Source organism: Schistocerca serialis, chromosome 6, assembly GCF_023864345.2.
Source record: "Schistocerca serialis cubense isolate TAMUIC-IGC-003099 chromosome 6, iqSchSeri2.2, whole genome shotgun sequence".
Lineage (NCBI taxonomy): Eukaryota > Metazoa > Arthropoda > Insecta > Orthoptera > Acrididae > Schistocerca > Schistocerca serialis.
The window spans coordinates 240,625,047-240,769,225 of NC_064643.1; the positions used below are offsets into that span (position 1 = coordinate 240,625,047).

Here is a 144,179-nt window from a genome sequence, read left to right on the forward strand (position 1 = left end):
AATCCCGGTCCGGGGTTTTACAGCTGGTCACATAATGGAAAACAATGTTTATTAAATTTACACAAGAAGCATATTCGCACTATAGATACTAAAGTTTATCTTCTTGGAACAGAAACAGTTGCCCAGAAGAAATGTGATCGGCTTATTTTCAAATACACCACAATCAGATTCGGATAACTGCAAGACCTAGCTAAGTTACATCTGACTGAAAGATGCTCTGTGCCATAGATTACACACACAAGATTACAGAAATGTACACGGCCCCTGGTCTGAGTATCATTAGAGTGCGCAGTCCTCCCATAATTCTGTAATCAGCTTGTAAACGTCGCACCATGCTGGCAGATTGTCACAATAGGTTCGTGGGAAACCCGCCAGTCGGTAAGTGGCCATTGCATCAGCTACGGATGTAGACCGACTGAACATTCACGATACGTAGTAGGCAGCAGACTACACATTTTGCGTGCTGTATATGTGTGTGAACTGTAAAAAATAAGATGGCCCTGCTCATACCAAGACGTAACGGAATTTTGTCATTACTACTTGAGTCACTTTACTTGTCGGGGCTAATGGCTTTCTCAACAATTCTGTGCTCTTAGACATACGACGTAATTGTCAGAAGTGGAAACAGTAAGAAAGTAGGTACTGAACCGGTATTATGGCAGTCATGCTTATGTATTGAGGTTGAATGAAAGTAACAGCGCGAATAGCGTGTTCTCCATGGATTTGGCTCTTGGTGGTTTTCAGTATGCTTAAAGAGAACGAGAGGGACGAAGAGAACAGTTCTAACCTGTTATCTCCAAGCATGTGTGGAGGAAACGGAGGAGAAGGAGGCATTTGATACATTGTATAATTACTTTAATTTGACGATAGAATGAATAAAACTGCAAGTGCTCTATTTAATTTCTCATTCGTCTCTAGTGAACCATTTGTTCAATTCGAAGTGACTTCAGGGTTTGCGAAAACTAAGCTGTGTAGCTTATCAGCGCCGTAATTCTTGCAGATTTTCATGCAAAGAAACAGGTCGCCTTTCAGTCATTTCTGAAAGGGCGCAGCGCAGAAGCTCGCCTGCAAAGGAGCTGCAAGTGCGTCCTAGTCTCGCGTTCCCCGCCCCTCCATGATGCAAGGAAAGTAAGAGCTGAGCAGTTTTATCCCGTCCCATTTGACACCGCCTGTGTGGAACACTATAGAAATGAAGCTGAGCAGCTCGTATTTTTTTGTAGTAAGGATGCTGAACTACATTGCAACATGACGTCCTTGGCTTTTCCAGAGGTGAAGTGGATCTGTCCCTGCCTGCTGACAATCAACGCTTCAAGTGGGAATCGAACCGATGCCTTGCACCTATCAAACTACAATTATTCTACTAGACCACTGTATTCAACAGTTAGTAGCCTCATGAATGTGTTGTTGTGGAAGATGAACTTTGCTTACAAATTAGACACGGTAAAGAAAATCCGACTCTCTGTTGACGGGTTAACTATCATCAAGGTTCTGACACGGAAATTAAGTTACTCTCTTACCAGTGGAATGTAAAGGTGCTTCTAGTTGCCATAGCCCCGATTCGAAGCCATTTTGAAATTTTCACTGTTTCAACAAATTTGTTAGTCTGGTAATCACCACCGCAAATTATGATGTTATCAGATAATTCGATATTTACTTTCGTTACCGCTATTAAATATCTTCAGTCATTCCTGTTACACTTGTGTATGAAGGCTGTTGCCTCAGAACCAGTAATTTTTTAATTCTTTCAATGTCTAAGTCAATATTTGTCAAGTTAATATTGAGCATCTCCAATTATTCGTTGATTACATTAAAAAAACATCAATTGATTAAAACTTAACTTAATAACATTTCTTCATTTACTTGCGCTTAGCAGCTTGACATGTAAAATGCTAAAACTAGCGCTAAATGTCAGTTCAATAGCCAGACGATTTCATTTCTTCGCTTAAACGTCACGGTCATTCTTTTCAAATGGCATGGCCGACGTCAACTACTTCAAGTGGTATGAGGGAGGAAATATTGCACAAGACCAACAGTTTTCGTCGAAATAATCTCAAATATTAGATTTTACGAGGTTGAACTGCGCATTTCCACTGAATTAGTTCAAATTTAGAATCCACTGAACAGTTGCAAAACTCACATCCGACTCAGCGGCCTTACACTTGGTTGCCTATCAGATAATCTAAATCAGTCTAACACCATAATCAATAATGTGCTGTAGCGAACACAGTTTGCTAGTGCTGTGTCTCGCCGTAAAATACGCATCTGACTTATTCTGCTGGAGAAGTACAGTGCAACAGTATTTTCGTTTGCGAACAGCGCATACAGTTTGCAATATTTAAGAGTTACGTGGTTTCCACCTCTGTATGCAGGGTGTTACAAAAAGGTACGGCCAAACTTTCAGGAAACATTCCTCACACACAAATAAAGAAAAGATGTTATGTGGACATGTGTCCGGAAACGCTTAATTTCCATGTTAGAGCTCATTTTAGTTTCGTCAGTATGTACTGTACTTCCTCGATTCACCGCCAGTTGGCCCAATTGAAGGAAGGTACTGTTGACTTCGGTGCTTGTGTTGACATGCGACTCATTGCTCTACAGTACTAGCATCAAGCAAATCAGTACGTAGCATCAACAGGTTAGTGTTCATCACGAACGTGGTTTTGCAGTCAGTGCAATGATTACAAATGCGGAGTTGGCAGATGCCCATTTGATGTATGGGTTAGCACGGGGCAATAGCCGTGGCGCGGTACGTTTGTATCGAGACAGATTTCCAGAACGAAGGTGTCCCGACAGGAAGACGTTCGAAGCAATTGATCGGCGTCTTAGGGAGCACGGAACATTCCAGCCTATGACTCGCGACTGGGGAAGACCTAGAACGACGAGGACATCTACAATGGACGAGGCAATTCTTCGTGCAGTTGACGATAACCCTAATGTCAGCGCCGGAGAAGTTGCTGCTGTACAAGGTAACGTTGACCACGTCACTTTATGGAGAGTGCTACGGGAGAACCAGTTGTTTCCGTACCTATGTACACCGTGTGCTGGCACTATCAGCAGCTGATTTGCCTCCACGGGTGCACTTCTGCGAATGGTTCATCCAACAATGTGTTAATCCTCATTTCAGTGCAAATGTTCTCTTTACGAATGAGGCTTCATTCCAACGTGATCAAATTGTAAATTATCACAATCAACATGTGTGGGCTGACGAGAATCCGCACGCAATTGTGCAATCACGTCATCAACACAGGTTTTCTGTGAACGTTTGCGCAGGCATTGTCGGTGATGTCTTGATTGGGCCCCATGTTCTTCCACCTACGCTCAATGGAGCACGTTATCATGATTTCATACGAGATACTCTACCTGTGCTGCTAGAACATGTGCCTTTACAAGTACGACACAACATGTGGTTCATGCACGATGGAGCTCCTGCACATTTCAGTCGAAGTGTTCGTACGCTTCTCAACAACAGATTCGGTGACCGATGGATTGGTAGAGGCGGACCAATTCCATGGCCTCCACGCTTCCTGACCTCAACCCTCTTGAGTTTCATTTATGGGGGCATTTGAAAGCTCTTGTCTACGCAACCCCGGTACCAAATGTAGAGAATCTTCGTGCTCGTATTGTGGACGGCTGTGATACAATACGCCATTCTCCAGGACTGCATCAGCACATCAGGGATTCCATGCGACGGAGGGTGGATGCATGTATCCTCGCTAACGGAGGGCATTTTCAACATTTATTGTAACAAAGTGTTTGAAGTCACGCTGGTACGTTCTGTTGCTGTTTATTTCCATTCCATGATTAACGTGATTTGAAGAGAAGTAATAAAATGAGCTCTAGCATGGAAAGTAAGCGTTTCCGGACACATGTCCACATAACATATTGTCTTTGTTTGTGTGTGAGGAATGTTTCCTGAAAGTTTGGCCGTACCTTCTTGCAACACACTGTATGTCTGACCTAACCTTGTCATGTATCAGTTCAGGCTCCAGGTAGTTCAACATGATACTGACACCAGCAGTTTGCTCGTACTGCCAACTTGACTTTATAATAACTGAGATAAAGTCATGTGACTTCCCAGCATAAATAATTTCATTTCACAATGCAGACGGAATTTAGTTTCCTTTAAAAACGTTTTAAGCGACAACGCTCACAAATTTCCCGAATAAGAAAACTTAACTGCCCGTGTAGAAGAAGGTTTACAAAACAAAATACTCTCATTCTGGGCCATTTCGAACTTTTCGTCTGGTAGCACTGGGAAGTATTGTGCCCAAGAGTTTGTGTTCCTGCGGCTGTGAAAATCATTAGTTGAAAGGGAGTTTAATGCCTAAAACTACGATATCGCTAAAGAGACAGAACAATTATCAAGCAAAGGCTGATTTCACCTCAGACAGAAGTGCATTTATAACACTGAATCTAGTGGAAACTGTCATCGCCTTCCTCCAGCGAGCTTTGAAAGCCATATACACAAACGTATATAATTCTATGAATACTTTGAACGCTAGAATTGACGACGTCGTTCTAAACTAATTAATAATTGTTAACAATGTACCCGAATTTGTAGAACTTACAGGATTCGATCCCTATAGCTACAGAATACAAATTTCGTGCTTTACTCAACACGCTATTCCTCCACTTGCGTGCAGTGTTGATAACAACTTGTGTCTTGCAATATGTGTATTGGACTAAATACGCTGACATGCGGTCATTATTATGAAGTGTGATATTTAGAGACAAAATACGTTTCCACGATATTCGAAAAATGCTTAAGGGGAATTTAATTATGAAATTTTTTTCAAAGTATATAGTGGGGAATTAAGGTGTCATCAGAGGCGATTTAAGTGGTCTCTACCTCTTATAGCACTTCGTTTCCTCTTGTCTTGTCGATAGGTTGTTACTTATGATACTTCACAGCTTTAGGAATTTGATAAAGATCGCATTGTAGCGCCATATGAAGGTTGGAATTGTATGGGAGTCATTTCCGGTGCCCTAGGATACAGCAAATCTGCGATTTATCTGTGGGTAAAGAGGATGCGGGTCGTCTTCGCACTGGATGTCCACGGACTACCAGAGAGTAGCAAGACAATAGTATACTCCACTGCAGTGATGAAGACGCTTCCAGCATTAACAAAGAAATTAGGGACATCCTTCAGCTAAGTGTGAGCTCGTTCACTGTAAGTCGTTGTCTCGAGGAGAAAGGAAAGTAGCGAAGAATGTCGGCTATTAGGAAATTTTGGAAGTGCAACATATGGCTGCCAGATTAAATTTCGCACTAGCATAAAGGAGGAAAAGCTGTAATACTGGGAGAAAGCTATATTTACGACCAGCAAGGTGTCTTCTACTGCACCGTATAGTTCTGTCCATGTGTATCGTCGCAGTGGAGCGAGACACAACAACAAATATCTCCATCAGAGGCAAAGGTGTTGCCGAATTTCTCTCACAGCCCGGAGATGGATAGACCAAAACGTTGCTGCGTTTCCTCTTGTTAATAATAGTAAGGAAGTAAGTGCCCAAGTGAATTTTTGGCTAGGTTTTGATTACGTGCCATACTTTCGTAATGAAACCGAGTTCGAGTGAATGTCTATAAAGCCGTCTTGCTTCACGTATTTCTTTTCCGTATCAGATGTTTGCTTCAACGCAGTTTTTCGCAGGCAGATTGTTTTTAAATAACACACAGCACATATTTGCTATGAGTCAGATATTAACATTGTAGGTTAAGAACTTACCTCTAAGTTGGATCACGAGTTTCCTATTTCTTTCATTAATATATGTAAAATTAATTTTGGTTGCTTGAGAATTTGTCTAACCGAATGTGTTTTTCCACATTCCCCTCTACGGACCCTAGGTCACATAATAACCGTCTGCTACGAATTACGCTGTAGATCTCTTAAGAAAAAGCAGGAAAGCAATTTCTTTCAGCTTACAAGTTAAGTTCGCTGTTGGAAGAGATCATGAGCGTCGGAGAAGAGCAAAGCAGAGTTTCCGTCAAACATGAGAGTGATTTCTAGTCGGACGTAAGGTCCTTACTCTTTTTAATGGAGCTCAAGGAATGCATAGCTTTACAGATTACTTTCCTTGTTTCGGTTCAGCGCTTTAGAAAATAATCTCACTGCATTTCATAGTCTTCATTACAGTTCAGAGCAAAAGATATCAGGCATTTGAACCGTGAATTTGATTGTTTCAATTGTATTATTCAGGCATTATCAGGATATAACAGTCATTCCTACATTTTGTACTAACTACCAACTTCAGTACTGCCCCAAAATTTGACCCAGTCTTTTCTGTAGTATCTTTGTAAGAGAACAAGTGAGAATACCATGATTGCTGGAAATAAAGAGTTATGAAACTTAATTCACGTACACTATAAATAGAGAAAAAAGTAACAAATCAGCGGCTTTCAGTTGTTAAGAATAAAGAATATGGGTTCGCCTTTAGCGAAAGCTCTACAGACGAGCCAAGGAGTGGACCCCTGATCAAAAATACTGGCCAGCGGAGCCGAGTGTGTTACGGTTACCTCCTGAAATCAACTTCGATGACGTGATCCCTAATAAAAACCAACTTTTCAGGAGTAGCCATTCATTACTGAGAAGCTGAGAGAATCAAGACTTGGACTGTGTCAGCACATCTTGTGCAGATTTCAAGAAACTAGAAATAGGAAGAACCAATGTATCTCAAGCGATAATAGTAAACAGAGATATTTCTCTTCCGTCAAGTGGCTAAAATTTTGATAAGGGCGTCTGAATCGAGAAGATGTTAAGCGTTTATCAAGCTGTAACTTACATGTGTTCTCTGATAATCACAACCTGTCCAGATAAGATACAGATATTCCAAGAGAGTGCTGTGAACTGTGTAAGCTACATATGTTACTCTTATCAGAATGTGCTGACTTCCATACTGCCTTCACTGAAGGAGAAGAATGTACTGAAGCTTTCTGGAAGTATGTCTGAGGCATTATGAACGAAATGCAGTCTCAGACACAAGTCAGGTATGAGTCGTGTCGATCGTTTGTCTCTTTAATAAAAGACTTTGCGGATCTGCAGGGAAGGAAGTAGTTGTGGGTAGGGCAACAACATAATAAAAATTACACTGTGGTTCGTGATCAGATCCATTATGGAAAAAATCATACATTTCTACCATATATAAAAAATGAGACCGGAGAGAATGCAGGAGTTACAGAGGGATTAGAGTGATACTTTCAGTATCTATACTATGCGGTAGTCCTGAAGAAGTGGATAGATGAACACGTGGAACCTGTACTGATGGTCTATTTGCTTTACGAATTTTAATAGAGCAAAGAATGCCTAGAAATCAGAATACCCGTTTGACATTCTTGGACCTACATAATGCCTATGACATTATCCCATTAAACAAGTTCTCAGGCCGGCTGCGGTGGCCGAGCAGTTGTAGGCGCTTCAGTCGGGAACCGCGTGACTACTACGGTCGCAGGTTCGGATCCTGCCTCGGGCATGGATGTGTGTGATATCCGTAGGGCACTGATGACCTCAGATGTTAAGTCCCATAGTGCTCAGAGCCATTTGGACCATTTTTGAACAAGTGGTCACCGACCTTGTTGGAGAATGGTGTCGTAGGATTTACGTATTAGCTGCGAAGGAGTTTTACACTGGATGTACCAGTCGTGTAAAGAAGGGTAAACAGGTGCCGCTGAGTTTGAAATCACAATAGGAATCCTTAAAGGATGTACTTTAGCTCTTGCACAGTTCAATGTCTATTTAGTGGAAAGTTTACAGGAATTAAATCATAAATGCTGCGGCACTGAAGTTTTAGTTGTATACGAGGTCGTTCAATAAGCGATGCAAAACTTTTTTTTACTGAAAGCAGTTTGATTTTATTCAGGGTAACGATACACCATGTTATTCACCACTCTTTCAGATACGAAACTTAATTTTTCAGCTTAGTCTCCATTCAATCTGATGCCACCTTACTGAGAGTGCCCCGTACGTACGCAAAGTACTACTCTACTGGTTGATTTCAGTATCTTCCATATAATCCAGGTATTGGTTCCCGTGGAGTGCACCCTTCAGTCGGCCGAACAGATGGAAGTCGTAAGCGCGAGGAGAGGGCTGTAGAGTGAATGAGAAGAACAGTCAAATAAAGAACTGAGAGCTTAGGCGACGAACGCGCTGGAGTCGTTTCTTCATTTTACTTAAGGTAGTACAGTACACTTCAAAGTTGATCGTTGCACGACGAGGGAGGACACCAAACAGAATATCCCCTTCACAGGTCCTGAAGGCCGTCGCCACGGCTGAGTATGTAACTTCAAACTTTTTCTTCGGAGAAGACGTGGTGTGATACCACTCCACGGATTTCCGTTTTGTTTCGGGTTCGAAGTAATGAACCCACGTTTCATCACCTGTGACGACGTTCGACGAAAAATTGTCTCGATCAGCCTCGTAATGTGCAAGCAAGTTCCGTACTGTCGTTGATCTTTACGGTTGTCTGGTAGTCGGAGTGGAACCCAGCCACCACACACCTTTGATTACCCCAAATGGCGGGCGAGTGTGTCAGTACCAAAAGTGACGCCCAGTTGTGTAGCAAGACGTTTGATTCCGATCCATCGATCACTTAGAATGCGAGTGTCCGCACGTCCCTACATTGTAGGACTAAGAGCTGTGTGCGGCCGGCCGGCACGCGTGAGATCCGGCAGATTTGCGTGTCCTTCTTGCGATGACGACAGACACCTCGTCCAACGACTCAGTGAGCCTTTGTTCACTGCCCAGCCTCCGTAAACATGCTGCAAGCGTCTATAAATAACTGCGAAGCTCTGGATTGCGGCAAAAGAAAGTCAATGGCAAATCTCTGTTTTATTTTGTCCAGTATAAATAGTTTTCTTGAATGCCTGTGACTGTGAAAACAGTGAGTTTGTTTATAAATAACTTTCTGCTACGAGTCACTATTAATGTTCTACAAGACGCCCTTCGGAATATGATTCCCATTTTCATGTGTGTATTTCTTTGCAATATGCCATTTTTTCGTAATGTTTTCGATGTGTAAGGTTCTGCTTTGCTTCGATGACTTTACTGCAACATATAGAAAACGCGCAATTTTTAGTTAGTTTTCGATTTTATATGTAGTTGGAAGAACTTGTAATTACAGTTTTGTTACTGTCCATTTGTGCTTAGTGTATGTTAAACATCTCTCACAACTTTCAGTGCACAGTACACATCGAGAATAACCTACATAAATAAACAGTTAGAAAGATACTTTTAGAAGTAGTTTATCTTAACAATATGGATTTGCTTACATCTATTTTACAATGGTGTTTACGTCCATGTGCTACTGCTTTTCTGTAAGTATATTGTCGAAGCATCTGAAGAAATTTACCGATTCAATTTCACGTTTCTTTCAGCATTTTGTCTTCGTATTTTCTGTAATGTGTATATATCTCCTGTTCTTCTAACAAATCCATTTCGTTTCCCTTTATTTAGTCGGTGCAGTAACAGGACACCCATTTGGAAAAGTAGAGCAAACTATCAAAGTACTCCACCGACTAAACAAAGGACGTGAAATGGATTTGTTAGAAGAACTAGAGATATATACACATCACAGGAAACAGGAAGACAAAATGCTAAACGAAAAACTTGAAAATTAATTTTCTTCAGATGCTTCGACAATGTACTGAAAGTAGTAAGACGTAGAAATAGACATTACTGTTAAATGGTGTGATCAAATCCATACTGTACAAATAAATATCTTCTGTACAGAATCATATCTGTGGAGGACGTGTAAATATCTTTGTACACTGCTTCTAGAAACATCTCTGTAAGTTTCTTAAAAGACATCATACTCGCCGTTGACTATATGAAATATTTATTATTGTTGTGGCGTAGTAAGACAGCCACGCCACTCGGAAGTAGCCGAAAGGCACGCGTTACGCGCACGCAGATTGGCGTGAGGTCTGAAACAGGATACGTGATGAATGCTATAAAGAAAAGTACGTAGCTTCTGGAATACTTAACTTTAATCCATCCTTATTGTACATCGCTCTTGACGATACAAGTGAGACTCTTTAGATACAAGCTATGTAAGGCTAATGGCGCCTTGCTAGGTCGTAGCCATGGACTTAGCTGAAGGCTATTCTATCTGCTCGGCCAAGGAGCTAGGCTTCGTCAGTGTGCATCGCTAGCTTAGTCGTCCGTACAACTGGGGCGAGTGCTAGTCCGTCTCTCGAGACCTGCCGTGTGGTGGCGCTCGGTCTGCGACCACTGACAGTGGCGACACGCGGGTCCGACATGTACTAATGGACCGCGGCCGATTTAAAGCTACCACCTAGCAAGTGTGGTGTCTGGCGGTGACACCACAATTATTACGATTACAATTTCGGCCTTAGAGCCATTTTCAAGTAACACTGCAAAAGTTACCTTTTTAGCTCGTTTTGCTGCTGTAGATGTCGCCTTAATTTTGACATTGATGTAATTTGGAGTTACATCGTTTGCTTTACATTTTTTATTAAATTTCATACACTCTGTTGTCTTCAGTAGTTTAATCTTGGTTCGTTAGTGGGCAGTAATACCCCATACGTCTGGCTAGGCATACATTGGATCAACTTCTCATGATTGGGATTCAGTCATATAATATATCTTAAAAGATATCATAGTCGCCGTTGACTGTAAGAAATATTTATTATTACGATAGCAATTTCGGCCTTAGGCCATTTTCAAGTAACACTGCAAAAGTTACCTTTTTATCTCGCTTTGCTGCTGTAGATGCCTAGAACCGCTCGGCCACACCGGCCGGCAATGGAACTTGTCTAGTCATTTATTTAACATACGGCATATAGTGCCGGGAGTCTCCGGAGAGGTGCTCAGCTCACCTTCGATGCAGCTCTTTTCATTTAAGCAGAGACGCTGCCTCTTTAAGGGAACTGCAATCTGTCACGAAAGGTATTCGGAAAGAACTGTCTGTAGTCAGTAGTAAGGGACCAATCCCGGAATTTGCCTTAACTGAAAATAAAAAGCACAGAAAATCATTTTCATGGTAGCCAGAAGATGGATTCAAACCACCTCGCCTCCTCAGACCAGGGATTGATTGCTACCTCAGATGTTCAACACTCAGAGCTACCCAAAGTCGTTGGAGAATTTGGGGAAACTGGTTGTTGTACACTGTCCTAAAATAAAATAAAATGCATCACAATAAAATATGGAATTCTGGAACTGCATCTTTTTCCTTTAATAGTGAGTGTTTAGTCATTTGATTGTGCTTACTGGAACGTTATTTCTTTTTGAGCTACAAATTCCTTAACGTTTACTGTAAAGGAACTGGAATGACTTTACCCATACAGTGACCATTGCATTTCAACATATTTATTTGCATCATAGATAAATCATTAAGAGAATTAAAACCATAAATCACATAATAATTTCTTTAAGAAACGCCACTCGGGCAAATTCTACAAACTACTTGTTATAAAACCACAAATCAATTTATCTCTTTGAAAACATTTAAAAACACGCCACGCAGGCAAATTTTACAAACTGCTTGTTATATTGTCATATTATTTCTACATAGATTGAAACCACCCCCCCCCCCCCTCCCTCGAGCGAGATATAGACAGTTTGATCAGTAATAACCCAATTATTTCCCCATCAAAATTGACATACGCCACTAAGGCTGATTTGTAAAGCAATTTTAAAAAACGGTTTCAATTAAGACAAATATTTAACACATTTAACCCGAACCCGGGCAACCTTGCAGAGTCACCACAAGCTGTAAAAAACTGCTGCTTGTACAATAACAGAGGTCCGAGATTTTGAGGCCACGGCTTGGCCACCAACGGTGGAGGCGACTGAGTACTTATCTTCGAATTAAAATCTACTCTCCGTTTGTACTTCCACCCCGTTCAGAACACCGAAATCTGAACCAAACAGCACACGCGAGCTCAGGCGAACTCCACCTGCCGGTACGCGCTCTAGTAATTCGAAAGGGGAGGCTCTGCACTTCGGTGGCCCACTGCTTCCGATCTCTGAAACATAAATCAGAAGCGACGACAAGGAGCCAAACAAACGTTCCTGCACCTTAATACTCAAACTTACACAGAAAACAACTTCGATAAAGTTGACAATACTAAAACTAATTTCATTCCTTTAAACAGAATCACGTACAGTAATGATGCAAATGAAACTGATTCGTTAAAACCCAAGCATCACATGACATGGAGCACCTTTAAGGAGCGAAGCGAAATATCACATTACAGTCCTTGCAACACTTCGCTGCCCCAAGAGCAATCATCCTTATCTTTCACTAATCGTTGGTAGGACTTGAACTACTTAACTTGATGCTAGCTGCTGGATCGATGTGGCGAAGACGCCAGACGTTGCTTAGTCCGATAGTAACAGCGTGTTCCTTCACGGAAGCGAGCACATGCATAGCTTCACGAGGTTGCCAAGAAGCCACTGAGCCGGCCCGCTGTTACGCTGTTACTGAAGCCAGTACGATCAAGCGCTAACTGCCCCCCGTACCCAGACACACCGTGCTCACTGTCGTCCATCCAACGCTGATACGCGCACTTCCGCGTGCCGTGCCCAACGGTGTTGTCCCCCTTCCACTAGGTACTACCCCAAATACCCTGAGCCGGCCCAGGCTCCAAAGACAAGCTTATGCCAGAGGGATTCGATAGTCCCTAAGTCAAAGATATCCCTGGCGCCAGGCCCAACACGGCTCACTTACATTTTTGAAGATTTAATTGCTCAGGGACTTGCTGGCTTCAGTTATTGTAGTAATACGAGAGCGTAAACAGAGTTTGGCTGAAAGGGAGAGGGAGGGATGCAGGGCGCGGTCGACTGGGTCGAATCGTAGCCAACTGAAAAAATCTTTTAGAAGCGAACGAACCATAGAATGTGCTGTCAGCACATAACCCATCGGCTCTCCACAAACCCCTCTCCATCGTTTCGTCCCGTATTAGAACTGGTTTTCATAAATGAATGCCTCCCAGGGCAGCAGATTAGGCAATACTTTGCCGTTTGGGATACTAATGGTATAATATTGAGCAATTTTAGTTTTTAGGGAAATGCCACACTCACCATTTGGGCCATATTTTTCTTGATTGACGCAATTTATGGGCGACAGACAAATTCAAGTGTACTCTGTGTTGTTTAGAAAGATAGTTACCGCTCCGCTGCCATGCGAAACGCTGAAATATTGCAGCACCAAAGTTCTTCCAGCTTCCAATTAACGAACTCACTGCTAAAATTAAACTGCTATAGATATGTCATTAGGCAATTATAGTAGTCCGTACATACTCTTCATTTGCCATGAAGCTAGAGACGAATTAGAATCGGTTTTCCTCTTTTTTCTTGTTACAAACTTACCCATCATTAGAAACTATCACAATATCACATAGCACAAAAACAATAAATGACAGCACTTACATTAAATTCAACTGCATGTAAGATCTGAACTAATGAACAAAACAAGTTAGCTCAAGAAAGGCTAACGATGGTCTTGGCTAAAACAGAGATGGGTGATAGCTGATAATGCTATTGGATATGTAGATATTTTAAATCTATCGTTGGCCTTGCTGACTACAGACAGAACGTAACCAGTTTTCGTCGTTTTTCTGAAAATCTAAACATCGTTCAGTTTCACTATACAGCAGCTAGGTCGTGTGTAATTCTATTTAGATTATAGGGCGGGAGAAGGGGTAGTAAGTGTAATATCCCTAGCAGAATTTGGTGATAAAACAGCAATTATTAACATATCCAACAAAATTGTCGCTCACAATTAGATTATATCTGAAGCGGATCTGATGCTGCACTTTCATCTCCTCGTACCTGAATAATGTGGTAATGTAGTATCCCACACTTTGTGAATCCCAACTCATTCTTAAATAAAGTTGCAGCTGTGAACTGTGGATCTGCAGCCATCCATTTTACAAATCATTGTCAGTTCTGTAATCTGACACGGTTGCTTTCTGGCCCCAGAGATAGTTCTGGATAAAGTGAGTGCTCGTGCAGACATACACGTAAGAGCTTGGTTCATGCTTTCAGGAGCTATAATGGATTGTACACTTATTTCAGTATCACCTTCCAGTCGTCACCTTCCAATCTCCATGGTCCTAGGGCGACCTATGCGAGATCTGTCGGGACCGCTTGTTCTTGCCGTGAATGATTCCCTGTTGCAGGTCGCTGGAATAGCCTGCTGCACATTTTAACAGATGAAATGAGGCGTTGAGGAGAATGTTGGTGTCGAATGAACTTGCCACTCTGCAGCGGAGTGTGCGCTGATGTGAAACTTCCTGGCAGATTAAAACTGTGTGCGGGACCGAGTCTCGAACACTGAAACTTTGCCTTTCGCGGGCAAGTGCTCTACCAACTGAGCTACTCAAGCATGACTCACGGCCCGTCCTCCCAGCTTCACTTCCAACAGTACCTCGTCCCTACCTTCTAAATTTCACAGAAGCTCTCCTGCGAAACTTACAGAACTAGCACTCCTGAAAGAAAGGATATTGTGGAGACATGGCTTAGCCACAGCTTGGGTGATGTTTCCAGAACGAAATTTTCACTTTGCAGCGGAGTGTGCTCTGATATGATACTTCCTGGCAGATTAAAACTGTAGGTTCTGACGGAAGTGAAGCTGTGAGAACGGGTCTTGTGTCGTCCTTGGGTGGCTCAGATGGTAGAGCACTTGATTGCAAAAGGCAAAGGTCCCGAGTTCGAGTCTCGGTCCGGCACACAATTTTAATCCGCCAGGAAGTTTCAATGCTGGTGTACAAGACTACTGTCTATGGATCAACATCTTTGGCTAAATGTTAGCAGGGTACTTGTACCATGTCTGCCGTTTGCCGTTTAAATTAAATGAGATATTGTTATACAGTAAATATTATATGAAATTTAGGTACCTTGTCCACATTTCATTTTCAACACTATGGCAACTAAAATCGATCATACGGGAAGTATACGCTATGGACTTTTACCTCTGCAAACTCTTCAAAATTTCGTGCAATGGTTTACTACATTTAATGCTGCACATCAAAACAAAATTAAGTCATTTATGGGGGGAATGTATCAGTCAAGAAGACGTGTAAAAACCAAATTTTTTGGCCAAATAGTTTTTGTGAAATCGAATGATAAGTGTGTCAAAGCAGTGGGAACACCATGTGTCTGCACAGGCGAGAAGTGCAGTGATGACAAAATCGCGCACAGCGCGGAATGCGGGGAGCACGTGTCTGCAGCAGCGAAAAAGTTAATGAAGAGGCAAAGCACTAGAAATTTCATTCAAACGAATAAAATTCGTGAAGTAAGGCACTCCAATATTGTTTTTAAATAAAGAAAATGTTAAGCACTGCACAAGGTTTGAACTCATAACCTTTCACTTGTTGGCCCAACACCTTAACCGTTCCACTACATCAGCTCATCGAGCAATGTAACACAATAATGACTCCAACAGCTCACGCAACTACTTATAAACACTGTTGGTATGACTATGAATTACTCACGCTTCGTCGAAGTACAATAGGAAATAAACAATTACCGCTGTTCTTTATTGCGAAAAGGCATTTCGTGAGATTGAAACAAACACCTTTCCTTGCTATCGCCTGAATTAGGAGTCTTATTGCTTGTTTGGTTTAATTAATTAATAGAATATGAAGCAATTGGTATAAAGAATGCTTTTTCTAAACTTTCTATAAAACAAAGTCTGCTATCAAGACATTGCTTTTGTTCTGTTACTTTATTTATGACTGAACGTTTCTAAAACTGAAGACACTCGTCCCTGCTCTGCACTGCATTCGAGATCTGGCAACGTCGTTCTCTGTTCATTGGCTGACTGTGTTTTGTGACGTCAGATGCGCAGAACGAACCTAAACTCGGCCGCCAAGATATATGACGCGCACTTTAGCACTGGCAAAAACGGCATCTTGGCAAGAAAAATATGTTAGTATCAACCACTGGCATTAATCTGAGGAAGATGTTTCTGGGAAGTTAGGAGCACAGCATTGTATGCTAGTGCAATATGGACTGTGGGAAAACTGAGCAGAAGAGAAGCGAAGCATTTGAGGTGTGGTGTGACTGAAGAGTGTTGAAAGTTAGATCAGTTGCTAAGAAAAGAAATGAGGAGGTTCTCTGCAGAATTGGCGAGGAAAGGAATATATCGAAAACACTGAAAAGAAGAAGTGACAGGATGATAGGACATCTGCTACGACATCCCGGAATAACTTCCCTGGTACCAGAGGGATATCCAGCAAATAGCTGAGGACGTAGGTTGCAATTGCTACTCTTGGATTAAGAGGTTGGCACAGGCTGCATCAAACTAGTTAAAAGTCTGATGACTCAAAAATACGAGAGAGAGAGAAAGAGCGTGAGACAGCAGGGAACTTTTAAATAATGTAGAAGGGCTGTACAGTGTCCTTATTGAAACATATGCGCTGTATTTGCCTGAGTCGGAAAGAAGAATGTCTTTTTCTGTCGTGCTTAAAGACGGACGATTAGTGAGCAACTGTATTTTTCAGGTGAAATGTCGTAACAACAGTGACCTATCCGAGCACCTTGCATGTCGCATGGTGTGATTGATTGACGGAATTGCTGTCTCCATTTTGAGGGAACATGTTATCGAGGAGCCAAACCAGCAAGAGGATTCGACAATATGAGTTAGACTTGTGAATTCGAGTGTGTGTGGCACTTTCTAACCAGAAAGAACGGCCATTAGTCGTCTGAAACATACCCTTTTACGTACTGCTCAACTGTCGCCGAACTAGCCAAGTCTAAAGGTTCCGAAATTTCATATACTCTACTATCAACTTGAGACATTACCACTGATATCCTCATAAGGCAATTTATCGTGTTTGTCGATAGTATTACCATAAATCAATTAGTTTCCTGGGGTGCGTAGTAGACTAGCCTTCTCGTGGTGCACCCCGGGCAACGTGATTATATTGCGGCTAAATAGTCTACATACTTGGCTACCAGACTATCCTTTGGGATCTCCTGGTAATTCAAACATGCAACGAAGCGACCAAACGAACGATTCCTTTGGGAACCATCCGACTAGAAGATTGGCACCATCAGTCCGGATCTGCCAGCTAAATATTGAGGTAATTAGTCGATCCAAATCTGAATATCTTTCAAAGTTTCTATTGGACAATAGCATCGATGTGGTACTCCTTCAGGAAACACATACCGACTCGCAGGAAGACTTACAAAGAAGAGGACGTATTCAAGGCTTCCAACAAATAGGCGCAACATATCATCACGCCTATGGCACCGCCACATATGCCCGATCCGATATTGAACATGCACCCCTGCTGTCCACAAGCACAGAAAACAACATCCATGTTGTTGATATAAAAGTAGACAACATAAGACTTATAAATGTCTACAAACCACCAAACCAAATCTGGCCAAGTATTGTACTACCCGCACATGAACACCCAACGATATATGCCGATGATTTTAATAGCCATCATGAAATGTGGCGATACACCCAAAATAATGAATACGGAGAAGCGCTGGTGGAATGGGCCGACGAGAACTATCTACATCTTATATTCGATGCCAAGGAGAGGGGCACATTCCACTCGGCCGCTTGGCGCAGGGACTACAATCCGGACCTCTGCTTTGTAACTACCGTTAACGAGGGAAAACCAGTGCCTATACATAGAAGGGTTGCCACAGATTTCCCACACAGCCAGCATAGGCCTGTTATTTTAGACATCGGTGTCACTATACCCCTGATACGGTCCTTCCCTCGACCTAGATGGAATTTCCAAAAAGCTGACTGGGAGAAGTATTCAGCGGATCTTGATAAATGCATCCGGTTTATACCGTCACTACCTAAATGCTACGATCGTTTCAGGAAAGCTATAATTACCACAGCTAAAAAACACATTCCTAGGGGGTTTCGAAAAGAATAAATCCCAGGATGCGATGCAAAATGCTATCAGCTATATGAGGATTTTACTAGTAGTGGTGACCAAGAAATAGCTGATGACCTCCTCCACAATCTAGATTCCGCAAGAAGACAACGATGGACTGAAGCAACTGAAAGAATGAATTTCACTCAATCAAGCAGGAAGGCATGGAGTTTGTTACGTAAACTCAGAGGTACGACAAGACCTGCCCAGAAAAATCCAACCATAACACCAGAGAAAATTGCAAATAACATTGTCGAAATGTCAAGAGCTCCGAGAGACAAACCACATACCAGGATGATTAAGCGCGAACTCAGAACACTAAAAAAGAATACTCCAAATATATCAGAGCTTTCCAGACCATTCACTGAGGATGATGTCATTACTGCCCTCAAGGATATGAAACCGGGCAAAGCCCCAGGTTTTGACAACATACATCCAGAATTTCTAACCTACGCTGGAAAGAACGTAGTCAAATGGCTGGCAAATTTCTTTTCGAACATTTTGACTACAAACCATCTCCCTAGAGAATTCAAAAAGGCAAGAATAATAGCTTTGCTGAAACCAGGGAAATCGGCAAACCAACCGCTAAGCTACAGACCAATAGCACTTCTTAGCACTTCTTAGCTGTACATACAAACTTCTCGAACGACTTGCCCATAATCGAATTAGCGGCATTATTATGGAGAACTTACCTATAGAACAGGCAGGCTTCAGACCTGGCCGTAGTTGCTGTGACCAAGTTCTGGCATTAACATCCTACATAGAGGCTGGCTTTCAACAGAAATTGAAAACAAGTGCTGTATTTCTAGACTTAACATCTGCATATGATACTGTTTGGAGAGATGGAATAATTTACAAACTCTTAAGAGTGATTCCTTGCCAGACTTTAACATCCTTAATACATAATATGCTGAGTAACAGAACCTTCCAGGTCACCCTAAACGGAAAGACAAGCAAAACAAAACTTATTAACAACGGGCTTCCGCAAGGCTCCGTATTGGCCCCTCTTCTATTTAACCTCTATATAGCAGATCTCCCAAACGCAAAGTCAAGAAAATGTTGCTATGCGGATGACATAGCACTGGCTACCAGAGACAAGTATCTCTTCAATACAGAGGAAGTCCTAACAAAACTGAAGTATCTACATTCCATCTTAATAACAAAATGGCAAATGAAATTATCAACATAAAAGTCGGAAACACCAACCTCAAACATAATAAGCTTCCAAAGTACTTAGGTATAACATTGGATCTCACTCTTTCTTACCGAAAACATCTGGAGAACACCACTGCAAAAATTGGAACACGGAATAACATCATCCAAAAACTTTGCGGTACTACTTGGGGGGCTAACGCAAAAATATTACGCACCTCATCTATCGCCTTAGTGTTCTCTGTGCTGAGTACTGCGCTCCAGTCTGGATTAATAGCTGTCACACCAAACTTATTGACAGGCAATTAAATAACACTATGAGGTTGATATCCGGAACTGTTAAATCAACGCCCACGTACTGGTTATCGGTGCTATGTAATATCCTGCCCCCGGATCTGCGTAGAGAAGCGGCTCTACTGCACGAATTCAGAAAGATTGAGACAAAACCAGAACTACCAATTGAAGAAGAATTCTCACAACTGCGACACACTCGATTGAAATCAAGAAAGTCACCCATACGCACAGCTGAGCAGCTTCAAAATAATAACTATGACCACATGAAACAATGGAGACTAGATTGGAACCAAAAGACAAAGGACCAACTACAGACCTGGTTTGAGAGCTATAACTGCAACATCTCTGGAATGGAAGTAACACGGAAAACATGGTCCGCATTAAACCTAATACGTACTGGACATGGCAGGTGTGCGGATTCACTACACAAATGGGGAAGAGCGATGTCACCAGAATGCGACCGCGGTGCCCCTAGACAGACGATCCAACACATCCATGGTGAATGCTCCTTGCGAGCATATGCAGGGAACTGGTCCGACTTCCTGGAGGCATCCCCATCGGCGCTAGAATGGATCTCAAACCTCGATATAACCTTTTAACTGACCAATATAAACATAAATTATATTCATGATTCTTATAACATTTTAATGTCTAACACTTGATGTATTAATGTTGCATGTATAGCCATACGCTAAATAAATAAATAAATTAGTTTCCTAGAAATCTGATATAACTTATAGAAGCCTTCTTATTTATTTAGAGAGACTAGAGGTCTTTCGGTATGACAGTACGGAAAAATCAGCTTCTGTGCACAATTCGATACCTCGTGACAGTCTGTCTTCCGCCAGTAACTTGTGGAAGTGGTAAACCAGTACACACACTGTCGCTTTATTCGATTAAGAGGATCAATCGTCACACCATTTTTCCAGGAATTGTAGTGTAGATGATGTAAGGAACTGTGTCGCGAATTACAGCGCGTTGAATGCTCATCCACAATGATGGTCGTGTCCAGCTGTTGTTTGTCCCTTTTTGCCCAGAGGCCGCCTGAAGCAGAGCGGTCTGATTGGCAGTGCTCTCACAGCTGCGATGAGTCTTGGCTGAAGATAGTTTGTGAAGATCTACCAGGAAGGACAACATGGGAGCTACATAGAGGGCTGTCAACAGTACGGAAGGAGCTGAAAGCTTACATAGTTCATGCTCGGGCTCCACAGGGCTTCAAACAGCAAGCTTTCGACAGATTCGGAAAAAAATGTTAGAGTAGTTCACGTGACGTGTAAAGTGGGTTAATGATGTCGCATTCGTACCAAATGTCACCACAATTCTGCCTAACGCTATCGTGAACGTGTCAGACGGTTGGGAGTTCGTGAAAGCTCATCGTACCCACATTTCTCTCCTCCTTTTGGTGCCTTTGCGGTGGAAGTCAGGACCGCGACGGGCAACGTCGAAATAGTGCTGTTTTTTTATGAGTGGCCTAGAAAAAGTTTTCAGACAGAATGGAAACAACAAGAGCTCACGAGGTGGCATAAAGGGCACTAATGCAACGATCCCTTTCCCTGGTTCGGTGATTTCCACACAGTCGAAGTGTGATGAGCAAAAGGACGACGTTCTTGACTTCTTTCGACATGGTTAACATCTCCGGGGAGACCCAACATTTCTCGACGGCCATCATGGGGCTGCAACTCCACTGAATGTGATCTCACCTGTTCAGGGTACTGTGAGACCTCAGTATTCGATCTCGTGTGCTGGGTGAAGCCACTAGGGATCGGCCGAAACCATTCGACGACATTTGGACGCTATCCGAAGCAGCAAAGTATCCTTGAAAACCTACAAAAATCTGCTAGGCGCATGCTGGTATTCCACTGGCCTTGGAGGTATTTCTAGTGTTTGCCTACCTGCATACGCCTCGGGCTACTTCGCTGGTTTCTCTGTAAGGGCATGTTTTTAAAATTCTCATTAAATGTAGTCGGGTGCCGCTGAGAGTTTTGCCGAACTGGGAAGGGGTGGGGGATCTTAGAGGGACCATTTGCGTTTTGTTCCTGCATGTGTCAATATCGCACCTCCCCGCTTTACCCCTCCTTGTGACAACGCAACGGCCGGCCGAAGTGGCCGTGCGGTTAAAGGCGCTGCAGTCTGGAACCGCAGGACCGCTACGGTCGCAGGTTCGAATCCTGCCTCGGGCATGGATGTTTGTGACGTCCTTAGGTTTAACTAGTTCTAAGTTCTAGGGGACTAATGACCTCAGAAGTTGAGTCCCATAGTGCTCAGAGCCATTTGAACCATTTTGATAACGCAACGGGAGTGCGTGAAAAAGGAGCACTGAAGAATCATAAAGACCCTTCTTCGAATAGTTTAGAACGGTCGCTAGTGTCTCCATCGTACACACGAGAGCAAAAATTTCGGTAACACTGCACTCCAGAGGAGTGTGATCAAGTTCATTGGGGATGAAGTTCCACAGTATCCACAGAAAAGGGTTGAAACATCCGAGGGTGTCAGCAGTGTCAAAAGTTGCTCATTCCACAGCCAACTGTCGTTTTCGACCATGAAATGTGTGAGAATCAAGATCCTAAGGAAAGAAGTTGGTTCATTTACGCCCTTTATGTGGCCTACTGAGGCTTCCTCGTTCCGTTCTTGAGCGGTGGTTCGTCTGAAACCTTTACCTCGGCAGTGCATAAGAAAACCGTGTTGTTTCAACGGAGGACGTCGCGGTCGTTACCTTCACAACAGAGGCGACAAACAAGTGGTGAAATGTGGGTAGGAGGGGCTGTGTCGGCCTTCCCATTGCGTGACACGTCCACGGTGGAGCTGGGCTGAACTGTGGTGACATTTCGTGCCAATGTGACATCATTAATCCACTTGACAGGTCACATGAACTTCTGAGCACTGATCACTTTTCCGCATGTGTCTGAAGCGTCGTTCAACTTGGGAATGACGTCACAGGTCGCCACGCTTTTTCATCATTACAGAAGAAGATTGTAGCCACTTTCGAGCGAAATTTCAGGCTTATGCGTCGGAACTGACACAATTATTGGGTTTCCAAAAATTATCATTTAATTCCGAAGTGTAGATTCTCTGAGTCTTTAGAAGGTTTTTAATTGTGGTGTCTGTGAGACAAATGGACCTGCTGGAAGACTTTGACGAGAGATATGTAGTGCACTTACCTGGCTCTTGTCAAGCTACTATCGGCGTGGAGGAAGACGCGCTGCAGACGGCTAGGAGCATGTGCGCCTGGGACCGTCGCGGATGCAATAGGAGGTGCGTCTATCTTTGGCAGCGGCCGACTCTGGGTGTAGAGCGACGCAGAAACAGCTGACGCTCAGATGACAATCAGAAAATGTCCGTTCTGCGTCTGGACGAGGTCATACGCTAGATTAGCTACCTCATATTATTCTTCTGGTCAATCAAATGGTTCAAATGGCTCTGAGCACTATGGGACTCAACTTCTGAGGTCATTAGTCCCCTAGAACTTAGAACTAGTTAAACCTAACTAACCTAAGGACATCACACACATCCATGCCCGAGGCAGGATTCGAACCTGCGACCGTAGTGGTCTCGCGGTTCCAGACTGCAGCGCCTAGAACCGCACGACCACTTCGGCCGGCTCTCTGGTCAAACATATTATTGTTCCACATTCTTGTTAAATATTTTGTACTCACCACGTTTCTTACGCAAGGAGAGGAACACCACAGACAAACTTTATTGTAGCTGAAATTCCCTTTTTGGGAAAAGTGCATGTGCTGTGCTTTGTCGACTCATCCCGCTCCCCACCCCCCTCCCTCGCCCCACCCTCTCACCAAACGGCGTCAAATTTCATTCCATATTGATGATGTGTGGCTGGATCGGAAATCGGTGTCACACTTCTAAGTACAGAGGGCCACACCGATATTCTAAAAGGTATTCATAAGAAGCGTATCTTTACCTGAAAAAACTGCACTCTGAGAACCTCTTTGAATCAACAGCTTCTCCTATACTCCTTAGACAGACCGCTCGCAAAGTACCAAGAATATTTACTCTTCTGGCGTACAATGTGGACTGCATGGATGCCATGAAAGTCTGTTGCTTCTTGGTGGAAAGCTGCAGTGCGGCCGGACGTTTATCTTACACCAGGCGGTGTCCAGACCTCCGAGTTGGCCAGGCATCTTCCTGACATCCATTGTGTACCGGTAGCGTTACGTCTAAAAGCGAATTTATAGTATGTTCCTTCATCAATCTCCCTTGTTCTTGGGAAGTTACATTTGTTTCAAGAAACAGGAGTTTTACTGGAATGACATTGATTGTTAGCTATTACGTTCACATGTGTTTTCGCATGTCTTTATTATGCTCAACTACTCTGATTTGCTGGATTGTGTTATTAAGTTTAAAAAATTCGTAAATAATATAATCGATCAAATCAGAACACGTGATGAACCGAGGTGACTGAAATGTTGATCATTTCTGCAGAACGTACTAACGTACGTGTCCTATGAATATGAACGTCCCATCTGTAGTCGTTCAAGCTGTTCTGTTTTTTCTTAACATGAGTGAACAGTAAAATATTTGTGGTGCAGCAATCGTTGTGAGTGGTAAGTACCCGGGGTTTTAAGGGAGTAATTTTTTATGAAGTTCAACAATATTTATTAATGAGTATTTGTCCACCCTCCATCTTTTGAAAAGCTTTAACTCTGTTTTTGACGCATTCAGTGAGGTGCATCTGTGAAGAAAAACAGCAAGGGCGGAAACCACAGAAGGTTGAAAAGTTGGCTTCTTGGGTGTGGAGCGGTGTCGAATTTTGAACTCATCCCAAAGGCGTCCGCCCCTTAAGGTAGGACTCTGGGCACACCAGGCAGTTTCAGAAATGTTATTTCCTGCAGACTATTGCCTCTTGGAAGCGTTCCTCTAGCGTACGCTGGACACAATGCAGGGAAAAGTGTTCATATATTTACGCATTTAACGTCATCTTAAGTGCAATAATGGGGCCATAATTTGGTCTTGAAAAACACCCCCATACCTTAACACCAACGAATCCGTACTTCATTGTTCGAACGACACCAGGTATACCCCAAGTAAAAACCATTACATCCGATTTCAATAGAGTATAGCGTCCTTCACTATTCCAAATCACTCGTTTCGGCGCAACTCAGCATCAACAAACAAAAAGGATAAATTCATAAGTTGATGTATAAGTGGAACAGAACCTGAGAGTTTTCGTTTATACGAGCACAGTAAGGTGGATGAGGGAGGTGAAATCCAGACTTATTTAAAAATATGGACAGGGGAAAGAAATTAGAGCCAAACTAAGTGTTTTCAGCATCACAACACACTCTAACGTATCTGTTTTCTTTGACCAGTGTAATTATTTAGGATACTGTCACACGAATCGCTCTGACGTATAAATTATTCCTAGCTATGATGTGTGTTGCAACGCCACTTGAAGAAAATCCCCGTACACACAGGCGGAACTTTGAATTACTCCAATAACTTAATTCGTTCATGTTGCAATATGCAATAATATTTTAATACCTGCAATATCTCCGGCCGAGAATGACCGTATATTAAAGAAATGCGTTATTTAAAACTGATTTCAGTTTCCTGTCGAATGGAAAAAACTGCACCTAGTAAAAGTCTTTTGAATTTATAAAATGAAGTAATACAATATTTTTAAAGGCAGTACAGAATAATCAGTACACTGATGTAAACGACTGTTTCCTAAAGTAAATGATCTTTCTCTCATTACATGTTTCTTTGTAGTTTCAGTTTCTAGGATTAACGTGTAATACGCCCAACTGATGACATGTAATCATCTTATAGGTGTTATTATAACGGTGACGGTAGACACACAGTTTCCGGCATTTAATAAAAGACAAAACGGGGATATACGTAAGATGATATTTATTCTGACATCTCGACGCAACAGTATTTTCATGGTTAAAATTATATAAAAAAGTAATAAATTAATATTATTATTACATGCAGTTTTAGGTTAAAACTGGACAACACAGATAAATCAACAATCTCAAATATTCATGTAAACAAGCAAACGGAACAAATATTGCAGATCTAGCAGACATCTTCTTAATGCAGTCCTTGATAAACTTAGACAGAACAACCAGCATGTCCAGCGTAATCACACACCCTCAGCTCGGCGTTGTACTGTAAGCCAGCTGGGCACGGGATCAACCATGCTACACCGTTCTCGTCGCACTTGTAGAAGCTGTTACAGTCACTGGGGTTAGGCAGCTGGGTGACGTCGTCTGGATTCCAAGGTGGACAGGTGGGAGCATCTCCGTCTGGTTGCTGTGGGCTTTCACCGTTACTAGAGTCAGCATTTCCGTTGTTCTGGTCGCCATCAGAGGATTCGTCACCAGATGGGTTACTTGGAGAAGCTGATGATGAGCAGCCAGCACTTTCAGGATAATCACAGACTCTCAGCTTGGCATTGTATTGAAGACCAGCTGGGCACGGTATGAGCCAAGCCACACCATTCTCGTCACACTTGTAGAAGGAGCTGCAATCACTGGGATTAGGAAGCTGGGTGACGTCCTGTGGATTCCATGCTGGACAACTGGGAGCATCTCCAGTTGGTGGTTGTGGATTTATGTCACTGCCTCCCTCTGAATTTCCGTTATCCTGCTCTCCCTCAGAAGGAGTATCATCAGGAGGATTGCTTGGTGAGGACGACGTCGAGCAACCAGCATTTTCTGGGTAGTCACACACCCTCAGCTCTGCATTGTACTCTAGACCGGCTGGGCATGGTATAAGCCAGGCAACGCCGTTCTCGTCACACTTGTAGAAGCTGCTGCAGTCCTTCGGATTGGGAAGCTGAGTGATGTCCTGTGGATTCCATGGTGGGCAAGTGGGGACGTCGTCAGATGGTGGCGCAGGTGAAAATCCACTGTCGTTTGAGCCACCACCAGTTTCACTGCCATCGCCTGATCCTCCACCAGTTCCATTGTCGTCATCAGCAGGAGGAGGCGAGGATGAAGAGCAGCCTGCTCGGTCTGGGAAGTCGCACACCCTCAGCTTTGGATTGAACTCGAGGTTTGCTGGGCATGGGATGACAGTTGCAACGCCTGATGGCTCGCACTGCAAGAAACTCCTGCAGTTGTTCGGGTTCGGGAAAGGGCCCGACGCTCCCTGGCATGTTGCACTCACCTGAAAGAAATTTGTTTTCAGCGCGCCCTGCTCATTAAGCAGATAGCAGTGCTTTTAATAATTCTTCTATTTCATTGTTAATTAGGTATGGAAATAGTTTATGTGCACACGGAACGACATTGCGTGTTGCTAAAAAGTAATTACGAAATTTAATATATTGGATTTTCTTCCGTTTACGACCTATTGTTATTGGTATGCACCTCATATGTAAGCCTATACCTAGATCTTAGTTTTTGCCTGAGACTGAAGTAGTCACATAGAGAATATAATCTAGTGGCTCACATAAAATCTTGTGAACTACCTGCTCGAATTGAGGCATGCCCATTAGTAAGGCAAATGAATGATTTCCACTGCGTTATCGAGATCGAAGCGATCGATTTAGATAACACACAACTGTGATACTTTTCCGTTTCACGGACTCACGAGCATAGTTACTATGACTAAGATTCTTAGTTTCGTATGTAACTGATTCAAAATATGTACACGGCTTCTAATTTACGACCAAGGACAGGCAGACTAACTGTGTCTCTAACAAGAGGCTATATTTTGGTCCTTCTTTCAGTTAGTAGCTGTATGTTTCATTAAAAAGGTTGAACGTTTAGGACTCGAAAATCTTTCCAGCAATGGAGGATGTATAAAGCTTGCGAGGGGAGGGGGTGGGGGGGTGGAGGGGGGCATACGCAGAAACCGTGCTGTCGTTTTCCCAGTGCGGAAACGGAGTGATTTGCTTTATGTCCAGTAGTGCGTGGTCATAGACTAATGTCCAAGAGTGGAAGTATTACAGGAACCGGTAAGTTTGTAAACTGTTCGATTGCCGTCATTGTTGCAGTGCATGACAAAACGGCGCTATTCAAAACCGGCGCCGACGCAACAGGCGTGATCGAGGGCTGTGGAAATGTATACTAGCGAGAAGACGGGCGAGCGTTGAGCAACTTCCCACCCAGATGACCATAGGGCTAAGAACACTGTCTCCTCAGCGACCGTTCAGCGAACATTACTGCGTGTGGGGCTCCGCAGCAGGCTCCTAGTCCTTGCACCGACGCTGACTACTGTTCTTCGACGACGAAGAAATTTGAACGCCTGTACGGCAAGTGGATGTCCACTGAGTGGTGACATGTGACCTCAGGGGAATCACTTCTTAAGTTCAATCGGACAGATGGCAGTTCGATCGTCGTAAGGGTCTAATCCGGGGGAGAGAGCGCTATGGTCTTCGGATGTATTCGTCACATTCCCTGGGTGATCTCCTCATTCAGGAAGACACGACGGATCAAAGTAAGCATGCATCCACCCCTGGAACCATTTCGTCTCCTACATGCAGCATGGTTTTCCTCTGCACGATGTTATCTACCAGCAGTCCAGTGCAACGTGCTACACTGCTCGTAGTGTACGTGAGTGACTCGAAGAGCACCAGATGAATTTGCCATACTCTTGGCTACCAAACTACCTGGATTTAAACCCAATTGAGATTCTGTGGGACCACATCGATCGGCTGTTCACGCTGTGAATCCTCAACCTAGAAACCTTGCGTAGCTGGTCACGGCACTCGAGTCTGCAAAGCTCGGCATCCCTGTAGGTACTTTCCCAAACCTCATTGACTTTCATCCTGTACGTCACCGAGCCGCCCGGTTTGCAAGAGGTTGTTCATTCAGGCTTTTGACAGGTAGTGACAGAGCTGTATATTTTAAACAATGAGTCTTACTAAGTGATGGTTGTTTTGGTTACTAGATGATATTCAGCTACTAGAAAAGTAATCTTTACATAACTAATTTCACTATCTACTGTAAGTATTTCTGGTGAACACTTACCACAGTCACTTTGCGGATGGAAGCTCCACTGCCGCTTCCAATCAAAGTCGCCAGTACGGCAATCACAAGGAGTGTCAGTCCTGGAAGAATGGCAAAATTATCGTCGCTTCAGTGTAACGACATACCACAGTACTCGTTATAAACTATTAATTTGCCCTCTTAGTAGATAGAAGCAATTAATAGCGATCCCTGGGCTGTTCACAAGTTTCAGTCACTCGAATAGATAAGATTCATTCCGATTTAGCCACTTGTTGCTCTGAAACTTCATTCTATTATCGCTTTATAGAAAACTGAACAACTGACATCACTCATGGTAAGAAAATTTATACGTAGTAGTATTGATCACAGAGTTTGAGATAGTGGTTTGACATTGTTGCAATTTGGGTACTAGTTGTTATCAACTGGATGTTAAAATATTAAAGGCCTATGCTGAAAAACGATTTCACTCTAACTTCATGGTTTCAGGTGTAATGTCAGCTTGGATGTCTGTTGTAAAGAATAAAAGTCAAGCATTTTCTACGTAAGTGAGATTTTAGAAAGTACACTCTGCCATCAATCGATGATTTGTTTCAGGTCTGTAAAAATGTAAAATGTCTTCATACAAAAGTACCTCACTATGGAAGTCAAAAATGTCAGGTGCTAAAATATTTGGCCTTGGCTAAAGGGAAATATCAGATAATTGAGCACGTCAGAAGTAAAGTTAATTTTCGTAAAGGAATTCTTCCTTGTGACTGCACATCTCATCAGAAGATTAGCGTTTAGTGTCAGTGGTGAAGTTAATAGAGCACATTATCGGGTACAACAACGATCAGGAGGGAAATAGACCTTGTTCACTAAAAAGGAACTATCCTGACATTCCCATCAGATTTAGGGAAGCAAAAGGAAACAAATCATATCGGCCAGAGAGAGATCTGGATTTCACTTCTCCCATATGAGAGTCCAGTGTATCAACGACTGTGACAGAACTATGTGCGTGACGTAATTGAAGCTTGTCTTCTAGAAAAGAGATTCAAGTGAACGAAAGGTATACGTCCGTACGCAGTAAGAGCAGTAGCACTTACCTGTCATGTTCTTCGCCAGATGCTGTGCACACTTGGTGCCAAAGGCTTACATTAGTACCTCTTATATACCACATCGCTACTAACGTGTGCGAACGTCAATCAGAACAGTACGAGCATCAGCAGTACCGATAAAAACAGGATGTGCTGCACGTCACAGTGCTCTCGAGCTGTACATGTCTTATCTGATACCGATAATCACTGTTTGACGACATTCGAACACCTGTAACTCGATTATCACTTGTTACGACCACTGTCGATTTTTATTTGTCGTTCATGGCTACTTAAGGAAGATATAACGTCGTTCCTTTCTTCAGTGGCTGGAAAAATCTGCCAATAATTCGACATTGTACGATTCAGTACAGTAGGAGTTATTTGGGGGCAAATGCTTTTGACATGGTTCATATTTTGAGGGTGTGCATGATGTGTAGTAAAATGTCTGTATAAAATTTTAAATGATCTAGAACAGTGGTAGTCAAACTGATCCCTAAAGCTCGTTACTGGGCATTCGAGTTTTCATGGTGGGCGGTAGCACGTACAGCTTCTAAAAATTTTCAGTAGGTTTTGAGATATTAGTATTTGGTAACTATTATCATCATTATTATTGTGTATTTTAACTTGCTATAACTCTCCTATATAAAATATTTTTAAAGCAAAGTTACTTCTCTACTTTATAAATCACCATTACTTTGGAACTGCTGGGAGGCTAGAAAATTTTACTACCAACAAAGATATAAAAGCGGACGGTGGGTAAAAAAGGTTGACTGCGCATGATGTAGAACATAGTTATATTTGCTAAAGTCAAAAAATATGAGCACTATCCATAATATATCATGAAGAAGATAGGGTCTCACTGATAGGTCAAACGCCTTCCTATGCGTCTGCTAACAGTACGAGTAAGGGCTTCAGACCCAGTGACTTTTCCGTGAGTATTTATCTTCCAAACCATTTGTTTCCTCTGACCCGAAGAACATAAAACCGTGCTGTTCTACAGTATTAATTTCTACGCTACTACGCTTCTACGTTAACCGGTTTCGACTTACAAGGTCAACATCCTTCTTTAACGACAGTCAGTTAAAGTCTGTCGAAAACAGGTTAAAGAAATAAGTCAATAATGTACAACATTCACAGTTTCTGTGGTTTTCCTCATAGAGTAACTATCTCTGGAGTGAGCATTCACATGCGCAGAACAGATTTTGTGTTGTCAACATACACTGCCGGCCTGGTCACGTGATCTCGGGACGTCGTGTGTTTGTCCGTATAGCGCCCTGTATATTTAAATTGTCACTACATCCCTAGTACAGACGGTTCTTTTCGTACGTGCCGTGGATTATTTATATATGTTGCGCAGACGTTTAACAGTATCCATTTGATACCGGGAATAAACCAGCTACGTAACTTTTAGGGGCAAATGATGTTACATTCTGCTTCTTTGCCATAGGTGTCACAGTTCAGATGCACTCGATTTTTGGTAGTTTCCGGTATGATACGGCACTTTATATTATTACAGAGCCTGACGTGCATTTTTGCAGTGATAGTCCTGCAAAACGACTTGACAGTACTCTATTACTTTTGCAAGTGTCCAAAAAACACCGAATTTGCCACACATTAGCGATTATTCCCTGCTAATTCGTCCTTTTTTCTTGTATTTGTGCGTATTTATTTTCTCGTTTTTGCGACTTAAAGCACAATTTTTCTTACTGGTGGCACTTTGAGGTATTTATTCAACGCATTTTAAGTACTTGCTCCCAGTTATTTAAATAAATAGTAGACTGAGTAATCTATATACATAATCGACAAGTCACTGATAAATGCATGGAGGATAGTATTTACTGAAACAACTAACCATTCTGTTTCCTGTTCCACTAGAAAATTTACGAGGGGAAGCGATTGTTTGTAAGCTTTTGTACGAGCCGTAATATCTGTTATATAGTCATAAAATCGTAGAAAAATAGGTCTACAGAATCAAGCCTTAATTATAACGCGTCTCGAAATTTTTAAACATATGCAGTGTCTCTTACTAATATGATAACTATAATTAGAGCAACATGGTATGTACCCATGAAAAGTTACTATCCCTCCTTTCACATATTTTTCTTTGCATCCGTAGCAACAAGAGTAATTCACCCTCGCTATTACACTATCAACAAACGGTGAAACACAACAAAAACTCTTGATATTATAAACTTCAAACGCTGCAGAAAGCACACACGCACAGCGAAGTCCCGAAAACACGTGACAATCCTGGTTTAATGTTGACAAAATGCGCAGGACGCAATGCTCACTCCAGAGATATTTACTCTATGATTTTCCTTCGTCGTTGTTCTACCAAGAAGAGACGTAAGGATCAGTTAAAATTAATGAAATACAATGACATAAGACTACGACCATATCTTGTAAATGCCTGAAATTTCATATAACTAACATCATCATTTATAAAAATACTTGAGCAGACCATGATTCTAAGTATGATATCCTGCTTTTCGTCCCGTCTACAAATTGACTCACTCCCAACCGTTGAATATAGGAGTCTTAGAGCCGTTTCTCTGCATCTCACTAATATATATATATATATATATATATATATATATATATTAGTGACTCACCCTATATATATATATATATATATATATATAGGGTGAGTCACCTAACGTTACCGCTGGATGTATTTCGTAAACCACATCGAATACTGACGAACCGATCCCACAGGCCGAACGTGAGGAGAAGGGCTAGTGTAATTGTTTAATACAAACCATACAAAAATGCACGGAAGTATGTTTTTTTAACACAAACCAACGTTTTTTTAAATGGAACCCCGTTAGTTTTGTTAGCACATCTGAACATATAAACAAATACGTAATCAGTGCCGTATGTTGCGTTGTAAAAAGTTAATTACATCCGGAGATATTGTAACCTAAAGTTGACGCTTCAGTACCACTCTTCCACTGTTCGATCGTGTGTATCGGAGAGCACCGAATTACGTAGGGATCCAAAGGGAACGGTGATGGACCTTAGGTACAGAAGAGACTGGAACAGCACATTACGTCCACATGCTAACACATTTTTATTGGTCTTTATCACTGACGCACATGTACATTACCATGAGGGGTGAGGTACACGTGCACACGTGGTTTCCGTTTTCAATTACGGAGTGGAATAGGGTGTGTCACGTCATGTCAGGCCAATAGATGTTCAATGTGGTGGCCATCATTTGCTGCACACAATTGCAATCTCTGGCGTAATGAATGTCGTACACGCCGCAGTACATCTGGTGTAATGTCGCCGCAGGCTGCCACAATACGTTGTTTCATATCCTCTGGGGTTCTAGGCACATCACGGTACACATTCTCCTTTAACGTACCCCACAGGAAGAATTCCAGAGGTGTAAGATCAGGAGAACGGGCTAGCCAATTTATGTGTCCTCCACGTCCTGTGAAACGCACGTCGAACATCCTGACAAGGGTCAGCCTAGTGTTAATTGCGGAATGTGCAGGTGCACCATCATGCTGTTACCACATACGTCGACGCGTTTCCAGTGGGACATTTTCGAGCAACGTTGGCAGATCATTCTGTAGAAACGCGATGTATGTTGCAGTGCTCTCCGATACACACGATCGAACAGCGGAGGAGTGGTACTCAAGCGTCAACTTTAGGTTACAATATCTCCGGATGTAATTAACGTTTTACAATGCAACAAACAGCACTGATTACGTATTTGTTAATATGTTCAGATGTCCTAACAAAACTAACGGGGTTCCATTTAAAAAAAACGTAGGTTTGTGTTAAAAACCATACTTGCGTGCATTTTTGTATGGTTTGTATTAAACAATTACACTAGACCCTCTCCTCACGTTCGGTCTGTGGAATCGGTTCGTAAGTATTTGATGTGGTTTACGAAATATATCCAGCGGTAACGTTAAGTGACTCACATGTATATATATATATATATATATATATATATATGGTGGTACAAAAAGGTACGGACAAACTTTCAGGAAACTTTCCTCACACACAAAGAAAGAAAATATGTTATATGGACATGTGTCCGGAAACGCTTACTTTCCATGTTAGAGCTCATTTTATTACTTCTCTTCAAATCACATTAATCATGGAATGGAAACACATAACAACAGAACGTACCAGCGTGACTTCAAACACTTTGTTACAGGAAATGTTCAAAATGTCCTCCGATAGCGAGGATACATGCATCCACCCTCCGTCGCATGGAATCCCTGATGCGCTGATGCAGCCCCGGAGAATGGTGTATTGTATCACAGCCGTCCACAATACGAGCACGAAGAGTCTCTACATTTGGTATCGGGGTTGCTTAGGCAAGAGCTTTCAAATGCCCCCATAAATGAAAGTCAAGAGGGTTGAGGTCAGGAGAGCGTGGAGGCCATGGAATTGGTCCGCCTCTACCAATCCATCGGTCACCAAATCTGTTGTTGAGAATCGTACGAACACTTCGACTGAAATGTGCAGGAGCTCCACCGTGCATGAACCACATGTTGTGTCGTACTTGTAAAGGCACATGTTCTAGCAGCACAGGTAGAGTATCCCGTATGAAATCATGATAACGTGCTCCATTGAGCGTAGGTGGAAGAACATGGGTCCCAATCAAGACACCACCAACAATGCCTGCCCCAACGTTCACAGAAATGTCGCATGTCAACACAAGCACCGAAGTCAACATTACCTTCCTTCAATTGGGCCAACTGGCGGTGAGTCGAGGAAGTACAGTACATACTGACGAAATTAAAATGAGCTCTAACATGGAAATTAAGCGTTTCCGGACACATGTCCACATAACATCTTTTCTTTATTTGTGTGTGAGGAATGTTTCCTGAAAGTTTGGCCGTACCTTTTTGTAACATCCTGTATATGTGTGTGTGTGTGTGTGTGTGTGCGTGTGTGTGTGTGTGTGTGTGTGTGTTTGTGTGCTTGTGTGGGTCCGTGTGTGGCGGGTCACAAAAATTGAAATTACATCATTAATTGATACACGGTTAGCTATTTATAGATTAACACTGCTTTAGTTTTTAGAAGGATCAGGTAACGCATTCATATGGAGGAAAAGTGTTTGCGAGCATAATTGATAGATCTTTGGTGGGCTTACTTTAATTTCTCCTGTCCGGAAACTTTTTTTTTAGTATTTCAGGACTGTCTGCTTAGTCTGTGAAGCCCCATTTAATTAGATTTCTTTTGACTGTTTCTGTCGCGTTTCTGATACGATTCAGTGTTCTACGAATATTCCAGATTGATATATTGGAACCGGACATCTCTTGTGAGGTTACGTAATTCTCCGGGGGGTTGATTCAGATCAATACTTCGATATCTCTTGCGGGATTGAAGTCTGTCAGCTTAGTATGAAGTACCGAATAGCGGCTGGCGCTCATCGAAAGCCTGTTCAAATTTTTCTCTATGCTCGTATACAGTTCTCGCGATTCAGAATCTGAGAACCCTGCCTCATCGAATAGCTTCCAAAGCATGTAGTCTGTGGTTAGTCCACGTGTGCCATTTAGACTTGTATTGATTTCTTCGGTATTTATGGACCATGCCATACGGGCATGCATACCCGCTGTGTAAAAGCAAAGATGATTGCCCAGTTGTTCTTAATACAGGTGGTCTAATTCTCGATTTACTATTCGCAAATTTTCTCAAAATATTGTTCCTGGTGGCAACCTTTTGGTGGGACTTCTCGCAATGATATATGCATGTCAGTGATCCGTCCAGCACGACACCCAGGTATGTTGTTTTGTCTATATATTCCAGTTTACTATCACTCCAGGAGACGCTCAACTTTCTGTTTACTCCTTTTGAGCGGAGTTTAAAAGGACTGACTTATTTTTTCAGGGAGATTTATTTGAGATAGTTCTCTTAGTGATGTTTAACGAGTTTTCCAGTTTTCCTTCTAATTCCCCAGAGCTCTTTTCCTGTGCAGTAATAGCCAGATCACTGATGTACAAGAAATGGGTAGTATGAGGTGATGTTGGTTACTTATTTGTTTACGGATTAAATAAAAGGAGGGCCACGATACTACAATGGTTAAGACCAATCTTTGGTTGACACTATAGACTTTTTCTGTATCCAGGGTTACATAAATCTGTTTTGTGACAGACATTTAGTTATTTTTGGGACCATCCTTAAATGTGTTTTAGCGGTTTTTCATGGATATTCGAAGGTTGATGGTATCACATGCAGAATTTACGGCTACCTGAGCTAGACTTGTAATTTTTTGTTTGTTTTCAAATTGTACCTCTATGTGCTCTGTAAGGGGCTGGATATTAACCTTTTTCTATTAGTCTCCATTACCATGTTTAGATAGCATTCTTTTGTTTCTTAAGATTTAGACACTAACGTAAATTTAACATCTCGCATTTGACATAGGCGTCAAAGAGTAAGTAGAAATCGTCGCCAGATAGAAGCTAGCTGTTACATACAAATAAAACTCTCCATCTTTTAAGTGGTTTACCGAAATCCAGTTCATTATTTTTTGTTTATGTAAACCAGAGATGTGTACTTCGAAATACCGTGTTTCACATTTCACATGAATTAGCATGTTAGTAACGTGTCATGAAAAGTTTTCGCGGATTGCGAATACGGTACCACCACAGCTGTACAATTCACTGGAACGAATGAAAATTTGTGCCAGACCGAGACTCGAAGCCGGATTTCCCGCTTTAAAGGAGGGGTCGTCTTAACCACTTCGGATATCTCAGGAAACTTAAGGGGCAGGCTCATACTTTGACAGTTCGATGTTACAGTACAAAAGCATGGCAACCGATGGAATGTACGATTTGTTCCGATCAGTGCTTTCTGAGGGCTTGGGTCGATGTGTCTCTAATTCGGGTGTACGTGGCACAATAATATCTTTCAGAATAAACTATATCCAAGGAGTGCGAGCAGAAAAATTAGTTAAAAACGTCCATCTAACTCCAGAATTTGCCGTATGGAAACAATGGAAGAGCAAGTGTAGCAGAAAGGAAATTACAGTAAGCACTTACCTGCGTATCAATTTTAATTAATTTTATTCAATTAATAATTAGCTGTGTATTTCACATTTCAACACCGGACGATTACGAATAGGGAAATGAGTTAATGCTAGAAAATTGCGAACACTGGCCCTGCAAATAAATAATAAGTGATCCTCATATGGCCTGAACGTACTCGTATAACTCTGTTTCCAGCTCGCCCGCAAATTCCTGTCACTTGCACCGTTCGCCATGTTACAATTAGGCATAACGCTGGGGCCTGTACAGATTAGTGACCACTTACGTATTTAGAATTATAAACTTCATGTCACTGATTTTACTGGTCTCAGAGGAAGAAGAAGACAATCGGATCAGGACTACGCCGCAATACGTAATTTGGAAACGTCAACATTGCTTTAAAAATTTCTATCTTCAAATCAGCTACGAATTTTAAAATCTGTCTTGTAATTGGTTCACACAGATGGTAACATATAATTTATTGATCGCAATTTAATTAGTTTCATTTCTAGATTCCACAAGTGTATCCTGCACGAAGTTATCTAGTAATTTACAACATTATCCTTACAATACTTTGTCTGTCATCATATTCCTGTAGTCAAAACTGGTGGCATGTGATATTCTAGAGTTTAGTAATGTCGGTACTTAAAGCTTTGTTGGGAGGAATATGATATTCTACTTGTAGTACACTTTAGCATGACATTGAGTAACAACATGAATTTTAGTAGGAATGTATCACTTCAGACACCAATTGTGTAAAGTGAGACCTGAGTTTCTACTGGCGTATACAATTTTCTAACAACTTACGGGAATTCTGCCAGGTAATATTTACAGCGACCGCCGATATTTCGGCGGGAGTACACCCCGCCATTTTCAAGGCACAGACTGCAACGGACAGGTGATGTATGGGCAAATTTAAAACTTTGGTTCTAGGAGTAATTCAGGAAAGATAACACACACCCACACTGAACACTAGTGCTACCAAAGATGACCAAAGTCAGAGGTACCGGTAGTGAAAGACAATGAACTAGCAAGTGACGTAACATTGACTCTGTCCCAATATTTTTTGACGAGGGAGAGAGCAGGATTCCAAGCAGAGTTTAAACAAAACCCTCCATCCCTGTTTACAAGATTGCTTTCTAATTTAATTTCAACAGCCTCCTTAATAACACTGTTCCAATAGCTCTACGTGCATGCAACTATCTCGATATTGTTTTATAACATAGGGTGACCAGTATCCAAAAAATGTTCGGCAATAGCAAATCTACTTGGCTGCTGTAATCGTGTGTGCCGTTTACGTTTAGTACATCGGTCCTCCACGGCTCTGATAGTCTGACCAATATATGCCATGCCCCGGAATGGGATATACACCCGCCTTACGCAAACCAAGATCATCCTTAACAGAACCCAAAAGCACTCTAATTTTAGATGGAAGTCGGAAAAAACATTTCACATCGTATTGCCGTAAAATACGACCGATCTTGTTCCCTTTACATCGCCTGTCCGTTGCAGTTTCTGCCTTGAAAATGGCGGGGTGGACACCCACCGAAATATCGGCGGTCAGTGTGAATATTACCTAGCTGAATTTCCGTAAGTTGTTTGAAAATTTTAGACTCCAGGAGAAACTCAGGTCTCACATTCTTTGCTTCCACGGGGAGGAAATGTATAGGCGTTTACGAAAGTTGGATAGCTGTCATGTTAAACTGCAAGGTGCTTTGTCGTTTTAACTGAGGTGTCTTGATGAAAATCATATCCCAACATTTGCCAATGTGGTGCACCATATTAATTCTCCTGCCGCCAATCGCATCAAGCAATGTTATGACTTGGCTCTTGTGCGTGAAAGGATTCGCTTTACTAGTCGACTTTTGGATTCGGTTTCCAAAGAAAAGTTTGTTTCCATTGAATGCTTGATTCGAAATTGTCTGACTTCACTTGGGATGGTTGGACGGTACGTCATGTACTCAAGCTGATTGGGAATACAATTCTGTTACTGCTCAGTATTTGGCTAAGTTTGAACTTTTCCATTGCTCGGAGTCTGAATTTATATCTCGACGTTCTGTGATAAATCTCGCAGAGAAATCTTTTGACGACGCAATCTTATCCGTGCTAGAGAAGGGTATAAATTCTCGCCCACATCGAAGAGTTTTCTGTTAGTTCATTTTATTAGTTCAATTGAACAGGCAGTTCGTAAACTACTTCCTGACGCTGAAGAGGAGGTTAGGAGGGATGCATGCCGTGTGCTGCTTAGGGCTCGTCCACCTAAGAATAATGTAACAGCAGCAGAGAGGGCTGCATTTACGCTCTCTCACAATTGATCCTGATATAGTTATTTTTACCTACAGACAAGTGCAATTCCACCGCTGTTTTAAACAAACAGGAATATGTACTAAAGATACAACGTTTATTATCTGACTCAGCTATCGAAGAATCGATACTGAACCCATGAAAAGTGTTGGGAGATAGACCAACGCCTCCTGAAGAAAAGTGGTTTGTCGCAGGACACTATAAAGGGGTATAAGGCCTTCCGAAGGTACACAAGGAAGGGGTTCCTTTCCGCCGTATAGTCAGCAATATCGGCCCTCCGACATATCCTGTAGCCAAGCATCTTGCTTCTCGGTTAAGTCCAGAAGTTGGTCGGTGTGAATATTGTGGTGTCACCGCCAGACACCACACTTGTTAGGTGGTAGCCTTTAAATCGGCCGCGGTCAGTTAGTATACGTCGGACCCGCGTGTCGCCACTATCAGTGATTGCAGACCGAGCGCCGCCACACGGAAGGTCTAGAGAGACTTCCTAGCACTCGCCAAGTTGTACATCCGACTTTGCTAGCGATGGTTCACTGACAAAATACGCTCTCATTTGCCGAGACGATAGTTAGCATAGCCTTCAGCTACGTCATTTGCTACGACCTAGCAAGGCGCCATTATCACCATTATCAATTGCTATTGATCTTGTGATGCATGTTTTACTAAAGTCTAGTTTCCCTGTCCTGTTCTAGACCTCACGCCAGCCTGCGTGAGCTAAAACGCGTGCCTTTCGGCTTCCTTTAGTATTCCTGTGTTGGCTCTCCTGCCAATCCACAACATTTGGCGACGTGGCCAAACCGCTTTCTTATCGATATTGCCCTGATTTACTTGTGTAATGGCTTCGCCGCAATCTCCAGATGTACTGTCCGAATTTTATCGCTTACAGAATCAGCAGACGCAGGCCTTACTGGATGCCCGTGGACAGCTCGCCCAGGGTCAATGTGCAATGCAAAACGGTGCGGCAGCCGCCGCTCCACCGCTAACGCAGCCACAACACGCAGTTGCACCAACTTTTCGACCTTTTGATGCTGCACTGGAAAGCTGGTCGGAGTGGTCACGCCAATTTGGATTCCATCTCGCCGCCTACAGAATTCAAGGTAATGAGCGGCAGCCTTTTCTTCTTTCCTCCGTCGGGGTACAAACATACCGTGTGATCGTCAAATTATTTCCCTGACGCAACGTAGCAACTCTGTCCTACGACGAAATTTTGTCTGCATTAGATGCATATTTCAAAGAATCAGTCAGTGTAGTTGCGAAATGGTATACCTTCTTTTGTACAAAACGTACAGCAGGTCACACTAATCGGGAGCGAGTTGCAACTTTCCAAGGCCTTACTAGGGATTGTGCTTTTGAGTGTCAATGTGGACTCCCTTATTCAGATACTATGGTCCGTGATGCAATTGAACAGAACGCTTCTGATGTTCGTATAAGGGAACAGATTTTGGAGCTAGTCAATCCCTCCCTTCAACAAGTGATGGACATATTGTATCAGCAGGACACACTTGACTTTGCTCAGGAATCATTTGAAACTTCACAAGCCGTGTGTCAGGTTACCCGGCCTGCTGGGCGAGCTGCACGGAGCAGTACACAGTCCTTACGCCCAGCCGCGCAGCGGCCATCAGGCTCTCAGCCACGTGTGCCATGCAGGCAAGCAAGTGCAGTGCTAAAATCATGCCCGCGGTGTGCTACTAGACATTCACGTGAGAATTGCCTGTCACGCCAAGCTATTTGATTTTTCTGTAATAAAAAAGGACACGGTCGAAGTGTTTGCCAGAAAAAGCTCAGATCGGACACTCACAATCATTCCAGGCCCTTTGCTTCGCGCCGACTTCGAACCAAGGATACTCCAGCTCGTGAAACTTCGCCCATGGAAATTCATGTACTTCATTCCACTCCGCCCAGTGCCACTCTCTCTAACAGTGACTATGTTCATCCCACCAATAGTGTGCGTCGACATCGCCGGAAATACCAAGTCGCAAGTGATTATGTACCAGTGTCAGTTCACGTTGCAAGAGACAGTCACTCTTGTCGTCAGCAGAACAATAAACTTTTTGTAGATTTGGACATTAACGGCCAAGTGATACAATTCCTGCTCGATACCGGAGCTGCAGTTTCACTGATCAATCAAGACACGTACAAACAGCTGGGCACACGTCTGTTTCGTGCCGCAAATGTTAAGTTAAGTAGTTATTCCGGTCAAGAAATCCCTGTGTTAGGACAGTGCAGCCTTCTTGCAACATACAAAGGACAAACAAAACTTGTGTCATTTTATGTCCTTCGTTCTTCTTCTGCAGTGAACTTGTTTGGTTTCGATTTATTTCAGTTGTTTAACTTGTCTATAGTAAATCAGGTCCTATCAGTGAACCAGACTGTGCCTTCAGACAGTGTTTCTCGTCTATGTGAAGAATTTGTAGACATTTTTGTACCGGGCCTTGGCTGCGCTAAGAACTATAAAGCACATTTGGAACTGAAAGTAAACGCGCAACCGAAATTTTTCAGAGCGCGCAATGTTCCCCACTCATTGCGTGATGAGGTGGCGAAAACATTACATGATTTGGAATCACAAGGTGTAATTGAACGTGTGTAGGCTTCTCTCTGGGCATCACCCTTAGTAATTTTGCAAAACCTTCCAGGAAAATTGAGACTTTGTGTGGACTTCAAGGCAACAGTGAATCCACAACTAGTGATTCCAACTTTTCCTTTACCCTGCCAGGAAGATCTTTTTGACAAACTGCACCCGGGTATATATATATATTTTTCGAAGTAGGACCTAGCAGATGCATACTTACAAATACCGGTGGACGAAGAATCCCAGTGCATTTTGGTGGTTAACACGCATCTTGGTTTGTATCGCTTCAAACGACTGCCATTCGGGTGTGCATCTGCCCCTGCATTGTTTCAGAATTATCTACAAACTGTTTGTGCATCGGTCCCTACTGCAGCAAACTATATGGACGATATTGTGATCTCCGGAAAGACGGAAGGACATTTAGCAAATCTCAGAACATTATTTCAGGTCTTGCGACAAAATGGTCTTCGCTTGTGGAAGGACAAATGTGTGTGTTTTGCTCACGACTTGCCCTACCTGGGACATGTACTCAATGCCCAAGGCATACATCCCAGTCCCGAGCACCTCCATGCCATACAAGATTTGCCTTCGCTGCAGAATTTGAAGCAGCTCCAGAGTGTGCTGGGAAAAATCAACTATTATAATAAATATATCCCCCACGCCTCTTCCATTTCAGCTTCGCTTCATCGCTTACACCGTAAAGGTGTTCCGTTCGTCTGGGCGGCGGAATGCGAACGTGCGTTTCACCAGTTGAAATCGGCGTTGCTTTCCAATACTTGCCTTACGCCATTCGGTCCCCAGAAACCCCTTTTGTTAATGGTGGATGCATCGGATTTCGGGATCGGTGCTGTGCTTGCGCACAAAGATGGATCGCACGATCGCCCTATTGCCTTTGCGTCCAAATTGCTCTCGTCTGCGCAAAGAAATTATTCACAGATCGAGAATGAAGCACTGGCTCTCGTATTTAGTGTTACAAAGTCTCATGATTTCTTGTATAGTCGTCTCTTTACCATCATCAAAGACCACAAACCTTTGACATCGCTTTTTCATCCGAACAAGCCAGTACCTCCACGTACAGCGCAGAAATTCATTCGCTGGTCTATTTTCCTCTTGCAGTACCGCTACAATATCTTGTATCGGTCCACTGCTAAGCGCGGAAACGCCGATGCCTTGTCCCGTTTGCCTGTTGCTGAGGATAGGGCATTCGATTCCTCCGAACTTGCTTGCATGTTCATTGATGCGGAAACCAATGACGTGGTCGAATCGTTTCCGATTGATTTTCGTCTTGTAGCTACAGCCACAGCTGCTGACCCTGTCCTTACTACCGTTCTACGTTTTGTTGCTACGCAATGGCCCTTGTCAAAGTCACGGATCGGGGATCCGTTGGTTCGCCGATTTTTTGCTCACAAGAAGAGACTTTTTGTTCGACGTGGTGTTCTGCTGTTGCGTTCAGATAATGATCAGTCCAGGGTCATGGTACCACGTTCGTTACAGTCCTCTGTCTTACAGCTTCTCCACAAAGGACATTGGGGTATAGTGAGAACGAAACTACTTGCTCGTCAGCACTGTACTTGGTTCGGAATCGATGCCGCGATTACGAATATGTGCTCTTCTTGCATGGTGTGTGCCGACCGACAATCAGCCCCACCGCGGAAGTTCTTTGCATGGCCAAAAGCAACTTCCCCTTGGCAATGCTTACACATCGATTTTGCTGGTCCATTCTGGAATGCTCGATGGTTGGTTGTGGTAGATTCATTCAGTAATTTTCCTTTTGTTGTCCGAATGTCTTCCACGACGTCATCTGCCACCATCCAAGCGTTATCTGCTATCTTTTGCATTGAAGGTCTTCCACAGACTATTGTTTCCGATAATGGCCCACAATTCATGTCTGCAGAATTTCAGTCATTCTGCAAGGCCAATGGTATTCAACATCTGACGTCCGCGCCGTTTTCGCCACAGTCAAACGGTGCCGCTGAACGAATGGTCTGGACTTTCAAGTCCCAGATGTTGAAGTTGAAAGAGTGGCATTCTCGGGAGAACGCGTTATTGCTCTTTTTGTCCTCGTATCGCTCTCAGCCCCGAGATGGTCGCTCGCCGGCTGAATTGCTTCACGGTCGCCCTCATTGAACCTTGATGTCTTTGCTACGTCCGCCGCATTAGGTTCCTGTGCAGCGGCAGACACCTGCCTTTGCTCCAGGCGACGGCATCTCAATCAACTGCGCCTCTGTCGTCGCACGGGATCTGCCGCTCGCCGTCTGCTTTCAGCGACGGTGCCGTCCGGTGAGCGCCCCGGGGACCCATCTACTGGCTCGCCTCAGCCCCAGGTGTTACTGACGCTGCCTTCCATTTTGCCCCATGGCGACGTGCCGCCGCCACCGCAGCCGCAGCCTGTTCTCCCGCCGGCGACGCCCGCAGTGGGCGCGTCGCTGCAACAGCCGGGCGCCTCCCTGGGTCACGCGCCGCCGATCGCTTCCCGTGACCAGAAGTCCTCCGACATGGAACTCATGCCCACTCAGGACCATATGTCGTCTCGCCCGTCGGGTGCCCCGGCCTGATGGAGGTCGACCCTTCGGCCCCTCCTGTCTCTCTGCAGGCGCATACACTGCATGTTGGCGTGCACCCTGGAGCAGGTTTTCAGGCGTTTCCTAGCTCCCCGCGGACCGAATGGCAGGGTGCGGGTGGCACAGCCTCGCCTGTTGTTAGGCTCCCTACCTCGTTGCATACGTCAACATGGGATCCACCCCACGGCGGGCGGAAGCCTTATAACACAACCGTACGCCGATTTGCGGGGGAGGAATGTGGTATCACCGCCAGACACCACACTTGCTAGGTGGTAGACTTTAAATCGGCCGCGGTGCGTTAGTATACGTCGGACACGCGTGTCGCCACTATCAGTGATTGCAGACCGAGCGCCGCCACACCGCAGGTCTAGAGGCTTCCTAGCACTCGCCCAGTTGTACAACCGACTTTGCTAGCGGTGGTTCACTGACAAAATACGCTCTCATTGGCCGAGACGATAGTTAGCATAGCCTTCAGCTACGTCATTTGCTACGACCTGGCAAGGCGCCATTGTCACCATTATCAGTTGCTATTGATCTTGTGATGCATGTACCATCAGACTGACGTTCATCATTAATGGATTAAAGTTAAGTATTCCACCAGCTACGTCCGTTTTACTAAAGTCTAATTTCCCTGTTCTGATCCAGACCTCACGCCAGCTTGCGTGATCTAAAACGCGTGCCTTTCGGCTTCCTCTAGTATTCCTGGGTTGGCTCTCCTACCAATCCACAACAAATATCATATCAGGAACTCAGCTGATTTCTTACGCCGTTTGGAGGGAATGCGGTTGAATGTCTCTGATATTTAAGTAAGTTTCATGTGGTCTCTCTCTTCGCTCGTGTTCCTCTGTCTGATTGGTTGCGGTTAATTGAGGTTAGGTTTGGTGTGGAATTAACTAATCTCTTTCGGCATGTGTTGACATATATTTACTTTTTATTCAATGACCAGTATTACGAGCAAACGGGCGGAGCTGCGATGGGTAGTCCGTTGTCTCTTGTGATTGCAAATTTGTTTATGGAAGACCTTGAGGAACGTGCATTGGCGCCTTTGAAACCCACCTCTTTCTTCAGATATGTTATGATACTTTGGTTATTTGACCTTATGTTAGGGTTAATTTGAATGCCTTCTTAGAACATCTGAACTCGATCCACTGGAAAATTTGTGTGACGACGGAGATGGAAGAGGATGGTTGCCATCCCTTTCTTGACGTTGTAGTTATGAGGAAGGTTGATGGATCATCGGGACACGCGGTTTACCGGAAACGTACTTAGAATGTCTTGTATTTACAGGCTGATAGTTGTCACCATCCGGCTCAGATTGAAGGGGCTCTTCGTACCTTGGTACACAGGGCACATGTCATTTCCTGCACTGAGACTTTTCCTGGTGAGCTGGCCCATCATGAAGCTACATTTCGTCAAAATGGTTATACTGAAAGACAGACTGAAGGTGCGTTGCGCTATCGACCAACCGTGCATCAGGTGACTGATGACAATACTGAGTCGACAACTAAGTCTTCGGCCTTTTTGTCTTACATAGGAGGCACTTCCAACCTCTGTCTTTGGTCATCTTTGATGGCAGTACTGTTCGATGTGTGTGTTATCTTTCCTGAATTACTCCAAGAGCCGAGATTTTTAATTTGCCTGTACATCGCCTGTCCGTTGCAGTTCGTACCTTGAAAAAGGCAGGGTGTATTCAAGCCGAAATATCAGCGGTCGCTGTAAATATTACCTGGCTGAATTCCCGTAAGTTTTTTAACAATTCGGTAAAATTTATTTTCTTTAAAAATGTGAAATGGACGATCTTGCACATTTTCATTGCAGTATATATTGATGAGTGCTTAATTAATTCATTCGTAAATGTTATTGTTTATTGTGGCATGGCCCCACGAAATTATTAACTTCCTTCAAGAGGAGCATGAAAAGTTTGCGGCACTTCATTTTTAGGATTGCAGAACCTTAAATGTTTGTATAACACAGTAACCAAATTATAGATTTCTACAGCATTGTTTGTACGACAACAAGGCAGTCTGCTAATGCGCCCATTCCTATAAAAATCGTTCATTGTTTTTGTAGTTTGCTAAGGTAGTGTTATCCCGCAAATGGTCCATGTTTTTTGGGGGTCATTTCATAAGCATGATAGCAACTTGCACAACAGATTCAGTCGAATTAAGTGAAGGAGTACACAAAACATAAATAATTATTTGAACGACATTATACCATTATAGAGAGTAATTCAATGCATGTATGGAATCACTAAATTCAGACATTCTATGATAGACCACTGCTCAGATTTAACTTTTCCTGAAGTTCAAGAAAATCCAAGTACTTACAACATACAAAGGCTCTGATAAAACGCAGTCGCAGTTGCATCTATTCGTAACATTTATCTGATATATGTACTGAAGCCGTTAACGCATCAAGTAAGTGGTTTCCAGGAACAGTATCAGTGAAAGGCCATGTGAGTATGCAGCGCCAACAACACGAGAAGATCACCTGCATGTCTACTACGTTAGCGATAGACTTTTGCTGTCGTGTGGTCTGTCTAGAACTTTAGTATAATTAAGGAGTCATTATTTAAAATGTTTCTAGTCATACGGAACTTCAACCCGGAAACGAAATGAACTCCGAAAATGTTGAAAAATGCTGACGATCAAGCAAAGAAAGAAGAAATGTTTTAGAAATGTGATGAAATACATATTTTGAAGACTTCAGTCACTAAATGCAAGTGGATTACAGTATTCATAAAATGCCTGTATGCCATCTCAGTCAGAGCAAATTACTGTCAGAATAGCTAGATCTAATCTCCTCACTGAAATTACTGGCTTTTCGCCGGCTTTTCACCTTGTGTATTTCTCTTTTCGTACAGTATCTGATCAAAAGCATCAGGACACATACTAGTGGGCACTAACATGAGATGTGCCCACCCTCCACACTTATGACGAACTCTTCTGGGGACACTCTCAATGAGACGTCTGTATATCTGTGACGAAACAGTAACTCATTCTTCAAAAGACCGGCCACTAGTGAAGGTAATGACGTCGGACGCTAAGCTCTGCAGAAAAGTCAACGTTCAACTGGTACCGAAGTGTTACATCGGGTTCAGGTTGCGACTCTTGGCAGAACAGTCTATTTCAGGAACTTTCCACAAACCATATCCTCACAGATGCTGATGTATGTCAGGGCACATTGTCATGCTCGTATAGGAAAATCATTGCCTCCGAACTGCTGGTCTCGCGTACACAGAACACAGTGGTGTGAAGCCTCTTCAAATCCTTCCGCATTTAGTGGTTTCTTAAGCGCAATACTTCACAGTTGGCACAATACATGATAATAGGTAAGAGTCTTCAAGCATTAGCCAAATCTAAATGCTTCCATAGTATTGCCACACGTTATATTGTCAGTTATCTGTCCAAAGCACTCATTTTCATTCATTTGGTGTCCAGTGGAGTCGCTCTTTCACACATGCTGTGTATCTTCGCATGACTACAGAAATGTGTGGAGCTGCTCGATGATTGTACCAAACTCCTTAAAACTCCTTAATTATAGTGCAAACTGAAAAGCTGGTAGCGCCTTTAGACTGTTAGGTGATTCCTTCCAATGATGTCACGTAATATTTTTACAGTCGCCCACCACAAATCTCGACGGTTCCTCTCTATCAAAGCTGCTTGGTCTTGGTTTAGGGATGATTATGACTTGGCGTTTAATCTTCACCTGTCCCATCCTTATCAAGCGAAGTCATAATCATCCCTAAACCAAGACCAAGCAGCTTTGATAGAGAGGAACCGTCGAGATTTGTGGTGGGCGACTTATATATATATATATATATATATATATATATATATATATATATATATATATATATATATATATATATATATATATGTATATATATGTATATATATATATATATAAGTTATGTAATTTTTGTAGTTCTTAAATTGTAAGAGCATGATATGTCCAACAGCCTTCATCTAAAGATGAATAAATTTACTACCACTGATTACCTAACCGACAGCCGACTTGCGCGACCTTAAAAGGGATTAAACGTATATGATCGATTTGTTACTCAGGTGAGATCTAATGACTACTCCACGTTCGCTGACATCCACACTGACAACCCACAGTCACTCTATAAAATAAATAAATAAATAAAATAAAATAAAATATTAATTATTAATTATGTATGATAGTGATTGGTTGTAATTAATATTTGCTTATCTGGAACGTGGACGTTTAATTATTTGGTATCAGACGCTTGGCAATGGATTTTTCGTAAATGCAATGTTATTCGTAGTTGACCGTGAAATAAGACTCAAATAATCGGACTTCGTATTTAAATCGTTTCCAAAGACTGCTGGGGTGGGTGCGGACTCAAAATCTAAATCTCATTATTAGAATAATTTGCCAGCCATGTCAATACGTCGTACAGAGGTGACTGTCTACTAAACATAAAGTTTACACAGTTAGTTAAATCAGATATATTCAACGAATGAGCCTACAGTTAAATAATTCTACTTACTTTCATAAATATAAATTCTTTACAGAATCGAGTGCCTAGTAAGATTGCAACTCGCAGTGTTCTTATATAACATCAAATATGGCAGTGTACCAGTTAATAAAATATACGTGCTTCACACACCATTTACTGTACATGACCTCATTCTTGTAAATGAAACATAAGAGTGTCATAATTGTATTTTGTTTTATCAGCGGCATAGCGCTGCAGTTCTGTGTCATAGGCTTTATTTATTTGTCAGAGATTAATTATTTAATTAAGATTTCGCGTTTCCGAGGAAACTCACGCACGGTATGCAAATGTGCCTTTATATGCCCCCTGAATTGCGAGGCGAAAGGACACACCTGCAGGCGAGCAATTCACCTAAGCCCACAAGAAAATCTAAGTTATCTACAACTATTTACATGACATACATTATACAACATATTATATACAAAATTTGAATGACGCGCGTGCGGCGTAAAAGTTCTTATGTTGGCAAAATAGAGTGCGCGCATGGGCAGAAGCGTCCATGTGACTCCGGCACTGCCGTTATATCGTAAATTTAGATCACGCGCCACAGTATTACAGTTCATATTGTTCGTGTGCCTTTATGTGCCTTTATAACTCCTGACGACACAATACTCCCCATCTCCTTCTATTCTAGCGGGCCCGCCTTTGATGGCATATTGTGGGTAATTCCACAGTGGCGTCCAGACACTTCTGAACACATAGTATGTACTCAGGGGGAAAGGTAACACAATAGTTATTGTGCTAGTCGTGCTTTCTGTATCAACTGTGTGAAAATCTTCGCAGTATCACTGAAATCCAGGCTCGTCTCAGTTTTACAAAATCGATTAACGCGTTATGGTGCTACTGAAAAGTATATAGCTGATTTCCTTCTTGTTTCTAGTCAGGTTCAACATTGTCTTCGGTGCATAAGTCGCCGATGGGATTTTAACTCTTATTCACCCAACCTTCGTCCGTACTTTGTATTTTGTGATATTTCCTTGATACCTAGTTTAATCTGTAACGTGCTTAAAAAAAATATCTTTTGATTACGTTGAATGAATGCCTGAACTGAGAAATGGCTACAAAACTCGACCTATGGTGTAGCGCGTTGTAACTGCAAGTGGTGTGCTTACTCTGTGTTATTGTTAGCAAAGCTTTATACGAACTGATTGGGCAATGCAACTCCCAATACCAATAGGGAAATACAGGAACTGAATTCTGTGTCCCTGTTCAAAACTGATAACTTTGGTTCTTCTGCGCCCAACAAATACATTAAATTGCCTTACTTCTAAAGCAGCAATGGTGGAACGCCATACATTCTTGTCTCTGATAAAAATATATAAATATGCTAGCTACAGGCTCAAATCTTAAACATTGTAGAAGGGAGATATCTAACTAGTCTTTACATCAAATCAGTTTATGTACATTCTGGGGTTACTCAACAACTGACAATTATCAGCCATCTCATCTATACTAACGCGCTAGCAAAACAGAACTCATAATTATTTAACATCTTTACCTTGCTAGCATGAAGACTTCCGCTTCCATGTTCAACAATATTGACGTACCTACATTAATCTAACACTAGCTGGCTTCACACAGCACACCACAAAAACTGCCTACACGATCGTATTTCGCTCACAGACAGCTACCAGGAACTGTGCGCCCAGCGCTCTCTTACTCCAACACTAGTATCTCAGACCAGAAGCAGTATCTTTGGCTCTGCGGTCGTGCACAGTCAATGATCCGGATTATTAAGCCTATTGGACACACATCGTTTATAATATACTAGTTTCATTTTAGTTTACATTAATATTATTGTCATATTCGGGTGCCACATTGAAGTGTACGCCGGTAGACCCCTTTCACAACCCTCCAACGGGGTTTAACAAATATGGCAAATATTTGGAAGTACCACGTACAAGAGATTTGCAGTACATTTATCTCATTACTGATAAGTAGAAATCTTGAGTAATATACGGCCACAGTGTAGTCCTAAGGACTATTACAAAGTAACATATCCTGCCTGTACAAAAAAATCCAACTGTATAACGTCATTAAACTTGAAATAAATGATAGTGATCAGGTGCGCTGGTATGAATCTTATTCTGGTTTATGATGAGTAAATTGTGTTGTAAACAAGGCTGCTGACAAATAAATCATGTAAAACAAAATACGTATACAATGTAATCGTTAAGATAATGGTATAGGATTGGGCAATGGAAAGCAAGATCATGGCTGAATCCTATGAGCATGCCGAAGTGACTGCATCATAAAGTCGGTTTCTTTTTCCTTTGTGCGTGTTCGACAACGTAGTAGTGACCAATGTGGATTGGATCCTGTGTACCAAGACATCTGAACTCCTTATTATGTTCCTCAGCCATATGCAGAGATACAGTAGGTACTCGGCAACAAATTACCAACAACCATAATTGGCGATTATTATAATGTCTGTAATGTGATGACCAGCATCATCACTGCTCCTCATAGTAGACATTCTTCTGGGATCCAAAGTCACATATAGTCAGTTATGTTGAAGTATGAGTACTTGTAATAAATTGCTCCAATACCATGAACAAAGGTAGGAGGCCAGATAATGGAAAGTATGAAAAAGTAGCAAAGGTAAGTTAGTGGAACATGACCATTTTTACTTATGTCAAAATCAAGCACTGTATCTCATCAGAAAAGGTTCAGTATCCCAATGATATTACAGACTGGTTGATGCAACAATTCTTTACATCAGAATGAGTAGGCGAAATTGAATGTGAACTCTGAATGAGACAAAATCAATGAGCATGGCACTGGGCTGCCAATTAGACATAGAATGACCTAACATGACAGAGAACATCACTACTTCATAACATTATACTGTGGCTCCCAGTGGCCTTGTACATACAATATTGAGACATAAATACTTAAGAGAACCTAACAGTAAATTAAGAACTGAATGGCTCCAGGTTGCCTTATACTTGGAATACATGCAGATCTTAGTAATTAAAACGACTGTATAGAAAATATCAGTTGGAGGCTCCAAGTGTCCTTCCTCGATACATTTATGCTTTTCTTAATGGCTGTAAAGTGATCGAGGATCCAGGTGGCCTAGTACACGCAATAAATGCTGACCTTAATAGCTACAGATGTGACAGAAATCACATTTGTGACTCTAAGGTCCTGGTTTTAAGCGAAATAAATGCTGACCTTAGTAATTAAAGATGTGACAGAAATCTTCTTTGTGGCTCACAGCGGCCTAGTTTAACACGAAATAAATGCTGACCTTAATAGCTAAAAATGTCGCACAAATCGTCTTTATGGCACAATGTGGTTAGTTTTACATGAAACAAATGCTGACCTTAATAGCTAAAAATGTGACAGAAAACATCTTTCTGGCTGAAAGTGGCCTAGTTTTATATAGCATAAGCATCAAAACTTAGAAAGTATCATAAAATATAATTTACCTATAATTTTATATGGCACTCAGTGGCGTAAGCGTAATTCATAATGAGAATATCTAACTTAATATATCTTTTACAAAAACAAAGTGCTTAAAGAGGAGTGTTATAACAAAACTATGGGTCTGTATGGCCTGTATGAGTACATATTGGACAAACAGCATCATAAAATCAAAGTGTGGCATTGTATGAGTACAGACACAATATTTATAGGTTGGATAGCACTCTCGGGACTTCATAAGTTTCAGTTTACTAAATGATCTACATGTCTAACAGTGCACACATATACAGGGACGGATATGGGAATGACTGATAATACCTTTACCTGTATAGAAAATGGTTAACAGTCGATCGTCATTTGTCTTTGGTCAAGATCTGCTATGGCCAAAGCAAAGAAGAAATATAATTATAGTACATGCAAGCACAAAGACAGGAATACTAGGGCAATGTAGATTACTGACAAGGTAAATGTATCATACCACTGTAAATCAAGAGATAAAAATGCAGAGATGCGAATGAATTGCCGAAATAGTGGAACCTGGAGATGTGATTATTAGCCTAGAAAAAAATCATGCATGCTAACATAAGAAGGCAGTATCTTATGCAGTCTCATAAGGAACGTTAAAAAAATGTTTTTAGGTCCAAAGCTTCTGTGACAGTATCCCACAGACACCTCCAGTCATGTGGACAAGGTGGGACAGATTTTCCTAAAACGTACACAACACAGACGAATACATATTAACATTATACAGTATCATCAATATATTCCTCATTATTGGAGTGCAGCTGAGGGCATAAAGGCCGGCCTTTGTAACCGAACGGTTCTAGGTACTTCAATCCGAAAACGCGATGCTGCTATGGTCGCAGGTTCGAATCCTGCCTCGAGCATGGATGTTAGTGATGTCCTTAGGTTAATTAAGTTTAAGTAGTTCTAAGTCTAGAGGACCTCAGATGTTAAGTCCCATAGTGCTTAGAGCCATTTGAGGCATTTGAGGGCATGAACACTCATTAAACATCGACGTTCCCTCATTATTGTAAAAAAATGGTGCAGCTCAGGGCATGAACACTCATTAAATATTCTAACAATACTCCTATACCTAACACAAATTGCAGATGAAAGAAAATATCATTAATCCTAAGTTACAATTGAAAGAAAACAGCCGTCAGTCACTATTTTTAACGAATTAACCGGGTTTCAACACTGCTAGGAGTGTCTTCCTTAGAATTTAAATCAAAGAATGGTCTATAACATGGTCAAAGAATTATGACTAAAAACGTGTAATACAGTGTATAAATGCAGAATCATCGCGAAAGACTGGCAGTACTTATATGTCCTTTATAAAATAATAAATATGCCAAAGAGCATTAGTCACAAAGATAAAAAAAATGTGTGTGAAATCTTATGGGACTTAACTGCTAAGGTCAGCAGTCCCTAAGCTTACACACTACTTAACCTAAATTTTCCTAAGGACGAACATACACACCCATGCCCGAGGGAGGACTCGAACCTCCGCCGGGACCAGCCGCACAGTCCATGACCGCAGGGCATTAGACCGCTCGGCTAATCCGCGCGGCTTACAAAGATATTTAAGATAAAAATTAGTGATGGCGAGGCCTTAGTGGCTTAAATACCTTTGTGACTCGAAGGATTCTATCCTCAGCTCGGACCTTCAAAGCTGTAGAATAGCATGTGGTTTCTCCAAAGACTAAGGGAAGAAAACCCTGCAGAAAAGTCAGCTCAGCCCTCTGCCTTGCAGGATTAATGGTGCTAGGAGATGCCGGAACTCCAAAATGAACACTGGTGAGGCAGGTATGGCTCCTAAGCTGTGGTGAAAAAAGCCAGACTTGGGAAAGGGAAATCCTGGAAACAAGCCCTCCGACAGCCAGGCGAGCGACCTACTGGAGGTGTGGTTTCACTGCTCAGTACCAGTACTGTTCCTCGGAAAGGACGGACTACAAGTATGACGACCAAGGCTAGGAACAGATCTGAGAGATGGGAAAATAAAAATATTCTAAAAATTGGAACACGGAATATAAAACACTCAGTATGTAGTATCTAAGAGGTAGAAAAGAATGACAAATGACAGAAGGAATATGACCAATACCTAGACATTTAGCCTGCCCGGTTGGCCGGTCCTCGGCACGAATCCGCTTGGCGGATTTGTGTCCAGGTCCGGTGAACCGGCCAGTCTGTGGTTGCTTTTTAGACGGTTTTCCATCTGCCTCGGGGAATGCGGGCTGGTTCCCCTTATTCCGCCTCACTTACACTATGTCGGCGATTGCTGCTCAAACAAGTTTTCCACGTACGAATACACCACCATTACTCTACCACGCAAACATATGGGTTACTTACACTCATCTGGTGTGAGACGTTCCCTGGGGGGGGGGGGGGGGGGGGGGTCTACCGGCGGCCCAACCGCACAATAACCGTGGGTTCGGTGTGGGGTGGCGGAGGGGTGGACTGCGGTAGTCTACGTGGGCTTGTAGACCACTGCGGGTGCGGCGTGGACAGAGCCTCTCCGTCGTTTCTAGGTCCCCGGTTAACCTACAATACAATAAAATACCTAGACATTTACAGCGGAGTTGAGAAGTAGACGAGAGGTGAAGCAGGAGAATAGTGTTACTAAAACTGAAACTGGCTCATCACAAAGTGAGCATATCTGTGTGTACAGCCCAGAGGACAGTAAACGTAGAGCAGAAAGAGAGACCTTCTATGAGCAGCTACAAGAAGTTACAATTCTGATGCCTTCAAATGAACTTGCAGTCATAACGACGGATTTTAATGCTCACATTGGAAATAGTGCCAATCCTCACCAACGATTTAATGAAGGTTCCTGAATGATAGTGGTGAGATTATGATCAATCTATGCTCAAGCAACACACTGAGAACAAATGATACTTTCTATGAGCACAAAGAGCAATATAAATATACTTTTCAGAAAAAAAGGTTATAAATCTACAATAGACTACATTGTTACAAAGAGGGACTTCCGTCCTCATTCAGCGCAAGCTGTTGCACTTAGAAGTTACCAACGTAGGGAGTGATCACAGCCTCTTCATAGCAAAAATCAGATTGCATGTAGGCCGGAACACGATCGCTAAACTACCCATTTTTTGTTGCTAATGTTAGTACAGAATAATTATGGAAAGAATCTAAAAAAAGTTTTATACCGGAAACTATTAGCGGAGAAACGGAAATAGAAAGCCACAAATGCACAGGATAACGTAGACCAAGCGTGGGAAAGAAGTACTGAAGCAACAGCTCAAGAAGCAATAGATACATGCTTTATAAAGCAAGAGAGGAAAGTACAGGGAACACCACGGTTTCACAATCATTTTAAAGCAATGTGTAAAAAACGAGGTTTGCCTATCTGAAATGCAACACTCGCAAAACACACGAGTCTTATGAGGATTACATAAGAAATCTAACGCGACAAAGCAACTGCTGAATCGTTTTAAACAGGAATCCTCGGAACATTTTCTAAAAATCTTGAACATGACTACCGTTGGCTGCAGAAACAAATTTGGAAAATGATAGAACAGCGGAGAAATAATTAAATGAAATTTTGAAAGTGAGCAACATAAATCAGGAATTATGTGTGAAATATTTAACACAGCTAAATAAGGTAAAAAAAATCACCGAAAAACGAAGAGATGAGAGATGAGAGATCAGTACACATGTAAATGACCCTCTCCCTCTTCCACATGCAGAGGTAGAAAAGCTGTAAATCTCTTAAAAAGTAGAATGTCTCAAGTGGGAGATAGGATTCCCAATGAATTATTGAATTATGGAGGATTTTCACTAACTGGACAATTAGCCAAGTTGGTCAACAATGTTATAACCGGAATTAAAATACCAAATGAATGGAGAACTGGTGTTACAATTCTCATGTACAAATAAAGGGAATAAGTAAGAGCCATCCAACTACAAAGAATTAGATCTACTGAGATCAGTTAAACTCATAACAAAAATAATAAGGAATAAAATAAATAGCATTACATTCCTTTCAAAGGAGCAGTAGGGGTTTAGATCCGGTAGGTTACGTACAGATGCAGTATTCATTCTGTGACAAGTTGTAGAGAAGTCAGTTGAATACAAGAAACGAATTTAACTTCATTTTACTGATTCGCAGAAGCCTTTCGATAGGATTCAGTTAATAAATGTTTTAACCCTGCTCCACATTATGGGGATTTCCAGCTTAATAAAAACAATTAAAGACATTTATTCCAACAAGTAAGTCCAGGCGTAAACTGGTTCCACCTTAACTACTTTCGTTGTGTAGCGGTATTAGACAAGGTGACGTTTTGAGCCTCTCACTTTTTAATATAGTAATGGACGAGTTTATAAAGAAGGTATTGGCTGGTAGTGGTTATAGAATGGGCGACGAGGAAATAAAAGTCATATGTTATGACGACGATGCAGTTCTGCTGACATACAGTGAAGGTAACCTGAGAAGCATTTATACATGTTTAATGTGGCAGCCAAAATGCCAAATATGGTCTTTCCACTAAAAAACCAGTTGCAAGTGTACATCTGTGGATACAGTTAAATGAAAACTCGAAGTGGATGGGAAAATTATTCGACAGGTAACAACATTTAAATATTTTGGTATTGAACTGTCCAGCAATGACAGTACCGAAAAGGAAGTTGGAAACCAGGTAGCAGAAAAAAAGGCAGTTTGTTTAAGTGATAGTATTTGTAAAATCAGGCAAATAGGAAACGATGCAAAGCTAAAAATGTACAAAACAGTACTGAGACCTGGTGTGACATACACAGCCGGGGCAAGACTGAAAACATAAAAACAAGAAGACTTTTGGAAACTACGAAAATGAAAATACTGCGAAGCATTACAGGGAAGACTTCGAGAGACAGCGAGAGAAGTGAAAGCATTAGGAAAATATGTAAGGAGGACTCCATTAATGGGTGTGTACAAGAGAGAAAGCATGAATGGAACCGACACTTGGACAGGTTGGATAAACCCAAGTTACTGAAAATCGGAAGACATAAATCACCAGCTGGTAAAAGGAATATTGGCAGTCTACTCATAACAACGCTGCATCCAAACCCATGGTCGAAAGTTGAAGGTCTTTCTGATCACTGTCAGCCAAGCTCCACCACCCACCATAGCAATCCCTCTCCTATGACTTTATACATAGGAGAAAGGTGTTTCAGCGAGACAATATGGAAAAATTATGTTTTGAGCATGTTCTTTTTAGTGAAAGTCTGTCATTCGCCAGTAATATGTGAAAGCTGTGAAGCACTAAATCTTCTCCCGTTTTGCTGGATGCAGAGAACCAGTTGTCACAAAATTCCCGTTGAAATTGTAGTCTTTCTAAGGTAATAGCAGCATCCAATACCTCCATTAGGCGGAGGATGGCACTGCGTCATGTCTGTACCAATGGGCCTTCCAGGGCCTGTGGATGGAGCTTATTTTAAGTTACAAACGTGTACAGGTTGGGCCATATCTCAGCTGTCAGAAATGAGTTTGATATAATAATGCCGGGTGTGCAGCGGTTCACTGAAGTCCAAGGTGGTTTGCACTTATTTTATAACAGTGAAATATGGTAGATGTGGTAATAAATTATTGCAGAAATGATTTACACTGGAAAAAATTACTTGCAATTTTGTCCACCACGTGCAAATCTGGGGTTGTACAGTTTTTCTCCGACGTCTCAGGTGCTCATATTGAACAAACTGTGCATCTGAAGTTAATAAAAAAATCAACACAATGCTTTATCTCTTGTTTGACATTTTATGCCCACTCCCGTTCCTAATCCATTACATATGCAAAAGTTGCTATAGGTATTTCTTGCATTTCTTGCAGTCAAAGCACCAAATTTGCACAAGGTGGTCAAAATTGGAAACTTTCTTTGTTTCCAGCGTTAATCGATTCCGCATTAACGCGTTAGAATATGTACTAAGTTTCGCTGCCGTACGAAAATTGCAGCACCCACAATGGACCTGTGTGAGTAGCTGCTCTTTATTTATAATAACCAGGTTCATAACAAATGAAAATAAAAGTTTACTGTCAACTCAGAAATACATGTGGAGTTCAATGCAGCTACAAAAGATGCTCAAAGACTTTTCCATCCGGTTCAAAGCAAACAGTGCATCTTTTCAAAACTGTTTTACAAATTCCGTCGCAAAACTTTCGGGTCTGTAAGTTTTCCAAATTCCATCTGGATTCTTTGCTTCAAATGCTGATCACCACCTATCTTGACGGAGAGAACCTCATTTTTTACCATAATGACTGACTACCACTGCACTAGGCAAACCAAAGTCTAACGAGCGCTAGTGGAAACATAATTACGGTCCAGCAATCATCAACTAGTCACTGGTGTGCTTTGAAACATTTGTTTGAATCAGATTATCATTTCCTTTGGATTTCTTAGTAATCCATCTTCAGATGGCGCTTACATATTTCATTACTTCCTTCTGGGGCTTTTTTTATTGCAATTGTAATTGATTCTGTGCACTACAATAAAAAGTATTTCGTAAGCTCAAGCTTCCGCAGTCATTGTGACTTAACAAAATTCTTCCGGTTATGTGACCTCGCTGTCAATATGTAAAATTCTCCGACGTTTCGGCCTCTGTTGCAAAGGGCCTTCTTCAGAGTGTTTTGCTTATACTAAGCAAAAAACGATTTCGTCCAAAATTCGATAACCGTATAATATATGTCTTTTCCCTTTGGTTTATGTCCCTTACACAAGTACGCATAAAGTAATTTATAATTAATGAAACAGGAAAAGTGGTGATAAGTTACGTGATGTATATTTTTCTGCAACCAGTTCTGCGATTATGTTATACATTATAAAATTAACGCTTGTTTGTACCTGCACTAAGTGAAGTGCTGTTAAATTCGCTGGAAACTACGGCAGCATACACACTGAACATTTACAAAACATTATCCACCTTCATATAACCAACAGAAACAATAGCTTCATATACGTAATGTGAAACTGTGCACGCTGTATAGAGTTTATGGGAGCAGTAAAATATGTGTTTTGAAGAGATGTGAAATTCAAAAACCGGAAACAGGTCATCATAAATTCTAACTTTGCTTTCCACTGTATGTGAACCAGCTAATGAAATATTACAAATGTTGTATTGTGACCAGATAAAGATTCTGTACAATGAATAATATCTGCGTTGGAGAAGGGCAATAGATGAGTAACGCTGTATTAAGTACACAGTAACAATAAAACTTGTATCTCTGCTTTTGATATTACGATACAAAACTAAGTATTATATAAGAATCGACAGTTGCATACTCTAAACAGTAATTTGATATATTTTATTGATTAGCCAGCTAAAATGTAAGAGCTTGCACACTGAAGGTAATCAGCACTGAACACAGACATCAGAAAACCAACCCTCCGTACATTACACAACTATAGCATATGTGATATGTCAGGTTTCTTCGGCATGATTGAACGACGGTGTGATTCTGGACACACACCCGTATAGTTATTTCCATTTCATACAAAATATTTCGACAACCGACTCATCCGCGCTATATGCAGATTCTTGTGAGTGGGTTGACATTACGACATGGTCACAAGGAGAATCAATAGTTACGAAAACGTTTGAGCGCCAGAAAGCAAAATCGACCGGTTGCACAGAAATTTCAGACAAGTTTCAGGGAGCCGTACTGTAATTTATCTCACTACCGTACACCTGAGGAAGGATACAGTGAAGATCCTTGATAAAGGGATAAATACCGCAACCATTCCAATAGCCGATTACATCAGCAACCGTGGACATGGTGAAGCTTCTCTCCCAGTCTAAAGGAGCAGAAGAGGTTGAGTGCGAAACATTTACAGCACTCTCCAAAGCAGAACGAGTGGCATACACAAACCTGAGGAAGGACAAGAAACTGTTGTTCCGCCAGCCGACAAGGGCAACGCTACGGTTCTAACTTCGCGTTTGGACTGTAATAAGAAGATTTTCAATCTTTTGAATGAGTGTGGACACAGACGAATAGGTGTCGAACCTACAAATATAATTGAGAAGAAAATGATAACTCTTCTCAGTGAATAAGCCTTGCCACGATACGTCACTAAGGCTCTTAAAACAAGAGCAGTGGTATCACCGTGACTCTATGGCATTAGTAAGATACACAGGGAAAGAATTCCTCGAAGAGCCATAGTTTGTAGTATCTGCGCACCTACATACCAGCTGGCGGAATCTCTGAAGCACATTTTCAGAGAATATCTGGGGAAATGCGAACGCCAGGTTCGGAAATCACTGACTTTGTACACTAGCTCATTCAATTGCTGCTCCTGGATACGGATATTACGGCCGGTTTTCAATATTATTAAGTCTCACTTTCTGTTTCCTTGGTAGTAACTGCGGCAAAGTTCTATGAATGTTTGTCAGCTTCCTGTTCAATGGGAAATGTTAGGAACAAACCAATGCCGCGGTGATGGGTAGCCCATTATCACATGTCGAGCGAACCTTTACACGGAACACTTTGAAGCAGTGGCTCAAGAATACAAAGATTTGAACCCGATGTTTTTTTATCGGTACTTGGGCGACGTGGTTGACGTTTGGCACAAACGGCGAAAATACTTGAATAGTTCCTGAAACATTTGAACTCTGCCCATCGTAAGATAATATTATCGATGGAACTCGGAAAGAGGGTCAGCTACCTTTCGTAGTATTGTTAGTTAAGAGAAGAATGGATGACTCCCTGTGCCGCAGTGTACATCGAAGACTTAAGTAAACTGACCGACATCTCCACACCTTGCTCCTTGATCATCAGTCCCAAACAAATTTCGTGCTGAAGACTCCGGTTCGTAAAGCTCGACCACTTTCAGAGAAGTAGAGCGTGTCCAAAGACTTCCGGCAGTTATGATCACCGTTACAAAGGAATACGAACTCTGATCGAGAGATTAAACGGGAACTGCAGTTACAATCAAGAACTCTTCAGAAAAAGATTGAGAATGACCCAATATCTGGAAAGATCGCTGTACTGCCAGGGAAACGTGACATCCAATATATTTCGATCACTTGAACTAAGAATAAAATGTCTTCTTTGTGATCATAAAGGTGATGTATTTTCCAGGAAGCTGAATGTGTACCGCATTCCATGCTAATGTCATTGGCCAGACTATCAGAACACTCGCGAAAAGCCGCAAGGACCACTAGGGATACACCCGACTAAAATAACCAAGCAAATCAGATGTTGCCGAACGCTGCCTCGAACGTAATGACAAAAGCAAGTACGAAAAGGCTATTATTTGGGGTAAACACCAAGTACATCTCAGAGAGCTGATATACGAAGACAGAGGTTCTGTGCAAACAATATTTGGGGGTCATGCAATCAATTTAATTACAGCTCGCCGAGCATCACATCGACCAGAGATGGAAAACGTTGAGAGGACTTGCGTTTCACGGAATATCAGCTGGTGCTGTAAAGACAAAACAGCATCAAAATCCGTATTTGGCGTCGGGAATCAAGCTCAGCTATAAACAGCGGCGCGTGACCAACTAAAGTTCACACTGCTGATGCAGTCAGGCATCGGGATTACGTAACAGGAAAACTCGCACCTGAAGAAGACAGCTGCGTCAGTCGCCGAAATATTCTGCTTAAAATGGAAACAAAAAGGAGACAGTACACCCCGGAGCATTCAACGTGGGTTATGTCTACTTTCGACAAGCTAACGCTAATTTTAACTAACGAGGTGATGAGAATGTGAAGGTAACATAACATTCAACAAAATATTCCTGTTACAGAATGTGATCCCAAATTATGCCAATGTCGACTGGCAAATAAAAGCAGCTAAGTTAGCAAACACAAAATGAGGAACTATTAGGTTAAAAGTGAAACCAAATTACGGTACACGAAAGTATAGGAAAGCTAAATAAATCAAGGTACGAGGTGCATTTATATTTAGGAAATAGACCCTAATCTCCACAGGTCACAAACATAACCCATATACAGACTGAGCTCTTACGAAAGAACAACAGAAAATCGTCTCAAGGCATAAGACGAAGGCTGTATCCCTCGTTAACTTCAAAGTAAATGAGCTTATTCTGACGAATATAACCCTTTAAACAAATCCCTCAAGCATAATATTGCTCTAAAAATCAGCAGCAAGAGCGCAAAGACAAATAACAGTTAAAATACTTGTACGTGACACCGTCATACTAGAGCCTAGTAAGGAAAACGTGTTGACAAATAAAGCCTACAAACTGGTTACTAAATCTATGTTTTCAGGAAACACTAAAACTGGAAATAAACACAAAACTTTGAAATACATCAACAATAAATTAAGTGTTCACTATGCTCTGACATTGAAGCCTGCTAAAGGAAATTGTGTATTCATTATGTATAAAACAGAATACATTGAAAAAATTTTAGTCTTTTCAGACTAGTAACTTCACACAACTTGAAGCAGATGAAACCCACAGCAAAATTCCAAGCAGCCTTACAGCTTCAAATTCCTCTTAAATAAATGTGAAACTCAGGACTGCATGATGATGAATCCAACTGCATCAAAACTTCATTCAAAACCTGGGAGTCACAGGGGAAACTGCCTCATATAACCTGCAGTAAGCTCATTAAACCGCGCACCACACAGAATAAGTATAAAATGAGAAGACCTTCTTACTACAATTTTGAAAACATACACAATCTAAAGTACATCATAAAACGCAGTTCTTATAGAACATTAAAGACAGCCACATACTACCAACAGCTTGATTTGCTCATTACATACTGTTCACATTCACTCTGGCTGTTGACATAATAAAAAACAACCTCTTAAAACGGAAAACATTCATCCTTCCTGAAATATATTGGATAACGCACTCTCAAACTTGTAGTGTCTGATAATTATTTCACATTCAATAATAAAGTCTACAGACAAAACGGAGCGCATGCATTGGGAAGCAGTATCGTTGAACTGTTGACTGGTATTTAACTATCCGAAGCAAAAATTCTTCTCATCCAGTAATTAAACAAGCAGTAAAATATTTCAGTACTGGTTGATGTTTATAACTGTGAAGATAAAGGTACAAACAATTTACATCAGAGTCAGAATCAGACATAAAACCCACAATAACATTAAAATTCCAGGCCTTAAAATATCTGACGTTAGTTAGAAATATTTCGGAGTCCAACAACCGAAGATGTTACGAAGAGTAACACATCCTTCCACCTGGGCCAGTACACGATGCATAACTTTAGGTCAGTGCTTCACTGTATACGTGAACTCGCATGTCGTACCATCATATCTGCTACAATTGTTGCTACAATATTTGCCACCGAAAAGAAAATTATTAGATTTAATCGCACATAATTATACTTCTCTTTCCAATCTTAAATTAATTTCATAACGATAACAGAAGACATAGTTTACTAATCCACATATTCCACAAAGCGTATGGCAACTTCACACTATATCCTCCTTGAAACTATTGTTTTTGTAACATACATGAAGCATCGCCATGTTTTCTAAATGCTGACTATGTGTGTTGCCGTAAAAAATTGAATGGTGTATGTTCAAACCATGTCCAGTGGCGTTTAATAGCGCTCACATAGAAACTGAGCAAAAATATGTTAACTCTAAAATGCTTCGACAGATGACAAAACAGTTGAAAGTGCCATTTGCACTCCTGCAATTGGCGCAGTCACAGGTAGTGTCTAATTTGTCTACCATTTGATTAATGAATTAGAATGTAACATATTGTGTTTTCTTTCACTATTTTGGCCTTTTTACCGTGTAAGGGAGCGAGCGCCGAGGCGACTGGGGTCCGACTTCTATGTAACACAGACTGGCCGCTGTTGCTTCAAAGATGTCAAACAGTAAGAGCTCCACTACGCAGCGGACACGCTGTTTTTCTTTTCGACAATAACTTATTGATACCTGTTTTCCTGTACTGAGAAGGTTATCATAAGAGACGGGAATGCTACACATTATAAATCGTTAATAAATGTCGCAATATGAATTAAAAACATCCAAAATAGGCAACAGAGGAGAAACCTTACTTTATGCCTATTTATTTACTAGACTGCACTATTCGTACAATCAGTCAGCACATATCTATTAAAACCGGGTTTTGATAAGTTATCAAAGTAACTTTAAGGTTTAAAACAAAATTCTAATTGTATTTCACAGGAAAATGAAAATGATTCTTGAAAATCTATACATTACAATGAAATATTCGCTTATCGACTGCACATGACTAGTAAATGCTATTGTAAATTTCCTAGAATCAAGTTGAGTCTCCTGTCAGATAATCCAATTTTCCTCTGAAAACGTGACCTCTTAACATCTACACTAGTAACTGGGGCTAATTTCAAACACTTAAGAATTGTTGCGTCCAATTACATTGCAACAGAATTGTCACCTTGTGGTATTTTGTAAATATTTATAAGTTTGTCACATTCGAGATATTTCGAAAGCACTAGTTCAAACTTTTCGTTAAGTAATATACCTCATTTCCCTGGCACGCTCTCCAATCTTTGCACTGTGTCATTCACAGTTTTCACAACTTCATCAAAGGCTGTCTTGTTTCTTGCATCTACATCTACATGGATACTCTGCAAATCACATTTAAATGCCTGGCACAGGGTTCATCGAACCACCTTCATAATTCTCTGTTATTCCAATCTCGTCAAGCGCGCGGAAAGAACTCTGATTTTCCTTATTTTATCTTGGTGACCGTTTCTCCCTACGTAGGTTGGCGTCAACAAAATATTTTCGAATTCGGAGGAGAAACTTGACGATTGGAATTTCGTGAGAAGATTCTTCCGCATCGGAAAACGCCTTTGTTTTAATAATGTCCATCCCAAATTTTGCACAATGTAAGTGATACTCTCTTCCCTATTTCGCGATTTATACAAAACGTGCTGCCCTTCTTTGAACTTTTTTGATGTACTCCTTCATCCCTATCTGACGAGAATCCCATACCACGCAGCAGTATTCTAAAAGAGGACAGACTAGCTTAGGGTAGGCAGTCTCCTTCGTAGATCTGCTACATTTTCTAAGTGTCTTGCCAATAAAACACAGTCTTTGGTTGCCCTTCTCACAACATTTTCTTTGTGTTCCTCCCGGTTAAAGTTGTTCGTAATTGTAATTCCTAAGTATTGAATATAAGGCCTTTAGATGGATAGTGTAACCGAAGTTTAACTGATTCTTTTTAGTACTCATGTGGATGACGTCACGTTATTTAGGGTCAATTGCCAATTTTCGCACAATACAGATACTTTTTCTAAATCGTTTTGCGATTTCTTTTGATATTCTGGTGACTTTAATAGTCGGTAAACGTCATCTGCAAACAACCTAAGACGGCTGCTCAGATTGTCTCTAAAATCGTTTATATAGATAAGGAAGAGCAAAAGGCCTGTAATACAACCTTGGGGAACGCCACAAATCACTTCTGTTTTACTAGGTGACTTTCCGCTAATTACTACGAACTGTGACCTCTCTCACAGGAAATCACAAATCCAGTCACATAACTGAGGCCACATTCCATAAGCACGCAATTTCAGTAGAAGCCGCTCGTGTGGAACTATGTCAAAAGCCTTCAGGAAGTCCATAAATACGGAATAAACTTGAAATCCCTTGTCGATAACACTCAACACTTCATGTGAGTATAGAGCTAGTTGTGTTTGACTATGTGTCAACAGACCGTTTTCTTCGAGGTAATTCTAAATGTCGGAACACAGTATATGTTCCAAAATTCTGCTGCACATCGATGATAGTGATATGTTCATGTAGTTTGTCGGATTACTCTTACAGCCTTTCTTGAATGTTGGTGTGACTGTGCTACTCTCCATTCTCTGGGTGTGGATCTTTCGTCGAGCGAACGGTTGTATTTGATTGTTAAGTATGGAGCTATTGCATCAGCATACTCTGAAAGGAGCCTAATTGGTATACAGTTTGGACCAGAAGACTTACTTTTATTAAGTGATTTAAATTGCTTCTCTACTCCGAGGATATCTACTTCTATGCTACCCATGTTGACAGCTGTTCTCGATTCGAATTCTGGAATATTTACTTCGTCTTCTTTTGTGAAGCCACCTCGGAAGGCTGCGATTAGTAATTCTGCTTTGGCAGTACTCTCTGTGATAGTACCTCCAATGGTATCGCACAGAGAAGGTGTTGAATGTGTCCTGCCGCTATCACACTTCAAATACAACCAGAATCTCTTTGGATTTCCTGACAGGTTTCGACACAAAATTTCGTTGTGGATACTATCATAAGCTTCTCGCATTGAGGTCCGTGCTCAATTTCAAGCTTCTGTAAAAGATCCCAATTTACCCTTTTGTGTCCGTTTAAATTAGGCATGTTTGTCCGCTGTTTCTGCGTGTTCTGACCCGTTTTGTGTACCAAGGAGGATCAGTTTCGTCGTTTCATTAATTTATTTGGTATAAATCTCTTAGTTTCTGCTGATACTATTTCTTTGAATTCAAGCCACATCTAACTTATATTGTTAAACTGGAAGGAGTGGAGATAGTCTCTCAGGAAGGCGTCAAGTGAATTTTTATCTGTTTTTTGAACAGGTATACTGGGTGGTCCATTGATCGTACCTGGCCAAATACAGTCCTGGAAATTGAAATAAGAACACCGTAAATTCATTGTCCCAGGAAGGTGAAACTTTATTGACACATTCCTGGGGTCAGATACATCACATGATCACACTGACAGAACCACAGGCACATAGACACAGGCAACAGAGCATGCACAATGTCGGCACTAGTACAGTGTATATCCACCTTTTGCACCAATGCAGGCTGCTATTCTCCCATGGAGACGATCGTAGAGATGCTGGATGTAGCCCTGTGGGACGGCTTGCCATGCCATTTCCACCTGGCGCCTCAGTTGGACCAGCGTTCGTTCTGGACGTGCAGACCGCGTGAGACGACGCTTCATCCAGTCCCAAACATGTTCAATGGGGGACAGATCCGGAGTTCTTGCTGGCCAGGGTAGTTGACTTACACCTTCTAGAGCACGTTGGGTGGCACGGGATACATGCGGACGTGCATTGTCCTGTTGGAACAGCAAGTTCCCTTGCCGGTCTAGGAATGGTAGAACGATGGGTTCGATGACGGTTTGGATGTACCGTGCACTATTCAGTGTCCCCTCGACGATCACCAGTGGTGTACGGCCAGTGTGGGAGATCGCTCCCCACACCATGATGCCGGGTGTTGGCCCTGTGTGCCTCGGTCGTATGCAGTCCTGATTGTGGCGCTCACCTGCACGGCGCCAAACACGCATACGACCATCATTGGCACCAAGGCAGAAGCGACTCTCATCGCTGAAGACGACACGTCTCCATTCGTCCCTCCATTCACGCCTGTCGCGACACCACTGGAGGCGGGCTGCACGATGTTGGGGCGTGAGCGGAAGACGGCCTAACGGTGTGCGGGACCGTAGCCCAGCTTCATGGAGACGGTTGCGAATGGTCCTCGCCGATACCCCAGGAGCAACAGTGTCCCTAATTTGCTGGGAAGTGGCGGTGCGGTCCCCTACGGCACTGCGTAGGATCCTACGGTCTTGGCGTGCATCCGTGCGTCGCTGCGGTCCGGTCCCAGGTCGACGCGCACGTGCACCTTCCGCCGACCACTGGCGACAACATCGATGTACTGTGGAGACCTCACGCCCCACGTGTTGAGCAATTCGGCGGTACGTCCACCCGGCCTCCCGCATGCCCACTATACGCCCTCGCTCAAAGTCCGTCAACTGCACATACGGTTCACGTCCACGCTGTCGCGGCATGCTACCAGTGTTAAAGACTGCGATAGAGCTCCGTATGCCACGGCAAACTGGCTGACACTGACGGCGGCGGTGCACAAATGCTGCGCAGCTAGCGCCATTCGACGGCCAACACCGCGGTTCCCGGTGTGTCCGCTGTGCCGTGCGTGTGATCATTGCTTGTACAGCCCTCTCGCAGTGTCCGTTGCAAGTATGGTGGGTCTGACACACCGGTGTCAATGTGTTCTTTTTTCCATTTCCAGGAGTGTATCTCACGAAATAAGCGTCAAACGAAAAAACTACAAAGAACGAAACTTGTCTGACTTGAAGGGGGAAACCAGATGGCGCTATTGTTGGCCCGATAGATGGCGCTGCCACAGGTCGAACGGATATTAACTACGTTTTTTAAATAAGAACCCCCATTTTTTATTACATGTTAGTGTAGTACGTAAAAAAATATGAATGTTTTAGTTGGACCACATTTTTATCTTTGTGATAGATGGCGCTGTAAGAGTCACAAACATGTTGCTCAAAAGTTTAGATGAACAGTTGGTAACAGGAAGGTTTTTTAAATTAAACTACAGAACGTAGGTACGTTTGAAAATTTTATTTCGGTTGTCCCAATGTGCTACATGTACCTTTGTGAACTTACAATTTCTGAGAACGCATGCTGTTACAGCGTGATTACGTGTAAATACCACACTAGTGCAATAAATGCTCAAAATGTCCGCCAATCTCAATGCTTTTGGTAATACGTGTAACGACATTCCTCTCAACAGCGAGTAGTTCGTCTTCCGTAATGTTCGCACATGCATTGGCAATGCGCTGACGCATGTTGTCAGGCGTTGTCGGTGGATCACGATAGCAAATATCCTTCAACTTTCCCTACAGAAAGAATTCCGGGGACGTCAGATCCGGTGTACGTGCGGGCCGTGGTATGGTGCTTCGACGACCAATCCACCTGTCATGAAATATGCTATTCAATACCGCTTCAACCGCACGTGAGCTATGTGCCGGACACCCATCACGTTGGAAGTACATCGCCATTCTGTCATGCAGTGAAACATCTTGTAGTAACATCGGTAGAACATTACGTACGAAATCAGCATACACTGCACCGTTTAGACTGCCATCGATAAAATGGGGGCCAATTATTCTTCCTCCGATAATGCCGCACCATACATTAACCCGCCGAGGTCGCTGATGTTCCACTTGTCGCAGCCAACGTGGATTTTTCGTTGCCCAATAGTGCATATTATGCCGATTTACGTTACCGCTGTTGGTGAATGACGCTTCGTCGCTAAACAGAACGCTTGCAAAAAATCTGTCATCATCCCGTAATTTCTCTTGCGCCCAGTGGCAGAACCCTACTGGACGTTCAAAGTCGTTGCCATGCAATTCTTGGTGCATGGAAATATGGTACCGGTGCAATCGATGTTGATGTAGCATTCTCAACATCGACGTTTTTGAGATTCTCGATTCTCCCCCAATTTGTCTGCTACTGATGTGCGAATTAGCCGCGACGGCAGCTGAAACACCTACTTGGGCATCATCATTTGTTGCAGGTCGTGGTTGACTTTTCACATGTGGCTGAACACTTCCTGATTCATTAAATAACATAACTATCCGGCCAACGCTCCGGACACTTGGATGATGTCGTCCAAGATACCGAGCAGCTTACAGAGCACTTGCCCGTTGGGCATTTTGATCGCAATAGCCATACATAGACACGATATCGACCTTTTTCGCAATTCTTAAACGGTCCATTTTAACACGCATAATTTATCACGGAGCAAATACCGTCGGCACTGGCGGAGTGTTACGTGATACCACGTACTTATACGTTTGTGACTATTACAGCGCCATCTATCACAAAGCGAAAAAAGTGGTCCAACTAAAACATTCATATTTCTTTACGTACTACACAATATTTAATAAAAAAGGGGGTTTCTATTTTAAAAAAACGCAGCTGATATCTGCTTGACCTATGGCAGCACCATCTAGCGGGTCAACCATATCGCCATCTGGTTTCCCCCTTCAAGCTAGACGAGTTTCGTTCTTTGTAGTTTTTCCGTTTGATGCTCATTTCGTGAGATATTTGGCCTGGTCACTATCAATGGACCACCCTGTATATTTCGTTTATTTCTGGAGTATTTGGGGGTTACAATATTCAGTCTCGCTACGACAACCCTATGTTCGCTAGTCCCTGTATCCTTTTTGATGCTCGTTATTAACTCAGAATTATTTGTTGCTAGGAGTTCAAGCGTGTTTACACAACTAGCACGTCACGTCTGACAGGAAACCGAACTCGGCCGCAATGAATGTTAATTCCCTTCCTATTTCTGAAGATTTGGCAAGTTCCTTTGCCGCTACAATAGAAGATGAGACTTTCTCTTGAGTGATGACTACCATGGTTACACTCAGAAAATTTGAAGCGAATTTAACTGCTGCAGAAACATGTGTCCTCCATACTGTTATGATTGTTTGAGTGCAATGCCCTTACAAGTCCAAATCGTTCATGGGGCTTTTACGAATGTCTTAATACGGGAAAACAGTTTATTGATATCCAAAGCAAGCTTCGTATAACTTCCGAGACCTTGTGGAGACGATGCGTCATGCAGGTCGCTTGTAATATGTATGGATATAACAGTTAAACGTTAACGCAGGCTTTTTCATGTATGGTGCGGCGTCTCAGGTGAAAATATAAGCATTGTCCCCTTTAATATACTCAGGCCACAGTAACTGAAATGAATCGGTCATTAATGGACGATAACCGAATTGATAACTTTCTTCAGACACCCATTTGCAGCCGGCCGGAGTGGCCGAGCGGTTCTAGGCGCTACAGTCTGAAACCGCACGACCGCTACGGTCACAGGTTCGAATCCTGCCTCGGGCATGGATGTATATGATGTCCTTAGGTTAGTTAGGTTTAAGTAGTTCTAAGTTCTAGGGGACTGATGACCTCAGCAGTTAAGTCCCATCGTGCTCAGAGCCATTTGAACCATTTTGAACTCATTTGCAAGCAGGAATGCTCTTATTGTTCCATATTCTGAAGGGTTTAACTGTGCCACAGTAACATTGGTGATAAATTGACCCATATGATCACTTGACACATATACTTAAATCCAGTTGTTTCTATTTTTTAATTCGTCTGTAATGTGTTGTTGTTGTGTTCTTCAGTCCAGAGAATGGTTTGATGCAGCTGTCCATGCTACTCCATACTGTGCAAGCTTCTTCACCTCCAAGTAACCACTGCACCCTTCCTTCGTCTGAATCTGCATAGTGTATTCATCTCTTGATGTCCCTCTACGATTTTTACTCTCCCCGCTTCCCTCCAACTTTAAATTGGTGATCTCTTGATGCCTCATAACGTGTCCTAATAACCTATTCCTTCTTCTAGTCAAGGTGTGCCACAAATTCCTCTTCTACCCAATTCCATTCAGTGCCTCCTCATTAGTTACGTGATCTTCAGCATTCTTCTGTAGCACTACATTTCGAAAGCTTCTATTCTCTTCTTGTCTAAACTGTTTATCGTCCATGTTTCACATCTATACATGGCTACACTCCATACAAATACTTTCAGAAACGAATTCCTGACATTTAAATCTATACTGGATGTTAACAAATTTCTCTTCTTCAGAAACCCTTTCCTTGCCATTGCCAGTCTACATTTTGTATCCTCTCTACTTCCACGATCATCAGTAAATTTACTCCCCAAATAGCAAAACTCCTGTACTGCTTTCAGTGTCTCATTTCCTAATCTAATTCCCTCAGCATCACCCGACTTAATTCGACTATACTCCATTATTCTGGTTTTGCTTTTGTTGATGTTCATCTTATATCATACTTTCAAGACACTATCCATTCCGTTCAACTGCTCTTCCAAGTCCTTTGCTGTCTCAGATATAATTACAATGTCATCAGCGAACCTCAAAGTTTTTATTTCTTCCCCATGGATTTTAATACCTACTCCGAATTTTTCCTTTTGTTTCCTTCACTGCTTGCTCAACATACAGATAGAATAAGATCGGGGATACGCTACAGCCCTGTCCTACTCCCTTCCCAACCACTGCTTCCCTTTCATGCCACTCGATTCTTATAACTGCCATCTGCTTTCTGTACAAATTGTAAATAGCCTTTCGCTCCCTGTATTTTACCGCTGCCACCTTCAGAATTTGAAAGAGAGTATTCCGGTCAACATTGTCAAAAGCTTTCTCTAAGTCTACAAATGCTAGAAACGTAGGTTTGCCCTTCCTTAATCTAGCTTCTAAGATGAGTCGTAGGGTCAGTGTTGGTTCACGTGTTCCAACATTTCTACGGAATCCAAACTGATCTTCCCCTAGGTCGGCTTCTACTAGTTTTTCCATTCTTCTGTAAAGAATTCGCGTTGGTATTTTGCAGCTGTGTCTTATTAAACTGATAGTTGGGTAATTTTCACATCTGTCAACACCTGCTTTCTTTCGGATTGGAATTATTATATTCTTCTTGAAGTATGAGGGTATTTCGCCTGTTTCATACAGCTTGCTCACCAGATGGTAGAGTTTTGTCAGGACTGGCTCTCCCAAGGCCGTCAGTAATTCCAATGGAATGTTGTCTACTCCGGGGGCCTTGTTTCGGCTCAGGTCTTTCAGTGCTCTGTCGAACTCTTCACTCAGTATCGTATTTCCCATTTCATCTTCATCTACATCCTCTTTCATTTCCATAATATTGTCCTCAAGTAAATCGCCCTTGTATAGACCTTCTATGTACTCCTTCCACCTTATTGCTTTCCCTTCTTTGCTTGGAACTGGATTTCCCTCTGAGCTCTTGATGTTCATGCAAGTGGTTCTCTTATCTCCAAAGGTCTCTTTAATTTTCCTGTAGGCGGTATCTATCTTACCCCTAGTGAGATAAGCCTCTACGTCCTTACATTTGTCCTCTAGCCATCCCTGCTTAGCCATTTTGCACTTCCTGTCGATCTCATTTCTGAGACGTTTGTATTCCTTTTTGCCTGCTTAATTTACTGCATTTTTACATTTTCTACTTTCATCAATTAAATTCAATATATCTTCTGTTACCTACTTGATCCTCTGCTGCCAACACTACTTCATCCCTCAAAGCTACCCATTCTTCTTCTGCTGTATTTCTTTCCCCAATTCCTGTCAATTGTTCCCTTATGCTCTCCCTCAAACTCTGAAAAACCTCTGGTTCTTTCAGTTTATTCAGGTCCCATCTCCTTAAATTCCGACCTTTTTGCAGTTTCTTCAGTATTAATCTACAGGTCATAACCAATAGATTGTGGTCAGAGTCCACATCTGCCCCTGGAAATGTCTTACAATTTAAAACCTGGTTCCTAAATCTCTGTCTTACCATTAGATAATCTATCTGAAACCTGTCAGAATCTCCAGGATTCTTCCATGTATACTGCCTTCTTTTATGATTCTTGAACCAAGTATTAGCTATGATTAAGTTGTGCTCTGTACAAAATTCTAGCAGGCGGCTTCCTCTTTCATTTCTTAGCCCCAATCCATATTCACCTACTATGTTTCCTTCTCTCCCTTTTCCTACTGACGAATTCCAGTCACCCATGACTATTAAATTTTCGTCACCCTTCACTATCTGAATAATTTCTTTTATTTCATCGTACATTTCTTCAATTTCTTCGTCATCTGCGGAGCTAGTTGGCATATAAACTTGTACTACTGTCTTAGGCATGGGCTTCGTATCTGTCTTGGCCACAATAATGCGTTCACTATGCTGTTTGTAGTAGCTTACCCGCATTCCTATTTTCCTATTCATTATTAAATCTACTCCTTCATTACCCCTATTTGATTTTGTTTTTATAATCCTGTAGTCACCTGACCAAAAGCCTTGTTCCTTCTGCCACCGAACTTCACTAATTCCCACTCTATCTAACTTCAACCTATCCATTTCCCTTTTTAAATTTTCTAACCTACCTGCCCGATTAAGGGGTCTGACATTCCACGCTCCGATCCGTAGAACGCCAGTTTTCTTTCTCCTGATAACGACATCCTCTTGAGTAGTCCACGCCCGGAGATCCGAATGGTGGACTATTTTATCTCCGGAATATTTTACCCAAGAGGACGCCATCATCATTTAACCATACAGTAAAGCTGCATGCCTTCGGGAAAATTTACGGCTGTAGTTTCCCCTTGCTTTCAGCCGTTCGCAGTACCAGCACACCAAGGTCGTTTTGGTTACAAGGCCAGATCAGTCAATCATCCGGACAGTTGCCCTTGCAACTACTGAAAAGGCTGCTGCCTACATTTATAAGAATGATATTTCCGGGCGTAAAAGACTATGTTTTTCAGCAACTATTCTGATGAATACTTCCCTAAAAAAAATCTATCAATAAGGAAAATAATGCAGAAAAAAGGACATTGGAATTTATAAAACGAAACTGAATTTATTGACAGTGTAGAATAAACAGAAATATAGGTGACGTAAATTATGAGTTAAAAAAAACTTAAATCATTTTAGACCATAATTTTCGTTGTAGTTAGAGTTCCTAGACTGAATGTTCCAATACGTCAGACAGATGACATATATTCCTACGAGTGCTACTCTAAATGGCTAGACTAAACTTACAATAGTTATGTCAGCATTTGTGCCACTGAACCAAAAATAAATCAGAAAGTTACGTGGTGCACATTTTATTCTGAAATATAAAATCCAACAGTCTTTCTGTGCATAAAATTATAATAACTTGATAAATAAATATTATTCTTTACCAACACTGCGTGACATCACACAAGAAATACTTCGGATTAAGGATGGATAGCACAGATATAACATCCATTCTTAAATATTTATGTAAACACTACTTCATTAATGCAGATCTAGCTATCTTCTAAATGTAGTCCTCGATAAACTTAGACAGAACAACCAGCATGTCCAGCGTAATCACACACCCTCAGCTCGGCGTTGTACTGCAGGCCCGCTGGACACGGTATCAACCAAGCAACACCGTTCTCGTCGCACTTGTAGAAGCTGTTACAGTCACTGGGGTTAGGCAGCTGGGTGACGTCATCTGGATTCCAAGGTGGACAGGTGGGAGCATCTTTGGCTGGTTGCTGTGGGCTTTCACCGTTTCCAGAGTCAGCATTTCCATTGTTCTGATCACTGTCAGAGGATTCGCCGCCAGATGGGTTACTTGGAGCAGCTGATGACAAACAACCAGCGTTCTGAGGGTAATCACAGACTCTCAGTTTAGCGTTGTACTCAAGTCCAGGTGGGCACGGTATGAGCCAAGCCACACCATTCTCGTCGCACTTGTAGAAGGAGCTGCAGTCACTGGGATTTGGAAGCTGAGTGACGTCCTCCGGATTCCATGCTGGACAAGTAGGAACATCCCCAGTTGGTGGTTGTGGTTTTGCGTCACTGCCTCCCTCTGAATCACCGTCATCCTGCTCTCCCTCGGAAGGGGTATCATCAGATGGGTTGCTTGGCGATGACGAAGTCGAGCAACCAGCATTTTCTGGGTAGTCACACACCCTTAGCTCTGCATTGTACTCTAGGCCGGCTGGGCATGGAATAAGCCAGGCAACGCCGTTCTCGTCACACTTGAAGAAGCTGCTGCAGTCCTTTGGATTGGGAAGCTGGGTGACATCTTCCGGATTCCATGATGGGCACGTGGGTAGGTCGTCGGAAGGTGGCGGAGGTGCAATTCCACCATCGCCCGAACCTCCACCTATTTCATTGCCATCACCTGATCCATCACCATTTCCGTTGTTGTCTTCAGCAGGATCAGACGAGGATGAGGAGCAGCCAGCTCGGTCTGGGAAGTCGCACACTCTCAGCTTTGGATTGAACTCGAGGTTTGCTGGGCACGGGATGACCGTCGCGACACCTGACGGCTCGCACTGCAGGAAACTTCTGCAGCTGTTTGGATTCGGAAATGGACCGGATGCTCCCTGACATGTTGCACTCATCTGGAAGAAATTTAATGGTTATCTGCGCGCTCTGCTCCTAATTCATATGCTCTAATTTACAGTACATGCATCTCAATCGATCGTGAAGATGATTTATCTGATTATTGAACGCCATTGAATATTGATAAAAAATTCTTGAAATATTAAGATCAGTTTTAATCATGTTTTAGTTTTCAGTTGCAGTTTCACATCTCCCATACAGTAGAACTAGTTTCTATCGGTAGAGGCGGGTAATTTCCTGAACAACCGATGGTGTCCCTATTGGTACTACAATGATTTTTATGTCCAGTTCCGATGCAGACATTGTTGCTGACACAATTTCAGAAACCTGAAGATGAGACAGATCGTACTGGATAGTACTGAATAAAAATGAAGAAATTGTATAACTGAGACTGAAAAGTAAAGGATTTATTTGGAAAGTTTAATATCACTACAGTTTCTGTCGTGACGAAAATTCCGGATATAGTGAACTTTAATATACTTAGCATTCTCCGATTTGTAGCATCTGATTATTTGAGAGTTTGACCTAGGGAAATCTGAATGTGAGAAATGAACTAATTTCAATTTACGAGACGATCAAGCTTTATTTTTATGATAAAGTAAAGATAGCTGTGGGTGGTGAAGTCAATACCAAATGTCATACCTCCAGTACTTTAAAGGAGCCTACATTAGCCCATCGGTTATTAGATTCCAATGTACTGTCTTTCCCCAAAAAGATGTGGATAGGCCGTATAACACAGTATTCTCTTAGTGTGTGTTATCTGATGGCTGATATAAAATTGTAAAGAAGTCTATATTCTCGAAATGACGCATTTACTTTTCCTGAACGTAGGTATCATGCCTTGCAAGAAGCATGTGTCAGAGAAAATATATCGTTCACAGAGAAAGAACGATATGCCCCAGTTTCGAAGGCGAATAACATATTAACACTTCATTATCGATAACACAAGTCCATATGTAATTCACTTTCTAGTGTGACACTTTGCCACTTCACGCATGTAACCGACCACTAGGGTTACTATGATTATGAATCTTATTTCAGTATCTAACAACAATTAAAAAACCCGTGAGGTGTCTGTTATGAAAACGTTAACCAGTCAAAGGGCTACATTTTTCCACATTGTTGCCCTAATTAGTGGCTATATGTATCAAAAGAATTTTCGAATGGGTTAGGAATTAATTTCGTAAGACGTTTTCTTTTATTATTTGTGTTGTGTGCATAGAAATTTGAGAGGAACTGAGTGAATGTCAAGCCTTAATAAGAGATGCTTCACTTGGTTACTAGATGAAACGGGTATCTAATCAGGTATTAGACAAGCAGTCATAGCGTGACGGAATACGCTATACACTCTGGTTACTGGTAGTGAACACTTACCACAATCGCTTTGCGGATGGAAGCTGCACTGCTGCAACCGATCAACGTCACCAGCACAGCTTTCACAAGAAGTGTCTGTCCTGAAAGAGAAACAAATTTCTTATCTCTTGCAATAGTACTGATACAACAAGTATACTTAGGATTTTAAACAAAAAGGCATTAGAGACGTTACGGGACTCGATTTTTCCTTATTGCAATGCTCTAGCCCTAACTGCTCACTCCTGAATATAAACTGCACATCTGCTTTATCATTACGCAGAAATAATGATATATAATTCAACGCCTCTTCATATTTTTCATTCAGTCTTATTGAATGGGATCCACTCCGATCTCGACTGTCAAACTATATTCCGTAATCACTTCATAGAAAGATCAGCGGTTGACATCACTCACCATAAGTTAATTACTATGTACGAGTATTAAGAAGTGTATCTCTGAGAGTGAACAGACGGTGTTGTTAGTCTAGTGGCAGCCTTTGTCAGCTGTAGGTCAAAACCTCAAAGGTCCATGACACAAAGTCTAGTCCTTCTTGTCCTCATGATGTCAGGTTTAATCTCAGCTTTGATGTCCACTATATACAATAAATGTCACATGTGTTTCAGATAGGTAATATTCTAGAATATACAGCATTCCATTAATTGATCAATTGTTCTTGATCTATTTAAATCATCGGAATAGTATTAATTACACAAGTACACATTTCGTTTGTATCTAGTGTGTCAAGCGGGGTTAAAATCTCTCATCTTGTATAACGGGATATATAAGACAATATTGTACGCGAGAAGTAAAGTTGATTTTCAGATAAAGGATACGTTCCTATGACTGTACATCACAAAATTCAATGCAACACATTTTAGGATAGAGATTCAATGGAGAAGGAACTCCGCAATGTCTAATGTAATGAAAATATCCTGGCATTACTATTAGATACAGGAACCTGAAGGAAACACTAAGTCACTTTGGCCTGATGAAGCTTTGAATTTTGTTTCTCCCAAGTGGAAGTGCAGTGTCAGTGACTGTGACACATACAATTTTCTATATGAAATGTAATTCGTAACAGGGACGTGTTTTCTACAATAGAAATTCTAGTAAAGCGAATGTATAGACATATCGGCAATATGAGGTGAGAAACTTACGCGTCATGTTGCTCTGCAGATGCTTTTCCCAAAACTTGCCTTCATCTTACATTCCAACGACTTATATACATGTCACATGTCACTTGTGACGCATCCTAACGTCAATCACAACAGTACGAGCGTCAGCAGCACTGATATCAAACAAATGTACTATTGTTGCATGACAGAATATCTCTTATCATGTCTTACCTGACGCAAGTAATCCCTGTTTGACGACATGCTAACACGTGTAACTTGACAGTAACCTGTTCAGAGCACTTAAGCGCTTGATATGGCGCACGAGGATGTTTGAGCAAGATATTAATGACATCTCTTCATTCAGTAAATGGGAAATACTTGCAATAGGTCACCAATGAATTTTGCTGCTCAGTGGGAGATACTTGGCGGAGAAATGGTTGTGTTATAGTCTCGGAATACTTGGCGGACTGTTATGGTCTCAGATGCTGAGAGGGGTTCATTAAGACTTGTAGTAACATATCTGTCTACAGTACTGAAATACCTAGAACAAATTTACAAGTTCAAAAGCGTTAAAATTAGTAAGATATTAGTAATAGGAAAGCGTGAGTTCTTCTACGTGCTACATGACAATTGAAAATTACAAAGAATACGTCTGTATACCTGGCAAACCGTAAAATATGTTTTCATGTGTACTTATGAAGTCAATATCTCTCGCTTAAAGTAAAGTTTAAAATGATGTCACATTTATTTTTGTTTGCGTGCGATTCAGCTATTTTGTCTTTTACGAAAGGCACAAAGCTTTGGGAGTCCGACACTTTTAATTTATTTTGTCAACCAGTTTTCAGCTTACGGGGCCATCAGCTGTCTTTAACTGTAGGCAGTTAACGAAATATCTTGGTACACCAATCTCATAATAATAAAACAAAATCACAAGATTCTGCATGTTTATATTTAATTTATTTCGTTAATTATAAACATGGTCAACCTTGTGGTTTTCTTTTATTATTATGAAGTAGTTGTACCAAGAACCGATATAAAAGTCAGTTAACATGAATGATAGAATAGAGTCAAAATATATCATTTAAATACCCCCACAAATTGAAATTCTGAAGGTTTGTGCCAGCTCGGAATTTGAATCCGGATTTACTGCTTCTTATTCGCAGCAACAACTTGACTTATAGCAAACAATGAATACCGGTGGCTTAGAGTCGTTTTTCTGCACCGCAGATACTTTGTTTTATGTGTGTGTATGCGTGTGTGTGTGTGTGTGTGTGTGTGTGTGTGTGTTTGTGTGTGTGTGTGTGTGTGTGTGTGTGAGTGTGTGTGTGTGTGCGTGTGTCGTAGGTCACAAAAATTGAATTTGTATGATAATTCATAGCATAACGTGCTATTCACAGAATAACCCTACATCAGTTCCCACAATGATTGAAGTCACCCATTTATTAGTTAGCGATAGTGATAGAATTTACAATCGGATCATCTCTGTGGAAAGGTAACAGTGCGGTTGAGTCGTCCTAGAATATGGATGCTTAATTTTAGAAGTTTGTTGTGTGATTTTCATCTTCATTGGGTATCGAACGAGAATAATAAGAATGAGAAAGGGCAGTCCCTGTGATCATCATTCTAGATACAATTCGTTTCGACATATTTCTCATGGACTTTAATACTCATCCCCCTTAAGCTGCTACAGTGAATTTCCAGCAGTTACCGTTTTACATCTAATGAAATGTTCAGGAAAATCCTCGTAACAGAAATCTACGGAGCACGCGTGATTTGAGCAGACGAAGAACGTTGCTGCTGTTCAGCTCTCACCAAGAACAGTTCTTCCGCACAGTTCTTTCACAGGAGTAGAACCACCAAAACTGGTATGAGTCACTGCAGCCAGAATGTATATACCACCAACGATTTTTTGAAATATCTATTTTCGTTTTCATGTCTTTTCTAAATACTATTCTACCAGCGATATCTCGAAATTGAATATTACGTTGTTCTATTAGCCCATAATACTTTGTTCAGGCTATCTCCTCTCATGTCTTTACATTTAAAACTAATTTAAGTTTAACATCGTTCTACGTATTGAGGCTTAGATTAGGTAGAAGTAGTCATCGAAAGTACGCTGGCCGCTACCTACAAAAAAACTCTCATGAGACTAAATACTTTAATGAATTACCCTTTATTCTATCTACTTCATTTAAACTAGAACGATGTATTTGGAAATAACAAATTATACGTGTTTGCTTCAAATACTAAGTTTCAAATTTATAATATGTGCTCATTTGGAACAGAACTAATGACGTCCTATCTTTATAAGAAGAAGCGGTACATATGATAACGCCCGTGACTTTGGACACATTCGACCATTGTAGTTTATTTCTCCCCACAATCTTCTTCGACCTTGGAACAAAGTATGGTAACTTACAAATTCGTCTAATAACTCTTGAGAATGTGCACGATGCCTTATTCACTTTTCCCTGGCCTTACGCCGGATCTAGACAGTGTTGGGAAATTAATCTGCATTTATCATTGTTTGTGATTGAGGGCACCCTACCCCCATCCCTTCCTCTGCCGATCGCAATCTGTGTACCCCGTTCATATGCGTCTTTTGTTATAAAATTTGGAAATGTGAGATTGCTTTCAAAATGTTCCGAGTCACCTAGTCGAATGTGGAAACTCTCAAGAAAACGATATCCAGGCTGGCAGGTATATTGCCATTAGACATCCGCCACGCGGATTCGCTCCGAGGCCAGCGCTCATCCCTGAATCATGGATGCGGCGTACCGTCTCCGCGTGGCCATCAAGGGGGGAAGGCAAAGCGCTAATACATTTTTCGGTATTATTTAGTGTTCGTCTATCTTCAAATCACTCTCCAAGCTGTCGAGAAGCCCGGAACTTTTTTCGCGATTTTCTGCGCTCTGTTTCGACAGTCGCTAATGCGCCAATTTCCCAAAGAACCTGCGACAAATGCAGCCGGGAATTGCCACTACGGAGCGTTACGGCCGCAAATCATAATGAGGAGCACTTGACGTTCCGTGAACTGTAGCAGTTCAGCTTAGAGCGTGCAGCAACCACAGCGGGCAGAATGTCTGGCGTGCTGCACGATGACGATTACTACAATCACTAACCGTGTGAGGACGGCTGATGTGTCGTAAAGCTTCTAAAAAAGGGCAGTCCAGCAATGGTGATTCAAAAAAATTCAATTTTTTGGCGAAGAGTTTGAAATCCTGTTAGAAATACTTACCACAGTCGCTGTAAGCGATTGAAAGAAATGATAACGCAAAAAAATGTCTAGAACTGTTGACAACAGAAATGCAAAGTTATTTGGGTGGAATTGATCGACGGTGTCATAACATGGCTAATTTAGATGCTTTGGAATAGAGGAAACAAGCAGAGGATAAGTTTGTGAGAATATTGATATGAAAACCAAATAAACTTTCGGAGACGCGTATGTTATGCATTTTCTGGCACTGTGATTTTTCTCTTATGCATTAAGGCGGAAAAGGTGAAAAAAAAAAGATGTGGAAGTGCAATAAGAAATAAAGTACTCCCTAATACGCTGCTGAACCTGTCCTGTCCCCCAGACAGCAATGCTCTACACCATCTCTTATTACAATTCGGGTGTCTATGACTTCCCAGTTAGTTGACTTACACAGTCACATATCGCATGATCGGATTCGAGTCTTGATTCACTTCACAAGGATGTCCGTGTAACATTTATCCCTTATGCGGATCCATGTGTTTTATTTCTTACGTAATTAATTATGCCAATGAGCGATTTTTAAGTCTTCTTAACGTATTTTTAAGTCTTCTTGCCCTACGCACAACCACCACTCTCGTTTGACCACCGCAAAGCCCCATGAGAGGTCACACACCCTTGCTTGATCCTCCAGTCCATTGGCTGTAGCTGTGAGGACGCAGAAAGTGTGTCACAGACAGCAGCTAGCTGCACACGGGACACACTCAACTGACTTTCATTCATTAGACTGATCTGATGCAGCCCTCATCGAATTCCTCTCCCGTGCCTACCTCTTCATCTCAGAGTAGCACTTGCAACCCAAGTCCACAATTATTTCCTGGGTGTATTCCAATCACCATCTCCCGCTGCAGGTTTTGCCCATTACAGGTCCCGCAAGTATCATGGTAGTGACTCCCTGATGACTTAACACGTGTCTTATCATCTTATCCCTTCTTTTGTCAGTGTTTTCCACATGCTCCTTTCCTCTTCGTTTCTGCACAGAACCTTGTCATTCCCTATCAGTTCACCTAATTTTCTAAATTCGTCTGTAGCACCACATCTCGAACGCTCTTTTTCTCTTCGGTTCCGTTTTTTCCACAGTACATGTATCACTACCATAGAATGCTGTGCTCCAAACGTACATTCCCACAAATTTCTTCCTCGTATTAAGGCCTATGCTTGATACTAGTAGACTTCTTTTGGCCAGGAATGCACTTTCTGCCTTTGCTAGTCTACTTTCGATGACCTCCTTCCTCTGTCTGTCATTGGTTAATTTACTGCCTAGGTAGCAGAATTCCTTCATCTACTTCGTGTCCGCCCCGGTAGCTGAGTGGTCAGCGTGACAGACTGTTAATCCTAAGGGCCCGGGTTCGATTCCCGGCTGGGTCGGAAATTTTCTCCGCTCAGGGACTGGGTGTTGTGATGTCCTAATCATCATCATTTCATCCCCATCGACGCGCAGGTCGCCGAAGTGGCGTCAAATCGAAAGACCTGCACCAGGCGAACGGTCTACCCGACGGGAGGCCCTAGCCACACGACATTTCCATTATCAACTTCGTTACCTGAAGTTAAGTTTCGCGCTGTTCTCATTTCTGCTACTTCTCATTACGTTCGTCTTTCTTCGATTTACTCTCGATCCATATTCTGTACTCATTATACTGTTCTTCGAGAGATCATGCAATTCTTCTTTACTTTCAGTCAGGACTGCAATGTGATCAGCGAATCGTAGCACTGGTATCCTTTCACCATGAATTTTAATTCCACTTCTGAACCAACTGCAACCAAGTCACTAATTTCGGTCACTTCAGGTAACTTCAATAAAATATTCATATTTATTTATGTAAGTCCAACTGAGGTTGATAACCTTACAACAAATAAGTACCAATACGAGTTGGTTCTCACAACTATGCCTTCGTATTTTGCAGTTCATATTTGCAAAAACATTTTTATATACGTTGTTTAAGTAGTCAAGTACGAGTGTCGATTGTCATGACTTTTAAATTAGGTCCTACTGTTCTTCGAAGATGCTTACAAGGGAAACGCTCCATCACACCCTCTTCCCCCTGATGCGTCGTGGATTAGTGGTTACGACGCTGGACTACCAAACAGGCAAACCGTATTGAAACCTTCCTCGTGCGGTCTTTTTTTCGCTGTTCGCTTTATTCAATCTCTGCTCTGTCGAAAAATATGTTTTTTTAACGTTTTTGAAGCAGTGTCCCGTTTTGGGAGTCTTAACTCTTGAATGCCTTTGTTGTAACATAGTTCACAACCGTTTGTTTGTTGTTTTCATTTCTGTGAGAAGTCTATGTGGTATCTCACCTGGTGCACCAGATATAGCATTCCCACGAATATATAATATAAGTTTTTGATTACTACCGCCCTCACTTACCCTTCTTCTTACATCTTCTATAGTAGATAACGGTGCTGGTACAGTGCTCTTACTATCCATTACGTTTACTTGTGACGGTATCGTATTGTTACCATATGACTCATCCTCTGCAACCAATGTATAGTATGACCACCGCCAAGACTACAGCGAGAGAACAAACATTTTAGTGACCCGACGGAAAGTGCATAATGTTGTGAAAATACACAAATAAAGAAATAAATAAACGGCACTAAGTTGTTTGGAACACGACTCGCCGGATTGGCAGTCCAGTACCATGGCCACTTACATAGGACGCCTTTGACCTAGTGTGTTGCTCTTTACTACACTTCTCGTTCTTGAACCGTTCATTGTTTTTATTTTACTTTACTTTCACTGTTCAGTACCCCTCCTTCCCGCTTTCATGTTTGATCTGTTTTCAGGTTTTGACAGGCTGTCCACTGGGTCATATCACTATCACATTTTTTTTTTTTTTTTTTTTGGGGGGGGGGGCATTGGGTGTTTCCGCGCAGCTGTCTAGCCAAACGTTTGATTTACATTTCGACTTCACACTTGACTTTTACAGTACAAAACGATAATTGGTAACCGGTGGGGTGTAAAACAAGTCATATAAAAATAATGGTCGTTTTGTTTTCGAAGTGAGGGATTTAGACTAAAACATCCGAGGATGTTCCGAGTAAAATCAAGCATATCAGCCAAATGTATATTTTGAGAATTTTGGAAAAACTACTTTTATAACACTGTTGTAATTCTATAATGATGAAGTAATTATATTGTGTTTTCTATGAACTTCCTAACGCTAAAATGTGCAAATTTCAATTAATTCGTAAATACTACGGGCTTTTATTAGTTATTAAGACATGTACTGATTCTGTTTTGACTTATTGCAAAGCACATTTTTGTACGAACCTCGATCGGACATGTATCCTTTTGCTTGACATGAAAATGATGCTGGCTAATTCTGTAAAATCCAAAAATATTAATTTCATGATAACTATAAGAAATTATGAGAGTAGAAGGTAGAGTTTATAAAAGTTTCAGATGTCCGGTCAGATGTCTATTGGACGACAGTCACTATCACACTCTGCTTCGTCGCTTCAATTTAGACGACATTCATGTGTTTCCTCAAGAATTTTCTTACACCAAGCCAAGCTGGTATTGGTTTTCGCGCTGTCACCATACATCACCTCTAGCTGAGATTCAACATCCTTCGTCTTAGTTAGCATGGTCACGTAGAACACGTTGTAAAGCGTTTGAAAAACATTTGACAGATGATCATCCGTAGGAAAATAAACTGTTCAGTACATCATTGAAATCTAGAGTTATCGGTTGATTTCACTGTAACAACAGGTGTTCTTTCCGCCAGCGGCTGTCCCTCTCTCATACCACTTTCCTTTTCCTTCCTGAAGAAAATTCTCTTCTTGGAATTAATTAGGCCGATGATCCTGACGATCAACTTTTTGTGTCTACTGGGGAACATTCATCTCCCAGTTTTCTCACTTTTACTGCAGATTGGTAGATACTGTAGTATTCTTCCTTGGCTGCTTTTTCAGTAACTTCCTGTCCCTGCCAAACACCGTCCTGTGCCCTCGGACACGAAATGCAGCGACAGTTTCTTTGATTTTTTGACTCACAGTGCGCAAGAAGTACGTCAAGGTGTGTATGAAATAGGTTTTTTCTTTGTTTTGCTCTGGGCGCTCATCACAAAACTGTCTTTATGTGTGAACATTTTCAGGCAAACCATTTGCGTTTGAAATCTGAACATTCAAAAGGCTGAAGATATTTTAATCGCCCCTCGTCGACTTTGATCCTCAATTCAGTATACAATGCTGGATCTCTTGCATCTCAACCAACAATACAAAATCAGTATAAAAAAATGCCTACTGGATGTGGGTTTTGGGGAAGGGTTGGACCCACTGTACGTCAAACCAGAAGGTTAACGCATCATCTTCATTCTCCGTCATGAATTTGTGAAACACTTAGCTCTTATTCTGTGAATTCGTTTTTCTAGCATAAGTTTGTTATTGACTGATTGTTCTTTTTTAGGTTCAGCCTATTTTTATTTCATTTTAAGATCTAGTTCATAGTAAATGTAGCACACATCAGTAGCCGGGGGATTAATCCCTGTACTGTACTCATTGGTTGCACCAAACGATTTTGTGAATTTTCTATAGTCTCCTATCATACAATCCATTTTATATCTCAAAAACGAGCTCTCAACATCTGCACAGGTGACTGAAACAAATGTGAAACACACAACTACTGTAGTGTCCTTTTACACTGCAATAGAGTTGTAGCCTTGTAGAGGTTTTGAAATGTAGGATTTTCAAGATCCAGGTATTTCGTAAACACTATTTTACACTCTTCCCTAAGTAATATACCACATTTCCTCGACCTCCTCCCCAGTCATAGCACTGCATCATCCTCAGTTTTCACTGACTTCAAGGCTAACCTAGCTGGAAAATCACTTGTGGAAGAAAACCGAATTTGGGCGCAATTAAAGTTAATTCATATCCGACTTCCGAAGATTTAGCAAGTTTCCTTGCAGCTACTACTGAAGATGGTTCATTCTCTAGAGAGATGGCCACTTGCGTTACACACGCAAAACGTGAAGTATAGTAAACTACTGCTGATTTACCTGTTCACTATCTCGTTTCATTGGTTGAGGGGCAGAGGTTTATCTGGTGCAATGTCTTTAAATGTCTAAATCCTTGATGGGGATTGCACAGAGGTGTTAATACTAGAAAACAATTTGTCGGTATTCGGGGCAAGTTTCGTATCTTTTCTTACATCCTATGAAGATGATGCGCTATGTGGGTCACTTGAAGCATATTTAGAAATAGTTTTCAAGTTCACATAGGCTTTTCCAAGTATAGTGCAGTGCGTGAGCTGAAAAGTAATTCATTGCTATATGGAATTTATTTATGTCACAGTAACTGAAATGAATCGATGATTAACTGAGCTGTAGAGGAATTGTTAACATTTTCCAGACGGTGATTTGCAAGGACGAATGCTTTTTTTGTTTCACTTTCTGAAGGATCCAATTATCCAGCAAAGACATAGCCAACACACTAACCCATATAATCTGCTTCCAGGTCGATGTAAATCCAAGTATGACTATGTTTTACTTCGTTTCTAACGATTTTCATTAATTCATCGAAACATTCATTAGAGTAATGTAGTCACAGTCATGATTCACTGCACCCAAATTCATCCATATACTTCTCCAAAATTATTTAAATGTAGCGTCCTATAGTTTCCACAAAGACATTCTGGCATCAATAAAAGTTTTAAATAACTCGAATGGAAATTTTGATTTTCAGATCAATGATTCAGCTGGAAGCAAAGAAACATTCTTCCCAGTTCAAATGGTTCAAATGGCTCTGAGCACTATGGACTTAACAACTGAGGTCATCAGTCCCCTGGACTTAGAACTACTTAAAGCTAACTAACCTAAGGACAGCACACACATCCATGCTTGAGGCAGGATTCGAACATGCGACCGTAGCAACAGCGCGATTCCGGACTGAAGCGCCTAGAACCGCTCGTCCACAATGACCATCTCGTCCCAGTAACTTCGTAAAGCTCATTTTCACGTTTGACTGTGTATTGTGTATTAAACCGGGGACCTAGAAACGACGGAGAGGCTTCGTCCCGCAGCAGCTCTCAGTGGTTCACACCCCCACAACAGGAGGCCACACCAGTCCACCCACTCCACCGCCGCCCCACACCGAACCCAGGGTCCCCAGTGGAGCTCGAGGTCACAAACTATATGTACTTGGCACGCCAACGAGCGATGGCTTTCCCGTAGTCATTACGACTGCTGTTCTCCTCTCGTTACCTGCAACGGCCGTTCTCAGTAGCATGGGAATGGAGAATGTGTTCACCTCTTTCTTGTTGAAGCTGTTATCATTTTTGTTCCCTGAACAAGAAATTCCATGTCGGCGAATTTCAGTGAGAGTTCGGTGAACAGAGCTTGCTCCGCCCTGAGATGCAGCCATTCCGGTTTTAAGCTGCCCATGCTCGCATATTAGCCACCTCACGTTGTCAGCAGAACGGCCAGGCTGCATTACTCTTACCCACGTCAAGCTATATCCATCCCAAGAAGGCCGATGGAACCTTGTTTGCCCGTCTGCCTGTGGTGCTACGCTGCACAGCAATTTATGCCGTACGCTACGATTGTAATGTTATCAGCATGCCTTGACAGTGATGAAAAGTGTTTTTATATCCGTGTATCAAAAAACGAGTCTCAACAAAATATATATTCATTTTGAGTCATTGTGGAAGAGAAAATGGTGGATTTTATAAGCTCTTTATTCCTTTTTAGCATATTTCAGGGTTTTTTTATTTCTTTCTATATGAACGGTTTTCTTTGCAACTTTGCTCTCTTTGAACTAGTGCTTGCTAATCTCAGTTCGAAACATCATCAGGTCACCCCTAATACATGTTTCCTGTAATAAACAGAGCCATCTCTGAAAGTTGAGCTCCTTTGCACTTCAGGATTTGATTATGTCTATTATACTGAAAGGCCACATAGGTTTGGAAGTCTAGTTTGTGTAACCATAGTGTATTGCAGCCAAATATAGTCGCAGTTACACCAGTTTTAAAAAATTTTCCATAATGTGTATTGGGTTCCCTGAATTCATTCTAAGTGGCCAAACTAGCTCATTCTAAATTCCCCAAATCAATTTTAGCAAAAAGAATTTCGTTGTTAATATTGATACATAAAATTACATGTCTGGAAGAAGAATCTTTTCTTTCATACTAAACTTTCTTCACACTGTGTTGCATCACCAGAATCTGGTGCTTTGTTTTCGACTGAGTCATATTATTTTTCGTATATCAATCAATGCTCGGCCTAAATTTAGAAAGCATATATACTGCTAAATATCCTCAGGTCTTTAGCATACATTTCCACACATTTAGTCAGCCAGTAAGTCTTTGCCCTGGACCTGGACCATTAGAAAGGCTGAACGGCGAAGAATTGACTCCTTCGAATTGTGGTGTTGGAGGAAACTTCTTAGAGTTCCATGGACTGCAAAGAGAACCAACAGATCAATATTGAGCAAATTAAACCAGATTTCTCCCTGGAAGGTCTAATCTTAAAACAAAAGCTGACCTACATTGGACACACAATGCGAAGGCATGCCTCGCTGGAAAAAACATTAATGCTGGGGAAGATTGAAGGAACTAGAAGAAGAGGACGTCAGAGGATGAGATGGATCGATGGCATCACAGAAGCAGTGTGTTCCAACCTGGAAGGTCTACGGGAGAAAGTGCAAGACAGGAAAAAGTGGCGTGATTTGGTTCATGGGGTCACGAAGAGTCGGAACCGACTAAACGAATAGAGAGAGAGAGAGAAGTCTTTGCCCTCTTTCATGCTATTTATGGAGTTATGAAACTGATGGTCCACTTTAAAAACTTGTCGTAACATTCTCGAGGTTCCCGAATGAGTGTTTCGCAACATTTTACATAATTTCCATTGCGATACACCTACCGATTCATTTGAAGCTGCCTCACAGATACAAGACAAATTTACCCCTACGGCACTTGGGCACTGTTTCGTGAATGGTATAAATTCCCCAATTATTAAATTCTTCTGAATCTCCCTTCAGTTTGCATTCTTCACTTTACTGCTCCCACATTTATTACTCATGAGCTGCTGCGAAACTGACTACGCAAAGATATACGTAGTCATGTCGGACTGACTGCGCTAGCTGTTGCACGTGCAGCAACCTGAACGAGCAACCGAGAAACTTGCCAAGCTTCTGAAAACTCAAGTTGGCCTGCTTTCACAAATGCGCTTCGATAGACACGTACTGTAGCGTCTCTGTTGCAGCAGGCTGAGCTACTTTAATGGTTACGGCAGAGATAGTGGCAGGCAGACTGAAAGGAGGATTTGTACATCTCCAGCTCCGCCACGACTGGTTTCTCTACCTGTCACAACCTACAGTGCCACTTATATCAGAAAAATTACCAAACAAACAGTGGCCAAAGAACACAAGACAGAAACTAACAGGCAGATTGTCGGCGATAAAGAGCTGTTCGACATTTCTGCAGACAAAATTTACCTTCTGTATATTATGTATACGTGCATAATATGTACATTAAAAGACAATGCTCCCAACATCTGTCCTAAAGTTTATTAGAGTGTTATGGAAAAATTGAAGTAAAGTTATCCAATACTTCTGGAAGTATTTGCTTTCTTTCCCATGTGTATATAAATGGGAAACATTGACCGATTTACATAAAATTTTTACACAGCCTTCTTCTAAACATATACAGAATGGACCATTTCAATCCACAACGGGGAATAAGTCGGGATAGAGATGAGATACAGCAAAATGTTACAAACAAAAGCTACAGGTAGCCAAGCAGGTCACGCATTGCTGCTAATGGGGTGACTTTCAAGTTGTTTTTCAGATTAAAGAGATTTTTTTTAAAAAAATGGGAACCCAAATATTTAAGATTTGAAAAGAGCGGCAAATTTTACGTATAAAATAATACTTTAATCAAAGTTATGGCAAGGTACTGTCAAGGCCAATTAAGCAAATATATTTTAACTCTAATAGAAATTGACTCGGAATAGAGGAAGGATACGTTAGAAATAAATTGGAAGGGACATACCAGGGAATTAGAGACGAAAAGACTCACTCAGTGACATGTAAGTCTAGGTATTATTTACATTTCTTCTATCTTGGAAATGTCAAAGTAACAGTTAAACGCTGCGCTGTATTTATTTTTGCCATGTACACACGTCAGTTAAAAATTAAAGTTCAAATTTCTCTTCAACTTTTCCAAATTATACATCACAAAAAGGGTATTCCATTAAACAAAACTCAGGTTATCCTAAACCTGAGTTTCGATAATTACCTTTAAGATCACGGTTTTGGTAATGTTACATGATCCCTTACGCCCCATCCAGTTTGTATCTGAAACTGTGATTTTCTGTATCGCTCTTCTATTCCGAGTTAATCTCTAGTAGAACTAAAAACGTATTTGCTTGTTTTACCTTCATTGAACCTTTCCATGACCTTCAATAATGTATCATTTTATACGCAAAATTTGCCGCTCTTTACCAATTTTAAATCAAATATTAGGGTTTGTATTTCTAAAAAACACTTTAACCTCAAAATCATCTCGAAAACCACGTTCAAGATTACGGCCAGTATTAGCAATGCGTGACCCGCATTGCCATCTACAACTCTTATCTGTAACATTATATTGTATCTCATCTCCATCCCGAGGTATTCCTCATTATGGATTAAAATGGTCCTACCTGCATACTAAAAATATGTAGACTGCGTCCATTACAGCTTTTTGTAGAGTATCATGCAAAAATTTGAAGTAAGTCAGTCAAGAACTTATCGAGATTTTTCGAAACAACTTTAAACAACGTCTTGTCTGTATAGCATCTTACAGGTACCAACAAAAAGTACTGGACTACATTTACATCGTAGCAGTGAAAGAGACACGTAGTTAAATTATTTTAGAGTTAGCAAACTTCTCTCGTATTGAGCCAGTTTTTCTCAAAAGTAATCTCAAGAAAGGAGAACCGTTATAGCATAACAGAAAAACGAAGAATTTGACGCACAGAAATATACACTACTTAATTTCTTTCCACCTTTCATATTTTATATTAGTGCCGTCGTTAAACGTGTAGATCGTAATGTGTGAAACAAATCAATATATCAATCCTCTTATGAATGACGCTTCAATCGATGAAGATCAGACATCCTAAGAATGAGTTATATAAGACCTTGTGTGTTATCTCCATGGAGCAATATACACAATAGGCCCAATATCGGCATCAGAATAACATACTGGAAAGTGTGACTCACTGCAGATTCGTTACGCGAAGCGCAACCATTGCACCATTTGGATGGATCTCGCTTATGTTCACTCTAGTTCCATTGTCAGTATTTAGGAACAATGAGTACGTCTTTCATCTAGAAATTTCTCCACCAACGCACATCATTTATACAGATTACATTTCGGTACACAGACAAGTAGAAAGGTAAAACCCTCTTCTAATAATTACCTATTCTACTGGTTCCTTATCTACTCCAAAGATCGCTTAAAGTTAAGCTATCTCTGTAACAAGGTCATCGAGAACAGACAAATATATTAAAATCACATTCTCAGTAGGAATTGAAACAGAAGTTGATATTATTCATTTATATCAGCACTGTAGATGGAAGAAAAGAAGATTTATTTGAAGATGAGCCCAGGCTAAAGAAACGAGAACGAATTCAATCCTTGTTTGTGTAACGATATGCTGTAACAGCTTGACGAGAATATTTGGTATCACCTCCGTTAGATAATAATTTTTGATGCTGTGACAGTAACCCCCTTCACATAAAATTTAGTTAATTAGTTAATTACGTGTAACACAGATAATCTAACGAAACGATGCGGAACGAGTCAGATTACATGATACATAAACGTAATTAGGTTTAACCTAAATGAGTTGATAATGCAATTAGATTTAAAAAACAGTTTTTCTTTTTTTTTGGTTTCTTCTACATGCTACCGCCTTTAAACTAAGATTTCGTTGATGGATTAGAAGAAGGTATCCATGAGAAGCTCTTTTAGGTTAATGCAGAACTTATTTCGCTAGTTTAGAGCTTGTTTTGGTACATGCCAAACATTTTGTGGTATTAGACTAATGATTTCATATTTATGTTGCTCCACATTGACTTCTTTAGGTGAGTCACTGACAGCTGGAATAACAGCTAATAAATTTCATTTTTATCTCTGATCTTGTAGGTGTGGACATCACTATTAATCTCAAATTGTGATGAATAATTTATGACGAATTTCATTACCAGATATATAAAGCTTGGAGAAAAATGTACAAACCGCGAGAAATGAGTGCTTAGAGATAATTGCAGATTCTGGTCAAGCCTACAGATTGCACTGTAGTATATCACCATGAACAACACATGTGCAATGTGTGATATGCAAATATCGTGAACATTAATTTTGTGGAATAGATATTTAGACTACGTTTCATATTCTTTGATGACCAATTTCTCCGGGATCTATATACGAGGGTCGGTCAAAAAGTAATGCCTCCCATTTTTTTTCTACTTAAAGAAATTAAGTTAAGTGAAAAATTTGAATTTGGCGCCATTCCTCAAACCTTCTTCTGCAATCCACTGCAGTAGTAACTTTCTGTGTCAACAGGTGGCAGCACAGCAGAAGTTTGTAAGATGGCCGACATCGATGTTCGTTTGAGACAGCGTTATGTGATTGAATTCTTGAATGCAGAAGGTGAAACGCCCATACGCATTCATGAAAGACTGAAGAAGGTGTATGGTGTTGTGACAGTGGATGTCAGCACTGTTAGACGATGGATTCGTCGTTGTAAGGAAGTTGAAGGGCAAACACCGTTGACTGACGAAAAGCGGAGCGGCAGGCCGGTGAGTGCAGTGACTCCACACAACATTCAGCAAGTTGATGACATCATTCGTGGTGACCGTCAGGTGACTGCAGATGAAGTGTGTCGCATTATTTCTCTTAGTAAAGGCAGTGTGATCACGATTATTAAACAATTGGGGTACTCAAAAGTTTGTGCACGGTGGGTTCCAAGAATGTTAACCGATCAGAATAAAGAGGCAAGGAAAACAATAGCCTCCCAACACTTGCAGCACTTCCGTTTGGAGGGAGATGAGTTTCTGAAAAAAATTGTGACCGGGGACGAAACATGGGTGCATTTTTTTGAACCTGAATCAAAGAGGCAGTCAATGGAGTGGCGTCACACAAGCTCGCCGAGGAAGAAAAAATTCAAAACTGTGCGATCGGCAGGGAAAGTTATGGCAACAGTTTTCTGGGATACAGAGGGTGTGATTCTGGTTGATTTTTTGGAGCAGGGATGCACAATAAATTCTGTTCAATACGTCACAACCCTCAACAAACTTAAAGCACGTCTTCAGCGAGTTCGCCCAACAAAATCAATGGCAGATGTTCTTCTTTTGCATGACAATGCAAGACCACACACCAGTCGTCACACCTCTGACGAGATTGTCAAAATTGGATGGGAAGTTTTGCCTCATCCCCCATACAGCCCTGACCTGGCACCATCAGACTTCCATCTGTTCGGGCCACTAAAAGAAGCTCATCGTGGGATTCATTTTGAAGATGAGGAGGCCATCAAAACATCCGTGCGTCAATGGCTTAGGAAGCAGAGCTGTGATTTTTACCGTGCTGGGATACATGCCCTTGTTCAAAGATGGACCAAAACTGTAGAGATGGGCGGAGATTACATTGAAAAATGACAAAATGATCCTCAATGTTGTGGTTTTCAACCTATGTAATTGCATTTACATTTCCTGACAATTAAACATAGAAAAAAAAATAGGAGGCATTACTTTTTGACTGACCCTCGTAGATTTAACCAAAACATACAGTTATGGACATTGCGCTGAAATTAACACTTTACTCCTTTTGGTCCTGGAAGCACCATTAAAACTGGAAATATTGGCTTCAATGTGTAACGAAAGCCAGCCATGACAGATCTTCATATACACAGACAGTCATGTCGCCTGATGAAGTATAAATCAACTGCGTTCTGAGCCATGTTACACCATACTTATGAACAGCCCCCTACCACTTAAGCTCAAATGGCTGAATATGAGGTTATATAGCATGCATCGTATCAAAACGGTTACGATCCTGAATTTTTTAACTTACTTAATAGAAGTATATTAAAGAAGAAAAATATTCTTTCCCATAGCAATCAGAGGCAGATTTTATAACGCTTAATCCAGCCTAGCAATAAAAGAAACGCTCAATTCTTTGTTGAAAACTGTATCAGGGTGCGGTATCCGGAACAATAGGCGGGTGTATGAGACCTGAAAAAGTTATTTCAGCGTATTTTATTTTTCTGATCTAGGAAAAAAACTTAGTCAAAAGGAAAAATGTGTGGTAAATAATTACAATGAAGCTGGAGTACACTGAATTACATGGAATGATTTCCCTAAGAAATGTATAACGCTCAGCTGTAGTTAATTTCGAATCAGGTTTCTGAAACACTTTAACAATCTCTGATTTGCTCTCAAAGTACACTTACGCGTAGAGGGACACAGCATCAGAAACCCACCAGGAAATTTAAAAATACTCCATAAAAAAGAGAAAGAGTCATGTTTGGAATATACTAGAGGAGGTAGAAAATTTTTGATATACAAAGAATTGCACACTTCATGTTGAGTAACCAATTAGAATTAAAATTTCATAACATTCTGGCTAATTTTGATGGTTTATACGATTAGGTGTTAGTACGTAATAAAATTCTGTATTGTTCTTGCTTGTAAAGGCAGAGACCCAGCTCTCCTAGTCGTTAGAATATGACATCACGCTGTCGACATGGATAGCTTACGTTCCGCCAGCCAGCCAGTCTTAGTTGTTCGTGTGGGCTGCTTTTACTCTGCCCAACACCGGGTTGTCCTGCTGTCGCACCTGCCACCTGACTCATTCCACACAGCATCTGCATAGTGCCAGTAGTAATTGTGTTAGCAGTGACAATTTTTGTCGTCAATCTGGCCGGCTTTTCAAAACTGTTCTTACCAACCTCTCACAATAAAACATTTCTCCTTTATTCTTAGATACAGGCAAATTTTAAATCATGGCTCAGTAGCTGCTACTTTCACCTATCAGCAATTTGCTAAATCACTTTTACTGACTAGAATAATTTGACTTGGAGCGATGGGTATGTCTAGATCTTTAGCGTTGTGAATACATTCTGGACATTCCTTTACTAATTTTCATATTTGTAGAGTGGTTGTACTGAAAATTGCTGATTAACATGTAGGCTGCCCCTGATGATAGGGCCGTAAGTCGCGAAACCGGCTGAGATTAAACATTTTACCAACTCTTGGCGGAACTCTTTATAACATCACACATTTCAACAGTTCAGGGTGTACAAAATAGTTTGACGTAAAGTGTGGGCATGTCTCTGTTTATTGTACAAAACGGAATATAGTGCGTTCGCTCAAGACAGAGGGAGAGTCCATTATTAGAGAACCGCTAATATGTGACCAGACCTTCATAGATGCTGGACCTCCTCTGAGTATGTCCTCCACAAATTGGTGCGAAAGTAACCGTTACTCCAAGACAGTCATTCATTCACGCCATAGCAGCCAGAAAGACATCAATGAGAGTGACATTTTATTCTGATATTTCAAACCCTACAGTCTTGTTATGCTTAAAATTATAATAACTTAATAAACAAATATTGTTCTTTTTCACGACTACATCGTGTGACATCAGGCAATAAATATTTCTGATTAAATATGGACAGCGCAGATAAAACAGCTTTCTTAAATATTTACGTCAGATAGCCAATAGCTCATTATTGTGGATCTATCAGATATTTCCTTAATGCCGTCTTCGATCAACATAGACGGAGCCATCAGCATGTCTAGCGTAATTACACACTCTCAGTTCTGCGTTCTACTGCAGGCACGCTGGGCACGAGATCAACCAGGCAACACCATTCTAGAAGCTGTTACAGTCACTGGAGTTAGGCAGCTAGGTAACGTCATCTGGATTCCTAGCTGAAGACGTAGGAGCATCTCCAGCTGGTTGCTGTGGGCTTCCTCCATTGCCAGAGTAAGTATTCCCATTATTCTGATCAACATTAGAAGATTCGTCGCCTAATGGGTTATTTGGAGCAGCAGATGATGAGCAAGCAGCGCCCTCCGGATAATCACAGACCCTCAGATCTTCATTTTACTCAAGTCCGGCTGGGCACGGTATGGGCCAAGCCACACCATTGTCGTCGCACTTGTAGAAGCTGCTGCAGTCCTTCGGATTGGGAAGCTGGGTGACGTCATGCGGATTTCTTGGTGGGCAAGTGGGGACGTCGTCAGAAGGTGGCTCAGGTAAAATTCCACTATCGTTTGAGCCTCCACCAGTTTCATCGCCATCGCTCGATCCTCCACCAGTTCCATTGTAGTCATCAGGAGGAGAAGATGAGGTTGAGGATCAGCCAGCTCTGCCTGGGAAGTCACACACCCTCAGCTGCTGATTGAAATCGAGATTTGCTGGACACGTGATAACTTTTGCCATGGCTGACGGCTCACACTGCAGGAAGCTTCTGCAGCTGTTTGGGTTCCGAAACGGGCCGGACGCTCCATGAACTGTTGAATTCATCTGAAACAAATGTACTGGTTATCAGCGCGTTCTGCCTACTTGGTCTAATTTAGAGAACATGCACGTAGAAGCAGCAATGTAGTTCTTAAGAAATTTTAGGAACTATTTTTATATAGCTTTTTTTATCAATCTCAGGAGCACATCATCCGTACAACAGAACTAGTTTCAATTCGCCTGGATCATCTGCAAATCCAGGTAGTTTCCTCAACAACCAATCGTCCCTGTATCAGTACTAAGCATCAAAATGCAATTCGTCTGATGTGTAATTTCAATACATGCACGATGTGCTGCTGACAAAGTTTATAGATCTCAAAATGATACCCCTCATATCATATTATATAAAAATTGTGGTACTGGAATTAAAAAATAAACGGTATATTAGGAAAGTTAATGATATCAATACAGTTACCGATTCCTCTCGTAACGAAAATGTCTGCTGTAGTGAAAATTTTAATATACTTAGCTATCTCCGATTTATAACATCTAATTATTGATGGTATGCACCAATCTGAGGAGAAGCCTAGGGTAGTGTGAATTCGATGAAACATTCTAATTTCAGTTTACGCAAGTATTGAGCTTTGCCTTTGTGATAAAGTACAGATAGCTATGGGTGATTAATTCAGCGCCACATGTCGTATCTGCAGTAGCTTACAGGAACCCGCATTACCTGATCTATTATTAGGCTCCCGTGTACTGTGTTCCCCCGATCAGGTGTAGAAATGTTGGACAAGGCAGTATTCTCTTAATGTGTTTATCTGATGTATAAATAATGTCACTGACCGCTGGAATTTAGGATTTTCCATCTCCTGAGTAAAGTTCTCATAAATTTTAAGAAACAGGTGTCACCGAAAGTATCTCATTCGCAGATAATGAATAATGTGTCTGAGTTGCGAATACGAATAACATATTTGCACTGCATTATTGAGAATTAATGCCATATGTAACTAGGATTCTTTGTGTTTCACACATGTAATCGATCAGTATGTTGAGTATGATTATGAATTCAATTTCAGTACTTAACAATGATTCAAAATATCTCTATGTTTGTGTGTTATGACCAACGCCTTACAGACAAAATTTATCCGTCGTAAAAGATTATATTGATGACATTGTGGCCCTAATTAATACCTAAATGTGTCGAAGAAAATGTCGAACAGGTTGAAATTAATTTAGGAAAATTTTTTCATATAATTTTTCATGTGTGCAGAGAAATTAGAGAGAATTAGAATAAATATCAAGCAACCGATCTTATTAACTGATGGATCTTTTGATTACTGGGTGAAACGTGTGTCTAATCAGCTATTAAACAAGCTGGCATACAACGACAGAACAATTTATATGCTCTAGTTATTGGTGGTGAACGCTTACCACAGTCACTTTGCCGATGGAAGCGGCACAGCTGCCTCCGATCACAGTCGCCAGTACGACACTCACAACAATAACATGTTTGTTACTCTTTCAAGAGTAACAAACATATTATATCTTCTGTGTGAAAACATGCGACAGTATCGGTATAACAAGTATGCTTGAACAAGAAGGCACAAGGGATGTTACAGGACTCAATACTTCCTTCCCGCAAAGTTCTAGTCCTCACTGATCAGTTCTGTGCATAATCTACATATTTGCTATATTAGTACACAAACTAATATTGTGTAATCCCGCGGCTCTTCATGCCTCTCATTCACTCAGATGGAATCGTTATCATTCCGATTTTGGTTGTCAGACTATACCCTACGATTACTTCATAGATATATCAGCACTTTGCACCACTCACTATACGGTAAATAATATGTACGAGTATGAAGAAGGTCTACGGGTAGCGTCTTCCATTAGTAATTAGAAGCCCCGGGTTCGAATCCCGCCACTCCTTGATTTTCATTAATAATCAGCATTGGCTGTCGAAGACTTCCGGCATAAGCAGTCTTCAAACGGCCTTGTCAAAAGGGCAGAGGTTAAGGGCACTCTCTTGTCCTAGGGGTGGGAAACTGCCACTAAAGTCATAAAAATCAGCAATGGTCAACAGCATGAAAATGCAGAGGACAATGGAAACCACTGCATTCAAGACATGTAACGTGTATCCACAGGACTTGTGGCCTGTAATTGAAAAGTGTCATAATGATCTCTCCATTGGCAAAAGATTCCGGAATAGTCCCCCATTCGGATCTCCGGGAGGGGACTGCCAAGGGGGAGCTGACCATGACAAAAAGATTGAATAATCAATGAAAGGAAACGTTCTACAGATCGGGGAGTGGAGTGTCATAAGTGTGAAAGAAGTAGAGAAACCAGAAAAGCTGAAAAGAGAAATGAAAAGGCTCAATCTTTATATAGATGGAGTTACTGAAATGAAATGGAAAGAAGAGAAGGATTTCTGGTCAGATGAGTATAGGGTAATATCAGCAGCAGAAAAAAATTGTATAACGGGAGTAGAATCCGATATGAATGTGAAGGTAGGGCAGAGAGTGTGCTGTTGTGAACAGTTCAGTGATAGGGCTGTTCTTATCAGAATCGAGAGCAAACCAATACCGATAACTATGTAGTCTTTCCCCCCTACTGTTCACTCTGTACATCGAAGAAGAAGTCACGGAAAGAGAAGAAAGGTTCAGGAGTGGAATTACAATTCAAGGTAAGAAGATATTAATGATACGATTCACCCATTCTATCCTGAGAGAAAGTGAAGAAGAATTACATGATCAGCTGAACGGAATGAAAAATATAATGAGTACAGAATGTGAATGAGAGTAAATCGAAGAAAGACGAAAGTAATGAGATGCAATAGAAACGACAACAGCGAGAAACTTAACATCAGGATTGATGATCACGAAGCAGATGACGTTAAGGAATTCTGCTACCTACGCAGTAAAATAATCAATGATGGACAGAGCAAGGAGGACATCAAAATCTGACTAACAATGGCAAAAAGGGCATTTCTGGCCAAGAGAAGTCTACTAATATCAAATATCGGCCTTAATTTGAGGAGGAAATTTCTGAGAATGTACGTCTGGAGTACACCATTGTATGTTTGTGAAACATGGACTGTGGGAAAACCGGAACAGAAGAGAATGGAAGCATTTGAGATGTGGTGCTACGGACGAATGTTGAACATTAGGTGGACTGATAAGCTATGGAATGATGACGTTCCGCTCAGAACTGGAGAGGAAAGGAACATGTGGAAACACTTATAAGACAGGATGATATGACATCTGTTAAGGCATGGTACTAGAGGGGACTGTAGAGGCCAAAAACTGTAGAGGAAGATTGGAATACATTCAGCAAATAATTGAGGACGTCCGTTACAAACGTCAGTCACAACCGTACGAGCGTCGCCGGCACTGATAAGAACCTTATGTTCAATTACTGCATGTCAAAACATCTCTGACGTGCTCAGGTCGCATCTGACGTAAGCAGTCCCTGCTTGACGACACTCGAACCCATGCAACTTGACAGTAACCTGTTTAGAGGACTTTAGTGCTTGATTTGACGCACGAGGGTGCTTAAGCAAGGTGCAAGGTTCTCTCTTCGTTCAGTAGAAGTGAAATACTTGTAATAAGGCGCCAATAAATTTCGCAATTCGACAGAAGATATTTTGGGGGACAAATGGTTGTCATGGTCTGAGATGCTGAGGGCGTTCGTTAAGACGTGTAGTAACACATTTATCTAAAGTACTTAAAGATATAGAACAAATTTACGAGTGTGAATCTCTGAAAATTAGCAAGATCTTAGTAAAAGAAAATAATAAGTGAATATTCATCATTTCAGAATGATGTCGGATTTATGTATATTTACCTCAGATTCAGCTGCTTTCTCTGATATGAAAAACACAAAGTTTTTGGATGTTCTACAGTTTCCATTTATTTTGTAAACTAGTTTTCGTCTTACAAGGCCCTCAGCTGTCTATAACTTAAATTAGTTACATTCTGACGAAAACCAGTTAAAGAGATAAATTAATACTATAAACATGCATAATCTTGTGTTTTTTTTATAATTACGAAATTATTGTAATAATAAACGACATAAAGAGGCAGTTAATACGAATAAAATAGAATAACGTGAAACTATATCAGTTAAGTACTGTCATATGTTGAAATATTAGTATAAGTAATGTCATGACTTCCGAAAAGTTGTGACAGATCGGAATTCGAATCCGGACTTCCTGCATTGGGACTGCGTCAACAATTTCACTTATCGCAAACACAAAATACCGGAGGCTTCGAGCCGTTGGTAATTCATAGCACAATGTGCTGTTTACAGAACAACCCTACATCAGTTCGCCCAATGATTTAATTCACCCATTTATTAGTAACCGACAGTGATAGCATGTATAATCGGATTATATTTGTCGAAAACCGTTGAGTCGTCCTCGTATGGAGAGGCATAACATTAGGATTTTGTAGGGTGTTTCCATTCTCATTTGGCGTCTGGTGTGAGGACTAATGATGAGACAACTCAGTCCCTATGATAACCATTCTATATACCATTCGTTTCGACTTTTTTCTCACGTATGTCCGCGCCCATCCACATAAAAGTTTGTACAGCGAATTTCTAGCAGTTGCAGATGTTCATCAAATGAAATTTTTAGCAAGGTTCCCTCTTCATAAATCCACAGAGCAAATGTGATTTGGGCAAAGGAAGATTATTGCTGCTGTTCACCTCTCATAAGGAGCAGGAACTCCGCAAACTTCTCTCACATTGGTGAACCACCGAAGCGCATATGAATCGTTGCGGCCAGGAATTTATATGGTGTATTTCAGTGTCTGAAATGTCAGTTTTCATTTTCATAGCTTTTCTAGTTCCAAGTCTATCTCAGAAGTCTCGTAACTGCATTTTACCTCGTTGTATTAGCTTTCAGTATCTTGTTCAAAGAATTCTCTGTCATATGTTTACATTTAATACTAATTTAATCATAACATCGTTCCAGCTTGTAATTTGACACACTCCTGTACCATTACCTTTTTTTATAGAAGTAGCCGATACCACCATTACTCCAGAATCTGTTACAGGTGGACATTGTCTTCTGTTTCGCTGAACGGATTTCATTTGATTTTGTATGCGGTGGGTTATATTTCAGACTAAAATGTATAAAAAATAAATTAATTTGGTACACTCTGTATGTACAGTTAAAATTACTATTTTTTAAAAAATGTTTTGAATTACGAAATATCTGGCATATTTAAAATTCATGTTATTAACTGCACAGTTTAGCGCGAATTATTAATTTTATTTCGGAATTCATGTATAAGATAATGATATAATGTGGTAAATATTCTTCTTTTGTCAAAAAAGTTTGTAATCTCATCTGCTTTGTAAACTCTTTGGCATATTGTGAGTACCGCAGAATGTTTGAAGTAATGGATATGCCTCTGACGGAGACAGACGTATTTATATGATCGACACTAACAATGTGATTTGAAATGTTAAGTGGAAATTGTAAAAACGGAGTGATTTTTAATAATGCGACAAAGAATAAAATACAGGAAATATACAGGCAAATCTTGAGCAACTATTTAGTCATCAGGAACCCACAACGTTAAATCAAAAGTTCAGCCGCAAGAATGTACCCCCAGATGCAAGACTTGGAGCCAACAACAAGAGAAAATGAAGATAAGTAAAAAGTTTTTCTTTTTTATATCTTACGCCTCACGAAGCTTTCAAAGCATGTGCAGAGACAGAGAATTTTAATAGTGATATGTGGGAGGAGAAGATTACAAGCTACAGAGCCTCCGCTAAGCAGAAGGCTTCGATGGAAGAATGAGAGCAGTTACATAAGAAGAAAGTCTCATTAGGATTATGATTTGACGAATTCCATTTGATTCTATCGCTTTCTTTAAACGAGAATGTCAATTTCGTAATAACATCGCAAAAATAAATTTTACACGTGTTTGTTTCGAAGACTGAGTAAGCAGATTAGTAATATGTATTCAATGGGAACAAAACATATCACTCTAGCTTTATAATAGGAAGTGATACAGATGATAACGGCGCAACATTAACGCCCGCCGCCATGGCCCCGATCGATCAGCTTTGATGTTTGTGCAGCCGGTGACAACATTCAAATTACTATACTAACGCACGAGCAGACAGTGGAGGAATCGAGTAGAGTGGTCAGAACCGAGTACCGCAGCTCGACTAAATGACGCCTGTACGAATATGGAAGTTTTATCCTCTTATTTTCGAGTCCTATGCCATCATACATTTGAATTGTCTGAGAGGCTGTTTCAACTTCTGCTCAGACATGGCGATCTTGAAAGGATTCTGAGAAACTTGGTTGAAACTAACCCATTCGTTTTACAGGAATTGCGAGAGTGAAGAGTCTGATGAAATCGACTCTAATATTCTTGAATTAGGGCAATAAATTTACTCACGGAAACAACAACGACGCAATTACCAGATCTTTTGTAGTTAACTGGCTGTATTATGAAGAAAAGGATGTACCTATAGCTGCAGTTTAGAACTCGTTAAGAAGAGCGAATATTTTTCTTGGAGAAGTGTATGTATGACCCTGGTATCTACCATCAGAAGCCGTTGAAGTACCTTATCATGAATTACTGTTCTTAGGTATACTGAGAGTTTATGAGAATATTAATATGATAATCAAATAGTATTTCCAAGCTCCTGTGATATTTGTTTCCTGAAAATGTGAATCTTCCCTTATTTACTGAAACCTATGCTCCCAGCTGAAAAGGTGAAAGAGAAAAAAAAGGTGTGAAAGTGCAAACAAAAAGAAAAGAAAGGATGTTCTTCCACGCAGGCTGCTGAATCTGTGTTGTCCCTCAGACACCAATGTTGTAGACTGCTCCTATTACAATCCAGTTGTCTCTGATTTGTCAGTTAGTTGACTTGTACATTCGTATATAGGTTACTACCAACTGAGCTATCCAAGCACAGCTTTACTTCTGGTAGTACCTGCCAATTTTAAACTGGCAGGACGTTTCAACTAAATGTAGCTGTTGGCTGAAATATGACTGATGAATAAACCGTGGAAAACGGTATACAGTGACTGGATACTACTGTACAACCGAAATGGGAACATACGGCGCTCATCGGCTACCAGCGGCTGGTCAAGTACTCTTCCATGTATTCTCACAGATTTGGCTGTAAGATGGTATCGCCACTACACAGCTGTCGTCTCATAATCGGTCGGAAGATGGATGTACGGAGAATGAAATTTTTAGGTTCCACAAGGGGCTCTTCCCGGCATCTGGATAGTTCTGGCCTGAGAATGAGAGTGATTGATCGACTACAGAGCTCATTAAGAGCAAGGAAAGATAGACAGGTATATCACATCCCTCAGTTTCTGTGTTTTTCAGGTTAAAGATTATTATTCGATTTAATAATCATGCCAAAGTCGTTTCTTCGCTGATAGCAATTAAAACTCAAACCCATGAAGAAGGTGTGTAGTAAATATTAAACTGGCATGAACTGTACAACATATTTGGGTATGCAAATGATTAGCATTTTGACGCAACCAACAAAATAAGCAGTAGTAGCGCCATCTGCATTTTGTACACAATGATATATTACACAGAGTTCTGCTCTTTCAGAAATTACATTTGAATGGTGTTAGTTCGTGTTAAGTTCGTGTCATATCTCGTGTAATATGCAGAAACCAGCGACTATCAGAATCCTACATCGGCAGCGTCAGGATCTATTGTCCCTCTATATTGTTGTTTGCATTGGATGGGATCACACAACTGTAATGCGAATTTGAGGTTGGTTCAGGAAAGCCAAACTCAACACCGGTATGATTCTCAATGCTCCACACAATGAGGACATAGGACAGCAGTGGCAGATATCCGAATTATTGCTAGTGGATGTGTGCACCTTGTAGCTATCCCACTTCGAGGTCTTCACTATGTAATCTTCCAACAAGACGACGTAGGACCACAGTATGCCTCAAGTTCCTCCATGTACTGGATGTCCGGCCACTGGTTGGCACTCGCTTCAAATATCTCGACCACTGAAGGTCTTTGGTCTTGAGTTGCTAAGAAAATGGTTTGACCCTGCTTGCCTGCCACTGTGTTTTCTGAACACGTGCAGAAGTGGTGAAGACGCATCAGTCACCAGATCACACATTCACTGGGTACCCTTCCGCCATTGTTAGCTTTGTATACCACACCCTAAACCCTCATGTCACCTACTAATTTGTCACGTACTCCTCCTAATACACCGTATTTTGGTAATAAGGAAAATGTGGTTATTTCTTGTCCTTTCTTGCGTTGCAGTTGTAATGGCCAGCAGCGAAATTAGACTCTGGGATATATATATATATATATATATCAGTTCATGACATCCAGTCTTACAAATTTACTCTTTTTGATGGACACACGTCCAGATCTTCCGCTCTCAAAATTCTGCCATCTCTCTCCACACATCCACCACTGCTGGCGACAGCTCACCTCCAACTGCGCAATGCTATGCGCTGTTCACATCCAACTGCCCAGCACTACAATATTCCAACAATGCAAACCAGCCACAGACTCCACACAGCACAGTCAGTGATTTTCATACAGAGCGCTACGTGGCGTTACCAACATAAAGACCTAAACAGCCTACTTACATAGCCCCCATGCTCCCCACAAAAATTTTACAAATGGTTTTGGGCAGTGGCCAATACAGATTTCAAATTTTTATTCATAATTACAATAACAAAGAAATCAAATGCACACACTTATTGATATACTGTTGGAAAAAAGCAAAGAATTTCTCACAGTCCATAAAGACAGTCCTGATCGTTCATCACAGTAAAATTGCAGTGTTTTTCTCAAAGTCTGAGCAGTAAGAGAAAATGCACACAAAAGTAGTGGATTTCCATGCAGTCTTGAAGAAATAGTGTAGTCCTTCCAACAGAAAGACAATGCTAACTCGTGACATGCAGACAGGTAATGGGCCACAACAGAGCAAACCCACAGCAGAGTCAGTCGAAGTTAAAGACCATTGGTAGGTAGGTCATCACAGAGCAGACGAACTATAGTCCTGATAGAGAGTATGGTATTGGTGGGCCATCAAAGGTACAGACCCACTGCAGTCCTTGTAGAGATGGCCAGCAGCCATCTGTTGCGACTGTGCAGTTGCACAATCAACATCCAAGAGTCTTGCGGATAATATAGCAAGTCCATAAACCACCACTTGTGCACTCACAAAGTTTTTGGAATTGTCCTTCGAACCACCAATAGTGTTAACCAGTCCCTTGCTGAATTAATAACACACGTGCAAACACTAACAGTCCCAACTTCTCACATATTGTGCATATACTATGACCAACAGAAACATGTGCAGTGAAATGAAACCTAATTTGAAGAACTGGTGTCTATACAATTATAAATTTGCAGTATAAGAATACAATTACAAAGGTACAAAATACATCATTAAAGAACATAACAATAGAGATAACATTTGTAGTAACAGGGGACGTACAAAAGAATCGAAATAACATATACATCAATGTTACAGGAATTATGACATAAGTATATACATAAAAGATGAGAATCACTTTCGAAACTGATGTCTAAACACCTTTACAAAGTAAATGACATATTATTAATGCAAATTATATTTGAGGATAACAGTTTTCCTTATCATAGTGAATCTAGATTAGTATTAGAAAAATTCTACAACATAAATCTCATTAGCTAATCACATAAAGACAGGAAAAACACAAATACACAAGGCTACACAAACACATAGCAGAATAACACAAAAGGAAAGGACAGGGTTCGTTTTGAGTGTAACATTTGGTACAGCAGTTCAACCCAAAACTTCATTCCATAGATCTTTCGTCTTATTTCAACATTTGTACCCACAAAAAAATCCTATAGACTACTTTTTTGCCAAATCATTTTCTTATAACTTCTCAATGCATTTCCTCCCATTCATCACAACTCATTCTTTTATATAGCCTACCTCCTCTTAAGCTAACTTAAATCTACTGAGCCCAGATGCATAAACTAAGGGATGAGGCAATGCAGCAGCACAAAACAATTAACATAAACAGCAATGACAAAAATTCCAAATTGGCAAAGCAAGCAGCAATATATCTAAATTAGCAAAGCAAATGCAATATTACAACTAATATAAGGTAATGTGCAGCTAACAAGAAAAATTAATCAATAGTAAAACTGGCTTAACACAAGGTAAAACTCAGTAGGACGATGCCTGACAAACAGTAGCAGCAAATGCAATAACTTATACCTAAACACGACAAATCTCAAGCGGAAAAAATATCACAGTAAAGGTAGGAAATGTCTAATACCTATGTCACATCTTAACACTAGAGTGATGCATCACGATAACTTCCTCTAGTAGACAGGTTACCAAATCATAAAAAATTATATATACAATTCCTGTGAAGCGAAATTCCTTTTTGTGCTGCTTCGTTTCTTTGGAAGTAGATGATAAAATTATTATTTACTGGATCTGTAGGCATAAAATATCTATATTAGTACAGCTATTAAATTTTATTTTAACCAATGCTGCAGTGCAGCTAAAAACTAGATATTAAACGAAATGAGCAAATACATATATAAAGCAAGGCATGAAACGTCTTTGCCAGCCGGAGTGGCCGTGCGGTTCTAGGCGCTACAGTCTGGAACTGCGTGACCATTACGGTCACGGGTTCGTCACAGGGTTATTTGGTAACCGTGATAGCGTTACGGAGATGTTTAGCAAACTCAAATGGCAGACTCTGCAAGAGAGGTACTCTGCATCGAGGTGTAGCTTTCTCGCCAGGTTTCGAGAGGGTGCGTTTCAGGATGAGGTATCGAATACATTGCTTCCCCCTACTTATACCTCCCGAGGAGATCACGAATGTAAAATTAGAGAGATTCGAGCGCGCACGGAGGCTTTCAGACAGTTGTTCTTTCTGCGAAACCATACGTGACTGGAACAGGAAAGGGAGGTAATGACAGTAGCACGTAAAATGCCCTCCGCCACACACCGTTGGGTGGCTTGCGGAGTATAAATGTAGATGTAGATGTAGATGTATGGGACCGATGTGTAAAGTAGTATAAGCAAATACCATATTAGCTAGGGCTCCTTGTGCTTGCCAAACACATGGTACAGAAAGTAAGCGTGTACCCTCCTGAGGATTCATGTAACTATACCCTCAGGTGTTACAGATTACAGCAGTCGAACGAAATGTATCACCAAAAACTTTCTTTGTGATTCAAAAATTTTTAAAAAATAAATGTTTTAAGTACAAAATTAATCACTCAAATACGAGTACCACAGCACTAAACTGTCCGTCTTGTACGATAATCTCTGTCATTACTTGAGGGGCCAAAAAATGTGCCAAGTGTCGTAATTATGTTCGTCCATAAGCAAAGTTCTGTAGAAGTCTCTGTACTTACCTCGTAATAAGCAAAAGTGAAATGCTATATGTATAGATATCGTAGTTATTACGTACCTTACTGTGATCAAGAAAGTACTATACTGTAACGTATTGTTGTGCTACGGAAAAGGCTGTCTCATTGTAACTATACCACAAAAGTTACTTCCAAAAGCCTGTTTTACTTTCCAGAAGAGTTCAGAAAAACTGTGCAGATATAAAACAGATACACCGCAAATGCAACAATGTAAATTGTGTGACACATTAGTGGCATCTTGATATAATCGTGTAGTTGTCAAATAAACTAACCACTTTGTCATCTGGTATCTCTCAGAAAGCACTTTAAATCCATCATGTATTTTCAAGTAAACCGAAATGTTGCATTACAATGTCATTAGCAGTACCAGTATATGTTCTAAGTATGTAAGCCTTATAGTCTTTACAAAATCGTGCAACTAACAAGCAAGAATAAACACACACAAAAACACTGTGTCGTCTGTTCACTATAGCAATGCATTCATAATTACTGTCAAAATATGTTCCCTAGGTTGTAAGATGACAAGAACTATGCCCCTTACATGAAGTCATTAAAGATCACCTAACTCACGTTCAGCGAACAGTAGGGCTGAACAAAAATGACTGACAAGGCACAATGCATCTTGTAGAGGGTATAGTACGGACGTATTGGAATAATTAATGTCGGGTGATGGTTTTAAAATAATTCACACGACATGAAAACTATGTGGAAATGCGTCCATTTACTGGAGGCTAGTTTACCCCAGGGAAGTACTCAGAATTGACCATGGCCACTGGGGGAGTGGCTAAGGGAAGCGACAATAGGAGGCTTAGGGCGGCTCAAGCTCTGAGAAAGCAGTAATGGTGTGCGGTCTCCAGCCGCCTTAAGATGGGTGACAGTGAGTGGGTGGTTTATGCTGACTCCATGCTGGTGTACCGGGATACAGATGGAGAACTTTACGCCTGTTGATAAATGTCCGTCGTCCCGTTTTCTGTGAAACATGCGAGAAAGCCGCGCAAAGCTATGGTGGGGCGGTCAACAGAGGTCAAAATATCCGTGTTCGTGACTATAGCAACTTCATGGTGAATTCACGGTCCGCAGAGCCTGAAGTAAATCAGGTGAAGAGTGACAGCATGAAATACGCCGGCCTCCGATGGGAACGTAGGACCAAGGAATTTGAAGTACTCTCCTGGGAGTCAGAATTCCGGAATATTTGGTGTTTGTGCAGACGCTAACCTAGATGGGTGGCCTGGGAGGAGCGAAATAGCAGAAGTTGAGAGGAAGGGAAATTTTGTGGGAATTTGTTCACTTCCCTGAGCAGGCATTGGTCAGTGCTGGGAAGCGACGCATAATTAACGTGACTTGTGCTGCAATTGGCGTAAGTGATTTTGCTGGAGGGGAAACTGAGGCGAAGAGCTGACTGTAAGAAGTCTCCGTAGAGGTCTTCCATTCTCAGCTGGCCTAGAGTGTGGATGTGGCGTTCTTGACTCAACTTGCCTGAGAAAGAGTGAGTATCTCTGCAGTTTAGGACTTAGCAAAGGGAACGAGTGAGCTTGGAGATAGGAACTTTTGGTTCAGCTATGTACTGAGCAAGATAGCTAGGAGTGAAAAGACAAGCGCAGCCTTGCAGCACCACAAGGTCGGACGACGTCCACACGACGACGACGCTCCGCCACGCTGTATTCGGTGATATTGCGCCCACTCCGGCCACTGATTAATCTACATCTACATCTACATCTACATTTATACTCCGCAAGCCACCCATTGGTGTGTGGCGGAGGGCACTTTACGTGCCACTGTCATTGCCTCCCTTTCCTGTTCCAGTCGCGTATGGTTCGCGGGAAGAACGACTGTCTGAAAGCCTCTGTGCGCGCTCTAATCTCTCTAATTTTACATTCGTGATCTCCTCGGGAGGTATAAGTAGGGGGAAGCAATATATTAATTTGTCGGATTACGTCGGCAAAGTTTTCACGAGGGTTTCATGGGCTGTGTATTGTAGAATTCTTCTCGCACTTCGCATTACGCCACGGTCAGTCGACAGGGACTACTTTTGAGTATCGCGCTTTACTCCACGCAAACGCAATTTATTACCACTGCCTAATAGGAGAGTCTTGTAATGTCATGATTGAAGGTATTGAGCTAAAATAAATTTGTTCTAATCGACTGCATCTGTTTTCAATCAAGTAGTTGAAATCCCACGTCACTTTCTTAATTAATTTTATGTTCAACATTTGCATCTGGTGCTCAATAGCTGAATATAACATCAATGAGCACCCCATTTTAATTAAAAGTGATCAATTCTGAATAAATTAATGTCAACACTGCCAACGCAGTTCAATCAGGAGTCACAGGGCCATATTACTTTTTATGCGTTATCCAATATTGCGGCACTCTCTGTTGATCTGTTATTCAATTAGCTGGGGTGAACACACGTCTAAACCAGATAAGTGACGGGTAGGGTGTTACATAACGCTGACCCATGCCAGGATACTATACTTCGGGATTTGCTAGGAAGTAGTCTTAAAAAAGGGAATTTATCCACGTGATCCACTGCTTAGCTATTTTTAATTGAAAAACGGGTAGCATTAGTTACAATAAGTTACATTGTCTTCTTCATGTGCTGTATTTTCAAATTGACTTTTATAGGTGCCTCCATTGTATTTGTGAGTTGTTGGAGTAATTATGATGTGCAGTGCCGTAATCAGCCGATGCTGTGCACACAGAACACAATCATTGGTACTAGCCTTTTTGGGGGAATTGCTCACACCCAGTGTATGAATTTGTTTTCTGATATATGTTTTGTGTTATCTAATTATTGAGTGTAAGGGGTACCTGGGTTTTGAGTTTTCGTGTAACATAAAAGTGCAAATGATAACGAAGGGAAAAGCCAAGAAAACGGCAGAATATTATCAGACTATTACTCGGCAGAACATGGGTGATAGTAGAGAAAGCTCTACCGATGAGCGTGACGAACGCGAGTTGCAACTTCCTGAAACTGCGTCTCATGACTGGTTTAGTCCGCTGAATAGCAAGGACGTTGATTCAGGCAGTGAGACTGAGGTCTCGGGGGACGCAGGGAGTACAGGATTAATCCATAAGTATGGAAGATCCAGCCTAAGAAGCCAGAGTGTGTTGAAACAAAACGGTGTCCGACGATTATCAAACGATTCATCACAAGTGATCCGAAGGGGACGCGGAGACGGTACTTGTCTAGATATCGAAGGGTTCCTCAGAACAGAGGAGAAGAGTCGCATTTTCAAGTACTAAAGGACGAGGATCAAATTGCGGCTACTCTCAAAAACATTACGGACCTGTTGTAACAGATTGAAACGGTGAACCTAGAGCAGAGCGCCAACCTTAATGGCGAAATTAACAAGGCGAATTCGGAGCTGAAAGAGAACCTTTATGCCGAAATTAAAAAGGCGAATTCGGAGTTGAAAGGGTAAGTAAAAGAGGAGATAAAGAATCTCGGCGTCAAATAGAGAAAGAGATTACCATCATCAAACGAACGGCAATTGAAGCCAAATAAATTGCGAAAGGTGCAAGGAAAATAGCGAGAGAAACTCGGGACTCCACGCAAAGCACGGCAAAAGTAGGAAAGGTCATGTTATCAAGGTTACAAAGCCGGATAAACGTGTTGAAGAAAAGCAACAAGAGCAACCGGACATAGGGCCAAACGAGATGTTGAAAGAGGAGGTGGCGATATTAAAAAGAAATTTAGAGGACGAGGTAAAACGTCTCATTACAGAGATATCAGGAAAGGAGAAGGGTGTAATTACTGCGTCAACTGAACCGTCACTTGGCGGAACACAGATAACCGCTTCACGGTGTGATAAATTTGACACTATAAGCAACGGGAGCCACGCCTTCATTCACAGCTCTGAGGCAACGACCGAGGTAAACACGGACAGCGCGCAGCAGTCCAGTGAGCGCAATTGCTGTCAGCTGATTAGATGTACCGAACAACTGTCGAACACAGGGGGAGAGATGACGATAGCGTGTCGGAACGAATTAGTCCACGTCCCGAAGTTCATACGAATCGTAAGAACGGTCGAAATGATAAATGGAATGATGACCGGTTTCACTACAAGCATTTTGTATCAGTCCGAAAATTCCATCACTACTAGGACGAAGGTAATAGCTTGCATCTAAAAACTTTTATGGGACAATTCGAGTTATCTTTGCCTCCACACTGGCCACTGATGTACCAGCTGGATTTCGTGTGCTCCCATATGGAGGGCGCGACCGCTGAGTACATGAGAAAAGTAGCGATGACGAGCGTCTCGTTCGAAGAATTCAAAAATGCCTTCTTGGGCAAGTATTGGTCTAAAGAAACCCAAGAAAGGATCAAACAAGAAATTATGATGTCCAGAGATATGGAAGGGTCAGGGTACCGGAGTCCGGTAAATTTTTTTGAAAATATGACAAAAAGGAACCAGTACCTAGACAACCCATGTAGCGGTGCGGAAATCATCAGATTATGCTGCATGAAACTTCCCATCTCGTATCAACAATCACTTGCCGGTCGTTGTGGTAGCGATACTGAGGTATTTAAGGGCATTTTGCACGAACTGGAATTCGCATTTCAAGAAGAACAGGCGCGGGAGACACGCCGACAGCGTGAACAAAATTGTGGTGTCACCGCCAGACACCACACTTGCTAGGTGGTAGCCTTTAAATCGGCCGCGGTCCGAATAGTATACATCGGACCCGCGTGTCGCCACTATCAGTGATTGCAGACCGAGCGCCGCCACATGGCAGGTCTAGAGAGACTTCCTAGCACTCGCCCCAGTTGTACAGCCGACTTTGCTAGCGATGGTTCACTGACAAAATACGCTCTCATTTGCCGAGACGATAGTTAGGATAGTCTTCAGCTACGTCATTTGCTACGACCTAGCAAGGCGCCATTACCAGTTACTATTGATGCTGTAAAACATGTACCGTCAAGAGCGATGTTCACCAATTATGGATTAAAGTTAAGTATTCCAGCAGCTACGTACGTTTTTTGTTACTCTCATTTCCTTGACATGTTCCAGACCTCACGCCAGCCTGCGTGAGCTAAAACGCGTGCCTTTCGGCTTCCTCTCATAGTGGGTTGGCTGTCTTGTCAATCCACAACGAAAATAACAACCGTTGCAATAATGGACCCAAGTGGGATAGTAGGCCAGCACCGAACTACAACGGCCACAATCAAAATAAGAGTAATGACAACTCGAAAAGAATGTACACTGAAGAAGAGCGACACTCTCCGGTGCAACATAGTAAATCACAAAGGACCTGGGGCGGTAATCAGCAATCGGGAAGGAACAGGAATTATTGTTACCAAAATAACAACCAGGAAGAGGTCGAAGTCCGCCCTCCGAAGCCTGGTACATCCCACCTTAACGGGCAGGATTACGAATGACTAGACCAGAGCGCGGACAGGAGTTGCAAAACGTCCGTAACCTCGGAACTAGTCAGTAACATAAACATTATCGAATACGAGGATGTCACCGAGCTACTCCTCGAAGAAAAGGAAGGGCAACAAAATAAAGAAATATACCCACTAGTCAAAATCAAAATAGGTGACTTAACGGTGGCCGCTATAATTGATAGTCGAAGCCAGCTTTCAGCGATCTCAGAAGAGGTATTTAAGACATGTAAGAATCTGCTGAACCCACCGACTCTTGCCACACAAAAGACGAAGGTCAGGGGTGCATTACTTGGAAAGAGTATAGAAATATCTCAACAGACACGTTTAGAATTCTAATGTCAGAGACACCAGTTGACTGCTAATCATTTTGTCATTCCTAAACTGTCCACCGATATTATCATTGGTATGGATTTCCTATCAACGAACAAAGCCATAATCGATTTGGGTCGAGGAGATGTCACATTAGGAGAGGGTGACAAAATCTATCTTCGTTTCGATGAACAGGCAATCCCAGGGCAGGTACAAAAGAGCTGTCTCAGACTACAGTTTCAAAACCAGGAGGAGTCAACAGGTGAAGCCGACGGCGGACAGGACAATCGAAATAGTACATCGAGACAAGCACAGTTAGTAGAAATACATAAGGAAATAAGCGAGAAATTGCAGGGCATAAAGGTCATATGAGACGCAGACAAAGAAGGGTTAGACAATGTGCTATGAAGGAATATTGAAGTTTTTTTCCCGAAGACGGGCTCCATAAAGGGCTATCAATATAAATTTGACGTAAAGAGGCACAAACCGTTTCGAGTACCGCCGTACCCGATTCCGTGGTCGTACCGAGATTGTGTTTTCATCGAACTCCAGCGGATGCAGAGGGAGGATGTGATAGAGCCAGCAAAGTCACCATACAACAGCCCCCTCAGGATCGTAGACAAAAGGAACGGGGAATTTCGACTTGTGTTAGATTCCCGGCAGATCAATAAGATCATAGTTCCGGAAACCGACAGACCCGAGAGGCTCGATGAGTTGCTGCAGAAATCCCATGGAGTTCCGTGTTTTCCTCTCTGGATTTGAAATCCAGCTTCTGGCAAATCGAGTTGGATCCAGAATGTAGAAGATACACGGCGTTCATCACATTTGGAAGATGCTATCAATTTAAGAGACTCCCCTTTGGCCTGAATATTTCGTCTGCAGCATTTATAAGAGGATTAGGAACAATTTTGGATTAGGGGTTAAGGGAGAGAATAACATGTTATGTTGATGATTTCCTCATTGAGGAAAAGACATGGGAATCTCACAACAATCTTCTAGGAAAAGTGATCTCCAAGTTAAGAAAACATGGGGTGACGGTAAATATAAAAAAGTCCTGTTTGGGAGGAAGAGAAGTACATTTTTTGGGTCATGTTATCCCAGGGGAAGGCATTATGCCAGACCCAGAGCAGATGAGGGCAATCGCAGAATTTGCAACGCCTACCACTAGGAAACAGCTGAGAGGCTTTCTCGGTGTCGTGAATTTTTACAAAAAAATTCATATATATAGAGACATTGGCGACACCACGACTGTGTCAATTAACCGGAAAGAATGCGGCGTGGGTATGGGACAAGGATGCAGAAAGCGAATTCAGTATGTTATAATCAGCTCTGGTAAAGGCTCCGATTCTGTCACATCCTGATCTGGCGCATGACTTCTGTATGGCCACGTATAGCGCGAAAACCGGGCTAGGCGTAATGGTCTTCCAAGAATATGAAGAAGATGGAGTAAAGATACACAAAATGATCGCGTTCGGGAGTCGGGTGCTGAGTAAAAGCGAGAGGAACTACTCAGTAACCGAACTGGAGGCCCTCGCGATAGTGTGGGGGTTCCAGAAGTTCAAGTACTTTTTATTCGGACTTAAGACACATCTCTATACCGATCATAGAGCTCTGGAGTTCTTACTTATTGCCAAATTAACGCATGGGAGGCTCGCGAGATGGGTTGCTATCCTCCAGGAATTCAATTTCACAATAGTCTACGCACCGGAACCCACAAATGTAATAGCGGATGCACTATCCCGTTCCCCTCTGGGGATAAGCGATTATCAGGCTGAAGAACTGGAACAGGAACATTTCTCCTTGTTCTATCTACGAAAAGTGGCATTTGAAAATTATATCACACTTACAATGCGTGATAACAAGACAAAGATCCTGTGCTGAGAGGAATAAAAGAAAAGTGGAAAGATAGAACGCAAGCCAGGCTTAGGCAGGATTATCTGTTAAGAAAGGGGGTCCTGTTTTACAGAAGAAATCCGGGTGAGACGTTGTGGGTTGTGTGTGTGCAAGAGGAAGTAATAAACAAATGGTTCAAATGGCTCTGAGCACTACGGGACTTAACTACTGTGGTCATCAGTCCCCTAGAACTTAGAACTACTTAAAGCTAACTAACCTAAGGACATAACACACATCCATGCCCGAGGCAGGATTCGAACCTGCGACCGTAGCAGTCGCGCGGTTCCGGACTGCGCGCCTAGAACCGCTAGATCACCGCGGCCGGCAGTAATAAACAAACTCATCTGGTATACACATCTCAGTTAAGCTCACTTCGGACCCAGGAAGTGCTTCTTGAAACTAAAAAGCGTCTGTCACTTCAAAATAATGGAGAGACGAATAGGCGAGGTTCTCGCGGTATGTAAGAAGTGTCAGAAGGCGAAAACAAGTACTGTAGCCTTGCAGCTGCCTCTGTACCCCATTATTCAGGAGAAATTAAGACAAACAGTGGCGACGGACTTGATGGGTCTGTTACCAACCACACAAAGGGGTTATAGATACATCATGGTGGTCTTAGAATTAACGTCTAAGTACGTCACCCTGACACCATTGAAAAGAGCAACCGGGACAACGGTGTGCAGGGCGTTACGTAAATATTTCCTGGCACAGGGCCATTAGAGTATATTTTGTCAGACAGTGGGCCACAGTACAGGTCGGAGGTATGGAAGAGAACACTTGAAAGTCATGGAATTAAACCAGTTTTAATATCCCGCTTACACCCCAGTTCTAATCCCTCTGAAAGAACAATGAAGGATTTACGAAACCTTTGCAGATTGTACTGCAGTAAGAAGCACGCCACCAGGGACATCTTCATCAACGATTTCGAGGAAGTAATAAATGAGATACCTCACAGCACCACACTGTTAGCTCCAATTATGGTACTAAAGAACCGGGACCCGCCGGACAGGCTCCGTCAGTTAGTGGAGTTTCCTCCATGAACGCGTCAGCGACATGGGACCGTCATGGAGGAAGCCCTACAAAATGTCCGACGTGCAGGCGAGAAGCGCAAAGCACGAGCGGATAAAACGGCGCGAGTACGACAATTTGTGGTTGGGGAAAAGGTACTCATTAAGACACACCGGCTGTCAAACAAGCAGAGGAAGTTGTGCCATAAATTCTTCGACGCGTATAGTGGGCCTGTGCGCGTGCGGAGAATAGCACATGCCCACGCATTGGAAATAGAACCCATAAAAACAGGAAAATCACTGGGAGTGCATCCGATAGCACATGTAAAGGCATTTGTTGAATGATGAACTCCAGACTTTGTACATGGAATTGTAGTAAATATAGGCATAGAATAAGGATTTTCGTTAAAGTGTCTTGTTTGTTTGTGTATATACTGATCTTAGTGGTAGAATGTCTCGTTTATATGTGCCGATATTTTGCGTTGCTTTTATTAATAATGATATCTCGCCTCTCGACGTTGTGAAAGTAAAGTGCACTAGAGTATTTTGTAAAGACACATGTTTAAAGAATGGAAAACAAGTATTTCTGGGCGTACCCCTAGAAAAAGATTGATTAGGAACTCTGTAAATTACAGAAAAGTTCCCCGTAATTGTATTTCCGTCATTGGAGAACATATTGAAGGTGGCCAGTCCCGTAGGTAGTTACGAGGACGCACCGACGCATCTCGTATGCCCCTGAATACGTAAGAGGTGGACAGCTATGCGCAGTTGCGTGAATTAGCGCACCCAGTGTATGTTGAAATGAACCGGATGTAATCATCTACAGGGCGAACAGCAGCATTGATACGCCAGAAATGCTTGTTGATACCAAGATAGTTAACAGCTGCAAGTGTGAGCAGTGAACTATATTTGTGATATGCCATTATGACATTGCTAATCCGAAACATGTTCACAGGCCTTATAAAATCATTCGTGACAAAAGGAGAAAACGGGAAGAAAGTAGAGGAGAGAAGAAGTGTCGCAATAGAACACGATAAATGACGCTATCCAAACTTCCAACAAAAATCTTGATAAGACTGACACATGTCTAAGTTTGTTGTGTTTTATGCATGTTCGCAGGCACAATAAGAGGGACGTCTGCCACATAGGGAGTTCAGGAGAAAAAACAAGATTAGAGATAAAAAGAAGTAAATAGTTGATATGTAGTCCGGTTGGCCAACACCGTGTTAGTCGTAGGGTTCAGTAGTTATAAATGGTGATGGGATCCTGTCCACATAATCCTGATTCCATATCCTTTGATTGTGTGTGTGTGTGAATGACTGTGAGCAAATTTTCTTGTACATTTTTGTGTTTGTGTATAAAAAAAATGTTCTGTTTCATTTCAATTTTAATTGATCCTGAAGTTGATTTACAAACAAGAAAATCATACTTTTTGTAATCAGACAATTTCATTGTCTTCAGAAAAAATAAATGTATGGTACTGATGGTTAAACATCAGCACTTTCCATGTACTAAAATTAGTTGTGTTAGTGTGTTAAGGTGGCGTAACTGATCAAGAGGGAGTTGAAGCTACGACACTTGGAACACCACACACGAGCTGACCAGTAACGAGGACGACAGCAATGAGGGGAGAACACAGCTGACGATGGTGATGGCATGCAGACCACGCCCTGAATCGATGGGGACGGTGGTCAACTCAGCAGCCAAGGAGAGGTGCCATCCAGCACCTCTGTGTACGACAAAGAGGTCGGTCCTGGTCTCTGTACACGGTACGGATCGGGGGCAGCTATGAAGAGGTCCAAGAAGGTTTCTATATTTGTTGCTCGCCACGTCAGGTGGAGCGACAGCCCAGATGACCTTTTGTGCCTAATGACACCAACTTTGAAGGCCTGAGCAAAAAGTAGGCTCTTGTCTGATCAAGGTCCCTACCTTGCCCTAAAACGTCTATAGAACGAGCAATGACCTGTAGCTGAGCCGCGAGAGGTCACCGATCATTGATGCACCGATAGTGTCTTGTGCATGTCGGACGAGATGTCAACAACGAGTTCTTAGGTGAGAGCCATCCTGCCACAAGAAGATGCGGGCGCCTGTGGCGCCATCTCCTTAATCGACGTTGCTCTCTTCTCAGCCGTTAGACATCCCTCGACTTGCTAGTCAGAACTAATGTCACTTCCGTTCCTGCAAGAAACTTGTGCCGTGTGTGTGAGTGTGTCAGTGTAGATTCAAATGAATGACATGTGCCACAACGAACGTACTCATTTGTTCTGTTTATGAATTATGTTATAAGAAGGTTATGATTTTATAAATGTGCCATTTGTTAAAACGTCATATATTTGTCATGCCACGTCTGTTTGTGTTAGAATAATATTTCATACTTATACCTTGTTACAAATACACAACAGTGGTTGCTCAATACACAATGATTCTTGTCATTTTGCTTGTGTTTTATATATATATATATATATATATATATATATATATATATATATATATATATAAAAGGTACATGTGTGTACACAATCCAGACACTGGACTTGGCCATACCTTGTTGAATTGTGTAAAGATGACACTTACACCATGCACAATATAAACGTCCAGAGACAGTGAGACAAAAAAAAGGACTTTATTAGAAAATGTCAAACGGGCGTTCACATATAATTGAATGAGAGCAACCACTATCAACTTCACAAAATGTTACACGAATATTGTTCATGTATGTTTTTAGTAATTTAAGTCGAGTAGGGATGGATAACTGAGAGTGAATGGACCTTAAGTTATAATTGCAGGTCTTGCCATTCAAATGACAAGCAGAGAGGTGGTGAATCCTGTGTATTTGCCCTTTGCAACGTGTGTCCTTCTAATATAATTGTTGTTTTCTTTTGAATACTATGACCAATAATTGTCTCAGGAATTGGCAGAGAGTAAAGTAAAATTAGACTAAATAATGACCACGTCTTTAACAGTAAATCCAGTCATTGAAGGCAGGTACCCTAGGAAAGAGTGGGAGTTTGCATCAGAGAGGAGGCAATGGTAATCAATCGCCCGTAACTAACCACGCAAATGGATTAAAATAACAGTTATGGAGATATTAAATTTTGTACCACAGGGGGTAACACCATAGGAGTCATCACCTGTACTACAAAATTGATTTGAAGAGAGGGGCTATGTAAGATGGCAAGAACTATGCCCCTTACATGAAGTCATTAAAGATCACCTAACTCACGTTAAGCGAACAGTAGGGCTGAACAAAAATGACTGACAAGGCACAATGCATCTTGTAGAGGGTATAGTACGAACGTATTGGAATAATTAATGTCGGGTCATGGTTTTAAAATAATTCACAAGACATGAAAACTTTGCGGAAATGCGTCCATTTACTAGAGGCTAGTTTACCCCAGGCAAGTACTCAGAATTGACTGTGGCCGCCAGGGGAGCGGCTAAGGGAAGCGACAATAGGCAGCTCAGGGCGGCTCAAGCTCTGAGAAAGCGGTAACGGTGTGCAGCCTCCAGCCACCTTAAGTTGAGTGACAATGAGTGGGTGGTTGACCCCGACTCCATGCTGGTGTACCGGGAACAGACGGAGAACTTTACGCCTGTTGGTAAATGTCTGTCGTCCCGTTTTCCGTGAAACATGCGAGAAAGCCGCGCAAAGCTATGGTGGAGCGGTCAACAGGGGTCAAAATTTGCATGTTCGTGACTATAGCAACTTCACGGTGAATTCAGGGTCCGTAGAGCATGAAGTAAATCAGGTGGAGAGTGACAGCATGAAATATGGGGGTCTCCAATGGGAACGTAGTACCAAGGAATTTGAAGTACTCTCCTGGGAGTCAGAATTCCTGAAAAATTGGTGTTTGTGCAGACGCTAACCTTGATGGGTGGCCTGGGAGGAGCGAAATAGCAGAAGTTGAGAGGAAGGGAAATTTTGTGGGAATTTGTTCACTTCCCAGAGCAGGCATTGGTTGGTGTTGGGAAGCGACGCATAATTAACGCGACTTGCGCTGCAATTGGCTGCTGTTGCTGAAAGCAGACGGCGAGCAGCAGATCCCGTGCGACGACAGAGGCGCAGCTGATTGAGATGCCATCGTACCTCACCAGAGGCCCCCAAAACCAGATACATAGTGCGTCTGAGGCACTGAAGAATGTGCCCTTCGGTCCAACGCCATGAACCTCGATAGTGGTGGTAGTAGACAACAACGCCTGCGGCAAAAGCAGGTGTCTGCCGCTGCACAGGAACCTGATGCGGCGGATGTAGCAAATACATCAAGGTTCGATGATGGCGACCGTGGAGCAACTCAGCCGGCGAGCGACCATCTCGGGGCTGAGAGCAATACGAGGACAAAAAGAACAATAATGCGTTCTCCCGAGAATGCGACTCTTTCAACTTCAACATCTATGACTTGAAAGTCCTGACCTATCGTTCAGCGGCACCGTTTGACTGTGGCGAAAACAGCACGGACGTCAGATGTTGAATACCATTGGCCTTGCAGAATGACTGAAAGTCTGCAAACATGAATTGTGGGCCAGTATCAGAAACAATTTCTGTGGAAGACTTTCAATGCAAAAGATAGCAGATAACGCTTGGATGGTGGCAGATGATGTCGTGGAACACAACCGGACAACAAAAGGAAAATTACTGAAGGAATATATCACAACCAACCATCGAGCATTCCAGAACGAACCAGCAAAATCGATGTGTAAACGTTGCCAAGGGAAATTGGCTTTTGACTATGCAAAGAATTTCCGTGGCTGTGATGATTGTTGCTTGGCGCACACCATGCAAGAAGAGCACATAGTCGTAATCGCGGCATCGATTCTGAACCAAGTACAGTGCTGACGAGCAAGTTGTTTCGTTCTCACTATACCTCAATGTCCTTGGTGGAGAAGCTTTAAGACAGAGGACTGTAACGAACGTGGTACCACGACCCTGTACTGATTATTATCAGTACGCAACAGCACAACACCACGTCGAACAAAAAGTCTCTCCTTGTGAGCAAAAAATCGGCGAACAGACGGGTCCCCGATCCGTGACTTTGACAATGGCCATTGCGTAGCAACAAAACTCAGAACGGTAGCAAGGGCAGAGTCGGCAGTTGTGGCTGTAGTGACACGACGAAAATCAATCGGAAACGATTCGACCACGTCATCGGTTTCTGAATCAATGAACATGCGAGCAAGTTCGGAGGAATCGAATGCCCTATCCTCAGCAACAGGCAAACGGGACAAAGCATCAGCGTTTCCGTGCTTAGCACTGGACTGATACAAGATATCGCAGCGGTACTGCGAGAGGAAAATAGACCAGCGAATGAATTTCTGCGCTGTACGTGGAGGTACAGGCTTGTTTGGATGAAAAAGCGACTTCAAAGGTTTGTGGTCTATGATTATGGTAAACGAGCATACAAGAAGTCATGAAACTTTCTAACAACAAATACAAGAGCCAATGCTTCTTTCTCGATATGTGAATAATTTCTTTGGGCAGATGAGAGCAATTTGGACGCAAGGGCAATAGGGCGACCATGTGATCCATCTTTGTGCACAAGCACAGCACCGATCCCGAAATCCGATGCATCCACCATCAACAAAAGGGGCTTCTGGGGATCGAATGGCGTACGGCAAGTATTGGAAAGCAACGCCGATTTCAACCAGCGAAACGCGCGTTCGCATTCCGAGGTCCAGACAAGCGTAAGCGATGAAGCGCAGCTGAAATGGAAGAGGCATATGGCACATATCTGTGTTAATAGTTGATTTTTCCCAACACACTCTGTAGCTGCTTCAAATTCTGCGGCGAAGGCAAGTCTTGTATGGCACAAAGGTGCGTGGGGCTGGGATGTATGCCTTGGGCATTGAGGACATGTCCCAGGTATGGCAAGTCACGAGCTAAAAACACACATTTGTTCTTCCGTAAGCCAAGACCATTTTGTCGCAAGACCTGTAATAAGGGTCTGAGATTAGCTAAATGTTCTTATTCCGTCTTTCCAGAGATCACAATATCATCCAGATAGTTTGCTGCAGTAGGGACCGATGCACAAACAGTTTGTAGATATTTCTGAAACAATGCGGGGGCAGATGCACACCCTAATGGCAGTCGTTTGAATTGATACAAACCAAGATGTGTGTTAACCACCAAAACGCGCTGGGATTCTTCGTCCACCGGTATTTGCACGTACGCATCTGCTAGGTATAACTTCGAAAAATATTTGCCCTGGCACAGTTTGTCAAAAAGATCTTCGGGCAAGGTAAAGGAAAAGTTGTAATCACTGGTTGTGGATTCACTGTTGCCTTAAAGTCCACACAAAGTCTCAATTTTCCCGAAGGTTTTGGCAAAATTACTAAGGGTGATGCCCAGAGAGAAGCCTGCACACGTTCAAATACACCTTGTGACTCCAAATCGTGTAATGTTTTTGCGACTTTATCACGCAATGCGTGGGGAACATTGCGGGCTATGAAAAATTTCGGTTGCGCGTTTACTTTCAGTTCCAAATGTGCTTTATATTTCTTAGTGCAACCGAGGTCCGGTGCAAAAAGGTCTGCAAATTCTTCACATAGACGAGAAACACTGTCCGAAGGCACAGTCTGGTTCACTGATAGGACCTGATTTACTACAGACAAGTTAAACAACAGAAAAGAATTGAAACCATACAAGTTCCCCGCAGAAGAAGAACGAAGGACGTAAAATGACACAAGTTTTGTTTGTTCTTTGTATGTTGCAAGAAGGCTGCACTGTCCTAACGCAGGGATCCCTAGACCTGAATAGCTAGTTATCGTAACATTTGCGGCACGCAATGGAGGTGTGCCCAGCTGTTTGTACGTGTCGTGATTGATCAGAAACTACAGCTCCGGTATCGATTTGGAATGGTATCATTTTGCCGTTAATGTCCAAGCCGACAAGAAGTTTATTGTCCTGCTGACGACAAGAGCGACTGTCTCATGCAACGTGAACTGACACTGGTACAAAATCACTTGCGACTTGACGAGAGTTCCGGCGATTTCGACGCACACTATTTGTGGGACGAACACAGTCACTGTTACAGATAGTGGTACTGGGCGGAGTGGAATGAACGACATGAATTTCCATGGGCGAAGTTTCGCAAGCCTGAGTATCCATGGTTCGATTCCGATTTTGGCCCGAAGCAAACGGCCTGGAATGGTTTTGAGTTTCTGATCTGAGCTTTTTCTGGCAAACACTCTGAACATGTCCTTCTTTATTACAATAAAAGCAAATAGATTGGCCTGACGGGAAATTCTCTCGCGAATGTTTAGTAGCGCACCACGGGCATGATTTGACCACTGCATTTGCTTGCCGGCGCGGCACACGTGGCTGAGATCCTGGCGGCAGTGGCGCGGTTTACTGCTCCGTGCAGCTCGCCTGGCGGGCCAGTTAACCTGACACACGGCTGTCGAAGTTTCAGATGATTCCTGAGCAAGTTCAAGTGTGTCCTGCCAATCCAATATGCCCATCACTTGATGAAGGGAGGGACTGACTAGTTTCAAAATCTGTTCCCTTATACGAACATCAGAAACGTTCTGTGCAATTGCATCATGTACCATAGTATCTGAATAACGGAGTCCTCATTGACACTCAAAAGCACAATCCCTAGTAAGGCCTTGCAAGGTTGCAACCCACTCCCGATTAGTTTGACGTGCCGTACATTTTGTATAAAAGAAGGTATACCGTTTCGCAACTACATTGACTGACTGTTTGAAATATGCGTCTAATGCAGACAAAATTTCTTTGTAGGACAGAGTTTCTACGTCGCGTCGGGGAAATAATTTGACTATGACACGGTAGGTTTGCACACCGACGGACGACAAAAGAAAAGGCTGCCGCTCGTTACCTTGAATTCTGTAGGCGGCAAGATGAAATCCAAACTGGCGTGACCACTCTGTCCAGCTTTCCAGTGCAGCATAAAACGGCCGAAAGGGTGGTGCAACTGCGTGTTGTGGCTACGTTAGCGGTGCACTGCACGTGGACCCTGGACGAGCTGTCCAAGGGCATCCAGTAATGCCTACGTCTGCTGATTCTGTAAGCGATAAAATTCGGACAGTACATCTGGAGATTGTGGCGAAGCCATGACACAATTAAATCAGGGCAGTATAAATAAGAACACCGTTTTTACTGCTCGTCACCAATGTTGTGTTGATAGAAGAGCCAACACTGTGTTACTAGACGAGGCCGAAATGCACGCGTTTTAGCTCACGCAGGCTGGCGTGAGGAGGGAAGGACTATACTGACGTGAGGTCTGGAACATGACAAGGAATTAGAATTCAGAAAGCGGACATAATTAGTTTGATACTTAACTTTAATCCATTAATGATGAACGTCGCTCTTGACAATACCTGATTCACAATATTATCTGTTCAGGATACATAGTAACTGAATATGGCGCCTTGCTAGGTCGTAGCAAATGACGTAGTTGAAGGCTATGCTAGACTGTAGTCTCAGCAAATGAGAGCGTATGGACAGTGAACCATCGCTTACAAAGTCGGCTCTACAACTGGGGCGAGAGCTAGGGAGTCTCTCTTGACCAGACCTGCCGTGTGGCGGCGCTCGGTCTGCAATCACTGATAGTGGCGACACGCGGGTCCGACGTATACTAACGGACCGCGGCTGATTTACAGGCTACCACCTAGCAGGTGTGGTGTCTGGCGGTGACACCACAATTATCTCTCAAGAAACGGTTTTACTTGTGAAATGTGGTGCAATCCTTTACCCTTTCTAGTGCGCAGAGTTTCAACTTCAAAGTAATTATCATGTTGTATATGTCGTTAAGGAATGCTAAAATTTTTCTCAAGGTTAGCGTCTGTGTTATTTTTCGCTGAGCCAGTCGGCGCACGTGGCTGCCTGCGGTGCGAGTCATTGTCTGTCTCTTTCTTGGCATGCGTCGTTATTGGGATTAGGAGACCTAACTTCTACAAATTCACCTTGTCGAGAGGGCCCTGCCCTGTTTGAATCCCACCAGTCCTGGTGCAATTCAGGTCTGTCGTTACCTTTATATCGTCTGTCGTCATGTCGGTGGATTCCATAATTTCTGTCGTGTCGGCCACGTGGTGGAGAATTTCTCCCTGAATCGTAAGTGCGCGCTGAACTGTTGCGTCTGAAGTTATTCTGTCTCCCTTGATAGCAATTGTTTTGGTTCCCATATTTTCTGTTTCTATGGTTATCTGTCATATTCATTACTATGGAAGTGCGATATTTCTCTGTAACTATTATTCTGCCAACGGTTGTCATACGGGTGGTGTCTGTTTTGGTCACGATTTGTGTTGTGAGAATAGCCTTGTCGTGTCCAGTCATTATTTCTTTCATTGCGGAATTGTGACGGATGTGTCCTGTAATTGTTGTGTTCCTGTTTTCGCATCCTGCTATTGTCATTGTCAATTTCCAATTCTTGTAACAGTCCCTGAAAAGCTTCAATGTCGTCTTTCCAACGTCCTGCCAAAATAATATGTCGTTAATGTGCAGGCAATTTGATTAAGCAAATGCGGATGAGTTCTGAGGGGCTGTATGGGTTTGACAGGTACAAATTCTTGTGCAACATGTCTTCAAAATATTTCACAATACTGGAAAATTCAGATTGTTCGAAATATTTCATTATTTTGATGCTATGTTTTACTCGGTTTTGTGTAGCTTGAGACCAATATACTGATAGGAAGGCATGATAAAATTCCCCTTCACTGTGACAATCGTGAATGACCGGTCGCATTCTTACATCTGGTTCATTCTCTAAATAGCCAAACATAAATTCTAATCTGTGCTCTAATGTCCAGTTGGGAGGAAAACAATGAGAGAATTGATGAAGCCACGCTTGTGGATGAATGTCGTTGCCGGAATTCTGAAATGTTTTGAATTTACGCGTAGTAATAAACAGCTTATAGTCAAAATCATCATGTCGACAAGTCGCATATCGGTCATTGTTACTTCTTTTCGGCGGTTCCATCACAAAATTCGGTGTACCTTGCCAATTTCTTTCATAATTTCCGAAGTTCCCTGTGTTAATATTTTGTGGCTGTTCCGTATTTCTACGTCCCTCTTCCTGTTTTGGAGCGCGAGTGTCCTCTGAAATATGTAATTCTTGTATTACTTGTGCTAACTGATCTTGTACTTCCCGGATTTATCTTTTGTACTGTGTATTGATTTGATTTTGATTTTGTTTGAATTTTCTAATTTGTTCATACTCTTCTGTGTCAGTGAAGGCTATGGGTCTTGTGTCATTCATATCATCATCTACATTTGTAGATAAGTTGGTGAAATGATCCGAAAGTTCGGCTACTTTCTCCAATAGAGAACTTATTTCCTCAGTGTGTTTTTCTGAACCAACTTTCAGAGTGTCCATTTGTGTTGAAATCGTATCTACTGTGTCCTTTAACTTTTCCTGAGGTTTTGCAAGTTGCGTAACCGAATAGGTACATGTAACTGAGTCAATTTTAGCTTGCTAGGTGTCATGATTTTCATGAACAATTATTTGCAGTTCTTATACGGTTGCTTCGTGATTCTGCAATCCATTTTCATGAGAAAACAGGTTGGAAATGCTCACAAATTTGTATTTTTATGTCATTACAGATTTTATGACATTTCGATTCGATTTTAAGTAACTCAGCAGTTAAACCTTCATGTGTTTGGTCAAGCGTGGTGTCTAACATTTGAAACTGTTGCTGTGACTGGTTTTAATTTTGTTCCATTGCGTATAACTGTTGCTGTGTTTGTATCTGGTGTTGTTCCACTGTGTCTAACTTTTGAAGATTTTGTTCCATTATGTCTGACTGTTGCTGTGTTTGTCTCTGGTGTTGTTCCATTGTGTCTAACTTTTGAAGATTTTGTTCCTTGTGTCTAACTGTTGCTGTGTTTCTCTCTGATTTTGTTTCATTTGTTGTATTAATTGCAATAATAATGTATTAGTGTCTGGAATCTGTTCCTCTATGCTTTTCGGCAGTGCATTTGCACCGCCAACATTCACATTTTGACAAGCAGAAAATGTGTCTTGACTTATTTGAGAAAACGGTGAGGACCGAAAACCTAAATCTACAGTATTTGCAAGATTGCGTCCTGTCATTTCGGATTCCGGAGGCGAGCTGTTTCCGACCGATCGATTGATAACGTTTCCGTGTTCACTATTTGTTTCACTGTCTACACCATTCTTTGCCGCCCGCTCCATTTCCCTATGCACAATTACCAAATTACTACGTAGAATGTCTGTTAATTCATTACACAGTGGTGCTGATAAGCTACAATCGTTCTCACTATCATTTCTCAGTTTACTTTGGAGCCTAGTGTTACGTTTTTCACACGCCTTAATTATCACATATTTCACACGATGACAAGAAAAGCACAATTTGAAGAACAAAAACAAGAAAACACATTAGCATAGCACTCAAAATAATATCTGGTTAATTGCAAGCGCAGCTGCGAAATACTTGGTGCAAATCTACATGCATGCCACAACTGTTTTACTGTCCAACAATGAAAAACTACAACTACAAAGGAAATTCTCTCTATAATTACGCGCTAGCAATAAACAATGGCTACACTAATTACACAAACTACAAGGAAAAGTCAGTAGATTCCAGTGAGGTATCCTCGGCTAAGGGTTGACATATGAAACGCCCCCTTTGAAAAATTAATGAATGACTGTGCTGATAAACCCCTACGTTATTTGATCTTCAAACGGCTGAGCAAGACTGAACGTACTCAGACATTCACTAGACTGATACACAATATTTTTAGCGCAACACAATCTGACTTTCAGTAATCCGAGAAAAGAATGGCCCTGACTAACAATGACCTATACCTTTCATGAATCACTTACCTCACAAAAGTCTTCGTTGCTCTAACTACTGCAATACAACGAGCGCCAATACTGCCAGCTAAATAAAAGATTCTAACTACTGAAGGCACTAACTACTGATGGGCATAGTTACCAAATGAAAGATTTTGATAGAGAACAAAAAATGTATTTACCTTAATAGTGTTCAAAAGTCATGATATATATATATATATATCAGTTCATGACATCCAGTCTTACAAATTTACTCTTTCTGATGGACACACGTCCAGATCTTCCGCTCTCAAAATTCTGCCATCTCTCTCCCCACATCCACCACTGCTGGCGGCTCACCTCCAACTGCGCAATGCTATGCGCTGTTAACATCCAACTGCTCAACACTACAATATTCCAACAATGCAAACCAGCCACAGACTGCACGCAGCACAGTCAGTGATTTTCATACAGAGGCCTACGTGGCGTCACCAACAAGATTTTCATACATAGCGCGACGTAGCGTTACCAACATAAACACCTAAACAGCCTACTTAAAAGTGTTAGTTTCATACCAACATCAAGTTATGGCATATTTGTTGGCCGATTTCTGTTTGTACAAGTGTAAATGTGGAAATGTGTCAGAGTAATTTCGTAAACATTACATTTAAAATACATTTTACGTAATTCTAGTGCTGATATTATGAGGCACAGTTCTACTTAAGTTAATAATAAGCCTCCTGGGAAGGGGTGAACCAATCCGTTCATTTATTGTGGTCACCTATATAAGTCCTTCCCGTTTCCCACATGACCTACAAATTATCATAAATGAGTGAAAGTGTTCTACATGTGATTCAAATATTTCAGTGGGCAACAACTGTTAGCCATTGCCAACCTAACCTTGTTGCTAGATTTAGCAAAGGACTCAGGCAGTAGGCACGTTAGAGGTGGCTCTAGTGCATAATGGTATATCTCTTCTTCACCTGTTAAGAAATTGGAGCCGCCTCAGTCAAAAATAATGTTCATCACACTGACGGCCAATGGATAAGTGAAGAGATACGCAGTAAGCCGTCTTGCCTGGTTGTGCATACAAGTGCTTGAATGTGATAGTATACCTTTAGGAACTACTTAGTGCATTATATTTCAGTTCATTATGTGAGGAAAACGGTCCATCATCCCACATTTTGATTTTTTTCATTAACTTCATGGCAATATGGTAATTTCGAGGTGAATTCTTTGTTATGACTTCAGCTAGCACCAATTGTGTCCTTAGTGCAATGCACTTGGCTTTCTGAGGTCCCCCTTTCTGCTAATGCGATTGTTTACTAACCTATGTATTATGTGGAGAATATTGTGCCAAATTTAGTACTACACTCACGCAAAAAATCACAATGCCAAGAAGAAATTGTGCGTCAATAAACGAGAGCATGTAGGCATGTTTCTCCATCTGAAAGAGGTCCATTCAAATTTCCCGCCTGTCGCATAAGTGTGGCACAAGTAGCGGCACTACGAGCATAAAAATCAGATTTGCTTGAAATACACGCTGCTACGTTCGTGAGCGTTAGTTATCTTTAAGATTGGACATGGTGTTTTTATTCATCAAGAATGCCTTTAAGGCAACAAATACGCCATTTTCAACACCTCACAGAGTGTGAACGAGGTGGTGTAATAGTGTTATGAGAAGCTGAAATCCACTGATCCCAAATTAACGCCATTTCCGACTTCATTGGTGTCAAGCTAGAGCTCATTAGACAGCTGGGTAGAAGTCTGCTGTTTTTTGTGATGAAGTCTAGTGTGACATTCCTGGCAGTGGCCGCCAGTATTTTATTTTGCTAGAAGCTCACCTTGATGCAACTTGATACACGTGAAGTAGCATATGGTACAAACGTGGAGTGAGGTACAAGCGTCAAATGGCACAGTACATACAATTTCCGTGGTAGAGTCCGCCAATTGTAGTGAACTTGCTTCTGATTGGTCGGCACATTCAGGTGTTTGGTGCCGAAACGCCTAACTTATCTTATTGCTTGTTTATACACTGTTCATAGTATTTAATCCATTTTTCACTATGACAGTCTCTCATGGTTACCCTACGAGTCTACCGTTTTTGTTTATTATATTTTACTAGTTTTGAGAAACATAAGAGTAACGATATTCCAACCAAAGTGCTTCGGACGCCTTCGGGTCGCTTTGGCGCGCCTCGGAGAGGAAGTACTTCAACTGCACTAGTCAGACTATTTCAGGCGTCCTGAAGATCCGGTCACGCAACTCTGTTTCGGTCGTTTAGAGAGCTGGACGTGTGAGGCTGTTTCGGGCGCTTTTCAGAGCCGGACATGTATCTCTGTTTCGGGGTGGACATCTAATCTGTGTCGAAGGTAGTCAGAAAAGTTACTTTACGATTAAGGAAGTTATGTGGAGTGTTGTAAGTGTAAAAGTGTGATTGTTTAAATATAACAAAACAGGATACAGTAATGAGAACTGTCGCCTGCCATCATTCTCCGTACTACAGATCTTGCCCTCTGTAGGTAACGACACTAACCGGGGCAAGTGGCATCCCATGAAATTCGCACTCACAGGTTCCAGATGACGGCATGGCAGCCTCCGCCGAAGAAGATCCCAAGACCGATGAACTGTCTTCTGCACTGGGGACACAACTTTGGAAGATGTAAGGTTGGTGGAAAGAATGGTTAGAGACTGTTATTCAATCTCTCCAGTTTCCAGATCTGACTTCCAAAGGACAGGCATAATTTATACATGGCATCTCCTTCCTAGGGAACCCGTATTTAAAGAAGAGGCTGCCATACATGGTGGTCCATTGATCGTGACTGGGCCAAATATCTCACGAAATAAGCGTCAAACGAAAGAACTACTAAAAACGAAACTTGTCTAGCTTGAAGGGGGGAAACCAGATGGGCTATGGTTGGCCCAGTAGATGGCGCTGCCATAGATCAAACGGATATCAACTGCGTTTTTTAAATAGGAACCCCCATTTTTATTACATATTCGTGTAGAACGTAAAGAAATATGAATGTTTTACTTGGACCACTTTTTACGCTTTGTGATAGATGGCGCTGTAATAGTCACAAACATATGGCTCACAATTTTATACGAACAGTTGGTAACAGGTAGGTCTTTTAAATTAAAATACAGAACGTAGGTACGTTTGAACATTTTATTTCGGTTGTTCCAATGTGATAGATGTACCTTGTGAACTGATCATTTCTGAGAACGCATGTTGTTACAGCGTGATTACCTGCAAATACCACATTAATGAAATAAATGCTGAAAATTATGTGAGTCAACATCAATGCATTTGGCAATACGTGTAACGACATTTCTCTCAACAGTGAGTAGTTCGCCTTCCGTAATGTTCATACATGCATTGACAATGCGCTGACGCATATTGTCAGGCGTTGTCGGTGGATCACGATAGCAAATATCCCCCAGAAAGAAATCCGGAGACGTCAGACCCGGTGAACGTGCGGGCCAATGGTATGGTGCTTCGACGACCAATCCACCTGTCATGAAATATGATATTCAATACCGCTTCATGCGCACTCGAGCTATGTGCCGGACATCCATCATGTTGGAAATACATCTCGCATTATCCAGAAGTGTTTTGTGGCAGGCGGCTGAATGGTCGCACCTTCCCTGGCTATCATGATCGACATATCTCAATGTTGTGAGCCTTTGTGGTACACTTTGGAGAGAAGGGTGCTCGATGGTCATCCACCTCCATCATCAAATGGATGTTGGAGAACTACTTAAACATAACTAACTTAAGGACATCACAGACATACATGCCCGAGGCATTATTCGAACCTGCTACCGTAGCAGCAGCGCGGTTCCGGACTGAAGCGCCTAGAACCGCTCGGTCACAGCGGCCGGCTTCTCCATCATCGTCACCTGAAATAGTCACTATTTTACAATTAGGGCGCTGTAAGATTCCCTCCAAAACCATACCGGACCTGCATTCATTGATACAGAGACGACTTAGAGACGTTATGAATGCCAATGGTTTTCCTACACCTTAATATACCTAGTAATATGTGTGTATTTGGTGTTTCCTCAGTTTCGTTCCACCCCTGTATGTGCTGTGATAGTACAGTTAAGATGCCCGACTCTTTGAACAGACGTCCACATAAAGGGTATGGATGAACACACCGTAATATCCTTACTGCTCGCTTTTGTGCCAAAAGTACTTTATAAATGATGAGTTACCCCAGTAAGTTATTCCATAAGATTTTGTTTAGTGGAAATGCACAGCATATGCGAGGAGGTTCATTTGTTTCTTTCCAAGACTAGCAATTGTAGGAATAAAATGTAGCTCAACTTAACTGTCGTGGAGCTCAGTACCTCCCAGTCCAAGTCTTCATCAATAAGTTCACCTAAAAATTTGAGGCACTGCGTCGATTGTTTTCATGTCTCCGTTTGTTGTACAAAATTATGGATGGGGACGAAATTTATGATTACCTCCAACAAGTTCATTCATTCAGTCGTAATAGTATGGCATTTATTAATAAATGTGACAATTCTGTCCATGAAGGATCGTACGCTACAGCTGAAACGTTTATACAGATATGGAAAAATTGCTGGAAAAGAAGCTTGGGATATATGAAATGGACGTGTGTTTAATGACGGCGTAGAGTAAACAATCGCAAAGGTGATGCAAATTATAAATTCTAAACGACATAAAATCCTCTATGTACGACTATGCGCTTCCTTGTAATTACAGATCACAGGATTAATGTTCCAATGTGCCAATCCGAAACATGTAATTTTCTCATAGCCATTCCTCTAAATGGCTAGAGCACACTTACATTAGGTACGGCAACGTTTGTGTTACTGAACGGAAAATAAAACAGTTATGTGGTATATATTTTATTGTTTCATCAATTATCAAACAGTCTTGTTATGCTTGGAATTACAACAGCTTAATACATAAATCTTATTCTTTTCCAGGACTGCGTCGTGAGACATCAGGCAATAAATAATACAAATTAATCACGAACAGCACAGGTCAAATAGCATTCTTAAATACTTATCTAAAGTAACCAGTACCACAATAATGCAGATCTAGGAGATATCATCTTAAGGCAGTCCACAAAAAAATTTAGACGGAACAACCAGCATGTCCAGGGTAATCACACACCCTCAGCTCGGCGTTGTACTGCAGGCCAGCTGGGCACGGGATCAACCACGCCACACCGTTCTCGTCGCACTTGTAGAAGCTGTTACAGTCACTGGGGTTAGGCAGTTGGGTGACGTCATTTGGATTCCATGCTGGACAGGTGGGAGCATCTCCAGGTGGTCGTTGTGGGCTTTCTCCGTTACCAGAGTCAGTATTTCCGTTGTTCTGATCGCCATCAGAGGATTCGTCACCAGATGGGATACTTGGAGCAGCTGATGATGAGCAGCCAGCACTTTCGGGATAATCACAGACTCGCAGCTTGGCATTGTATTCAAGACCATCTGGGCATGGTATGAGCCAAGCCACACCATTCTCGTCACACTTGTAAAAGGAGCTGCAATCACTGGGATTAGGAAGCTGGGTGACATCGTCTGGATTCCATGCTGGACAACTGGGAGCAACTCCAGTGGGTGGTTGTGGATTTATGTCACTGCCTCCCTCTGAATTTCCGTCATCCTGCTCTCCCTCGGAAGGAGTATCATCAGGAGGGTTGCTTGGTGAGGACGACGTCGAGCAACCAGCATTTTCTGGGTAGTCACACACCCTTAGCTCTGCATTGTACTGTAGGCCGGCTGGGCATGGAATAAGCCAGGCAACGCCGTTCTCGTCGCACTTGTAGAAGCTGCTGCAGTCCTTTGGATTGGGAAGCTGGGTGACGTCATCTGGATTCCATTCTGGACAAGTGGGGACGTCGTCAGATGGTGGCGCAGGTGAAACTCCACTATCGTTTGAGCCATCACCAGTTTCATTGCCATTGTCGTCGTCAGCAGGAGCAGACGAGGATGAAGAGCAGCCAGCTCGCTCTGGGAAGTCGCACACCCTCAGCTTTGGATTGAACTCGAGGTTTGCTGGGCACGGGATGACCGTGGCTACGCCTGATGGCTCACACTGCAGGAAGCTCCTGCAGCTGTTGGGGTTCGGAAATGGACCGGACGCTCCCTGGCATGTTGCGCTCATCTGAAAGAAATTTACTCCTTATCAGCTCTCACTGCTTATATAAACGATTGTTCTAATTTACAGAACGTTCACGTAAAAGTATAAATGTAATTCTTCCGTTTCAGTCTTAATCACTCACGGAAATGGCTTTTCTGATCCCTAGACCCCTAGACGATATTGTTCATCGCTAATAATTCCATGAAATTTCAAGAACAACTGTATTATATTGTTTATTTTTCAGACCTAGTTGGAAATTTTCCGTACACTCGGACTAGTTTCGATATTCCTGGATCATCTGTGAATGCAGGTAGTTTCCTCAACATCCCGTCATCAGTCAGTACCACACAACAGAATACTATGTTTGTGATATGTATTTCCGATATATGCATGACGTTTTACTTACACAGTTACATTTATTTGAGGATGATACATTCACTCTGTTTTACATAATACTAAAATTGCCAAACTGGAATTTTAAAATAAACGATGTATTAAGAAATCAGTATCAACACAATAGCCGTTTTGTTTCGTTAGGTAAATACTGAAAATAGTGAAAATGTAACTAGTGTTCTTCATTTTGTTACGTCTATTCATTTTTGGCATGCATCTATCTGAGAAGTATGCGTAGGACAACGCGAATTCGATGAAATCGGTGAATATACATTTTCGTAGCTAATGAGCTTTACCATGTGGTAAAGTATAGATAGTAAAAGGTGATTAACTCAGTGGCGGCAAATATCGTATCTGGAAAAGCTCACAGGAACCTATATTTTTCCATCGATTATTAGGCTCCAGTGTATTGTCTACCACCGATAAGATGTACGAAATAGAAATACTGAACAATACTCTCTCTGTGTATTTACCTAATGAATGCTATAAATAAAGTGTTAGCCTGTCTGCTAGAATGTAGAACTTCCCGTCTCCTGAATAAAGTTTTCATGCGTTGTGAGAAACAAGTATCAGAGAAAATGCCTTAGTTTGGATGACGTATAACAGATTTTCGTTACATGATATTTCACCTCATTTATAACTGTGATACTTGGCATTTCACACAAGTAACCCATCTGTATGTTTACTACAATTATGATCCTAATTTCAGTGTTTAACTTTGAGGCAAAATACCAGTAAGATTTCGATGTTGTGTCCAGTGTCACGCAGACAAAATGAATCAATCTTAAATTACTATGTTTATTGCATTGTTACCTTGATTAATAGATAACGTATCGAAGTAGCTGTTGAAAGGGTAAAAATTAAATTAGGAGAATCTTATCTTATATTATCTGTGTTCTGTGCTTGGAAGTTAGAGAGAATTTGAATAAACACGAAGCATCGATTGTTATTAAATGATGGCTCTTTTTGTTACTGGATGAAAAGTGTATATAATCGGCTACTAAACAAGCAGTCATACTACGTTGGGATACATTATATACTCTGGCTATTCTTGGTGAACACTTACCACAGTCACTTTGCGGATGGAAGCGGCACTGCTGCCTCCGATCACAGCCACCAATACGGCACACACAAGTGATAGTCCTGAAAGAGGAATAAAATTTCAACACATACCATAATACATCTCTTATGGAATGGATTTAGAACAAAACCCACCAGACATGTAATGCGACACGATAATCCCTCCCCTTAGAGTCCCGGTTTTCATTGTTAAAAGCCAAATAGAAATCACACATTGCGGTAACATTACACACTAATAGTGAAATACAATCATAGGCCAGTTCTTTATTTTCTTTCACTTCAGTATGACAGGTTCAATCCCTTTCTGCAACATAGTGTCGTTGTCTAACTATATTCGTATATCACTTCATAGGAAGATTAGTAGTTAACATCACTCGTGATTAGATGATTGAAGACTACGAGTGTGAAGAAGTAAATCTCAGACTGTGGATTTATGAAGTCATTAATCGAATGTAGCTGCTGTCAGATGCACGTGAAAACCTGAGAGCTCAATGACTCCAGGGCTAGTAGTAACTACTTCCATGGATTCAGGTTTAATTACATCTTTGGTCTCTACTATATAGAATAAAGTTCACAAATGTTTTAAATAAGTAGAAAATACAATCTGACATTAATGAATGAATTGTTCTTGAACCGTCTAAATCGTCAATTTTCCTCTGTGTCTAGTATGTGAATCACTGCTAAAATCTCTCGCCTTGAATAAAGACAAATACCAGAAAATATTGCTCGCAAGAAGTGAAGTTAACTTCAGATTAGTGTTACTTTTTCATGACTGTACCTCACTACATAAGATTAGTGTTTAATGTCCCGTCGGTGATGATTTCAATAGAGCATATTCTCGTACAGAGCGAAGACGGAGAAGGAAATTATCTATGTTTCAAACAAAGAAACCAACTCATCAGTCATATTAGATTCAAGAACACAAAGGAAAACCTAGATCACTTTGGCCAGATGAGCTTTGCATTTCGCTTTTCACAAGCGAGGGCCCTGCATACCAATGACTGCGACCCTAACATTTTCACATTTTCTGGAGGTAACAGTATTTGTTCTATTACAGAAATTGTGTTAAAGGGAACGTATAGATCTATCTGCAATAAGAGCTGAGAGACTTACCCTTCATGTTGCTCTCCAAACGTTTTCCACACAAGGTGCCATAGGCTGACTTTCATATCGCTTATATAGATAACTGGTAACAAATGCAGACGTCAATCAGAACAATACGAGCGTCAGCAGACTGATAATAACGAAATGGACCATTGCATGTGAAACTTCTATGACGTGCTTTTTTCTTATCTGACACATGTAATCTGCGTTTGACGACTTGCGAACTTGTGTAATTTGACATGTGAGATTTGAAACACGAGGAGACTTGAGCAAGATATAGTGGCTTGTTTTGTTCAGTTGATGGGAAACGCATGTCATAGGCAATCAATGTGTTTTGCTCGTCGGCGGGTGATATTTAGAGGCAAATGGTCATGTTACGGCTTCTAATACTTTCATTAAGTGTAATAAAATTTTTGTTTGAAATATTAAAAGAACTGGAACGAATTCACATGTGCCATAGCCTGAAAATTAGCAAGAAGTTAGAGAAAGAAAGGAGACCGTTGTTCTACGGTCTAATTGATATCTGAAGGTTTCTGAAGGCGCAACTCTATACCAGTATATACGATGTACGTTATGTTTTCAGGGTTTTTACGGAAACAGTATTTCTCTATACCATTAATGTCTCATCTTCTCACAATGGCGTCACATTTATTTATGTGTACGTCCAATTCAGGTATTTTTTCTGATACAATAAACACAAAGTTCCGGAGTGCAGAATATCCCAAATGCTATGGTTTTCTTGTATAATTACTTAGCTGTTGTTCCAAGAAGCGACGTAGAATGTGACTGAAACACAGTAATATGAAACTGTATTAGTTACGTAAGCTCATAAAACCCTGAAATAGAGTGTAACCAGTATCGTGACTTCTGAAAGCTTGTGCCAGACCGGAATCCGAATCCGGATTTCCTGCTTTCCATCCGATACTTATTTACAGAGATTATTTGTTATAACCACCACCGGTTTCGAGATTTTAAAATCCTTAATTGACAGCACCCTGAGCTGTTTACAGATGAACCCAGCTTAGTTTGCACAATGATTCAAAAATTTGAAAATTTGTGGGAAGTTCTAAGGGAAAAACTGCTGAGGTCATCGGTTCCTAAGCTTACACAATACTTAATCTAACTTATACCAACTTACGGTAAGGACAACACACAGCCATACCCGAGAGAGGACTCGAACCTCCGACGATGGGAGCCACGCCAACCGTCACAAGACACCCCAGACCTCGGGGCTACCCCGCGCGGGTCGCGTTTATTCACGTCATCCTTTCATTACTAACCGCAAGTGATAGCATTTACAAACAGATGATCTTCGTGGAAAGGGTAAAGTGTCGTTGAGGCTTCTCCATGTGTGGGGACGCATAATTTTAGAAGTGTGCTGGGTGCTTCTCATATTCAGTGGCTGTCTGACGAGAGGAATAAGGGTGAGACTGTATGGTCCGTATGATAATCATTTCTAGATCCATTTAGTTTCGACTTACGCCTAATAGGTGTAAAATACGTCCGTATAGAGCTGCTGAAGTAAATTTATAGCAGTTCTCGAAGTTCATTAAATGAAATGTTCAGCAAGTTACACGGATTAGAATTCTACGGAGTATGTGTCATTGTGTGATATGAGCAGAGGAAGAATGCTGCCACTACTCGGCTCTCACCAAGAACCGTTTCCCCACACAATTCTTCCTCAGGAGTAGAAATATCAAAACAATCCTTTATCATTACTGCCCAGAACACATATGACAGATTCTAATTTTTAAAAGTCAGTTTTCATTCTCATGACTATTATAGTTACTATTTTATCCCAAAGGTATGTTAACTATTATTTTGCGCTGTTAGGCACCAATACCTTGTCTATATTCACTCATTTCCATACTTTTAACACCAATGTAATATTAGCATCGTTCTATATGTATTAGCTTAGAGTAAGTACAACAGAAGTCGTCACCGGCGTTAATTATTTAACGAATTCCACTTTAATATATTCTGTTCATTTAAAGAAGAATAGTGTATTTCGAAATACTTGTTAGTTTCCATAACTGAGTCATGAAATTGGTAAAATTTGCTTATTTGGAGCACAACTAATGAGTCATAGGTTTATAAGAACAGTGGTACATATGACAAACGAGAAAAATTAACGCCAGACGTTTTGGTTGCAAGCGTTCAGTGTAATTTCTTTCTCCTCGCAGTCTTTTTCGATTTACAACATTTGCTAACATGCATATTGGTACAGTAACTCTGAAGCTTTAGTTTTTCAGAGTGCCATATATCTTCACGACAGACTATGCAACATGTTACCCTTTTTCCCTGGTCTTATGACGTGCCTAGACGGTGTCGGCAAGTTAATCAATGTAGATTTAGTATCGTTTGTGACTGAGGGTGGCCTGTCGCCATCCCTTCCACCGCGGGATGCAGACAGTGTACTCCATCCTCCTATGTCCAGCGTTACCCCATGAGAAAAGGTGAGAATGTTTTCGAAGTGTTCCGAATCATCTAGTACGATCTGTGAAGGCGTTTAAAAACAATATCCAGGCTTTCCAGCATGCCGGCATTTCGTGTTATATGCTTCCCGGATTCGATATGAGGCTATTTGCTACTTGCGGCTTGGTAACTAACGCAACTATCCGGGCAGGTAGATAATTCATCAAATATACTATTCGGAATTATGTACGTGTAACAGCAATTGTCAGCTCAAGTCATCGAGAAGACCAAAATATTTTTCTCGATTTTCTTCTCTCTACTTCGACAATCGCTAACAGAGCTAACGGAGCTATTTTAAGCGTGTCGATTTTCGTAAAGAAACTGTGTGGCTTACGCGACAGATGCAGCCGAGAACTGATACTGGGGAGCGCTGCACTCGCAGATTACGACGAGGAGCACTTTATGTTCCCTGAGCCATGTCAGGTCGTTTCAGCATGAAAGTGGTGAAACATGTTGTGTCTAGGCAAGACAGCCTAGACTCAATGAGAGGAAGCCGAAAGGCACGCGCTTAAACTCACGCAGGCTGGCGTGAGGTCTGAAACAGGATACGTAATGAATGCTATAAAGAAAAGTACATAGCTTCTGGAATACTTAACTTTAATCCATAATTGGTGAACATTGGTATTGTTGATACAGTATTATCATCTCAATATAACTTGGTGATGGCGCCTTGCTAGGTCGTAGCAATTGGCTTAGCTGAAGGCTATGCTAACTATCGTCTCGGCAAATGAGAGCGTATTTGTCAGTGATTCCCTTCTGGCAAAGTCGTCTGTACAACTGGGGCGAGTGCTAGTACGTCTCTCTAGACCTGCCGTGTGGTGGTGCTCGGTCTGCGATCACTGACAGTGGCGACACGCGGGTCCGACGTATACTACCGGACCGCGGCCGATTTAAAAGCTACCACCTAGCAAGTGTGGTGTCTGGCGGTGACACCACAAAACAACTCCAGCAAGTCGTGACGCTTTAGACTTTTTCACGCTCGGTATCTCTGAAGTTTTCAATAGGTGCAACATAGTGACCAAAACGGGGTTCACGTATTAATGGGCGCCGCAGGATTTTTCAGACTGAACTAAAACTTTAGTGACAGTGTCTTTACAAAGGCAAAGAAAAATATTTTTTGAGAGCGGAACATACAGAAATGAGGCACAGACGTTAACTACTACCAAGACATAATGTTCTTCTTAAATGGGAAATGGTTCAAATGGCTCTGAGCACTATGCGACTTAACTTCTGAGGTCATCAGTCGCCTACAATTTAGAACTGATTAAACTTAACTAACCTAAGGACATCACACACATCCATGCCGGAGGCAGGATTCGAACCTCTGACCGTAGCGGTCGCTCGGCTCCTGACTGTAGCGCCTAGAACCGCACGGCCACTCCGGCCGGCTACTTAAATGAGAAGCTGCTTCCAGCACTCGAACGTGATCAGAAGAATCGGATACTGGCAGTAACAACAAGCAGCAATTTCTGAGAGTCTCTGATACCACAATGTCTTTAGAGGAGTGAGGTCATACTTACATCTCATCCAAAGTTAATCAGCCGGTACTTTCGCCAAACAGTCCCTCAAATACTCCTCAATGGTACCCAACTACCATACCAAAAAACAGTAAAAGACCTTGGAATAATTTTGGATGAACACCTAAACTGGGAAGAACAAATTGTCACAGCTTGCCGGAAATCGCTCTCCTCCCTACATGCAATTCAAAAATTTAGAAAAATATTTCCAACCCATGTTAAACAAAAATTAATCCAAACACTAGTCTTGCCTAATCTTTACTACAGTGATGTTGTAACATTATGTGATTGCCTTATCATTTTAAATCATTCACTAATCGAGCAGTCGCTTGGCAACAGCTACAGTTAGCAAATAATGTTGCGAGAATGAAAAAGGTGAACGACCTGTGACGTAACTTGTTTATTGTCGAAGCGCCGTCAGAGATGCTGTGAGTTATTGACTTTGAAAACCGCGGCGCGGAAAACGGACAGAAGAAGAACACTTTCTTACACTTTTTTTTTTTTTTTTTGATGTACGAGATATTCTCGATGAACAGTTACTCATTCTTCTCTTGTCTCCTGTAACGTGTGTCGGACGCGCATGTCTTGCCGCCGTATTATTATTGTTAAAAATAATATTGTTCTAGTATGTGTAATACTAAAAGTGCCTAGCAGTAGATTTATTGTGCGACGTGTATGAGACAACGTCAAAGGAATTGTTTTCATTACGAGAACGGCATCCATGTTAAATCCTTCTTTGCAGTGTAAGTTCGTCTATTAATTGCCATAAATTCAGAGTTAAATGGAACTAGTGTATGGACTATTCATTTACTATAGAATCTATGTCTCACTTCTTCATGAAATTATTTAATTTTCTTTATGTTTCTTCCAAATAGCGAGTTCACAGTCACGAATTCTTTCGTCGAGTTCGGACCGAAGTTGCATGCGGCGAAATATTTTCTCCGCGCCATATTCTACTGGTAAATGCATGATAAACTACGGTCCCTTAGGAAATTCATGTTGAACTATCCAAAAATAATTATATTTGGAATAGGCATTTACTCTCTTCCGCAATGCAACTTCCGACTGATCAGACGATCCAACAAGAAACAGCCGCACACGGTCGGCGTTCGCAAATACGTTTCCACCGCTGATTATAGCTATATGTTACAGCACAAAAGTAAACATATTGTTATAATTAGCGGCTACGAACGGGGACATTTATAACTGTATGTTTATGTATACACATTACGTAAACATATCGTTATAATGTAGTTCAACACGGCACAAATAGTGAAAATTCTAGATGCCTCGAGCTGGTGATGAATGCTTGCGTTAGATACGTGTGCAATATTCGGTTGTATGATCATATGAGTCCTTCATACTCCCAGCTAAGGTGGATACGCCCACATAAGGCACGCGATCTCCACACGATGTGCTTACTTAATCGATTTCTTAGCCACTGGTGCCCCCAATACTTATCTTCTCACATTAAACACTTATCATCATTCCACAACCGCAATACCAGATCGGATACGTCTAGCATCTTGGCTGTACCTTTACATAACACAAAATCTTTCTCCGTGTCATTCTCCATCTCAGCCATACGACTATGGAACGCGCTCCCCTGTGATCTGCGTCTTATCCAGAACCACTCAACATTCAAGAGGGAACTCAAAACTTACATATTAGGGACGGTATAGCCACCATTGTTGTGCCCCTCTCATCTCTTTCTTTCTCCTCTCCATCACAGCTTCGAATTTTACCATTCTATTTCACTTCCTCTAACCTATCTACCTCTTCTATATCTCTTTCACCCCATTCCATCGTCTTATGTCTCTGCTCGATGAGAATAACTCACAAGCTGCAAGAACATAACGAGAAAATTCCCAACTAACAATAGGACTGACATTCACAAAAGAAAAGTGTGTTTACTTTCATATACATAGTCATTACTACTACTATTATTATTATTATTATTATTATAATTATTATTCTTGATTGTTGTAATTATTTTTTTGATTGTTATAATTATCATTGTACTACTGTTATAATCGCTATTTTTTTTTCTTTAACATCAATACTGTATAATACGATATATGTCCTTAATGTTCTGTAGAAACTGTAACTCATTCAATCTGAGTATGCCTGGTTAGGTGTAAGAGAGGGCCTGAAGGCCCTAATCTTGCCAGGTAAAATAAATGCATAAATAAATAAATATGCCTATCATCCACACGGTGAACGAATGGAGTACCATTGCCAAAACTGTGATACGCAGGAAAGCAACACAGCTCGACTACGTGGTGTCCGTCCAATTTTGGAAATTTTTTAGTTCTCTTATCGAGTCGTATGTCATCATAACTTTGATTAAGGTTGAGAAGCTGTTTCACTTCACGACAGTGCAAATTCTGGTCCAGACATGACGACGTTGATATGATATAGAGAAACTGGGAAGAAACTAATCAGTGGGGTTTACAAGACTTGTGACAAAGAAGCACCTAATGTTTTCTACTCTCCTATCCTTGGATTTGTTGAAAGTCACCTTCAAGCGCGGATACAGCGACGAGATGATTACTGATATCCTTTGCCGTTAAGTGGCTGCATTATGGAGATAAGACTGTACCTGGCACCGTAGTTTAGTACTTGTCAAGAGAAATGTATAGTTTTCTTGTTCGGAAGTATGTACGACTCAGGCAATTGTCATTAGAAGCAGTGGAAGAACATTATCGTCAGTTAATTTATGAGAATGTTAATACGAAAATCAAACAAATTGTTTGAATCTTCTTGTTCCGTATTTCCTCTGCCCTTACCTACTGCGACTATGCAGCAAGCCGAAGAAGTGAAAAAGAAGAAGAAATAATATGTGAAAATGCACGAAGAGCGGAAGTACTTCCAAATTGTCTGTTGAACCTATGCTGTATCTCAGACTTATGTAGTCATATTTCGCATTATCAGATCCGTGTCTTGATTCACTTCGGGATGATCTTTATGCGGATAGAAGTGATATGTATTTCTTAAACTATTAATGCTGCCTATGTACAATTATTCAATCTCCATGAGAAAACCTCCAGGCTTCGTTGAGAAACGCTAAGCCCTGGGACACGTCACTCACCCTTGCCTGAGCCGACATTGCACTGGCTGTGAGGAGGTGCGTCATAGAACTGCAGCCAGCTGTACACGGCAACTACTCATCTGATTCAATGACTCGTAATGTCACAACTACCTCACTAACCTTCAATCACAGCAGATAGTGTCAA

The 144,179-nt window shown here is 41.6% G+C and overlaps 2 protein-coding genes across 2 annotated transcripts; both read right to left on the bottom strand.

Moving 5' to 3' along the window:
* Window positions 1-25,375: 25,375 nt before the first annotated feature.
* On the bottom strand, window positions 25,376-96,325 carry LOC126484799 (chondroitin proteoglycan 2-like). The gene is made up of 4 exons (XM_050108396.1): window positions 96,133-96,325; window positions 76,685-76,764; window positions 74,290-75,309; window positions 25,376-26,434 (listed from the first exon to the last, which is right to left on the bottom strand). Exons 1-4 carry the CDS (start codon window positions 96,323-96,325, stop codon window positions 25,376-25,378), a joined length of 2,352 nt encoding a protein of 783 aa, XP_049964353.1.
* Window positions 96,326-133,173: 36,848 nt separating this feature from the next.
* Window positions 133,174-136,982, bottom strand: LOC126484490 (chondroitin proteoglycan 2-like). Its single transcript, XM_050108025.1, has 3 exons — window positions 136,961-136,982; window positions 135,834-135,910; window positions 133,174-134,398 (listed from the first exon to the last, which is right to left on the bottom strand). The coding sequence occupies exons 1-3, from the start codon at window positions 136,965-136,967 to the stop codon at window positions 133,364-133,366; spliced, it is 1,119 nt and encodes a 372-aa protein (XP_049963982.1). The 5' UTR covers window positions 136,968-136,982; the 3' UTR covers window positions 133,174-133,363.
* Window positions 136,983-144,179: the final 7,197 nt, after the last annotated feature.

Bases quoted from the DNA above. Each gene is read 5' to 3' on its own strand.
- LOC126484799 (XM_050108396.1), bottom strand. From the start codon at position 96,325: ATGGCGATGAAACTGGTGGAGGCTCAAACGATAGTGGAATTTTACCTG. The intron at 76,765-96,132 runs GTAAAATGAAGA...TTTCTCTTTCAG, and splicing joins CCGTGCCCAGCCGGACTTGA to GACAGACACTTCTTGTGAAA. The intron at 75,310-76,684 runs GTAAGTGTTCAC...AATTTCTTCCAG, and splicing joins CCATCCGCAAAGCGATTGTG to ATGAGTGCAACATGTCAGGG.
- LOC126484490 (XM_050108025.1), bottom strand. The intron at 134,399-135,833 runs GTAAGTGTTCAC...AATTTCTTTCAG, and splicing joins CCATCCGCAAAGTGACTGTG to ATGAGCGCAACATGCCAGGG.